The 144179-nt window shown below is 42.5% G+C and overlaps 1 protein-coding gene across 2 annotated transcripts; it reads left to right on the top strand.

Annotated features, from left to right (window-relative positions):
- Window positions 1–31310: 31310 nt before the first annotated feature.
- Window positions 31311–142986, top strand: LOC138761980 (coiled-coil domain-containing protein 183-like). Of its 2 annotated transcripts, XM_069935053.1 has the most exons (14): window positions 31311–31459; window positions 43800–43921; window positions 46724–46801; window positions 65996–66163; window positions 77851–77955; window positions 85252–85374; window positions 86333–86443; window positions 100561–100636; window positions 107688–107779; window positions 108765–108925; window positions 124298–124463; window positions 128604–128729; window positions 138742–138823; window positions 139276–142986. In XM_069935053.1, the coding sequence occupies exons 1-14, from the start codon at window positions 31372–31374 to the stop codon at window positions 139434–139436; spliced, it is 1659 nt and encodes a 552-aa protein (XP_069791154.1). In that variant the 5' UTR covers window positions 31311–31371; the 3' UTR covers window positions 139437–142986. The 2 variants fall into 2 exon arrangements, with proteins under 2 accessions (XP_069791154.1, XP_069791163.1); XM_069935062.1 differs by lacking the exon at window positions 65996–66163.
- The last annotated feature ends 1193 nt before the right edge of the window (window positions 142987–144179 follow it).

Here is a 144179-nt window from a genome sequence, read left to right as displayed (position 1 = left end):
CTTGCTCGAGGTCTTTAGCCCGACAAAACTTCTTATCCATCTTGGGTTCTTCACACTGCAACCTGACTTCTGCCCTGGCTTCCCCTGGTTCCTGGGAACTGTAAATGAATTTGTCTTACTTGGCCTCTTTAAGAGAGTTGCTGTTGGCTGAATTGTCTGTGTGGTTCTGCACACAATCTTTCTTATCTCAATGTTTATAATAACATCTTCTGGGCTTCCTGCCAATTCTACTACCAGAGCTATGGCTGATCTTTTTCAAAGTCACAGGTGTCTGGCAAGTCCTTTGGCTCAATTTCAAACTGCACAATTCACAGACAGGTTCTCACAGACTTCTGGAATATGCTATTAGACGTCTCTTAGCTTTAAATCAAGTCGTTAATTCTTTTAGACAAATTTTACAAGACTTTCTTCTTAACTAAGTTCACAATTAAATTTTTCTTTTTAATCAAGATATAGACACTTTCCTTATTCTAATAAATCCTAATTTCAGAGTATCATCTTCCAAAGCATGAGCTGCGATATCCCAAATGTAGATCTCTTTTAATCCAACAAATCAAACCGTAGCTGTTACTTTATGTAGTTTTAATTCATTGATAGAATGGATAAACATTTTGCATAGCTTTGCATTAAGACTTTCATAATGTTGAATAACAAAGTACTGTATGATAGAGATATAAAAGCATTTAAAGAGATACAAAGTTCAAATAAAAATTTATTATGCTCATGCTTCCTTCACATCTTGTAGAATAATGAGCAAGCCATTAGCCTGTGTGGATATTATGATATATTGTATCATCGTCACTATAGTTCTCTTAAAGAGACAGGCACAAAATTAACTAAGAGTCAAAAACACATTTGGACCCAAAGATGACTGACCAGCCCTCTACACGCAGTTTTCTTGAAACTACCAACATTCTGAACAGTGCAGCCACTGGTGTGGTTCAAGCAGGCCGAAGCCCAGTTCCAGCTCCAACAGATTTCCACTGATGCCTCGAAGTACTATTACGTGGTGAGCTCATTTGACCAGGACACAGCAGCACAAGTTGTCGATTTCCTGCAGCAGCCTCCAGTACAAGGCAAATATTAAAGAGCTTTTTACCTAAACTTTCAGGCTCTCATGGCGCAAGTGCACTGCCTGACTGTTGCACATGGATGGCCTGGGGGACAGGGCCCCATCTGTCCCCATGAGTGACATGCTAGCCTTGACCGAGGGGAACAAGCTCTGCCTGATTTTTGAGCAGGTTTTTCTGGAACAGCTGCCTGGGGATATCTGACTGCTGCTCGGCAATAAGGACTTCAGCGACCCCAGAAAAATCACTGCTTGAGTGGATGTGCATTGGAGAGCGACAAAGGATGGCAGCTCTGTGGTGGAACAGATCACTAGGCCATGTACGCAGAGAACGCCAAAACTGCAACAATTTTCAGAAAGGCAAGTGGACTCCCCCACCGATCAGTACTGCTTCTACCATCAGAGACGGGGTATGGAAGCCCATCGATGCCAACCTCTATGTTTCAAGGAAATGCAATGGCCAAATGTCGCTACTGGCTACGGCAAGGACTCCCTCAAGGTGGCAATTTCTGGTTGACATGGGTGTCAAGGTTAGCGTCCTTCCCCCCCTCCCTCAGTCTATGACACCCGGAATTGGAAACTAGGCCTCAGAGGGCAGCGAACTGTAGTACCATCAGGACCTTTGGCACCTGCACCATCCCACTCAGTAAAGTTCACATGGACTTTTACACTGGTGGCGGTGGCACAACCATCCCTGGGAGCAGACTTCTTCTGAGCCCACTGTCTGCTAGTGGACCTCAAAGGGCAGCGTTTGGTGCACACCAGGACTTTTGAGACTTCCTCTCTGGCTGAAGCCAGATATAGATATAGCCAGATATGGACATGTCCAAAACCAAATTCACATGCATCCTGGCCAAATTCCCTTCCAAAGTGACACCCCAGTTTACCTCAGCTGAACCTAAGCATCCAGACAGCGGGACCTCCACTCCATGCCAGGAAGTGCCTCCTTCCTCCCAAGAAACACAATCTCACAGAAGAGGAATTCAAAAAATGGAGGAACTGAGAATAATCCAGAAGTCCAAAGGTCCCTGGACATGGTACCAAAGGCAGTGGGAGGGTGGAGGCCACTACCTCGACAATGTAACACAGTGGACAGATATCCTTTACCACATATACAGAATTTCACTGAAAATCTACAAGGGGTGCCTGACATCCCTAAAACTGTGATCATCACTCCCTTTGGGCTGTATGAGTTCTTATGGATGTCCTTCAGGATCAAGAATGCAGCTCAGTCCTTCCAGAGACTCATGGATATGGTAGACCAGGACTGCAAGTTTGCATTCATTTACCTGGACAATGTCCTGATAGCCAGCTGCAATTGTAAAGAGCACACGGCCCACCTAAGACAACTGTGCACTCGCCTGAGCGACTTCAGCCTGACAATCAACCTGGCCCAATGTCAGTTCGGGCTAGAGATATTCGATTTCCTGGGCCACAGAATCAACAGTCACACGGCAACACCTCTACCTGAAAAAGCAGAGGTCATCAGGTGTTTTACAAACCCCACACGGTGAAGGGCCTCCAGAAATTCACCAGTATGATCAACTTTTACCACCATTTCATACTGGCAGCAGCCCACATCATGCGCCCCCTATTCACTCTCATGGCAGGGAAATGAAAAAGAGGTAACCTGGAACAAGGAAGCATCAGAGACATTCCAACAAGCAAAAGACACACTTGCCAACGCTATGTTTCTGGTGTACCCTAGGACAGATACTCCGACTTCCCTCACAGTAGACACTTGCATTTGGCAGGGTGCTTGAACAGTTGATGGAAGGACATTAGCAGCCCCTGGCGTTTTTTAACAGACACTTCCGGCCACCTGAACTCAAATACAGTGCCTTCAAGTGCGTACTTTTGGCACTATACCTGGCGGTCCGACACTTCAGATACCTTTTGGAAGAGAAGCAATTCAAGGTCTTCACAGACCACAAATCGCTAACTTCTGCCTTCAACAAAGTATCGGGCCCTTGGTCAGCCAGGCATCAAAGACACCTGTCCTACATATGCGAGTTTACCATGGACATAGAACACATTGCTGGTAAAATCAATGTAGTGGCCGACGCACTGTCACGACTGGCAATCCAGGCCACCCGGACTCTGCCCCAGGTGACAGATTACACAGCCCTGGCCAAAGCACAACAGAAAGGCCCCGGGATTCCCATGTACAAGACAGCGGTCTCAGCGCTCAGGCTGGAGGACATCACCATCGGTCCAGGCAACCAGATGCTTCTATGCGATGAGTCCACTGGCAAGCCCCGCCCCATCATATCGGCATCCTGGAGAAGGCAGGTTTTCGAAGTGGTGCACAATCTATCACACCCAGCCATCAGAATTACCATCAAGACATTAGCCAGCAGATTCATCTGGCATGGCCTCTACAGCAAGTCAGTTAATGGGTCAAGACCTACACACTCTGACAGCCATCAAAGGTGCAAACACACACCAAAGCACCTCCCCAAATCTTCGAACCAGCACAGTGAAGGTTCAGTCACATCCACATTGACATTGTAGGACCACTGCCAGTCTCCCGGGGGGCAAGGTACCTTTTGGCGATGGTCGACACTCCACAAGGTGGCCAGAAGCAGTTCTACTGGCAGAAACAAAAACCAAGTCCTGCACCAGAGAATTGATCAATACCTGGGTGGCAAGGTTTGGGGTACAGAGCATATAACTTCTGACAGGGGTGCACAATTCACCTTGGGTCTCTGGGCAGCATTGGCCAACCTTCTGGGAATTTAATTCCACCACATAATGGCATATCATCTACAGGCCAACGGGTTGGTGGAGTGGTTCTACAGACATGTGAAGGCAGCTGATGGCTCAACGAAAGGGACCACATTGGACAGATGAGCTATCGTGGGTCCTCCTGGGTATTGTTAGGTCTGCTTTGTTCATGAATGAGTGAGACAAACACCAGGCTGAGTCGAAATCAGGGTTCTTTGTTCTTTATTACCGGATTGTAACACTTGCGACTAACGATGTTAGCCGGAGAATGCATTCTGCCGTTATCAGCAAAATGGTGATTTTTTATACCCTTGGATACATGCTTAGAACATCATCATATCATTACTTGTCCAATGACTAAAACTGTTGCTATCCTTTCCCTGCTAGCTTCCTGCCTCTCAATCCATCAATGTCTCTCTTATCTTGTAAGTACAAGGATGCATTCACATCTTGTTACTGCCCCGTACATTCCCATCTCATGATGTTTTACCTAACAGGATTACAAGGACACCTCCCCTTCTTGTTACTGCCCTGTACAGGGTAACTCCCTACACATTCCCATCTCATGATGTTTTACCTTACAGTATCCACACGCACAGAAGGAGGATCAAAGCCTCAGTGGCAGAAATGGTGTACGGGGCACCATTAGTCATACAAGGGGAGTTCTTGGCTGCAACGTTGGATAAGCTAATGGACCGACGAGGCACCTTAGCCCCAGCACAGCCCTGGGTGCATGGCCAACCAAAGACATTCAGCCACAAGGATCTAAAGACATGTAAATACATCTCTGTATGAGGGGGAGCACACTGCTCGTCCCTGCATCGACCATACGAGGGGTCCTACTGAGTGACCAGGCACAATGGGTCCACAAGTGTGCTGGATATCAGTGATAAGAGACCGCTTCAAGCCAACACTCATAAACATGAGCCAGCTTTCCATTACACAGGCCCCACAATGCAGGGGCAGGCCACCAAAGTCAAAGGACAATACTCGGATTGCTGATTTCGGGTGGGGGGGGGGTTGTGTAGCGACTTGCTACCCAGGAAGCGGCCCAACACATAAAATGGGAGCCAAATGCGACTATCACACAAGGCCTGCACAGGCCTTTCTCCTTGGCCGATTACCCACGCAGCAGGAACATCAACCAATCAATGACTGGAATACCGTTGACATCACTTACACCAACAATGGCGGGAAAACTGGGCCCAGGGGTGAGAAACTGGGGCTGTATAAGTAAGAGCAGAGTGCAATAAACCAATCTTGTCTATAACGACAGCTACAGCAACATGATTCTGATCAAATCTTCCAAACTTGCATCCTTGACTAGTACAAAGGCAGCATGTCCAGTGGAATGCTCCATCTTTTGTTGAGTTGGATTATATAATTTGACTTGGAAACATTTCACCATAGCTTCAGCTCATTAGGTCTAAACATATTATTAAAAACTGGAGCAGGAGTAGACCAGTTAGTTCTTAAGCCTGCTCTACCACTCAGAAAGATCATGGCTGATCAAACTTGCCTTCAACTCTATCTATTCATCCAACTCTTTTCCACATATCCAAATTATTTTAAATATCCAGCAAAATATATTCAATGTCTCTGCCTCCAGGGTAGAAAATTCCAAAGATTCAGAACCTTCCTCCTGACTCTGAAATCACACTCACTGATTCTTGATACCCTCTGAGGTGTAAACATTTGCCCTCTGAGAATCTTGTAATTTTCATTAAGACGATCTTTAAAACTACAATGAGTATGGGCCTAACTAGCTCTAATTTTTTCATATTTCTCATCCAAGGAATCAACATTAAAAACAGAAATATTCAACAAGTCAGGCTGCATCTGTGTGAGACAAACAGTAAACATTTCAAATTGAAGGCCCTTCATCAGAAATGGAAAGGAGATAAAAGAAGCTTATGTTTGCATGGAAAGAGGGTGGAGGTGGGAGGAGCAATGCTCTGATAGGGTAAAAGTAAGAACACCATGCCCTTAAGCTGTAAACAAAATTATCTGATCAACGACTCAATGAAAGTTAGGCTGAAAACAAAGAAAAATAATGTGGGAGTTGTCAAATGAAACTAATACTGACATAACTACCAAAGTTGTAGAATTCAATATTAAGTCCAGAAGGCTGGAAAACCCTAGATAGGAGATGAAGCTGGTTCTTCAAGCTTGCCTTGAGGCTCATTGCAACAGTACAGCAGATTCTGGATGAAAATGTAAACGAGGGACACCCAACAGTTGTGGCAGGGCCTCAATACCATAGCCTGTTACAAATCCGGTGAAGTAGCAGACAGCAAAGCTTGTCTCCCAGATGAACTCAATGCCAGATTTGATGACAGAAACAGCGAAGAACCACCCTCCTCCCCCACACCCCCATGTCCCCTATTATTCCATCCTGTCCGTATCTGAGGATGATGTGTATGCTGCCTTCAGGAGAGTGAATCCGAGGAGTACCTGGCCGAGTACTAAAAATCTGTGCTGACCAACTTACCAAGGTATTCACAGATATCTTCAATATCTTACTCCAGCAGGGCATGGTACCCACCTGTTACAAATAGGCGTCAATCATATTGGTGCCCAAGAAGAGTGCAGTAACTGGTCTTAATGAATATCGACCAGTAGCACTTACATCAACAGTGATGAAGTGTTTTGAAAAGCTGGTGATGAAGCATATCAGCTCCTGTCTGAGCGGTGACATGGATCCATTCCATTTGCCTACCCGAAGTAACAGGTTGTGGTAAACTACTGTAATGCTACGATTGGCTGCTGCCAGCTGGACATGCTTCCTGAGACTGAACTTACCCATAGACCTTTACATGCTCCCCATTTCACTCTGCCTTGATCAGTCAGAGGTTGACAACTATTCCAATCTATAGTTAATAAAAGCCTATCAGCTTCACAACTTCAGTCTTTTGTGATTATTGATGGTGCATCACAGGCCTATGGTGGATACCATTTCACTGGCTCTACACAAAGTCCTGGAACACCTGGATAACAAAGGTGCATATACCAATATGCTCTTTATTGTCTACAGTTCAGCATTTAACACCATTATCCCCTCAAAACTGTTACAGCAATCTCCAAGATGAAATTAACACCCCATTAATGTAATTGGATCATGGATTTCCTCACCTTCAGACTACAAACAGTGAAAATTGGTAAGAACCTCTCCTCCACAATCTCTATCAGTACCAGAGCACCACAGGGCTATGTTCTTAGCCCCCTGCTTTATTCATTTTTTATTTAGTCATGACTGTGTGGCTCGATATGACAAAAACAACATCTACAAATTTGCTGACGACACCATGGTAGTGGGTTACATAAAGAAAGGGGATGAATCAGCATTCGGGATGAAGATTTAAAACTTGGCTGAATGGTGCATCAGCAACAACCTTGCACTCAATGTCACCAAAACTAAGGAGCTAATTGTTGACTTCAGGAATGGAAAGCCAGAGTTAGACAATTCAGTGATCATTGGGGGGATCAGAGGTGGAGAGGGTGAGCAAATTTAAGTTCTTGGAAGTCACTATCTCTGAGGATCTTTCCTGGATCTAACACACCTCTTTAAAGAAAGCACATCAGCTCCTCTATCTCCTCAGGAGTTTGCGGAAGTTTGGAATGACACCAGAAACCCTGGTAAATTTTTACAGAGGTGTGGTGGAAAGTGTGCTGACTGGCTGCATCATGGTCTGGTATGGAAACACCAATACCCCTGTGGTGGAACCACTGTATAGCTATTTTCACTGTTTATATGAATGTACTGTATAGGCTGCCCCGCTCCTGTACCTGTGACACCTCCCCTATGAATCCCCATAAAGGCTGTTACGCTCAAACCCCTCCCTCAGTTCCTGCCTTGGAACCAAGCCAGCAACATGTGAGATGTGCTGATGTTTAATGGTGTTTAAAGCCTATTAATCACAACTCTCAGTCCAATGTGGTTAGTCAATAACACTACAACCTCAGCATAAAGCTCTCCAAAAGGTAGTGGACACAACCCAGGACATCACAGCCATATCCCTCCCTACTATCAAGTACATCTACAGGGAATGCTGTTATTGGAGAGCAACAGCTATCATCAAAGATACGCATCACTCAGCACACGCTCTGTTCACACTGTTGCCATTAGGAAAGGGGTATAGGTGCTACAAGACTCACCATCAGGTTCAGGAACAGCTGCTATCCCTCCACCATCAGACTCCTCAATGACAAACTCAATCAAAGACTCATTTAAGGACTCTTACTTGTGCACTTCATTGATTTTCTTTTTGTTCTCTCTGTATTGCAGAGTTTGTTTACATTCATTTTTCTGTTTATAGTTCTTTGTTTACATGTTTTACTGTGAGGTTTATTATTTGCACTACCAATTAGTGGTAATTCTGTGTACCTGCAGAAAAAAGGAACCTCAGGGTTGATCTGAAATCTGAGGACACAGACTGATAGGTCAGTGTGGAAGTGGGATGGAGAATAAAAATAGCAGGCATTGAGTTCAGTCACTCTGTAAACTTAATACAGAGCAGTTTCCCAATCTTCGTTTGGTATTTCCAATGTAACGAAGACCATATTGTGAACACTGAATGCAGTAAATTGGAAAAAGTAGGTGAATCGCTGCTTCACCTGTAAAGCCTATTTGGTCCTTAAATGGTGGGAAGGAAAGAATGGAAGGACAAGTGTTGCATCTCCTCCAGTTGCAAAGGAAAGTCTGTGGAGGGTCAGTGTTGATCCTCAATCCAGGTTCTAGGGTGAGGTCCCAATCAGCAATCTTCTCTCTTGAGAAATGAAGAACTCAGTCTTTTCTTCACCCAATTCCCTTCATTTTTTACACAAGCCTATGGAAGGTCCATCACCGCTGCAGAGGATTGAGGAGCTCTCAGAATATACAAATGGATGGGTTTAAATTCTCCAACGCTATCTAACATTAACCATTCTCAAAATAGTCACCTCCTAGGTAGTAAACATTATCCTATCTGCATTAAACTATGCAATGCCCATCTTCATGATGCACCATATTGTGGCCAATTACATAGGCATGTCCTCCTCCCCTCAATTATTTTTACAGTTTTGGTTTGCCTAATTCTTGTAAGTCATAGAAATGTATCAGTCAGGCTGTTGCTATTAGGCAACACACGTTCTAGAGTCTCTCGGTGTCCTTGGTAAAGGCTAGTAGAATTTCAGCTTGGCTGTTGTTGCCAAGCAACACACATCCTGGGCCCCCTTCACAGTCATTGAGTATCTGCAACTGTTCCAGCATAAGCATTAACCAATTTGTATTTATGTATTAATATTTTGGTTACTTAATTGTGTTTAATGCATTTGATGTATTAATCAACATCAATCTAAACTAGGAAGACCCTTACTTCTACAAGTGCCACAAAAAAGGGGAAGGTTGGTGGACCTGAGGGTTGCTGACGGAACAATCCCTGTGAAATGCTGAAAGAATAGACAAAGATGAGTCTGGTGGTAGAATCTCTCTGGTAGCAGCAGAAATGTGAAGGCCGTAAAGGTGGAAGGTGAGGACAGGGAACTCTATTCTTCCCCTTTGGAGAAGGAGTGAGAGCAGAGGCATGGGAATTGGGTGAGATGCAGTCACAGGCTTCATTAACAAATGTAAGAGGGGAAAACCATTGTTCAAGAAAACAGAGACACACGCCGAGAGCACTTCAGTTTATACAAATCTTTATTACTAAATCTAAAGCTGATTTCAAACTACAATATGCAAGCCCTTCCCAATAATATTTATCAATACCTGGACTGGTCCCAACTGCCAAAGTGAGGCAACTACCGCACACTTGTAGTAGGTTGTCGGGGCGCTGGTAGCAGCTTCTCCACCTCCCCCAACTGGGATGTTGGTTGGACTCTACAAGTTCTTCTTCATGCTGAGAGACGTTTCCACCCCTCAGAGTCTGGAACTTCAGCAGCGGGACCACGGCTTATATTATCCAAAAATTGCTTACTCAAGCACCTATTCGTTATGAATAAAAAAAGATAACCGAGCACGCCTAGGCTTCTATCAAATACCACAACTTTCTAGCTTATCATTTTGAATACAATGGTTTACTTAGCTTCAAGGTCTCTCCTGACAGTTTGCAACCAACAATCCCATAAATCTCAAAATTCAGCAACTGGCTAACAAGCAGGAAGATTAAACGTTCTTGGTACCAGATGTCTTTTTGTCAGATAACTGCATCTCTGGGCCCCATGGTGAAATTTAGCTTATACCTGCTGATTCTAACATTATTCTCAATGTACATTACTGATACTCAGCCTTGCATAAGCAAAAGCATGGTTTAAATCCTCCATTACAGATGCACTCACAGGCTTCATTAACAAATGTAAAAGGGGAAAACCATTGTTCAGGAAGAAGGAAGACATTTCAACAGAGTCTCATCATCAGAGCAAATACAACAGGAACTGTTAGAATAGAGTAGAGTCCTTTCTGGAGGTGGGGTGGAATGATAAATCATCAAGATACCTGTGCGAGTTGGTACCCTTATAATGGATGTTACTAGCTTGCCTACCTCCCGATGCAGCAATAGGGAGATCCAGAAAAGGGTGGATCCAGAGTTAAACAACAAAGTCTGCAGATGTGGTTCAGTGCAAAACACAAATATGTTACAGAAACTCAGCAGGTCATGGAGCATCCATAGGAAGTAAAGGCCCAGTAAACATTGGTTACACCATATTTTGTGTTATGCAGAGGAGCCAGAGATTGACCACGTGAAGGTGAGGGGAGGCTAAAATTGGGAGCAAGAGTAATGAAGTCATTGAGTTTTGCCTGAATTTCAGAAGCAACATGAATGCAACTGTTGATGTATGAAAAGAATTAAGGGAGTAGACCCTTATAAGACTAAATCAACAACTTTTCTTCTTTGATTGGGTCAACCAATGCAAGAATTGTCTGCAGGCTGAGTCGAAGACTAAGGTTAGATTCTGGAGTGGAAATCATGATAGCTCACTAGCTTTGCATTCATTCTGTTGATTATCTTCAATCCAGGAGAAGCTCGTTGGAGTGAAGTGCAGTTTGAAGCAAGATTAAGAGGCGGTTTTAAGATTCTTGATAGATGCTGTTTGACTTGTTAAGCATATTCAAAGTTTTCTTTTTTTTTATTTCAGCTGTCCAGCATCTGCAATTTAAAAATCATTAGGAAGATAGGGCACAGCCTTGCTTGACTCCGTTTACATTAGGCAGAGGTCTGAGAAGGATCCATTGTTAAAATTATTGTTTTACCTCATAGTCCGTGATGTTCGATTCTAACTTCTCCACGAGGGAAAATATCCTCCATGCATATACCCTGTCAAGCTCTAGCCCCTATCGAATACTACATTTCAATGAGATCTCCTCTGATTCAATTTCAGATTTATTGTCAAAATACATACATGACGCCACATAAAACCCGGAGATACTTTTTCCAGCAGGCGAGGCAGAATTACCACTTCTTGGTAGTGCAAAAAAAAAGCAATGTACAGATGTAAACAAATAAAGAACAGTAAACAGATAACAAGTGTAAACAAACTGTCCAATGCAGAGATAATTTTTAAAAAACAATGAAGTGCACAAGTAAGAGTCCTTAAATTAGATGTTTGGAACCATGTACAACTTTTAATTGGAGGAAAGGGGACATTGGACTACTGGAGTCATGCATTGCTTGTGAAACACGTTGAACAGGAGTGGATCTGAGTGACTATTGCCAGAGATATGGAACTCACCCGACGGAGATTTGGAGCTTCAGACTTGGCAGAGTGGAGGAAGCTGAGCTTCTGTGACATTGGAGGCGGCGGATCTTCGGCTCTCTGAAAGCGTTGTTGGAAGTGACTATTGTTGGGCTGAGTGGAAAGACGAACGGTGGAGTCAGAGACTAGTGTGAACGAGGGTTGCTGTGCCTGGCACGGAGGTCGGGAGAGATGTGCCTGGGCCCCATGGACAATATGGAGGACTTGAGGCTGTGATGTCTGGGCCTCACGGCATGGATGGTGCCAGAGGGCTCAGGATGCGGGAATTTATGACTGCGCAGTAGTTGGTTTCCTGGCCCCTGGTGAACTTAACATCTGTGAGGGGGGTTGAAAATCTGACCTGTTGAAGGCTGCACGAAGAGAGCCTGCAGTAGCCCCTCGCGTTCGGGGAACATTATTCTTCACCCATAACTGGTGGGTTTTCATAATATCTAGATGTAATCTGTCTCCTTGTACCATTGTCTGGTTTCTAAAAATTGATTGTATGTTTCATTGTGAGACAGTTTTTGTACTGGGTCAGGGGAATGTTATTTCATTTTTAATGCTGTAATGGTGTTAATGATGACAAATAAACTGATACCTGATATCTAAATGAGTCTCTGATTGAGTTTATTGTTGAGGAGTCTGATAGTGGAGGGGTAGCAGCTGTTCTTGAACCTGGTGGTGTGACTCTTGTGGCACCTGAGAGCAGCAGTGAGAACTGAGAGTGTGCTGGGTGGTGGTTGCTGTTGCTCTCCGATGGCAGCATTCCCTGTAGATGTTATCGATAGTGGGGAGGGTTTTGCCTGTGATGTCCTGGGCTGTGTCCACTCCCTTTTGAAGACGTTTGCACTCAGGGGTATTGGTGTCCCCATACAAGACTGTGCTGCAGCTGATCAGCACTTTCCACTACACATCTGTCGAAATTTGCCAGGGCTTCTGGTGTTAAACCAAATCTCCGCAAACTCCTTGGAAGTTGAGGCACTAATGTGCTTTCTTCACAATGCCATTAGTGTGTTTGCTCCAGGAAACAGTGATACCCAAGAACTTAAAATTTCCTCACCTTCTCCACCTCTGATTCCCCATTGATCACTGGATCGTATAGCTCTGGCTTTCCCTATCTGAATTCAACAATCAGCTCCATGGTTTTGGTGACATTAAGTGCAAGGTTGTTATTGGTGCACCATTTGGCCAAGTTTTCAAATCTTGCTCCTCTATGCTGACTCATCACTTTCTTTATACAACCATCTACCATGGTATCATTGGCAAATTTGTAGATGGTGTTACTGTTGTACTGAGCCACACAGTAATAGGTTTAAAGTGAGTACAGCAGGGGGCTAAGAACTCAGCCCTGTGGTGCTCCAGTACTGGTGGAGATTGTGGAAATATTCTTACCAATCCTCACTAATCTGGAGGTGAGGAAATCCAAGATACACAGTGGGGTTTTAAGTCCCAGGTTTTGGAGTTTGCTGATCAGTTTTGAGGGGATGATGGTTAAATGCCGAACTGTAGTTGATAAATGAGTGCCTCTTTGTTGTCCAGGTGTTCCGGGGCTTTGAGTAGAGGCAGTCAGATGGCATCCGCTGTAGACCTGTTGCTACAATAGGCCAACTGGAATGTATCCATGTCTCTGCTCAGGCAGCAGCTGATCTGCTTCATCACCAGCCTTTCAAAACACTTCATCACTGTTGATACAAGTGCTAGTGGTCGATAGTCATTAAGGCAGGTTACTACACTCTTGTTGGGCAGTGGTACAATTGACGCAAGTTTGAAACAAGTGGGTACCATGCCCTACCAGAGTGAGATGTTGAAGATATCCGTGAATACATTGGTAAGTTGGTCAGCATGGATTTTTAATACTCAGCCAGGTACTCCATCCAGATTGGATGCTTTCCTCAGATTCACTCTCCTGAAGGCAACCCGCATGTCATTCATCTGAGCTTCCGGGAATTCTTTACTCAATAATTCCTTAAATAGACAATCATCATCTCAAGTACCAGTCAATGAGTCTTCGCTGGACTCTTTTGTTTAAAATATCCTTGTTTTTTATGAAGAGATCCAAATGATATTCAATACTCCAGATGCAATTGCACAAAAGCCCTATTCAATTGCAGAAAACCATTTGTAATAAAGGCATTATTGTCTGTGGGTTTGCTTTCAGTGATATTTATACAAAGACACCAAGGTCCTTTTGAACATGACTAATTCCCATTCTCTCCCCATTCATTATGTATTATGCTTTTCTGTTTTATGCATTGGTGGATGACCTCACATTTTTCTCCATTGTTTTCTATCAGGTCCTTGACTGCTTGCTTTGCTTGGCTAAATCACCTTGAAGCTAATATATATCCTCCTCCCCACTCAGAATCCCACCAAATTTTGTATTGTCAATACAACTGGAAATTCAAGCCTCATCAGCCAAATATTGATTATATATAGCTGGAGCCCAAGCACCAGTGCCATGTGTCACAGGCTGCTAATTTGAAATAAATCCAGTTTTCCACTCTTTGAGTTCTGTTAACCAATTTTAAATCCACATTAATATATTCTCCAATTTCTTGTGCTCTATCTCTGTTGAGTGGGATCTTATCAAAAGCTTTTTAAAAACAAAAATACACCTTCTCCATGGGCTACTCCTTATCCATTTTAACCAGTCATATCCTTTTTTTTTTAACCTTTTTTATTGTTTGTTATAAGAAATACAATACAATGAAAAAATGGGAATGAAACTGAGAATATAGTATCACGTACACTGAAACCTCGTTAGAATGCAATTCGTTAATCCGCGGAATCTGTGGATCCCAAATTTGCAAATTTTGTGTTAATCTGTATAAATTACCTCCATAATCGCGAGTCGATTTACTTCTCACCTATTTAACACCGCACTTGATCAAATAGTGCCATATTAATTATGTTCTTTTGTTTGGCTCAACTTGTGAAAATTTAACTGCAAGTACAGATCAAGAATCACTATATAAAACCCTGGTGCTGGAAGTCACATCATCAATCACTCAGAATCTCATCAGAAGTCAATAGTATAAAGCTTTTGATTGGTCGATAAAAATGGAAATGACCTTGTTAAGTCGTCCCCGATCCAATCAGCGTCCACGTTATATATTCCTTTGATCTGTAATGGTGGGTCCTTTTAAGTGGTAATTTTGAAGGAAAATATTGGGAAAAACTCCATTTTTCTGTAAAATAAGTTGATTAAAATTCAGAATACGCTTGCTTTCTTTCAATGAAATTGTTAGTTATAGATAGTGGATCCTTCGAAAACTGGTAATATTTGTGTATGATTATCTGTGGGCACTCTGACATATATGCACCTGTTCCGCATCTCGGTTGTAATGCGGTATGAAATCTTGGACCCCAACTACCGCATTCTAACGAGGTTTTACTGTATACACATATATATATTAATATAAAATCAAACAGTATAAACTCGGTCCCCCCTCCACTGCACTGGGTGAAAAAACAAAACAAAACATTAAAAGTATTATATTAAAAATCCACCAAACTTATGCTAATAAAAACAGAAAAACTAACAAAAAAACAGGTGAGCAGTTTGTCCTGAGGGTTACATATATTTTCAAGTTTTTGGTTCCTACTGTAAATCAGAAAACTATATCTCATCTGGAAGAGTGAGTACATCTAATCACATTAAAAACATTTACATCATGTGAAAATAAGATCGCTGTGAATCTTCAAATTTCCCTAATGAATCAAATACATGATACCTAATATTTTTCTAAAATGAGATAAGGAATAATATGAGAGAAATACTGAAACACTGTTGGAGGTCTACAGTCTTTCCATTTGAATAGGATGGCTCTTCTTGCCAACAATGTAGAGAAGGCAACAACCCATTGAACAGGTACAGAAAAACTCCCTATGTCTGGTTCAATAACCCCAAAAGGATTGTGTCTTAGCTCCACCTGGAGTATAGCTGAAAAGATATTAACCAGTCATATCCTGAGGAACAACAGATTAGAGTCATAGAGCACAACAACACAGAAAGAGACCTCTGTCCATACCTATCAAGCTAGTTTTATTTTGCTGCATTTGGCCCTCCAAACCTTTCCTATCCATGTAAATGTCTTTTGAATGTAAGTTGTCCCCACATCTATCACATCACCTGGAAGCTTGTTCCATTTACCCTCATATGTCCCTTGTCATGATAATGAATATGTATGAGATGTACCGGAAGTCACATGGTATGAGAGGGAGATAAGAGCACAAGCAGAACAAAGGAAACTGGAAAATAAAGACACTGAGAAGTTTACCTGATAAAACTTGCGTTCGATGTTTTATTAACTTCACATTTTGGGCCACAAATCTGACATTGGCGATGAGGATGGGATAAGCTTGAAGAAAATTAAAGACTAAAGAAGATTACAGAGGATTAAAGAGAACTTCAAGGTGATAAGAATTTTCTCTTTGACTCAGTACTTTTGGGGCTGGAATATTTCCTCATGGCTGGTGCAGACGGTGACTTTCTAACACATAGTGGAATTGCTCATTTTGACCCAACGGGTGATGCAAGCACTGTAAGTGTGAAGTGGAAGGCATGGCTGGAAGAATTTGAATCCTACGCCGACAGTCGTGGCCTATTTCTAGATACCGGTACAGTTGAACAAAAAGCGCAGAGAAGGGCGTTACTTCTTTTCACGGCTGGATCCGCAGTTCGGGAAACATTTAAGACACTTTTGAATACTGGAAGAAAGGATGAGTACCGGAAAGCAGTAGATGCATTAAATGCACACTATGTAGTGACACCGAATGCTACATTTCAACGCCATTTGTTTTGGAGAACGAGACAAGAAAATGGCCAGACAATTGCTCAGTACGTGACGAGACTACGCCAGCTAGCTGTTGGATGCAATTACATGCCAGCTGATTTGGACAACCAATTATTGGATCAAGTCGTACAGCACTGCAGATCAGATAAACTCAGAAGACGTCTACTGGAAAGAGGGAGTGAGTTGGAACTCACCGATGCTTTAGCCATTGCTGCTGCATTAGAGGCTGTTGAAGGGAAATTTCATACCATGACCCTGAAGGACAACTCAAGCCAGCAAATTAAGAGGCTCTCACATCGCCATAACCAGCCAAGATATACGTCGACACAGGACGTGGAGTGTTATCGATGTGGAAACTGAGGTCACTTTGGAAAAGACCCATATTGGCAAAGTTTGAAGAAAGTCTGGAGGTAAGGACCACTTTGCAAAGAAGTACAAAAGCAAGTCCAATGCAGACCAGAAGAGGAAGAGTACAACTTCCAAAGTCAAAGCCTGGGGGAAAGGAAAGTATCCTGGAAAGAAAGATACCATTCGCCAGATAGACGGTGACGATGATGATACCCAGGAGGGACAGAGTTGTTACCAATTTACGTTGAATGAAGTACATCATGAGAAGGTCCCAGTGATCATTGGTGGAGTGACAGTGCAGGTCATTGTAGACTCAGGCAGTGACAGTAATGTGATTGATCGACATTTATGGGAGAAGTTGAAAAGGAAAAAGTTCATTTGTACCTCAAAGAAGTGTTCCAAGAAACTGTATCCATACACAGCAACCAAGCCATTGCAGACCATTGGATGTTTTACTGCAACTGTTGAAGCTGGAGATAAGTACACCGAAGCAGAGTTTATGGTCATAGAAGAGAGGGGAGAACCATTGCTGAGTAGAAGCACAGCGCAAGACCTGGCAATACTTCATATTGGAGCTTGTGTCAATTCAATTCAGTCATACGAGGATATGAAGCAAGAATTCCCCGCAGTCTTCCAAGGAGTAGGAAAGCTGAAAGGTCGACAATTGAAGCTAGCGGTAGATGAAACGGTCAAACCCAAGGCACAACCAATGCGCCGAACTCCATTTGGACTTCGTGGGAAAGTCGAAGCCAAAACTAAAGAATTGATCGAACAAGACATTATTGAACCGGTGGAACATTCGACACAATGGGTCAGTCCCGTAGTGATTGTGCCCAAACCAAAGGGTGACATAAGACTATGTGTTGACATGAGAATGGCCAATGAAGCTATAATTAGAGAACGACACCCTATACCAACAGTGGAGGAAATACTTCAAGAACTAACTACCAGCAAGGTATTCTCAAAAATTGATCTGAAATGGGGCTATCATCAATTAGAGCTGGATCCAGGTTCCCGAGATGTAACAACATTTGTGACTCACTGTGGATTGTATCGTTACAAGAGACTATAATTTGGAATTAATGCAGCTTCGGAGATCTACCAGTATGAAATCCACCGAGTGATTCAAGGCATTCCTGGAGTTGCCAACATTTCTGACGACATCATAGTCCATGCACCAACGAAGGAAGAGCATGACAAACGGTTGAGGCGTGTACTATCTAGACTACAGGAGGCAGGCCTTACCGTGAATGGAAACAAGTGCCAGTTCGGTGTGTCAGAAATGGACTTCATAGGACACAGACTTACACGGGAAGGACTAAACCCTGCAGAGGCCAAGGTGAAAGCTATTGCAGAGGCACGTGCACCTCAGAACGCAACAGAGGTGAGGGGTTTCCTGGGATTGGTTAATTTTTGTGCAAAGTTCATTCCTAATTTCGCTACAGTGGCAGAACCACTAAGGAAACTAACCAGGAAAGGTGTTCCATTTCATTTTGGATCTGAGCAGAAGAAAGCGTTCACAGCGCTGAAGCAAAGCCTGACAGATGCAAAAACTCTTGGATATTACGATCCGGCGGCATCAACCAAAGTCATAGCGGATGCCAGCCCGGTTGGTTTAGGAGCTGTGTTGGTCCAGATGCATGATGGAGGACCAAGAATCATTGCCTATGCCAGCAGATCGTTATCAGATATGGAAAGAAGATACTCTCAGACAGAGAAAGAAGCACTCGGACTTGTATGGGCCTGTGAGAGGTTCCATGCATATTTGTATGTCATTGAATTTGAACTCATCACAGATCATAAGCCATTAGAAGTGATCTATGCACCTAGATCCAAACCTTGTGCCAGAATAGAGAGATAGGTACTCAGACTACAACCCTACAAATATAAAGTAATCCACATTGCAGGGAAAGCAAACATTGCAGATCCGCTGTCCAGATTGGTGAAGGATGGTGGTCCACAATCCAAGTCAGAATTGGGAACAGAAACAGAGAGCTTTGTACGCTTCGTAGCTATTCAGTCGACACCAAAAGCTGTGACTACGAAGAAAGTCGAGAGAGAATCCGAACGTGATCCAGAACTCATGGAAGTAAGAGAATGCATACAGAGTGGACAATGGGACAAGTGTACTCACAAGACTTGCATTCCCATTAGAGACGAACTTTGTTGCATCGGACAGTGTGTATTAAGAGGTTGCAGATTGGTGATACCGCAAAGATTGAGACCGAAGTGCATGAAGGACACCTAGGTATTGTTGGTACCAAGCAAAACCTCAGGACCAAGGTATGGTGGCCAGGTTGTGATAAAGACACAGAGAAATTTGTTAAAACTTGTCACGGATGTCAAATCACAAGTAGGAGTAATCCGCCAGAACCGATCCGGAGTACGCAACTCCCGACGGGACCGTGGATCGACGTAGCTGTTGATTTTCTTGGACCTTTACCGACAGGTGAATCAATTATGGTAGTGATAGATTACTACAGCAGATACTATGAGTACATGATGTTGAAATCCACAACCACTGAAAAAACAATACAAGCATTAGCAGAGATATTCGCAAGATATGGATTACCTGTTACATTATACTCTGACAATGGTCCACAATTCATTTCACAGACATTTGCAGAATACATGTGGACCACAGGTATCCACCATCATAAAGTAACTCCAAAATGGCCGCAAGCCAACGGAGAAGTAGAGAGACAAAATCAATCCATTGAAAAACGATTGAGGATTGCACACGCAGAAGGACAAAATTGGCAAGAAGCATTGCTATCTTATGTGGCTGTCTATCGAGCAACGCCTCATGCAACCACTGGAAAAAGTCCTGCAGAAGCATTTTTTGGGAGAAAAATCCGCACAAAAATGCCAGAAATAAAGGAAATCCGACACGACCAGGAGATGAGGGACCACGATGCTGAAAAGAAAGGTGCAGCAAAGCTGTACACAGATTCGAAACGTGGAGCCAAGTACTCAGACATCATGCCAGGAGATAATGTTTTAGTGAGGCATGAAACTGGTGGTAAGCTAGACACACCTTATTACCATCAACCCTATACTGTCGTATCCAGAAGTGGCAGTATGGTGACAGTCAAGTCTCCGACTGGAGTCCTGTATAAGAGAAATGTATCAGGTGTAAAAAGGTACCAGTCCAGAGATAGATACATCAAGCGAAGAGGTTGAAAGGCCAATACGAGATGCTGAAACTGAGAGACCTGATGATGTTCCAGAGGCAGTTACTAGCACTCCTGATGAAGTGACTAGAGCGCCAGAAACACCCGAAGCCGTGGCGAGCAGTATTTCCGACGCTGAGAGTGAACAACCGAGAAGCGACGACAATATCGCAGGCAGGCCGAAACGAAACTGGAAAGTGCCCAAACGATACGAAGACTTTGTGCCATAGTTTTAATAAGAACTTTGGGACAGTATTTTAATCTTATATCATAAAGTGCATGTATGAGTGCTGTAGGAAGTAAATTTTATGTAGTTGAGTTATAGTATTACCATTAGTTACGATGTTTGTAGGTTTCCGAGGGATATTGATAAGTGAAGGTAAAGTTTATTTCTGATTAAAGGAGGGATGTCATGATAATGAATATGTATGAGATGTACCGGAAGTCACGTGGTATGAGAGGGAGATAAGAGCACAAGCAGGAGAACAAAGGAAACTGGAAAATAGACACTGAGAAGTTTACCTGATAAAACTTGCGTTCGATGTTTTATTAACTTCACATTTCGGGTCACAAATGTGACATCCCTCAGGTCCCTTTTAAATCTTTCCCTTCTCACTTTAAATCCATGCCCTCTTGTTTTAAATTCACCTGCTCTGGGAAAAAAAGGCTATTACTATTAAATTTATCTGTGCCCCTGAGGATTTTGTAAACCTCTATTTGGTTCAGGCTGAGAAGTTCCAGCCTATGCCACCTCTCTATAATTGGAAGCTACCCCATCCTAACAACATACTCATGATATTTTCTGCACTCTATCCATCTTAATCTTTCCTATTGGTGGGTGGTCAAAACTGTAGGCAATATTCCAAGTCCAGTCTCACCAAAGTCCTATGCATCATGACCTCCCTGCTCCTGTACTCAATGCCACGAATGATGAAGGCAAGTTTGCCATATGCTTTCTTCACCAACCCGCCCACCATTTTCATGGAACTATGTACCTGTATCCCAAGTCTTTGTTCTACAACACTTCTAAATGCTTCCCATCAGTTTACTCTCAAATATGTATCCCTTTTATTCATTTCTTAGTTCTTTATCAAGTTCCAAAATACTCCCAATCCTCAGGTTTCCTGCTATTTCTGGCAATTATATAATTATTCCTTGGATTTAAAACAAGAGTAAACAGGATTATAACAGATACTATCTAATTCATCAGGTGATGTTTGCTGCACTCCCTTCCACCTCACCAGGCGTTCACAAAATATGCTCAAGACAAAAGTTGAGAACAAAAAACATTTATTTATATTTACAACATTACAAGGTTGGGTACTCTCCCCTTACCTCGGGAAAGTACCCCGAGGGCGGGAAGCTTCTTTGTTTTTATACAATTTTTACTTCACCTCCCCTGACATTTGTCTTACATTTGACCTTCTTGGATTGGTTTGGCACTTTTCCCTATTCATCTGACTCTTGATTGACTCCAACTTTCTCTTATCCCGTGCTCACACCTCCTTTCCCCACCCCCTATTAAACAAGCTCTTTGTGTGTGTACGTGCATATTTCTTAAATTCCTCTGTTATTTTGTTTACTCTGTTCTGCTGTTTTTCATGCGCCATTTTACACAAAGAACATTTTAGCTTTTTTCTTGCTTTTTCTTTCTACCTTCTATAACTGTTTCAGAACTCCTAACATTAAAATAATCTGTTTCTAAACTACTGCAATTAAAAATTATAACCATTTCTAAACTCCTTCAATTAAAATAATAACTGTTTCTAAACTCCTACAATCCACCCCTTAATAAGAGCTACACTTTCAAACCTGTCTAAATAATTGAGGTTTCTTTTTACCATAGTTTCAGAAGGTTCTCTGCCGCCTCAGCATAATCCTGTTGTTGCAGAACCATAATGGGACTGATTTGTCGAATGGCCCGTCTAACCAAACACTGGAGGCAAGGAAGGATGCAAGGGATCAGTATTAAGGCAAGAAGTATAAAGGCAGAAAAGATAAGTGCTGAATGTATCCATGACCAGGAGCCACTAAACCATGTAGACAACCATGAGCCAATGGCGGGGTGCCATGTTTGCACAGGCACATGGGAGAGTTTCCGTATACCTGAAGAGATATCTTTAACAGCTTGTCCATTATTATCAATTGTAAGGCAGCAATTGGAGAGATTCAGCTTGCCACACACACCATCTTCTGCAGCCAATAAACAGTCCAGGGCTAGGCGGTTCTGATAGACGGTAGCCCAGATTTGCTGTTATTCCTCTGCCAACAAATCTAAGGCAGTAGCTGTCTGGTTAGTAATTATTTCTAGGACAGCCTGCAAACGGATTAAACGATTAAGCATGTAGATTGGAGTTCGGTACCCCCATGAACCATCCTGTGCCCACGTAGCCAGTCCATAGTATGAAATTATGCATTCAGGGGGCCAGTCACCCCCCCCCCCCCACCATTTGCCGATCTCAACTGAATGGCGTTGTATGGGGGAATGTAATCGAGTGGAAATATGTCATTTGGAATCTGGAGGAAGAAGATGGAAATGTGGTTGAATCATACCAATACAACAAGTCCCACTCCAGTCAGGTTCAAGGTATGTATAAGCCATATTCCCACAAATCCAGTATAAGCCATCGGGTGCATAGTTGGAAGGACTAGAATCTTCCCAGAAGGATGTCATCGCAGGAATGGCCTGATAAGGGTTGAAACCAGTGCAATTCCAAAACTCAATGTCGGCAAGGTCAGATGTGTCATTAATGGGAACCGAGGGTACACAGGGAACATCTGATTGATTAGAAAGGGACAGGAAGCCGGTAGGTGGGGTTGGAACCCAATTTCCACTAGTGATATTATTCCAGCGCCGGCAAGCCAAATCGCCCTTTGGGTACCTGCTGTGTTCTTTTACCAAGCACTCAAAGCCTTGTGGATGATTTTCCAACTTAAAAGACTCACGGGATCGACCAGAAGTGCTAGTGGAAAGATTGGAGGCAAGAAGTGTACGATCATCTAATGGCTCACCTCTCCATGGCCAAGTTCCATCCCGGGTTGGGCCGCTACAAATCCAACAGTTACGAACACCAAGCTCCTGGACGGTAAGTTGATGTAAATCAACCCATAGGTTATCTCCAAGTCTATGCCTATTGGCTTGTATTCTTGCCCTCTCGTATAAGTTCTTTTGAGACTCGTGTGGCGAAAAGGTGATCATGTTGGTACCACTATACTTAGAACCTGCCCGCAGTGAAATCATTTCCTTCACTAGAGGGTCTCCTGGTTTGCCTAATTTGGAGGCACAGAAGGGGGGGGGGGCAGGACAGGAAGAATCTATTTCTTGACTTACCTAGGGAAGAACTAGACTTAGAAAAATGGTATATGTCTCAGAGGCAAAAGAACAATTGTCGTTCTTTCTTGGGACTACACAACCCTCCTTCGTCCTCTCCACTTCTCAAAATACTTAATCTCCCTAAGCTCAACATCATTACCCAAAGTGCTGCCCCTCTTCCAAAAGGACTTAACACATTGGGAGCAAGACGGAGTGGAGGCGAAAGCAATGGGGAAAATAAAGAAAAATACAAACAAGGACATTATTATTATACAGGAATCAAATTTTTCGTCGCAGGGTGAGCTTGAGGTCGCTAGGATGTCGCTCCGACTGCCAATATAAGCCTTCTAGGTCAGTGGAGATATTTTCGAGGGGTTGGTGATAACGTTTCACCCTCTGGACATGAGTCCACCCTTTTTCATGCTTTCGTACAGCAGTATCTTTAACTAGAAGGACACAAAAAGGACCATCCTAGGTTGACGACAACTTAACATCTTTCCAACTCTTTATCAATACCCAGTCACCGGGTTGAATGGTATGTATGGGGAATTCCAAAGGCGGCGTCTGCACCAGAATCCCCCTTCTTCTCAGATAAGCCAACGTGGTGGAAAGTTCCTGCATATACTTAGATATAAATTGGTCATTTGCCTCCGGTATTGGGAGGTCTGCATGGGAGCCCAGATAAGGAAGGCCGAACATCATTTCATACGGGGAGACGGCAATATCACGACGGGGAGCGGTACGAATACAAATCAAAGCCAGGGGTAAACATTTAAACCAGGAGAGACCTGTCTCAGCACACAGGCGGGTGAGCTGAAGTTTACCCCCATGGATGCCTCCTTTGCGACCTCATTTGCCTGTCTGTTACCTGGGTCTTTCCCCTACCTGATGTCCCCGGACATGGACCACGGCCACCTCCTTAGGCAGCATTAAAGCATCCAAACATTTGATTATTAAATTTTCATGGACTAACTTTTGGCCCTTTCCTGTAATTAACCCCCGTTCCTTCCAAATTTTTCCAAAGGTATGTACAACTCTAGAATCTGTGTAAATTGTTCCTACTTTCCCCTGTAGTCCCTGGAAGGCTCGACACAGCACATATAATTCGCATGTCTGAGCCGACCAGAGACCGGGGAGGCGACCAGCTTCGATAACAGAACGATCTTTTCCATCCACTATGCCATATCCACTGTAATGAGTTCCTTCTATACGAGAAGAACCATCTATAAACCATCTCTCTCCCTCACATAGAGGCTCATCCCCTAGATCGCTCCGGACCTTAGTCTGCAAATCTATTATTTCCAAGCACTCATGTTCCAGCTGATCATTGGCCGTTTCACTTGACGGAGATACTGAGAATGCAGCTGGGTTCTGGTCCCGATTAGTAACCAGCGTCAGGTCATCTCGGTCCATCAAAATTGCCTCATATTTTAGAATTCTCGAATCAGTCAACCATCTACCCGCACGCTGTAACAGAATAGTTTGGACAGTGTGCGGGGTATGGACAGTCATGGGTGCGCCAAAGGTAATCTTTTGACCCTCTTCTACCAGGACAGCGGTGGCAGCAATAGCCTGGACACACTCCGGCCATCCGCGGCAAACTGGGTCCAATACTTTGGACAAAAACGCCTCTGGTTGCCGGAGCCCCATTTGCTCCTGGGTCAATACACCCGTAGCTGCCCCATCCTTTGCATTAGTAAATAAGTCAAATGGTTTATTCAAATCAGGTAATGCCAACACTGGAGTCTTGGCGAGACAACTCTTTATCCCCTTAAACCCCTCCATTTCTTCCTCTGTCCAGACAACAAGAGAATTATCTAAGCCAGCTAACTTATCATACAAAAATTTTACCAAACTAGAATAATTTTCTATCCAAATTCGGCAATATCCCACCAGACCAAGGAACTTCCTGAGCTCTCGGGCATCCTTGGGAGGTGGGACCTGCAAAATGCCACGTATTCTCTCCGGGCTTATTCGCCGACACCCCTGACTAATTAGATGGCCCAGGTATTTTACCTCTGGCTGCACAAACTGCAATTTTGCCTCACTTACTCTCAGCACCTTTTCTCCCAGAAAGTTTAACATATCCACCGTATATTGTTTGACAGCCTCCTGTTCTTTTCCTGTGATTAATAAATCATCTACATATTGTATTAGTTGACAGTCTGATCTTTTTGGAGCTTCTTCCAACACTTGTTCTAATACCTGGCCAAACAGATTAGGAGACTCTGTAGAGCCTTGCGGGAGAACTGTCCAGCGATATTGGTTCTTTCGTCCAGTATACGGGTTTTCCCATTCAAAGGCAAACATGTCCCTATTACCCTCATCCAGAGGGCAAGCCCAAAAGGCATCTTTCAGGTCTATCATACTAAACCATTTACTATTTGAATCTATTTTTCCCATAATTGTATAAGGATTAGGCACAAAGGGGTATCAGGCCAAAATCACCTTATTTAATTCTCGTAGGTCTTGTACCAGCCGATAAGTACTGTCTGGTTTTCGTACTGGCAGTATTGGGGTGTTAAAGGGGGACATACAGGGTTCGAGTAACCCATCCAATAATAATTGATCAATTATGGGTTGCAGTCCCTTCCTTCCCTCCATTGGGATTGGATATTGCTTTCGTCTGACAATCTGATTGGGGTCTTTTAGTGTGACCCGAAGTGGGGGAACATCCAACCCCCCTCTATTTCCCTCCTTGGCCCACACCTTGGGGTCGATCAACTCGCGATCTTCTTGTGTCAATGTGTAGAACTGGACCCCAATTCCCTTTCCTTGAGGCCGGGTCCCGATACCCAATAAATCCTGCAAATCCCGTCCCAGCAGGCAGACTCCTGCCCGGGGAACCAGTAGAATGTCTCCCCTTATTACTTTTCTCCCCATTTGTATCCTGAGGCACCTTACTTCTGGAACTTCAAAATTAGATCCCCCGACTCCTGAAATGACTACTTTTCCATTAGGCACTGTTCCTTTGGGTTTGGTTAGAATACTAGAACCAGCTGCTCCTGAGTCTACCATAAAGATCATGTCTTTATGCTCCATGCATGGTGCTCCATGCAGCCCCACGGCACTCCTTACGAGAGAACCTTGACTTCCCTAATCTTCCTCTTCCATCAAAACATAGGACCGCGTGCCCCTAATCCTCTGGGGACATTCCCTCTTAAAGTGTCCCTCTCTTTTACAATAGTAACAAACCTTGGGCCCTGTCTGCCATCCTCTATTGGAACCACCTCTTGGGGCCCCTGCTCATGGACGGGGACCTTGGGGTTCGTCCCATCCTTCAAATCCTGGCCCTCCTCTTTCTCTCATTCCCATCCATCCGCCCGGACCGTTGGTCTGGCGTCTTTGACTTCCCTGCTGTCCATCTACGACTTCCTTTACCGCCTGCATTAATATCTTCGCCTTTCCTTTCTGCTTATCCTCACTTCTCTGAACGTAAGCTCTCTGGGCTATTTGTAGAAGTTGTGATAATCCCTGTTCATGCCAATTTTCAGTCATTTGGAGTTTCTTTCTTATGTCTGGAACTGAATTTGTAACAAATCTCGTCAAAACTAACTGTTCCCCCTCTGGCGACTCTATATCTAACCTCCCATATTGCTGTATTGCCGCCCGCAATCTAGTCAAGAAAGCTGAAGGAGTCTCCTCTGGGCCCTGAGGAACTTCAAATGCCTTTTTAAAATTTTGCCCCCTGGGTACCGACTCTCTCATTCCCTTTATTAAATTAACCCTATATTCTTCCATTCAAGTTCGGCCTTCAGCAGTTCCTTTATTCCAATTTGGATTCACCAAGGGAAACTTATCTTCTCCCGCCACAGCTCCTGGACCTCCTTGGTGTTCCCAATCCCATACTCTAATTCCCGCTTGTCTAATCATTCCCCTCTCATCTAGAGTAAACAAAACCTTAAAAATGGACATTAGTTCGTCCCAGGTGTAAATATTTGGTCCCAAAAACTGATCTAATTGCTCTGCACAGGCTTGGGGGTCCTCTATCAAAGACTTCATTTCTCATTTAAAATTCCTCACTTCCGTACTAGTTAGCGGAACATTAACAAATCCCATCGCACCTCCTGGACCTCCCAGGGGCACTTCACGAAGGGGACACATTCGTGTCTGGTGTGGGTCCGATCCCCGACCCCCTGGTAGGGCGGGGTCCCCCTTCTGTCGTCTAGGACTCAAATCAAACTCCCCGGCTTCCTCCTCACGGAGGGTTTCACACTGTTCTTCCGACAATCCCGTACAATCTGGGTCACCAACCTGGGGAGTAAGGGGTGGTGGAGGACGCTTAGCCTGTGATCTGGTCCTAACTACATTCTTCTGTTCATTTTCGTTAACAAGGTGTGGGGGGGGTGGGGTGAAGTGGACGACATTGGGAGGGGAGGATAAAGTGGGTGGGGAGGAAGAGGGGGCAGCGGAGGAGCTGGCTCAGGATATGGAGGAGGTAATGCCTATGAGGGGGTCCCATTTTTCAGGAAGAGGAGCCGAAGGCTCCGGTTCCTTAGGTTTTGCCGGATCCCTTGTAGTCATCACCATTTGGTTCGATTCTACAAATAACCAACAGGCAGCGTAATTCCTGCTCTTTGAGTCATCGGGTCTATTTTCATAAAGCCACATATTCAGTGCCTGACATACCCAATCCTCATCCAAATCGTATTTTGGCCAAAATACTGAAGACCCCTTAATTGGATTCTCAGGCCACTCGTGGCAACAGTACTGGATCCATTTTCTTTTTATCTTTCCCATGGGTCTTTCCTGCACCCCAATTCATCAATTGCCTCCCCAATGGGCTTCCCGGGGGAATTCTATCAATCGGTCCTATTCTCAGACCTTTCTTTTTGCTCCCTCCCCCACCCATGGTGGATAAATCAGTCTTACCCGGCTGTCGAGCCTTCCCAGCACGTCACTCGCACAGCTGTCCCGTCCTTTGTTCTCAATGTCTCTTCTCGGATATCACTCGCCACATCCACTGGCCGGACACTCGATGACCAGGAATCCGGCTAAATCAGCCGGGTGCACCAACCCCCTTTCAGACAAGCACCAGTCAGTGGAGGGAGTGTGATCCCGGACGAGCCCCCAAGTAGTGAGAAGTGTCTTTGCGTTCACAAAATATGCTCAAGACAAAAGTTGAGAACAAAGAACATTTATTTATATTTACAACATTACAAGGTTGGGTACTCTCCCCTTACCTCGGGAAAGTACCCCGAGGGCGGGAAGCTTCTTTGTTTTTATACAATTTTAACTTCACCTCCCCTGACATTTGTCTTATGTTTGTCCTTCTTGGATTGGTTTGGCACTTTTCCCTATTCGTCTGACTCTTGATTGACTCCAACTTTCTCTAATCCCATGCTCACACCTCCTTTCCGCACAACCCTATTAAACAAGCTCTTTCTGTGTGTGCGTGCATATTTCTTAAATTCCTCTGTTATCTTGTTTACTGTTCTGCTGTTTTTCACACGCCATCTTACACAAAGAACATTTTAGATTTTTTCTTGCTTTTTCTTTCTACCTTCTATAACTGTTTCAGAACTCCTAACATTAAAATAATTGTTTCTAAACCCCTGCAATTAAAATAATAACCATTTCTAAACTCCTTCAATTAAAATAATAACTGTTTCTAAACTCCTACACTTCCACTGTGCAATAATAGGAACCTCCCAGTGCCAACCATTTACATTCCACACACCATTCCTACACCGACACGCTTATCCATGGCCGCATACATTGCCAAAATGAGGCTATCCACAAATTGGAGGAACACCTAACATTCCATCTGAGTACTCTCCAACTTCTCCAGCTTCCATTAACCCCCACTTCCCCAAAACTCTCTTTCCCAATCCCCCTGTCTCCTTTCCTCCAGCTCCCCACCCCTTTGCTTCCTTCCATTCATTCATTTATCCCCTTCCCATCACCTCAGCTTTTTTCTCTTCTATCCTCCCACCTTTGACCTCTTCCCTGTGAGCCTGAACTCCTCCCCATCCCTCCTCTCCTCCCTATTTATTCAAGTACCTGTTTGCTTTTTGTTCATATCTTGACAAAGGGCTCAGACCTGAAACATTGGTCATCCTTTGCTTCCTATGAATACTGTATGACCTGCCGAGTTTCTCCAGCACCTTGGTGTACTCCACGACGATCCCAGCATCTGTAGACTTTTCTGCTTAGTTCCTTTAATATTCAGTATGTTTTGAAGAGATCCCCCTCATCCTAATAAACTCCAGCGAGTACAACCCAAAGCCATCAAATGCACCTCATATAGTAATCCTCTCATCCCTGGGATCATTCTCGTAAATTTCTGCTGGACCGTCTCCAATGTCAGCACATCCTTCCTTAGCTATGGGGCCATAGCTTGCTTGCAGTACTCCAGATGTAGTCTGACCAACACTTTGTAAAGCCTCAGCATTATATCTTTGCCTATAAATTCTTGTCCTCTCAAAATGAATGCTAACACTGCATTTGCTTTCCTTACTACTGATTCAACCTGCAAGTTAATCTTTAGAGACTCCAGGACTTGGACAACAAAGTCCCTTTGGATCTCTGCTTTATGAATTCTCTCCCCATTTAGAAAATATTCAACTTCTTTACCCCTTCTACTGAAATACATAACCATACATTTCCTTACGTTGTATTTTGTATGCCACTTCTTTGTCTGTTCTCTTTAAATATAGTTTCTCGATGTCTCCTATTCAATTCATCCTTCAGTTTCCTTTGTTTAGATTTTGACTCTCATTTTGGATTGAACCGCATTTCTTTCAAACTTACTAATAACTTTTCCTGAAATTTCCCTTTGCCTATTGTACAACGTGAGTTTTAAAATATTGTTTTCAATCTACTAATTTAGAAAATAATTCCATAAATTTGGCCTCATGCTCCTGTCTATGCATAGATTAAAATCCTCCATCTTTGCTTTATTGATCCTGCTATATAAACCTCCAGTTTCCTGGTTTATGCTTGGTGATCCATGAATAATTCCACCTATGTTTTCTACTCTTTTCAGTTTCTAAGCTCCATTCAAATTGATTTAAATTCTATTATCTGCTGAGCCAAGACTATTTCTCCCTCCTGTCCTGACTCCTTACCTTATTAATAACACCTCCTTACCTTATTAATAACACCATCTTACCTATTTTCTTTGCACACTCTTCCTCAATGTTAACTGCTCTTGATCACAATGCTGCCATATTTATGTAGAGGGAATTAAATCATACCCATTTACTTTTATTTGTTCCACTGATTCATCAACTTTGTTGCTAAGATTGCATGCATTTTGATTCGTTCCTGCACTTATGCCATTTTACTGTTTAACAATACCTTGACCTTCATTTAAATGCTAGCTTTTGTTTCTTCCGCCTATATATTATGCTTAGTACTTTTAATAACTCAATTTTTTCCTCCTCTTCATAAATTCCCCGCAAGACCAAACTTCTTCAAACCATGAACCCCAGCATTTGAAGTGTAATACAGAATTAATACTGGTCCAATTTTTCCATAAACAGTCCCAATTCATCATAACTTTAAAGCTCTCGAACCTGTACCATCTCTGCAAGTATTTACGTGAAAATAAAATAGACGATGTTGAAAATCTCCAGCAGGTCAGGCAGGATCTCTTTCATCTATTTACCAGGAGCATGGCTGAAATAGGGCTCAAAGAATTATAAATACCCTTTCCATCCAGCACACCATATCTACCATTAAGATTGTAAATATAAATAATCCCAAAACATTTGTATATTTATTTTAAATGATATATTTATGCCTATGTGATTATGTATTGTGGGTGCATGTGAAACACTGTTGTATGTGTACAACAAATTATCATAAATTTGGATTGAAATTATGGTTCAAGGTCTGAGTACTTGGAATATTTCCGATTTCCACTTTCCCCCCTTTTGCTTATTTATCAACTTATTCCTGTGTTTATCACAGCATTAGAATTGATCCCGACATTTCGAGGTCCGACTTTTTAAATATTCTTAATACCACTAGCTTGTCCTATCTCGCCCAGTTCGGCGGTGAAAGAGCAACATTCCTTCAGGCCCAGCTGGAACCCTCACCTTGTCACGCAGAAGGTCAGAGCTGGCGCCATTGCGGTCATGACTCCTCCCGCGCGCGACCCCCCCAACCGCCCTGAAACCCCTGGCGGTTTCCACGAGGAGCCCCACGCGCCGCACGCGGGCTGTGTGACGCCATAGGGTAGTGTGTGTGTGTGTGAGAGCCGGGCCGGGGGGTGGGTCGGTGTGAGAGATGGACGACAGCGACGACATGGCGTGCTTCAGGGAATGGAGTAGTCGCGACCAGATAGTGCAGTTGCGGAACAAAGTCTTCCTGGAAGGTAACTGGACTCAGTTCCAGAGGGTGGTGTTGCTGACTGTGTTCTCTCCACGACAGCCATCCCACTTCCCATTTCTGTACCATGCTTGGCCTTTTCCGTTGCCAGAAGGTGGTCCAATGCAAACCACAAGAACACGATGTGATCATCACTGGTCAATAGGATGAACACTGAATTTTCTAATTTGCCCCTCCCCCACCCCCTCTGTAGACCTCCCTTTGTTTTCCCTTCATCCCCCACCCCACCCTCGCCTGCTTCCATTCCCCTCCCAGTTCCATCCACCACTGCTCAGCATTTCACCCACCAGATTCCATCCCCTTTCTGATGTCAGAAAGACCTCTCCTCACAGTTCCCATATCACCATTATCATACTTACCATATTCCGACAATGGTAGCTCTCACTAATCATCCTTCACAAGTTGTCTTATCCTTCACCCTCCCTGGTCTATTTTGCTCCAACTCTTTTTCTCTCTTTAGCTCTTATGAATCTCCTGGCTCTATCTCCCAACTCCTGTCTGCTGTCCTTTCCATTTTCCTGGTTCACTGACTCGTCCTTGTCTCACCTTTCCCACTCTCTCCACACACAATAAGTCTTGATTGTGTTTCCAACAATTCTTTCCCTCCCTACCACAAAAATCATTTGTGGCCCGAAATGTGAAGTTAACATTTAACTACTACCGCAGGTTTTACCAGTTAAATATCTCCGTGTCTTTATTCTCCAGTTTTCATTGTTCCTCCATTTCGCGCTCTTTTCTCTCTCTCATACCATCTGACTTCCGGTCAGGTGAATAGATCTCATGCATATTCATTATCATGACATCCCTCCTTTCACCAGAAATAAACTTTACACCTTAATGTTTAAATGTAAACACTGTCACCTTATCAATATCCCTCGGAACCAACAAACAATTTCAAACAAACAAACAAACAAGTTCAAACTCCTTCTACACACAATGTAACATAAACATGTCATAACCAACTGTAATACAATAACTCAACTAAACAAAAATGTACTTCATACAGCACTCATACATGCACTTTATGATATATGATCAAATCACTGTCCCAATGTTCTATTATCATTCCAACTATCACAAACTTTCCCTTTCGTGATAATGCGGGCACAATTAGAAATATGGCACAAAGTCTTCGTATTGTTTAGGTGGTTTCCTGTCTCGCTTCGGCCTTCCTGCGATGCTATCGTCGCCACTCGGTTGTTCACTCTCAGCATCGGAAACACTGCTCGCTACGGCCTCGGGTGTTTCTGGCACTCTGGTCACTTCATCAGGAATGCTGGTAACTGCCTCGGGAACATCATCTGGTCCCTCAGGTTGAGCATCTCGTATTGGACTTTCAACCACCTCGCTTGATGTCGCTCTGGACTGGTACCTTTTTACACCAGACACATTTCTTTTGTACAGGACTCCAGCCGGAGACTTGACTGTTACCATACTGCCACTTCTGGATACGACAGTGTAGGGTTGATGGTAATAAGGTGTGTCTAGCTTACCACCACTCTCTTGCCTCACCAGAACATTATCTCCAGGTATGATGTCTGAGTACCTGGCTCCACGTCTCAAATCTGTGTACAGCTTTGCTGCTCCTTTCTTTTCAGCATCGTGGTCCCTCATCTCCTGGTCGCCCCTGATTTCCTTTATTTCGGGCATTTTTGTTCGGAATTTTCTCCCAAAAAGTACTTTTGCAGGACTTTTTCCTGTGGTTGCATGAGGCATTGCCCGATAGACAGCTACATAGGATAGCAATGCTTCTCGCCAATTTTGTCCTGCGTGAGCAATCCGTAATCGTTTTTCAATGGACTGATTTTGTCTCTCTTCTTCCCCGTTGGCTTGCGGCCATTTCGGAGTTACTTTATGATGGTGGATACCTGTGGTCCTCATGTATTCAGCAAATGTCTCTGAAATGAATTGTGGACCATTGTCAGAGTATAACGTAACAGGCAATCCATATCTTGCGAAGATCTCTGCTAATGCTTGTATTGTTTTTTCAGTGGTCGTTGACCTCATCACAGCGTACTCATAGTATCTGCTGTAGTGATCTATCACTACCATGATTGATTCACCAGTCGGTAAAGGTCCAAGAAAATCAACGGCTACGTCGATCCACGGTCCTGTCGGGAGTTGCGTACTCCAGATCGGCTCTGGAGGATTACTCCTACTTGTGATTTGACACCATGGCAGGTTTTGACGAATTTCTCTGCGTCTTTATCACAACCTGGCCACCATACTTTACTCCTGAGGTTTTGCTTGGTACCAACAATACCTAGGTGTCCTTCATGAGCTAAGGATACAATCTTTGGTCTCAACCTCTGCGGTATCACCAATCTACAACCTCTCAATACACACTGTCCGATGCAACAAAGTTCGTCTTTTATGGTCTGCAATGGCTTGGTTGCTGTGTATGGATACAGTTTCTTGGAGCACTTCTTTGATGTACAGATGATCTTTTTCCTTTTCAATTTCTCCCATAAATGTTGGTCAATTACATTACTGTCACTGCCTGAGTCTACAATGACCGGAACTATCACACCACCAATTATCACTGGGACCTTCTCATGATGTACATCATTCAATGTAAATTGATAGTATCTCGGTCCATCCTGGTTATTATCATCATCGTCACTTTCTGGGTCACCGTCTTTATGGCGAATAGTGTCTTTCTTTCCAGGATACTTTCTTTTCCCCCAAGTTTTGCCTTTGGAAGCTGTGCTCTTCCCCTTCTGGTCTGCATTGGACTTGCTTTTGCACTTCTTTGCAAAGTGGTCCTTATCTCCGCACTTTCTGCAAACTTTGTCTTTTGCTGGGCAGCATGGGTCTTTTCTGAAATGACCTCTGTTTCCACATCGATAACACTCCCTGTCATGTGTTGACGTATATCTTGGCTGGTTATGGCGATGCGAGAGCCTCTTAACTTGCTGGCTTGAGTTGTCCTTCAGAGTCATGGTATGAAATTGCCCCTCAACAGCCTCTAATGCAACAGCAATGGCTAAAGCATCGGTGAGCTTCAACTCACTCCCTTTTTCCAGCAGACATCTCCTGAACTCGTCTGATCTGCAGTGCTGCACGACTTAATCCAATAATTGGTTGTCCAAATCAGCTGCCATGTAATTGCATCCAACAGCCAGCTGTCGCTATCTCGTCACGTACTGAGCAATCGTTTGTCCATCTTGTTGTTTAGTTCTCCGAAACAAATGGCGTTGAAATGTAGCATTCGGTGTCACTACATAGTGTGCATTCAATGCATCGACAGCTTTCTGGTACTCATCCTTCCTTCCTGTATTCAAAAGTGTTTTAAAAGTTTCCCGAACTGCGGGTCCTGCGGTGAAAAGAAGTAACGCCCTCCTCTGCGCTTTTTGTTCCACCGTACCGCTATCGAGAAATAGGCCATGACTGTCGGCGTAGGCTTCAAATTCTTCCAGCCGTGCCTTCCACTTCACACTCACATTTTGACCCGTCGGGTCAAAATGAGGAACACCTCAAAGTGTTAGAAAGTCAGTTTCTGCGCCTGCCATGAGGAAACTTTTCAGCCCAAAGCCACTGATTCAAAAATCAAAATGCTTATCACATTGAAGTTCCAAAATGTTGTTGTTTTAATCCTTGTCGCCAATGTCACATTTGTGGCCCGAAATGTGAATAACAACACTACTACCGCAGGTTTTACCAGTTAAATATCTCTGTGTCTTTATTCTCCAGTTTTCATTGTTCCTCCATTTCGCGCTCTTCTCTCTCTCTCTCATACCATCTGACTTCCGGTCAGGTGAATAGATCTCATGCATATTCATTATCATGACAACAATAAGTCTTGATTGTGTTTCCAACAGTTCTTTCCCTCCCTACCACAAAAATCATTGTCGTGCATATGTACATATGCAGCAAAAATCTTACTGGCTGTAAACAAATAGCTCCATAAGCTATGCTCTCTACAATGATGTACATTAAATTACCCCAATTTGGAAAGAGATCATTATAAAGGATAGATAAATAATTATTCACAGATACTGTTAAACCTGTTGGATTGCAGTCCAATAGACTTTTTCCCTCGAGGTTTCTGGATTTGCAGTCTCTTGCTTCTCCAACTCCTGCTCCATGCCCACTTGTCCTTGGTAAAGAAGAATGCATGGCCCCTGCCATTGTTCTATATTCTATAATGGGCAGCACAATTAGTGAAGTGATTAGCACAGTGCTGTTTTAGCGCCAGCTAAACCCCTGCTGTCTGAAAGGAATTTGTATATTCTTCACGTGTCTGCATGAGTTTTTCTCGGGGGCTCCGGTTTCCTCCTACCTCCAGGTTGTAGGTTAATTGGATGGCACAAGCTCTTGGGCCGAAAGGCCCTGTTATTGTGTTGCATTAAAAAATTTAAAGACATAACTTTTCTGTTGCTGGCTCGGGACAGTTAACTCTGGATTCTTGGGTCCATACTTGCACTTGTATTTTCTAGCAAGGGTCATTGGCAATGGGTAGGAGCAAAGAATGTTCTGATCTTCATCTTCCAAATCGGAACAAAGAGGCTTTTCTCCATTTGATTGGCTGAAATGAATGAACTTGGTGTTGATCAGGGGCAAACTTTAGAATTTCAAAGCAAAACAATTGAAATCTGAAATCGTGAATAATTCTGGAAATAAACCAGATATTTTGGTGAAAAAATGAGAGTGAATATTCTCGATAGCTTTCTCAGGAGGTTGTGCAGCACTGTCACAGCTCCATTGCCCTGGTTCAATTCTGATCTCCAGTAATGGCTTCATGGAGTTTGCAGGTGAATCCTGTGAACTTCTGTTACGAGCCCAAAGCACCCCAAAACCCAGCAGCAATAGCCGTTCACCAAGACAAGTAGTTACTTTAACAAAAGTTGTTTTTAATCAACTTTAAACATGAAAACAGAATTAAACTTTAACTTATCTCTATACTAAACTAACCCAAATTAACGCCCTTCTAATTCTAAGCGCACGTGTATCATGTGTGTGTAAATTTAAGAAAGTTCTTTGGTTCACAGTTCAATCTCACTTCTCCTTCTTCCAAGTTCTCTGGTTGCAGGCAATTCTTATACTGTGCACAGAATTTAACATGTATAAAGTTCACCAGGCTTTGGTGCTCGAAAGGTAAATGTTTACCACTCAGGAAGGTTCTTGTAGGGTTTGCAGAGAGAGATTTGTTCCAGGATTTCCACAACTGAGGTACCACCATTAGTCATCTCAAGGTCTCGCTGATGAAACTTGCCCCATCAGAGTTCTCCAGATGATAACCTCTTTCTTTCATGCTATCACTAGAGTTTCTTTCTGTTTCCCTTATTCCAAGAGAAACATCAGACAGATAGCATGTCCAACCATCCACCACTCTGGAGCTTTCTGTTTCCAACAAGCTTATCCTGGCTTGTTCTGTTCAGCTGCTTTCAGTGTCACACACACTAGCTGAGAGAGCTTGTTGAGCTTGTCTCCTCTCTCTCCAACTGAGACTGCTAGAAAGCCCTTGTGACTCTCTCACTTGCAAAACCCCCCACCTTCTTCAGCAAAACACAAGAGTTCTTTTTGATCAACCTGTTGTCTTAGGTAAACAAAACCCAGGAGCGACATTTCTGTGAGCACTTTGTAAAAAAGGTCAGAAGCGTAGTAGTTATTCAACCAGCCAGCCTTTCTCCAATCCAAACAATGTCTTCATTTCATGACATAATTTCAATTAGCACCTATTTGTGAAATATGCATAAAATTCTCCATTGTTTCTGCAAAGTTCATTGAATATGAATTCTTCAATATTTCAAATAAGATCTGTTTTAAAATGTGTATGTATGTTTTTCTTTGGCTTGGCTTCGCGGACGAAGATTTATGGAGGGGGTAAAAAGTCCACGTCAGCTGCAGGCTCGTTTGTGGCTGACCAGTCCGATGCGGGACAGGCAGACACGATTGCAGCGGTTGCAAGGGAAAATTGGTTGGTTGGGGTTGGGTGTTGGGTTTTTCCTCCTTTGCCTTTTGTCAGTGAGGTGGGCTCTGCGGTCTTCTTCAAAGGAGGCTGCTGCCCGCCAAACTGTGAGGCGCCAAGATGCACGGTTTGAGGCGTTATCAGCCCACTGGCGGTGGTCAATGTGGCAGGCACCAAGAGATTTCTTTAGGCAGTCCTTGTACCTTTTCTTTGGTGCACCTCTGTCACGGTGGCCAGTGGAGAGCTCGCCATATAATACGATCTTGGGAAGGTGATGGTCCTCCATTCTGGAGACGTGACCCATCCAGCGCAGCTGGATCTTCAGCAGCGTGGACTCGATGCTGTCGACCTCTGCCATCTCGAGTACCTCGACGTTAGGGGTGTGAGCGCTCCAATGGATGTTGAGGATGGAGCGGAGACAACGCTGGTGGAAGCGTTCTAGGAGCCGTAGGTGGTGCCGGTAGAGGACCCATGATTCGGAGCCGAACAGGAGTGTGGGTATGACAACGGCTCTGTATACGCTTATCTTTGTGAGGTTTTTCAGTTGGTTGTTTTTCCAGACTCTTTTGTGTAGTCTTCCAAAGGCGCTATTTGCCTTGGCGAGTCTGTTGTCTATCTCATTGTCGATCCTTGCATCTGATGAAATGGTGCAGCCGAGATAGGTAAACTGGTTGACCGTTTTGAGTTTTGTGTGCCCGATGGAGATGTGGGGGGGCTGGTAGTCATGGTGGGGAGCTGGCTGATGGAGGACCTCAGTTTTCTTCAGGCTGACTTCCAGGCCAAACATTTTGGCAGTTTCCGCAAAGCAGGACGTCAAGCGCTGAAGAGCTCTAATCTTACCAAATTCTCCCAATATTTGTCCATTACACTCCCAACAGTCTGGTTTCCTCTCACGTCCCAAAGAAACATTTGTTATGGCATTTACTTTATTTCTACTATGATTTGTCATTGGTGTTCATTGGTGATAGGAGAATTATGGGATGTGGATGAGCAATGGTGAGAAAATACGACCCCTGATTCTAGACTCCTAAAAACAGATTTCGATAGTTATAGGAATCGAAAGAAAAATAATTGAGATATAGGTTCCTTGCCATCGGAAAAATCAAGAGTTTACAATGGGGAATAAAGAATTCACATACCAATTAAATTTATACTTTGCAGTACACAAAAGGGCTGGAGAAATTCAGCAGGTCACACAGGATCTATTGGCAGTAAAGGGTAACCAATGTTGCTGGCCTGAGCCCTTCATCAAGGCGAGCTGACTTCATCCACTTTGCTGCTAATTTCCACCCCAACCTCAAATTCACTTGGTCCATCTTGAGCAACATTTTCCTAGATCCCTCTGTCTCCATCTCAGGTGACAAACTCTCGACAGACATCTTCTATAAACCCACTTGACTACACCTCTTCCCATCCTGTCCCCTGTAAGGATTCCATTCCATTCTCTCAATTCCTCTGTCTCTTTCGCATCTGCACACAGGATGCCATGTCAGATCATTAGAGATGACCTTCTTCAAACAATGTGGCTTTCGCTCTACCACCATCAACTGGGCACTCACCCACAGTTCCTCCATTACCCACACATTTGCCCTGGCCCCCTCCATCCCCATCTGCAACAACGACAGGATTTCTCTTATCCTCACCTACCACCTCAGCAGCCTCTACATCCAACACATCCTCCTCTGCCATTTCTACTACCCATTATGTGATCCCACCATGAGACACATATTCCCCTCCTCCTCTCTCCTCCTTCTGCAGGGATCACTTCTTTCGTGACTCCCTTGTCCACTGGTCCCTCCCCACCAATCGTCTCCTTGGGACTTACCCCTGTGACTGCAGGAGATATTCCACTTGCACCCACACCTCCTCCCTTGGCACCATTCAGAGCTCCAAACAGTCCTTCTAAGTGAGGCAACATTTCACTTGTGAATCTGCAGGGGTCATCTACTGCTTTTGGTACTCTCTTTATGGACTCCTCTACATTGGAGAGACTAGACGCAGCTGGGAGAATGCTTTGTTGAGCACCTCTGCTCTGTCCGCTGCAATAGTATGGATCTCCCAGTGGCCACCCATTTCATTTCTCCATCCCATTCCCTTGCCAACATGTCTGTCCATGGTATCATGAACTGCCAGACTGAGACCACCCGTAAATTGGAGGAACAACACCTCATGGGAACCAGAGTGTTAGAGTAGATAGTGAGGTGGAGGAGGATAAAGATCATGCAAGGACTGCATGTATAAACAAAAATCAAAGGTTTGTATGTGATACAAATGTTCTCAGGTGTATTTATTTCAATGCAAGGAGTATTGTCGGAAAAGAAGGCGAGCTTAGAGTGTGGATTGGCATGTGGGATTACGTGATTATTGCTATTAGTGAGACTTGGTTGCAGGATTGGCAGGACTGGCAGATCATTTTTCTGGGGTTCCGTTGTTTCAGACATGATAGAGGGGGAGGGATGAAAGGGGAAGGAGTGGCATTGCTGGTCAGAGAAAATATCACAGCTGTGCTTAGATAGAACATTCTTTTTCTCCCATTGATGCTGCTAGATCCACTGAGTTCCTCCAGCAGACTGGGTTTAGCTATTGACCAGTTAGCCAGAGTTGTGGGTCAGGGAAGAGGGATGTGTTATGGCATCCAGAGGACCCCCAAAACCAGCAGCAATAGATATGCACCACAACACAGGGGTACTTAAACAAAAGTAGTTTTTAATTATATTTGAACAAGAAAACAGAATTAAACTCTAACTTATTACTTAACCTACCTAACTATTTAATTCCCCCCTCTAATATTAAGCGCGGGTGTGTGTAATGTATATTTAAGATTAGAAAAGTTCTTTGGTTCACAATCCAATCTCGCTGGTTGCAGGCAATTCTTGTACTGTGCACAGAAGTTAGTATTAACAAAATTCACCAGTCTTTGGTGGTTAACAGCAAATGGTTACCACTCAGGAAGGTTCTTGCTGGTTTTCAGAGAGAGATTCCTTTTCCAGGACATCCGTAACTGATTTCTTCTCAATCAGTCTTGCTGACGAAACTTGCCCCCTTCAGGGTTCTCCAGATGACCCTCTTTCTTTCAGGTCGCCTTTCACACCGCCAGTCTTCTCCTTTGACCAGGCAGCCTTCCAAAGTTTGCCAGCTTGTCCTTCTGTAACTGATTTCTGTCTCCTCTCTCTCTAGGCACTTTCAGATGGCCACAATACCCGACTGTAAAAGTGCACATTGTACTCCTGTGCGGATGTCGGGTGGCCATCTGAAAATGGATTCCCTGGCTAGCAGGTCTACTTACCTAACCCTTCTCCAGTAGGTGTACTATCCTGCTCAGAGTATCCCCCGTGGCAGCTGAAAGCAGCTGGGCTGCCAGGGGGAGGGCTGATGACATCGTCAGCCATTGACCCTGGGTTTCAATGTTTTTTTTAAAACACACAGCATTGGCAGCGCGAGTCAGAGGCACCGGCAGCATGAGTCGGGCAGGCGAGGGGGGAGAGACTGGCAGTGTGAGTCAGGCAGGCGGAGACCAGCAGCATGAGGCGGGCGGGCAAGGGGGGAGAGACCAGCATTTGTACAGCTGCAAATAAAAAAATGTGCTAGATCCAAACTCAAAATATAACCATTAATTTGTTTTTTTTTTGGTTGAGCTCTGAGACTTTTTCGACTTGATATTGTTTGTCAGTCATGCCTTGACGCGCTGTAAATGACATCAAGGCAGCGTGGGTGGGACTAGGCCACAGTCTCGAGGAGCCGGCTATCGCTGGTAGACGGCTATCCATCAGCTGACATGTTCAAATGACAGAAAGGCGTCCTCTCCGCGACCACCTGAACATGCCAGCTGCACTCCCCCAGCCACGACTGCCGGCGCATGATCTTCCCTGGAGCACCTGAAAGTGCCTTCTGTTTCACACCCTACCTCTCTGAGAGCAAAACTCTTCTCTGCCTGCAAAGATCACATGTTCTCCAAGGCAAGCTGCTGTCTATACTTTGTTGCCTCCTGCAAAAAGCATTCTGCAAAAGTCCTGCAAATATTCTGTGTTTTAAAATGTGTGTGTGCAAGCTGCTCTAACAATTCTTCCCAAACCACCTCTAAATACTCTGTCACAGATGTAATTCCATTAATAGAGAAGAGTGACAGGATTCGATAAAGTCATCAAGAATTCACGAGAGGGAATGCTTGACACTTTGAAATTTTTGAGTATGTAACTAATAGAATAGATGAGGGAAAACCCATGATGTTTTGGACTTTCTAAAAGCTCTTGATAGAATCCCACATGAAGAGATTAGCATGCAATATTAAAGCAGATGTGATTGACAGAAAATAAAGAGCAGCAATAAATGGGTTGTTTTCTCAGTGGAAGGAAATGACTGGTAGTTTACGTCAGGAATTGGTGCTGGGACTCCAATAATTATGATACATGTAAATGATTAGGATGGGAATTAAATCCAAGTTACAACAAACACAAAACTAGGTTAGAGGATGCAAAGAAGCTCCAAGTTGATTTGAATAGATTGAAGGAGTGAGCAGACGTACAGCAGATAATGGAAATAATTGTTAGGTTATATCAGGAAGGCAGATGGAATCTCACAGAAAGGCAAATAATCTTAATAGGGTTGGACTGATTTAATACAGAAGAATCTTGCTTTTGGCAAAACATCCTCTTCTAAATATCCTTTCCTGAATGGTACTCCTGATTAGGACAGTCTCCACATCACAGCAGACAGGAAGAGCAACTTAAAAGGGTGGGGTGAAACCATGAAAGAAAGTCCTGCAGATCTGGCGATTTGTTCTTGATGGACTTGCTGTACATGATGAATTCTGCTCAAAATTTATTTATGCAATTGCACAAGTGCAACCTGAATAAACAGTGTTCTCCAGTCCTCAGTGCAAAATATGCAAACACACAACCAGACATAACACACATACAGAGAAGCAATACATGTGCAGGACATATAAAAAAATAAATATTGTTTAATAAATGGCAGCATCTCAGATGGTTTCTGTGAAAAATTCATTTAGTCATTTAGCAGTATCATGGGAAGAAACTGTTTCTCAGCCTGGTGATGCTTGCTTTGATACTTCTGTACCTCTTTCCTGATGGGTGTAGTTGAAAGATTTTGTGCAGGATGGTAGGAGTGCTAAATAATTTTGCGCGTCAGATAATGATCCTGGTAAATCACATCGATGTGGGGAGGGGGTGTAGGGAGACAACAGGATCTCCCTATCCCTATCATGGAGAACATTTAAATAATAAAGCACCTACTCACCTGTGCCCCACTTCTCCCTCATTCTCAGATGACTCCCAACTGAGCCAGAGATTGTTCCCCTTTGAAATCTCACTCCATTTAAGAGTTCTTATCATGCTCTATCACTGAGTGTTTCTCTCAGAAGCAGCAAGCAGGATCCATCGTACCCAGCTGAGTGGCAGGCTGATAGGAAGTTAACCAGTTTGACTTTGAGTGTTCTGCTTCCATATGAAGGAAAAAAACGGTGGTTCAGACAATAATTAACATTCAATGAGTCCATCCCAACATATCCAATAGTTCCCATTTATCATTCTACCCTAATAATAGTTTAACCCTCAACAGCTGAGAAATGCTTTTTTCCCTTGTTTGATTTTATTATAGACATCTCGACAAGGCACTCACAGTATTCCCTTTGGGCTGTCTTTCTTATGAAATGTTCTTGCATTTTCCAAAAGCTGATGAAAGGCCAGCTGTTTTTGTTCTACTCTTCACTTTCTCTTTGAGGGTAATATTTGCTGTCTTGCAATAGAAAATGTTCTGAAGCTCAGGAACAATGAATATCAAAATCAGCCACTGCTTTTAAAAATCATGAAATATGGTCTTGTATGTCTGGGAATTTGTCCATTTCCTGTCTCATTTATTTTTCTGCATTTTAGTGAAAGCAATTACTTTATGTGCCTCTTTCAGTAGCTGCTAGATTCTTCAATAAAATTATTTCTTGTTTTTTTTCTGTGCCACGGGTAAAGATGGATGCAAAATATCTGTTTTTGCATGTTTGTTTTATCCTTATTTCATTAAATGACAGCTGAGAATAGGTCAGGGAGGGGAGTAGCTCCTCTGAATACAGAACTAGTGGAAAGGAAACAAAGGGATAGGGATATTAGTTTTTCATTCCTGCCCTTCTATCCATGTCCATATATGGCCTCTTGGTTGTTGGCCTTTGCTCCTCCCCTGCCCCTTCTTCCCTCTTTCCCCCACAGCACTCAGGCTTGAAACGTTACATATTTTTCTCTCCTATGGACGCTATGGAATCTGCTGAGTTTCTGCAGTAATTTTGTGTATTAACTACGATCACAGCGTCTGCAGACTTTCTTGTTTTACTGGGAAAATCATCTTTCCTGATTAGTTGAGACGTACAAATCTTGAAGTAATGGGATTCTATTCTTGAATTGACTTTCAGAGAAATCCAAGACTGCTTATTATCAAACAGCTGAGAAAGAGATAGGAGAGAATTCGGATAAAATTAGGCAACTACACAAGGATGTGACTCTGGAGAGCATGAAATTCCAAAAAGCTGAACGGGTAAGTGAATGAAGAAACCAGGAAGCATTTTAGAAAATAGAAAAAGATTCCTTGTTCTACCACACTACCCTTCTGTACCTTTGACAAATTGGCTTATCCCACTGTCTTCATTCCTGCCCTGGTAACTGCCCAGCATCCATATCTCTCCTCTTGACTTGGTTTCCACCCAATCCACCTATCTGAATTCTTGACCTCTCCCCTGATTCCCTGCTACATCTGATGATAGACTATTATGCTACATCTGTGTCCTAAATTTATCTATCCTTTGTGGACATTGATTGGTAACCTTCAAGTTAGTTTATCCACCTTGAGATAAGAGATCAAGAACACCAAACATTGACCAGCAACAGTAAGGAATGCTTGACCCTGCTGTCCCTCTGTTTGTATAAGAGGCATTGGCGAGTACAGGCAGGGTGTCAGATAAATGGAGGATACAGATATATTTCCTTTAATCAGGAAGGACAGCAGAAGTAGCCAAATGTAATTGCAGACTAGTGAGTCTGCATAATCTACTCCTAATTTGTATGTTGTCCACTTTACTGACAGCACACATAGCACATTTTATTTATACATTAGGAGTAAGATGGTAGGTAGGGAATGGATAGGTCCCCTCAAGAATGAAGGAAGAAATTTATGCTTGAAGCTGTAGGACTTGTTGAAGGCCCTTAATGAATCTTCACACTGAGTTTTCACCAAGAGAATGTCAGTAATGGTAAATTTAGGGAAGGTGTGATGATGTTCTAGGCGTGTCAATGTCAAAAAGGTATTGCTGCTTTGGAAAACATAAAGGTAGATTAAGTGTCCAGGGCCCAATGAGATCTGTTCCAGGATTGTGAGGGAAGCAAGGAGGGAAATTTCTGGGGCCTTACTCGAGATCTTTATATCTTCTTTAGCCAAAAGGGCAGTTAAAGATGGCATTGTCAAGATCTCAAAAAATGTATCTGAAGAACAACTTTTATCCTTGTTTTTGTCTAATCCCTTTGAGACCTTTATCTTATGATATTGGCCTTAATTATTCATTGACTTAAAGTTGTGCCATTTATCCTTTATAATGAAGACAAATGTATCAGAATTTATTCTTCCTGTTGGATTGTTTGCTTTCCTTGAGGTATTAATGTTCCAGTTGGCTGCTGAAGATGGAACCAACCTGTTCTTTACTGAATGATGAAAAGATTCCAGTGCTGTGAGATTAGTGTTATGGACTTTGGACAATTTTATTTGACTGAGGACAGAACTGAACCTACTGCGGAGGATTTGATAGCTTCTAGGTGCTGTGGTAGTGCTGGGCTATTGCTAGGGAACTTTGACAGCTGTCAAAGCATGCAAACCACATGCTGGAAGTCTGATGGCTCACAGGAGAGCAAGCCTGTGGCTGTTAACATCTCTCCACAAATGGGGAGAACTGGAGGCATGAGCTGGGGAATTTAAAAAGCCCACCACACTGGTTTTGAGGGGTTAGTCGATTGATTGGACTGCAGGCAGACAGACAAGTCAATCTGACTGTGTGTGCTCACCCAGCAGCTTCAATGAGCCACACGCTGAGTTGGTTTGTTCACGGATTCTAGCACTGTAGTCTGGAGCTGTATGTCAGTGTGCTCACCCAGTAGTTTCAGTAGAAAAAGGAAGACTGAGCTATTTTGTCCACTGGGGTCAGTACTGTTGTCCTGACAGCAGTTTGGATTTCTGATACCCAGAGTGTGTGCGGGACTGACCAGTTCCTCTCCCATCCTATTTCAAGAGGAGGACTTAGTGTGACAGGAGTCACGAAACCACTCAAGCCAGGCTGTCCACAGGAGAGGACGTGTGACAGAAGGTCACTTGTTAATCCTAAAGAGGGCTTCAGAGGAGTGAACCTCATGGTGCCCAAGAGGTCACTGTGAAATTCCCAGATGAAGAAAGTAAAAGGTGGTTGTTTCTACATTTGAAACTCAAGCCAGTCTTGTGTCCCCTGACAGGGTTGAAAGTCCATAGGGACCACTGTTATCTGGATACAGCCTCAAACTAAAATACCAGTGGGCAAGAAAACAAATAATCCCAAGCCTAGAGACCAGATCCGTGAGCTGATCCTCTTGACTGACTTGATGTGATTGATGTGGGGGTTTTGTTTTGGGAACTTTGGTGATTTTATTGGGGCATTTCAGCTTGGACTGTAATGGTCTGTTTTTTTTCCACATACGCTGTATAATAATCTGTTTATATAGAGTTGCCATTAAGACTGGTGTTCGGGTGTTAAATTTATCAGATAAATTCTATTAATGTTAGTTTGTTAATAAATTTTGTGTTAAACTTAACCCATTTGTTTATGTGTCTCCCAATTGTTGGAGCGTGTAACATTAGAGATTGGTGGAATTTGACATGTGGGATTAGGTCCTTAATTGCTGGGTACCTCTGTATGATAAGACCACAAGACATGAGCAGAAACAGGCTATTCAGCCCATTGCATCTGCCCTGCCATTTAATCATTAGCTGATCAATTTTCTCACACAGCCCCACTGCCTGGCCTTCTCCCCATATCCTTTGATGCCTTGGCTAATCAAGAACCTGTCTTAAATTCACCCAATGAACTGATGTCCACAACTGCCTGTGGCAGCAAATTCCACAGATTTACCATCCTCTGGCTGAAGAAGTTCTGATGCATTTCTGTTCTAAGCAAATGCCCTTCAAGTTTTGCCCTCCTGTCCTAGATTCTCCCATCATGGGAAGCAACTTTTCTACATCTACATCTTAACCTCTAATACAGAAGTTAAGGCTTATGCAGCATTAAGCACACTGTCTTCTCCATGTCTCATTTTGTTTTTACAGGTGGTTGAGAATGCCATTGCTGAAGAATGTGAAGATAAAAAGGATTTAAAACTATGCTTAGCAAAAGTGGCCATTGAGGTAAAAAGTTTGATCAACATAAAGGACTAACAGTGTTAGTCCTGGAGATGGAATGTAACATGAGAAATCAGCTGACTTAAAGCACATTGTGTTATTGTAGCTACTGCTGCCATTGAATGATACTTGTGATCACAATTAAGAGACACTGACCTCAGGATGGGATCTCCCTTACAGGAGTCATCAGGGTCTCAAACCCTTGAGGCCTACATTACATGGTTGATGAATTCTTGACCATTAAAATAACAGGACACATGTGTGAATATTATGAATTGAATATTCTGAAACATCATACTTGGTTTACCATTCTGAGCTGTGAAATAACAGTATAGAATAGAATTGGGCTGTCAGCTCTTTTGAAGAACTGTCCATTTTTTCCCACTCCTTCCTTTCCCATAACACAGGAAGTTATTTTTATTTCAAATACATTTTTGGTTGTCCTATTCCCAGTGAGTGAAAGGCCTTTGTTCTGACTTTTCCTACATTTTAAGAAAATTATTATGTCTTTTGGTGACTTGTTTTACCAATACCTGCCATAGTAGATGGAAACAAACATTTGGTGCCCTACACTAAATTAAATAAAATGATGAGAAATTTAGCTACCCCAATGTGAGGCATTAATATTACCAGCATTTAAATAGTTAGGGAATGAATGGAGGTAGTCAGTATGGATCTGTGTGGGATGCATCATGTCTCTCCATCTGAAATCTTTTTGAAAGGGAGATCATTGACTTTTGGAGAGGGGGCTCATTCCACACTCACAGTCAACATTAATGAATAGCTTCCAGTTTTTAGGAATCAATACCTCCAATGATCTGACATGGGAGAAATACATCATTGTGATTAAAAGAAACTGTACTAACACAGTGGTTCTCAACTTTTTTCTTTCCACTCACAAACCACTTTAATCCCTATGACATCGGTGCTCTGTGATTAGTAAGGGATTGGTTAAGGTGGTATGTGAGTGGGAAAGGAAGGTTGAGAATCACTGCTTGAGAAAAATTGTAATTGGGCCATTTCCTTTGGAGTTATGAAACCGTGCACATAACGAGTTAATTAGATGCGATTAAAACAGTGGTTTACAAACTTTTTCTTTCCACCCACATTCCACCTTAAGCAATCCCTTACTTAATCACAGAGCACCTGTGGCATAAGGAATACTTAAAGTGGTATGTGAGTGGAAAGAAAAAGTTTGAGAACCTCTGCACGAAAGCCTCTACTTTCATAGAAGACAAAGAAAGTTCAAAATATGCCCCTTGTTCCTCTGTTTCGTCAATGGATTATCAGTGCATAGTATGGGGGTTGCTTTGCTCAAGATCAGAACGAACTGCAGAAGAGAGTGAATGCAGCTCAGAACATAATGAAAATTCTCTCCTCCCTGGACTTCATCTACATATCCTGCTGACTAGGAAAAGCAGTCAGCATTGCTGAAGGATTCATCAAACCATAGCCTAGACAAACACTCTTTTCACTCCTCCCATCAGGGAGAGGGCTAAGATGTGAAAATGTGAACCAAATGGCTTACAGACAGTTTATTTCCTGCATCTATCAGGCTCCTGAATGAACCCATAAAAGTGGTCTCATGCTACTCTTACTGGTGCTAATATATTTTCCATATCCTATATTGTAAACAGTTTCTAAACATTTAATGCTGTGTACAATGCAAGATATAACCCATTGGTCCATTCCTTTTCATGGAACCAGATATTTCTGGCAAATAAACTTAAACATGAAATACTAATGGAATTGCAATATGGGGAATGGTTAGTGGGATGAAAAAATAGACTAGGGAGCTTCAAAGGGACTGATCACTTCAAAATGCTGAAGGGAAGTGGAGAATACATATCCGAGGGTGGAATTTTGTTGGAGCTGGCTTGAATTGCAGACGATGATTTTGTACGTAAACATTGGGAAAAACAAGATAAACATTTAATTCAAATACAGAAGCAATTCTGTAAACTTGATTTTAATTAACACCATCTCACTAAATCAAATCCTACTAAAATATACCATCCTCTGGAAGCAGTATATCAGATCACAACACATTTTAGTTTCCATAATTTTGTTCTGTGCTTTATAGGATCATGGAGTCCTACCCCATGGAAGGAGGTCCTTCAGCCCAATGAATTCATGTTAACTATCAATTTTTTATTAATTAATTCTGCTCCATTTGACATCGACACAAGTCAAAGGGTTATTACCTTTCCAAGTGTGGGAAAATCCACCTGTTCTTCCCAGTATCTATTCAAAGCCTTGGTGCCTGCCACCTAACCACACAATTCTTGTCTGTCACCTGCATATTGACTTGTTTACACGAGCACCAAAACTTCACAATTGAGAATTTTACTTCCAGATTTCTTGCATGACAATTTTTTTTGTGATCTACTCTAGTCGAGACTTCATATTTCTACATGGAAAAATATTGTTCTGTTTTTCTCTGAGAGCCTAAGATTATTTTAGCAATACATTTACTGAGAAACACAAGAAGCAATAATAGACCACTCTACTTTGCCATTCAAGATGATTTTAGCTGATCATTCAAGTTCAATGTCCTTTATTCATTTTTCTCTGTTTTCCTTGATTCCCCGGCCCTATGAAAAGAAATTGAACTCCTCGAATATACAGTATATGTACTTCTAAGATCTTTCAATTCTTTTCTCCTTGCATTTTTACCCCATTTGGTCTTCAATGCTTCTAGCTTCAATCTAAAGTCTAAATGGTTGCTTTTTCTGTGGAAATCCCAGTCCATTCATTAGGAACTTCAGGAGCTGTGATTCTGTGAATAAGTTGGTTCTGCCATATGTTTCCTGGTCACTCATTAGCATTGTCCAGTTGATGAAATATGGCTCATCAGGTATCTCATCCTGAAAAGTTGTTTGAAATACATGATGGAAAAGCTAAAAAAATGTAATTTACTCGTGATATGAACTAAAAACACATGCTGTGAATACTAGATGGGTCAACTAGCATCCGTAGAGGGAGAAATAGAGTCAATAGTTGAGATTGCTGACATTTCATCAGTATTTGGGAATGATGGAACTCGAGCCTATTTTAAAGTTTGGAAAAGGGGAAATGATGGAGTGAACAAAGGCAATGTCTGGGATGGGGTGGAGATTGAATGAGACAAAAGATGGTGGTACATACTGAAGGAGGTATGTTGAGAGCTTTCTAATTGTAGATATTTTGTCTGGTTCACCCACTGTAGCCCTCAAAGCTGCTTCCCAACATTTGCTCCTTTACTTTGTCCAAGCACACATACAAACACTAAATATGATGCAGCATTCATTTGTAGTTCTAATTTTGTAGAACTAAAGGATGACTGGAGTTCTTCAAATAGCTTTTGCTTTAATTCTTCAATCCATTCTTCTCTTGAGTTTTCTCTCATTGTCTTTTGACACTCTTCAAATGAATCCATTGTAAGCTTTAGGAACTGCATATCTTCACTTTACCAACAGAAGAGCCCTCAGACTATTTCAGATAACCAGAATCACCCATTCTGATGAATATTCACCAATCTTGTGCTGGCTATTTGCAGCAGAAACACAGAAATGCTGGAGGAACTCAGCAAGTCTCACACCATCCATAGGAGGTAACGATATATGACCAACATGAATGGCCCAATTAACCCACAATCCGGGTATGTTTCAAACGGTGGAGGAAACAGGAGCCCCTGGGGAAAATCCATGCACACATGGGGAGAATATAGCCATATAACCTTTTACAGTACAGAAATAGGCCATGTCAGCTCTTCTAGTCTGCACCGATTTACGTGAAACTCCACTAGTTCCACCTACCCACTCCCTTGCCCATAACCCTCCAAACCCCTCACATCCATGTACTCATCGAACTTCCTCTTAAATGACAGAATTGACCCTGCCGCAACTACCACTCAGCCACCATTCTCTGAGTGAAGAAGCATCCTCTTGTATTACTCCTAAAGTTTTGCCCCCTAACCTGTAACCTATGACCCCTTGTTCCAATCTCCCCTACCCTCAGGGGAAAGAGCTTATTCACATCTACTCTATCTATTCCCTTCATAATTTTAAATACCTCTATCAAATCCCCTCTCAACCTTTTGTGCTCCAATGAATAAAGTCCCAGTCTACTTAATCTTTTCTCTGTATTCTAGATACTGGAATCCAGGCAACATTTTTGTAAACCTTCTTTGCATCCTCTCTACCTTATTTATATCCTTCCTATAATTTGGAGATCAGAACTGCACACAATACTCCAAACTTGGCCTCACCAACGCCTTAAACAGTATCAACATCACCTCCCAGCTCCTATATTCTATGCTATGATTTATAAAGGCCAGCATACCAGATGCAAACTCCTTACAAATAGCTCGGGATTCGAACCCATATCCCAATTAATGGCCCTGTAAAGGTGTTGTGATAACCTCTATGCCAACCATGCTGCCCCAATTTCAGACCTGACACCTTCTTCAAGGTATGAGTAAAAAGCAGGCAGACGCCTGAATTAAAAGAGTGGTGCAGTTATCTCCTATGAATATCTATTCTAGATAATGAGTGAAACATGAAAGTCTGCAGACTCTGATTGTATTAAAAACACATTGAAACGCTGGAGGAACTCAGCTGTTCTTTTCAGTGTCTATAAAAAGCAAAGATATGCTGCCGACATTTTGGGTGCGAGCTTTTATTTCAAGGAATAAGCGGAAACAGGCTCAGGGCCGAACAAAGGCAATATACCTTTGCTTTTTATGGATGATGCAGAGACCAGCTGAATTTCTCCAACATTTCAGTGTGTTTTTACTTTTCTGGATAATTTCATTTAAAAAGTCTTCATCACTACCACTTGTATTTTTAGTTTATTGGTCTCCATGCAATCATAGACATTCCTTTAAACTTTTTTACACTTCAGCCTTCTCTTGTATCATGTTCAATTTATAGTCATAAAGAAAAGCTACTGACCTGAAATGATAACGATGATTCTCCTTTCACAAATGCTGCTTGGTCTGCTATTTGGTTTCAGCATTTACAATTTTTATTTAAAACATTGGTTACTTTAACAGGTGCTCAGTGTAAAAGATTAATATCTCGATCACAATGTTTGACAAGTGTTGTCTTATAGCCACAACCTTGTCTTCACCTACCACCCCATCAGCTTCCGCATCCAACATATCATCCTCCACCATTACCAGCACCAATTACGTGATCCCTCCACCAAACACATATTCCCCTCTCCACCTTCTGCAGGAACCATTTACTCTATAACTCCTTCATCCACGCCTTTCTTTCCACCAATTGCCCCTTTGGCACCTGTCATGATAATGAATATGTATGAGATATACCGGAAGTCACGTGGTATGAGGGAAGAGATAAGAGCACAAGCAAGAGAACAAAGGGAAACTGGAAAATAAAAAGACTCGGAGAAGTTTACCTGATAAAACCTTTGTTTAATGTTTTATTAACTTCACATTTCGGGCCACAAATGTGACATTGGCGACAAGGATGAAAGAAGCTTGAAGAAAATTAAAGACTAAACAAGATTACAGAGGATTAAAGAGAACTTCAAGGTGATAAGAATTTTCTCTTTGTCTCAGTACTTTTGGGGCTGGAATATTTCCTCATGGCTGGGGCAGACTTTCTAACACATAGTGGAATTGCTCATTTTGACCCAACGGGTGATGCAAGCACTGTAAGTGTGAAGTGGAAGGCATGGCTGGAAGAATTTGAATCCTACGCCGACAGTCGTGGCCTATTTCTAGATACCGGTACAGTTGAACAAAAAGCGCAGAGAAGGGCGTTACTTCTTTTCACGGCTGGATCCGCAGTTCGGGAAACATTTAAGACACTTTTGAATACTGGAAGAAAGGATGAGTACCGGAAAGCGGTAGATGCATTAAATGCACACTATGTAGTGACACCGAATGCTACATTTCAACGCCATTTGTTTCGGAGAACGAGACAAGAAGATGGCCAGACAATTCTTCAATACGTGACGAGACTATGCCAGCTAGCTGTTGGATGCAATTACATGCCAGCTGATTTGGACAACCAATTATTGGATCAAGTCGTACAGCACTGCAGATCAGATAAACTCAGAAGACGTCTACTGGAAAGAGGGAGTGAGTTGTAACTCACTGATGCTTTAACCATTGCTGCTGCATTAGAGGCTGTTGAAGGGCAATTTCATACCATGACCCTGAAAGACAACTCAAGCCAGCAAATTAAGAGGCTCTCACATCGCCATAAGCAGCCAAGATATGCGTCGACACAGGACGTGGTGTGTTATAGATGTGGAAACCGAGGTCACTTTGGAAAAGACCCATATTGCACGGCCAAAGGCAAAGTTTGCAGAAAGTGTGGAGGTAAGGACCACTTTGCAAAGAAGTGCAAAAGCAAGTCCAATGCAGACCAGAAGAGGAAGAGTACAACTTCCAAAGGCAAAGCCTGGGGGAAAGGAAAGTATCCTGGAAAGAGAGATACCATTCGCCAGATAGACGGTGACGATAATGATACCCAGGAGGGACAGAGTTGTTACCAATTTACGTTGAATGAAGTACGTCATGAGAAGGTCCCAGTGATCATTGGTGGAGTGACAGTGCAGGTCATTGTAGACTCAGGCAGTGACAGTAATGTGATTGATCGACATTTATGGGAGAAGTTGAAAAGGAAAAAGATCATCTGTACCTCAAAGAAGTGTTCCAAGAAACTGTATCCATACACAGCAACCAAGCCATTGCAGACCATTGGATGTTTTACTGCAACTGTTGAAGCTGGAGATAAGTACACCGAAGCAGAGTTTATGGTCATAGAAGAGAGGGGAGAATCATTGCTGATTAGAAGCACAGCATAAGACCTGGCAATACTTCATATTGGAGCTTGTGTCAATTCAATTCAGTCATACGAGGATATGAAGCAAGAATTCCCCGCAGTCTTCCAAGGAGTAGGAAAGCTGAAAGGTCGACAATTGAAGCTAGCGGTAGATGAAACGGTCAAACCCAAGGCACAACCAATGCGCCGAACTCCGTTTGGACTTCGTGGGAAAGTCGAAGCCAAAATTAAAGAATTGATCAAACAAGACATTATTGAACCGGTGGAACATTCAACACAAAATGGGTCAGCCCAGTAGTGATTGTGCCCAAACCAAAGGGTGACATAAGACTATGTGTTGACATGAGAATGGCCAATGAAGCTATAATTAGAGAACGACACCCTATACCAACAGTGGAGGAAATACTTCAAGAACTAACTACCAGCAAGGTATTCTCAAAAATTGATCTGAAATGGGGCTATCATCAATTAGAGCTGGATCCAGGTTCCCGAGATATAACAACATTTGTGACTCACTGAGGATTGTATCGTTACAAGAGACTATCATTTGGAATTAATGCAGCTTCGGAGATCTACCAGTATGAAATCCATCGAGTGATTCAAGGCATTCCTGGAGTTGCCAACATTTCTGACGACATCATAGTCCATGCACCAACGAAGGAAGAGCATGACAAACGGTTGAGGCGTGTACTATCTAGACTACAGGAGGCAGGCCTTACCGTGAATGGAAACAAGTGCCAGTTCGGTGTGTCAGAAATGGACTTCAAGGGACACAGACTTACACGGGAAGGACTAAACCCTGCAGAGGCCAAGGTGAAAGCTATTGAAGAGGCACGTGCACCTCAGAACGCAACAGAGGTGAGGAGTTTCCTGGGATTGGTCAATTTTTGTGCAAAGTTCATTCCTAATTTCGCTACAGTGGCAGAACCACTAAGGAAACTAACCAGGAAAGGAATACCATTTCATTTTGGATCTGAGCAGAAGAAAGCGTTCACAGCGCTGAAGCAAAGCCTGACAGATGCAAAAACTCTTGGATATTACGATCCGGCGGCATCAACCAAAGTCATAGCGGATGCCAGCCCGGATGGTTTAGGAGCCGTGTTGGTCCAGATGCATGATGGAGGACCAAGAATCATTGCCTATGCCAGCAGATCGTTATCAGATGTGTAAAGAAGATACTCTCAGACAGAGAAAGAAGCACTCGGACTTGTATGGGCCTGTGAGAGGTTCCATGCATATTTATACGGCATTGAATTTGAACTCATCACAGATCATAAGCCATTAGAGGTGATCTATGCACCTAGATCCAAACCATGTGTCAGAATAGAGAGATGGGTACTCAGACTACAACCCTACAAATATAAAGTAATCCACATTGCAGGTAAAACAAACATTGCTGATCCGCTGTCCAGATTGGTGAAGATGGTGGTCCACAGTCCAAGTCAGAATTGGGAACAGAAACAGAGAGCTTTGTACGCTTCATAGCTATTCAGGCGACACCGAAAGCTGTGACTACGAAGGAGGTCGAGAGAGAATCCGAACGTGATCCAGAACTCATGGAAGTAAGAGAATGCATACAGAGTGGACAATGGGACAAGTGTACTCACAAGGCTTACATTCCCATTAGAGACGAACTTTGTTGCATCGGACAGTGTGTATTAAGAGGTTGCAGATTGGTGATTCCGCAAAGATTGAGACCGAAGATCGTATCCTTAGCGCATGAAGGACACCTAGGCATTGTTGGTACCAAGCAAAACCTCAGGACCAAGGTATGGTGGCCAGGTTGTGATAAGGACGCAGAGAGATTTGTTAAAACTTGTCACGGATGTCAAATCACAAGTAGAAGTAATCCGCCAGAAACGATCCGGAGTACGCAACTTCCAACAGAACCATGGATCGACGTAGCTGTTGATTTTCTTGGACCTTTACCGACGGGTGAATCAATTATGGTAGTGATAGATTACTACAGCAGATACTATGAGTACGTGGTGTTGAAATCCACAACCACTGAAAAAACAATACAAGCATTAGCAGAGATATTCGCAAGATATGGATTACCTGTTACATTATACTCTGACAATGGTCCACAATTCATTTCAGAGACATTTGCGGAATACATGAGGACCACAGGTATCCACCATCATAAAGTAACTCCGAAATGGCCGCAAGCCAACGGAGAAGTAGAGAGACAAAATCAGTCCATTGAAAAACGATTGATGATTGCACACGCAGAAGGACAAAATTGGCGAGAAGCATTGCTATCTTATGTGGCTGTCTATCGAGCAATGCCTCATGCAACCACTGGAAAAAGTCCTGCAGACAGGAGATGAAGGACCACGATGCTGAAAAGAAAGGTGCAGCAAAGTTGTACACAGATTCGAAACATGGAGCCAAGTACTCAGACATCATGCCAGGAGATAATGTTCTAGTGAGGCATGAAACTGGTGGTAAGCTAGACGCACCTTATTATCATCAACCCTATACTGTCGTATCCAGAAGTGGCAGTATGGTGACAGTCAAGTCTCCGACTGGAGTCCTGTATAAGAGAAATGTATCAAGTGTAAAAAGGTACCAGTCCATATACATCGAGCGAAGAGGTTGAAAGGCCAATACGAGATGCTGAAACTGAGAGACCTGATGATGTTCCAGAGGCAGTTACCAGCACTGCTGATGAAGTGACTAGAGCGCCAGAAACACCCGAAGCCGTGGCGAGCAGTATTGCCGACGCTGAGAGTGAACAACCGAGAAGCGACGACGATATCGCAGGCAGGCCGAAACGAAACCGGAAAGTCCCAAACAATACGAAGACTTTGTGCCATAGTTTTAATAAGAACTTTGGGACAGTATTTTAATCTTATATCATAAAGTGCATGTATGAGTGCTGTAGGAAGTAAATTTTATGTAGTTGAGTTATAGTATTACCATTAGTTACGATGTTTGTATGTTTCCGAGGGATATTGGTAAGTGAAGGTAAAGTTTATTTCTGATTAAAGGAGGGATGTCATGATAATGAATATGTATGAGATATACCAGAAGTCACCTGGTATGAGGGAAGAGATAAGAGCACAAGCAAGAGAACAAAGGGAAACTGGAAAATAAGAAGACTCGGAGAAGTTTACCTGATAAAACTTGTGTTTAATGTTTTATTAACTTCACATTTCGGGCCACAAATGTGACAGCACCTACCCCTATGACTGCAGGAGGTCCAGCACTTCACAAATTATGAAGTTGTGGTGGATGATCTTTGTGCTCAGACGCCATCATGTTGAAATTTTGAGACATCACCTGAATTTGTCAGCCAGTGAAGAGAAAAGCATTTATTACCTGTTGTCATGACATCTGAAGTGCTAATGTCCTCAAGACGTAACTACGTTCAGTAGGCCAGTGCTTCTCAGTAGACCTACAGGAGCTGCTAAGTCACTATGCCTTCTGGCTGTAATGGCTAGTTGCCAATAAATAGGAGGCTGTTGTGTCTAGCTATCACAAGACAGGAGCTGTTAGTGCTGGTTCTGCCCACTCCCTCTAACCATACCATTTCATTTGTGAATCTGCAGGGTTCATCTACTGTTGTGGTCTCCTCTACATCAGCGAGACTGGAAGATCGCTTTGTTAAGCATCTTCACTCTGTGTAGTGAACTGGGATTCACTAGAAGTGTCCTGTACTGATGACTGTTCCCGGTTCCTGGCTCCTCCCCCAGGGGCCTGTCGAGAACCTGGGCTTCCTGCCTTAACCCTGAACTCCTCTGAAGCCTGTTCATGAACCCTACCTGTGTTGTAAGCTAATAAAAGTGTTAGTTCTCCCTCCAGTCGAGTGTGAGCTTTTATCTACGCTACACTCTGTCCACCGCAATAACAAGAATCTTCCAGTGGCCACCCGTTTTCATTCCCCACCCCATTCTATTGCTGACATGTCTTTCAATGGTCTCATGCATTGCCAGACTGAGACCGAGCACAGTTGGAACAACCACGCCTCATATTCCATTCAGGCACCTTCTAACCATTGCCCCCACTCCCTATCTATCTCTGTGTCTTCTTTCCACTAGCTCTATTTCTTTCATTTTCCCTCTGTCTCCTTGAACCCAATTCTGCATTCACAGACCCAAAGTTATGAAGGTACCCTGAGGAAGGGCTCAGGCTCAAATGTTTTTGCCTCCTTTGGACTCTGCAAGACTTGCTAAATTCCTCCAGCATTCTTGTGCTTTTACCATGATGTTGTATGATACCTCAATCTTGACAAAAGCTCGTATTAAGCATGTAAAACATTTAAAATATTCAGAAATGAATGGAACAAGTTGTAATTCATTCCAGAACTGACTACTAAAGGCATGCCTTGTTTTCTCTTGAATAAAGTTCAAACTTGTGTGTTTTGCTGGTCATGGGATTCACATTTCAATGTGAGGGAAATACTACCTTTGTAACTTAAACTTTTCTTCCACCTCACTTCTTCCACTTAGGAGAGTCATGAACAGCGGGATGTAGCAACAAAATAAGGGGCAGTCATTTAAAATTAAAGTGTGCAGAGATTTTTTCTCTCAGATGATAGTGAATCTCTGCTGCAGAGATCGGTAGAGGCCAGATCATTAAATATACATAAGATGGTGATAAATATTTGAAAGGTTGAAGAATGGGTTCTGGATACAGGCAGAGAAGAGGAGTTGAGGCCAGTGAAGTTCAGACATGATTATACTGAATGGTAGGGCAAGCTTGAGATACGGTGGCCTCTTCCTGCTTTTGTTTTCATGTGTTCTTATCCCCCAGTGACAACAATTCATGTTTTACCCACAGAGACAAAGGAATTTCTCTAGCACCTTTCTTTTGACTAGCCAATTAGATGGCAAAGAGGGAATGGCCACTGCAATTCCCTTCAAATAATAATGAGCTTCAAATGCAACTTTCGAAGTGAAAGGATGTGGAAAACATGGCTCTATTCAGTCGGTGTCTGCATGGTTTTTCTATCCCTACAATGATGCTTGTGTTAAAAATTCAATCGCTGGTCAAAGTGTGTGCATGTGGTCAGTAACACCCATTCTTGCTGCAGTATCACTGTGAACACTGCTGCTTGAATAATTTTGATGCAAAGTCCACAGACTGTGCAACAGGCTTTAATTAGCTTAAACTTGTACACACCATGTTTCAGTATACTCCTAACTTCACATGTCTGACTGCCCCCAAAGGGACCAGCTGAAATCTTTATAAGGGGCGGTGATTGACAGCAGGCAGGTGGGGCCAGCCTCCCAGGTTACCTACCTGCAGGTACAGTGGTGCCTTGCAGTAGGCTGGTAGGAGTGCAGCCAGTGTAGTGGTTGTATCACCAGATTCACCCTCTTCTTAAAATGAGTGGGGGGGGGGGGGTGGGCTGTGTTCTTGGCACCAAGTAGTATCTACAAGTTCAGGCGGTCCAGCAGTCGTCTGAGCCTCTGGAACTGTCAAAGGACAGGCTCCGGGTCATTGGTCAGTAGAAGCAGGGTTGCCTGAGGGTCAGCTGGGTCAGGGGTGGTGCAGACAGCATGGTGTTTGGCAGAGTGTGGGACTGGTCCGCGGGGAGTGGGGCTCTCTGGAGGCAGAGAGAGGGTGTCATCTCCCGTGGGATCCTCAAGAATCCAGGGGTTCCCTGATGTAGCCATAATTTGGGTTCACATGGAGGAGGTGCACCTGCTCAACCAGGGGGATCAGATTTATGCATCTTCACCTGTTTACAGAGGAGTACTGGTCCCGGAGTCATGAGCCATGCTTGCAGGGAGACATCAGTTCCTGATTTCCTAGGAAAGGAGAAAAGGTGTTTGTGGAGGGTCTGATTGGTAGCCATATGGCATGAAATGCCTCGGGGCCCATAATTGATGGACCAGCCTTTTGACCTCAGTGCCAGGAGGATTGCCTTCCAGATTACCCCATTTTCATGTTCTACCTGCCTGTTGCTTCTGTGATTAGATGCGATGCTTCGTACTGCCAGGTACTAGTGCAGCTCCTCATGAAGCTGGACCCTGGTTGCTGTGGATGAATGCTGGATATCCTAACATGATGAAGATCTGCGCCGTGCCTTGATAATGGAGGTGTCAGGGCAAGGGATGGCGAAGGGAAAACGGGAGTATTCATCAATGACCGAGAGGAAATAGATGTTCTTATTCGTGAAAGGCAGTGGCCCTTTGAAGTTGAGGCTGAGTTGCTTGAAGGGCCGAGTGGCCTTCACTACATGGACCTGTAGTGGCCATAAGAAGCGTGGTTTGAACTCTGCACAGACCCTGCAGGACTCAGTCATGGACTGAAATTCTTGAACGGTGAAGGGGAGGTTCCGGGACTTAATGAAGTTGTACAGGTGCTTGACACCTGGGTGGCAAAGGGTGTCATGCAACTTCTGAAGCTGTTTGGACTGTGCACTGGTGCAGGTCCAGAGCAGGATATCCGGGGAGTCATAGTACTTCCCCGGTCTATGTTGGATGTTGCAGCTGAATGTGGCCAGCTCAACTCTCCAGTGCAAGATCTTGTCATTTTTGATCTTGCCTCTGTGGGTGTGCTGAACGTGAATGCCACTGCGCACTGGTCTGTGAGAAGGGTGAACCTTCTGCCTGCCAGATGGTGGCGCCAATGGTGGACTGCTTCCATGATCGTCTGGGCCTCCTTTTCGATGGCGGAGTGCCCGAGCTGTGAACAATGGAGGGTCCTGAAGAAAAAGGCCACAGGTCTGCCCCATTGATTGAGGGTGGCAGGGAGGGCAACATCAGAGACATCGCACTCCACCTGGAATGGGGTGGTCTTGTCCATGGCATGTGAACTTCACTACAGGGAGAAGTGCACATTCAGTACCACCTGCCTCGCCATCCTGGGGTGCATCATGGAACATGGTGTAATTGGTCCCGACCCTGAATGCATGCGCCCCTTCTCCACATGCTCAAGGCCCTCCGCAGTTGCCAAGGGCTCTTCTCTTACTATTCCCAGCAGGACCCCGCTTCTCAGGTGAAGTCCACCTACTGGCCCAAGCCACCACCTTTCCCCTCTCCACTGAGGCGCAAGTAGCCTTCGCCCGCATTAGACAGGACATCGCCAATGCCATTATAATGTCAACTTGGAATTCAGAAGAGAGCCTGAGAATACAGCAATGGTACATGGAAATGAATAAATGTATTCCATTGGAAAAAATAACATATAATTTAAAAAATAAAGTCACATTATTTGAACAAATTTGGGAGCCGTACATGGAACCTAACAGAGAGGGCTCGCCTCGGATATCCACCCCCTAAAATGATAAGAAGACAAAATGATTTGATCCAGTGTGTAAAAGTAGATGATACAATTTTCTTGTTTATTTTCATTTAATGATGACATTGTTTAATGGTTTTATTGTATTGTATATGTTGAATGTTTAATGGGTTTTGGAGGGGGGTGGGAAGGTAGGGGGAAAAAAAGGGGAGAAAGTGCCACTGTGTATATTTAAGAGGGAAATGTTTGTATGTATTTTGATTGATATGGTTCAGTGTGAAAAATTTAAAAAAAATAAAAAAAACTCTTCCTCAACCTAATTTCAGCCTCTGTCTCAAATCCAACCTCTCCTCCTTCCAGCAGGTACCATCTACTCCTTTTTTTTTACACTTAATGTTTCTACACACTAGCTCCCATCTCCAAGCTCCACTTTTCCCCCATCTGGCTCCATTTGCCCATCAGCTACCCCACCCCACTTTACCCACCCCCTGCCCCGGTTCTACCTTTTGTCTGCTAACCCCTCTCCTTCACCCCTTTATACTGGCTATCTCCCCAATGCAAATTTTTTTCTCATAATTACAACCATCCGTTTTCCTCCACAGATGCTGCCTGACCCACTAGGTTCTTCCAGCAATGAGACGTTTTGCTCAATATTACCCTGTAGCCTCAGATTACCCTCTGCACAATCAACCAGTCCATCAGTCTTCATGTCATCTGCGAACTTATGCTTTCTGCATCCACATCCAAGTCATTCACGTGTATTAGAGCCATTGAGGTACTTTTGAAATGCATCCGCTGTTATGATTTAGTCTTTTCTTTGGCTTGGCTTCGTGGATGAAGATTTATGGAGGGGGTAAATGTCCACGTCAGCTGCAGGCTCGTTTGTGGCTGACAAGTCCGATACGGGACAGGCAGACACGGTTGCAGGGGAAAATTGGTTGGTTGGGGTTGGGTGTTGGGTTTTTCCTCCTTTGCCTTTTGTCAGTGAGGTGGGCTCTGCGGTCTTCTTCAAAGGAGGTTGCTGCCCGCCGAACTGTGAGGTGCCAAGATGCACGGTTTGAGGCGATATCAGCCCACTGGTGGTGGTCAATGTGGCAGGCACCAAGAGATTTCTTTAGGCAGTCCTTGTACCTTTTCTTTGGTGCACCTCTGTCATGGTGGCCAGTGGAGAGCTCGCCATATAACACGATCTTGGGAAGGCAATGGTCCTCCATTCTGGAGACGTGACCAACCCAGCGCAGCTGGATCTTCAGCAGCGTGGACTCGATGCTGTCGGCCTCTGCCATCTCGAGTACTTCGACGTTAGGGATGAAAGCGCTCCAGTGAATGTTGAAGATGGAGCGGAGTCAACGCTGGTGGAAGCGTTCTAGGAGCCGTAGTTGATGCCAGTAGAGGACCCATGATTCGGAGCCGAACAGGAGTGTATACTGCATGTTCACCAAGCTTCCACAAAATAGTATTATGATAATTAGTGGGTTATTTTCATTGTAGTAGTGTTAACTGTTGAATCATATTGACCAGGACACTGTAACTAGCAGTTCCTCTTCAAAGGAGTATTTCTATATCTTCATTATTTAAAAGGGAAGGAGAAACTTCCATCAATCACTATAACAGGGAAAAACATGCGCGTCAGAGAGTTAAAGCAGATGTATCCTTTGCACATGAAGAGAACATATGAATGTTTTGATTAGGATCTTCCTAAATTCCCAAGATTGTTGAAAGAAGTTAGTGGTTTGGAAATCGATTAAGGTAATGCCACTATACAAGGCAGTGGGGTGAGTGAAAATAGAGAACTACAAGATTCTGGAATCTTGGGTAAACAAAGAGAAGCCAAAAGAGTCTCAGTGGGTCAGGCAGTACCTTTGGAGAGAAATGATCAGTCAACAATTCACGCCATAAGATAGCTCTCAAGCTATCTCATAGCTCCACATATCTGCCCATAGACAAGGTCCCCATTAACCATCATGTGGATATTTTTCAAAATATCACAGATATTGTCACTCCAGATGATCTCCCCACCACCATCTCCAATCAAATTGCTCAAAAGGCTTGTACTGCCTGCCCCTGCTTTGCATCCAATATTCATAAGCAAGACTGTTCTGGCACATCCATTATTTCTGCCTGCTCTATCCCCACTGAACTCATCTCATTCTATCTTGTTCCTCTTGAACAGTTTCTTCCTACATACATTCATCACACCACACCTTGATATCCAACTTTTTCAAGAGTCTTGGCATCTTTGGATTTTTGGTAAGATGTAAGACATTGGTGAGGCCAGATATGGAGTATGTGAGGTGCTTGAAGAGATTTGGTATGTCACCTGCTATGGGCCCAAAGGACCTCAAAACCTAGCAGCTATAGAAATTCACTAAGACAAATGGTTACTTAAACAAAAGTAACTTTTATTTTTTTTTTTAAAAACAGGATAAAAATTTAACTTATTATTAACTTAACCTAACTTAATCCCCTTCTAATTCTAAGCGTGCATGTATGTAATGTGTATAAGTTCAGGAAAGTTCTTTGATTCACAGTCCAATCTCACTTCTTACTCCTCCAAGTTCACCGGTATCAGGCAATTATACACATTACATACTGTGCACAGAATTTAATATTTATGAATTTTCACCAAGCTTTGGTGATTAAAGGTAATTGGTTACTGCTCAGGATGCTTCTTGTTGGTTTCAGAAAGAGATTTGTTGCTCATTGGACGCACACAAACTGATTCCCTCCAATCAGCCACTTCAGTGTCTTGCCGAAGAAACTTGCCCCATCAGGGTTTTCCAAATGATAACCTCTTCTTCTGCAGATCACCACAGAGTTCCTGTTGTTTCCCTTATTTCAGGTGAAATACTCTAGCCGCCCATTTCCTTTTGTATGGACTGCAAGGGTTTTCAACAGGCTGAACCTAGAGCTCACACCCCATCTTCAAAATGGGGTTTCAACAAGCTGCCAGCTTGCCATGACTGCAGAAAACCACTTCTCTCTCTCTGCTCTTAGAGATAGCTTGTTTGGTCTCCTCTCTCTCTCTTTCTCTCTCTCTCTCTGCTTGCAAAAACCACATGACCTTCTTAGAACAGCAAACTGCAAACAGACAGATTGTGGCACCGGACCCAAACTTCTGAGTCAGTTCATCTGTTGTTTTCAAAACAATAATCCATTTAATCCTGCTTTTGAAATTCTTTAGCAAAACGGTCTCCTTGTTTTATTGTCTTTGTAAAGGCTTTTGGTGCCTGCATGTCTCACTTTCAGCAAAGCTTTTGCATTTTAAATGAGATCCATTTTGTGAAGTGTTTGTATTTGTTTGTGACCTGCACTATGCCCACAATCTATCCCCTTGAAAAACATATCTATATATAATATAAAATATAATCCGTCACACACCGAATACTCTTGAAGACATCAGCAGGTGAACCGTGGAGAGCATTCTGGTTGGTTGCATCACTGTTATGGAGGCACCATATCTCAGGACAAGAAAAAACTCCAGAGGGTTGTTAACTCGGCCTACAACATCACAAGCACCAGACTTCACTCTATCGAGGACATTTATATGAGACGGTGTCTTGAAAAAGCAACCTCTATCCTCAAAGACCCCCACCATCCACGCCATGCCCTCTTCACTCTGCTATCCTCAGGGAGGTGGTACAGGAGCCTAAAGATGAGAACTCAGCGGCACAGGGACAGCTTCTTCCCCGCTGCCATTAGACTCCTGAATGATTAATAACCAAATACACGGCCTTATTTTCATGAACTACTATTTTTATTATATATAATTGTTGTACGATGGTTCATAAATATGAATTTTTGCACTGTAATGTTGGCGCAAAACACTGAATTTTGTGATTTGTTCATGACAATAAATTCTGATTCTGGAGGGTTATGAAATGGGTGCAGGTCAATGGGACAAGAGGAATGATGTTTTGACACAGAATGACTATTACTGTTACACGCAGAACATAGCAGTGCTGGAGAAACACAACAGGTCTTTTCAGAAAGTGCTCAGGCCCAAAACGCTGACTGCCTTTTACTTCCTATGGATGCTGTGTGACCTGCTGAGTTTCTCCAACACTATTGTGTACTGCACTAGACCCTTGTTTAATCTTTCTGTGATTTGCTTGCATATCTGCTGCTCCATCTCCTGCTGATTGTTGATGGGTTTGTTGTATAATCCCAACCAAGTAATTGCCCATTTTTTATTTCTAACTTCCACCCACATGGACATTTGAAGAGCCTTTAAAGGCAGCTTCCCTCTGTACTACAGTGATTTGTTTCCTTGAAAAATAATGCAAAAAAACTCTTTTATATCTGTCCCTTTCATGCCTGAAATTTCTATACACTGGAATGTTGAGTTGCCAGTCTTGCTCATCTTTCATGTTTTAGAAATTAAAACAATATCAGATTCCCTTATGTTGATACAAACCTTAAATTCATCTGTCTTATCAGTCAGGCTCTTGGTATCAAAATATTTGCAACTGAGATTTCCAAACTTTTCATGTCAATGTCTGCTTTGCAACTGGACTTGTGTTGTTTACTTAAATATTTGACCTAAACTTGCCCTAACTATACATTCACTTTGTGTCCTAACCCTTGCTAAATCCTTCCCGCAGAGTCTCTGGAGAAAACTAATTGGAGCATTAAAAAAAGGTGACATTTTCTCTCATAGATAGCACTATGATAAGCAGTCCTGATTAATTAGTGATGACTGGTATCAAATCTAGTGGAAATTGATTGAAATATGGGGAAAAATAAAATTAGATTGATGTAAAATGCTTGATTGAGGGTTGTTGTTGATTCGGTGGGCTGAAGAGCCTGCTTCTGAACTGTACAATGATTCCAGTGATTAACTTGTTCCCGTTGACTGTGGGAAAGTAGAGAATGAACCAATGATAAATAAGTGGTTGCAAGATAGTGGAGGGTTGTAATCATGTGATGAACCCTTCAGAAATAGACCCAGAGTTGTCACCTTGAATTTCCCAACTTCAGATTCTCTCGGAAATTTACAGAATCTGTTTGAAGCAGATTCAGGAACACATCACTGTAGCATTGTAGTATTTGAACAGTAGAATTCTATCGTTGAACACATTTAAAAAAAAGGGACAACAAAGACCTAATGGATGAGCACCAATGTCAAGGAAAGAATATTTTCAATATGCATTTTCTTGAATTTGGCAAGTTTTTCACTCTCAGTCTGCTTTTTCTTAAAAAATAGGATTCCAAGGAGTTGCTGAATAAGCGCTTATATGACACAGTAAACCTATACAATCTAAATTGCTATGAGGTTAAGAAAAGACAAAGAATTTTGATAGACCTAATGCAAACCTTGAAGTCTATGAAGAAGGAGACACAGTTTGATGAAGGAGAGCACAATGATCTTCAGGTATCTCTCTTTGTTATATTTTGAAAATTTGTTCGTTGTATCCACCACATTTGTCAATTTGTCAACAGTACTTTACCAAAGCATGCATATCAGTAGCAACTGGCAGTATATCTTCTCATGTGCAAAGAGATAGCTCAGACAATTTATTTACACACCAGGATGATATGAAATCTCCAAATAATTACCAGGCACTGCTATCAATCAGCAGTTCAAGACAATCAACGAGGCTTCAGATCAGGATCCCAAACAATCCTGATGTGAATCAAAATTGTTTGAAGACTATTGTTCACCTGTTATAAAAAAACAGACAACAAAGCATCTATTTATGTACTGAAAGCACATATTGTGCAACTTCTTTGTAGAACACCTCAGTTCAGTCTGCAAAGATGATCCTCTGAGTTTCCAGCTGACATTTTAATTCTCTGTCCAAAACCAACTCCAGATTTGGTTTCCTCTGATATTCAACTGAAACCTAGCATAACTGTGAGCAACATAATTTTATCTTAACTTCTCGTATTGTGCTTCTGTAGTTTACAATTCAACAGTGTGAACATTGAATTTTCATTAACACGCAGCCTTAATGTTTTTCTTCCATACACAATTCACCTGCCCACCTGATTTTCTTCTCCCTTTGTTCACCTGTTCCATTCCCTCCTTCCCCTCCACATGGTTCCATCAGCCCATCATCTCCTCATCTGGTTCCACCTATCATCTACGAGCCTCTGTACACTGTACCCCCAGCCCCCTTCCCTTCTGCTGCTATATTCTGGTAACCTTTCCTTTTCCCTTTCAGTGAACAAAATATCCTTTCAGCTAAGCACAAGAATTCCATTGCAAGTTACATTATACAATGAATATGATAATAAACACATTGCCATTATTATTCCTAATCCAGGGTCACAGGTGTTTGAGAGGCACAGATTTTTCACATATATACAGAAGATGGAAGAAAGTATTGATCAGTATGTAACCGAATTGAGAAACAGAAGCAAATGTGTGAATTTGGTGGACTGACTGACTCGCAGATAAAAGATAGACTTGTGTGTCGTATTCCAGTCTAAGGGAAAGACTGCTAAGAGAGCAAAATCTAGACCTGGAAAAAGCCATAGCACTCTGTAGAGCTGCAGAAACGGTAAAATTGCAGGAAAAAGAGCTGTTAAGTGAAACTAACTGCAATGTGGATGCAGTGAGCAAGAACAGATATAAACTGTTTAATTAAAAGTGCACCAAAAGGAAAAGAGAGGTGTGGCCAGTGAACAAAAATGAAAGGGACAATCGAAAGCCATGTCGTCAATGCGGTACACAACACATACCAATAAAATGTCAAGCATATGGTCAAACATGCTATATGTGCCACAAAAGCAACCATTATGCCCGTTGCTGTAGGAATCAAGTACAACAAAGCAAGGTTCATGCAGTAGATGAAAGGGAGGTAGAGGAATTCTATGTAGATGTTGTGACTGAAAACCAGAAAGAAAACAGAGACTGGATGTTGAGATTAAAAGTGATTGACATATTAATTTCAGTTAAATTGGATACTGGAGCACAAATTAATGTAATATCAGAGACTGATTTTAAGAAGATTAGACCAAGACCAAGAACAAAAGTTATGGTGTCAGGATATTCAGGTACCGATATACCAGTGCAAGGAGAATCCATAGTCAAAGTGAAACACAAGGAGAAAGAGCACATGCTAGTATTCATTGTGGTACCAAAGGATATACAGAACATACTAATTTAACAGCCTGAGAGAAACTGAACCTGGTAAAAAGAGTCCTCGTTGTGGAAAGTGAAGGAGAGACAGTCTATGATGAACTCATGAAGGAGTACAATGACCTATTTCAGGGTCTCGGCTGCCTTCCAGGAGAACACATGATCAAAGTGGATAAACACATGCCACCGATAATACATCCATGCAGAAATGTTCCATTTGCGCTTCAAAAGTGACTAAAAGCAGAGTTGGACAGGGTGGAAAGCCTGAACGTGATTCAGATGATAGATGAGCCAATGGAGTGGGTAAGTTCACTTGTTGTTGTGGACAGAAAGAATGGAAAGCTTAGAATTTGCTTGGATCCAAGAAAACTAAAGAGAGCAATAAAGAGAGAACACGTTAAGCTTTTGACATGTGAATCATCAGGATTTTGGCAGTTAAAACTGGATGAAGCAAATTCAAGACTGTGCATGTTCATTAATCCATTTGGCAGATACAGATTCCTAAGGTGACCATTCAAAATTGTCTCAGCTCCTGAAGTGTTTCACAAAATTATCTATATGGTCTATGAGCACCTGGATAGAGTTGATACCTCAATGGATGAAATCATAGTATGGGGAACCACAAGAATGGAGCATGATGAGAGACTAAGGAAAGTGCTGGAAGCAACAAGGAAAGCAAACTGAAGCTGAATAGAGAGAAATGCCAGCTCAGGGTGTTAGAATTAAAAATTTGTAGGAGATATAAGCAGTGAGGGCATCAGACCAGATCCCAGAAAGATGTCCGCCATTGGGAACATGCCAAGGCCACAATGCAAAAAGGATGTACAGAGGTTCAATGGAATGGTCAACTATATGGCTAAATTCATATCCAACCTCTCAGAAAAGATGGCTCCATTGAGAAGACGAACAGAAAAGAACATTGAATGGAAGTGGAATCATGAACATGAAAAGTCATGGAGCAAACTAAAGAAACTGCTCATAGAGGAACCAGTTCTGAGGTTTTACGACCCAGTGAGACCCCTCAAGATATCATTAGGCACATCACATAGTGGGCTCAGTGCAGTTTTTCTGCAAAAATATGATGACTGGCAACCTATTGCATATGCATCACACTCAATGACAGGCGCGGAGACACAATATGATCAAATTGAAAAGGAGCTGCTCATCATCACATACGCCTGTGAAAGATTTCATCAGTTTGTGTCAGGAGAAGCAATCAGTGTAGAAACTGACCATAAGCCCTTGATTGCATTGTTCCAAAAGCCATTAAATGAATGTCCACTGAGAATACAAAGAATGATGATTAGGCTGCAACACTATACACTGAATGTAGCGCACACTCCAGATAAGCTATTGAACACAGCAGACACGTTGTCTAGAGCTGTTGACACAAGAGAGCACACAAACACCAAAGTGGATGAAGACGTGAATGCCTTCATGGACATGATCACAAGTGTACTGCCCATATCAGATGCAAAAATGGAACTCAAGGTCAGAGACAAACAAAGAGGAAACACTGAGACGCCTGACATTTCAAAGTACTGGAACTGCAGGGCAAAACTATCAGTAGTTGAAGACATCATCTACTAAGGAAGTAAAATCCTTATACCAAAGAGTCTGAGTAAAGAGACTAAAAAGGATCCATGGAGCACATCTCAGAATTGAAAAGTGTAAGAAAAGAGCATGAGAGGTGATGTACTGGCCAAGAATCAACAATGATATAACAAATTAAGTGTCAAACTGTACAATATGCCAGAAATATCAAGCAAGCAATCCTGCAGAACCACTAAAGCCACACCCAGCACCATACAGACCTTACCAGGAGGTAGGCGCTGACCTATTCAAATGTCAAGGGAAGGACTATCTTGTAGTCACAGACTATTACTCCCTGTATCCAGAGGTGTGTAAATTGAACACCACCATTGCAGATGCTGTAATAACAGGTATGAAAGCCACATTCTCAAGACATGGTGTGGCAAGCGAGGACTTCACAGACAATGAACCCCAGTTTTGCAATTTAAAGTTCCGACAGTTTGCCAAAGAGTGGGACTTTGTACACACCATGTCAGGTCCTCATTTTCCACAGTCCAATGGTCTAGTGGAAAAATCAGTACAGACAGTGAAAAGACTGATGAACAAGACAAAAGACCGTGGAATGGACTTCTGCAAGAGCATGTTAGTATACTACACAATGCCGCTCGAGTGTGGTATGTGACCAGCACAACTCCTTATGGGATGTATGCCAAAATCAAACCTACCCATTTAGGAGAACCTCCTAAAAACAAAAGAGGGGAAGAAAGTGAGGAAGTTCAAAGAACATCAGAAAGAAAAGCAAAAGTATTACTTAGACAGAGGAACAAAAAACCTACTGGAACTCCATACTGGCGACCAAGCAAGACTAAAAAACAAAATGAACTTATGGACCATTGAGGCAGATGAAGGTGCTGTTCTGTGAAGAAATTGGCAAGACCTTCAATTGTTACCAATCACAGTAGATGGAAAGATAGATACTGTTGAACAACCTGAATGCACATCTGAGAAGACATCATCTGATGCAACAAATCAGATTCAAGGACAATCAATCAGAAGATTGTCAAGTCATGTGAACCCTAAGAGACTCATTGAGCAAAGTTAGGGACTCCTGTTATAGAATGAAGTAGTGCTATCTTATTTGCTCTTCAAGTTTTAGTGTATGTAAATGTGAACACACAAGTTTAAAAAAAGTTAACAATGTTGATAATAATGAAAATGTAAGTTCTTGGTGTTAAAGTTAAAATTTCAGAGTTATATAAAGAAAACGTTAGTTTTGTTTTAAGAAAGGGAGATATAACGATAGAGATCATGGTTGCAATTTAACTAGCAATGTTTGATTAGACCTGGCTGCCAGCAGGGGGCTGACACACAATATGTGTGATTTGTAATGGAGAGTTGTAACCTTAAGGCATGCCTCTTCGTGCTGTTACATCAACTTTAAAGTAAAGAATCTTTTCCTTCATCCATGTGTTGTCTAAGAACTCACACATACGAATGCAAGATGAAACCGGGGTGGCTCTGTATATTAAACAATGCCAATAGGGGTAATCCTTTCTTTCTTACTTATTATCAATTATGTATTAATCAGTGGTATGGTTAAATTCATTAATATTTTATCCTTTAATATTTGGATTTCAAGAGACAACTCAGAAGTAAGATTTGAATTATTGGAGGATAGTTTGCGCAGACATGAAAGAATAGTATATTGAAATACATTAATAAATGGAAGAGGTAATTTATTTATATTAATTTTAATTAATTGGTAAGGAATACTAGGAGATGAAGAGATTAATATGAGACTACTTTGTAAAAGGGGTGCCTGTATTTATAAGTTAGATGTTAATTTTGAGACTTTTATATACATATCTATATACACACACACACACACACACACACACACACACACACACACACACACACACACACACACACACACACACATATATATGTGTTAAGAATTCTGCTTGAAGAATACTTCTGGGGAAATCCTTGCTTTTTTTTTGCTAAATCTATTCCAATCTTTCTATTCTGTTCCTTTTTTTTCTTTTGGGGCTTTGAGAATGTGACAGGATTTCAGGGTCTGAGTTACAGGGAAAGGTTGTGCAGACTGGGGCTTTTTTCTCTGGAGCGTAGAAGATCGAGAGGGGACTTGATAGAGGTGTTTAAGATTTTAAAAGGGACAGACAGAGTAAATGTGAATAGGCTTTTTCAATTAAGAAAGGGGGAGATTCAAACTAGAGGACATGGTTTAAGATTGAAGGGGGAAAATTATAAGGGGAACATGAGGGGAAATTTCTTTACGCAGAGGGTGGTGGGGATGTGGAATGAGCTTCCGGCAGACGTGGTCGAGGCGGGATCATTGGTTACATTTAAGGAAAGACTGAATCGTTACATGGATAGGAGGGGACTAGAGGGGTATGGACCGGGTGCTGGTCAGTGGGACTAGAAGGGTGGGGATTTGCTACGGCATGGACTAGTAGGGCCGAACTGGCCTGTTCTGTGCTGTAAGTGGTCATATGGTTATATGGTTAGGGGGTGGGGGGCAGGATATCAAACACAATGTACTGTATATATGATTAATATTTTTGATGTATGTAATTATAACCTTGCATTGTGGCTGAAAACTAAAATAAAATATTCAAAATAATTGATGCATTTATCACCCGTTGTCTTAATTTTTACCAACACTTTAAAATCCAAATCCTTTAATCTTTACCATGGAACTCGGCAAGGTTGTCCACTTAGCCCATTATTATTTAATTTCACGATAGAACCATTAGCTGTGGCCTTTCGGCAATCTAATGACATCTCTGGAATCTTAAGAGGTGGGAATGTTCTTAAGATTTCTTTATATGCGGATGATCTTCTGTTGTATACTTCAGACCCTGATTGTTCGATTCCATCCATTCTGTCACTGCTTTACCAATTTGGTCAATTTTCAGGTTATAAACTAAATCTTCAGAAAAGTGAGTTGTTTGTATTGAACTTTTCTGGCTCTCAAGATTCCATCCTCCCTTTTAAAATAGCTAAAAATCAATTACCTTGGTGTTACTATTACTAAAAATTGTAATAATTTGTTTAAAGAGAATTTTCTTACTTTAATGAACTATGTTAAGAAGTCTTTGGCTCAGTGGTCTCCTCTCTTGATGTCCTTAATAGAATAAATCCATGTTATTGAGAGCATTATTGTATCCAAGTTTTTTGATATTTTCCAAGCTGTTCCTGTTTTTGTTCCCAAAACTTTCTTTTGATTTACTTTTTAAAAATTTTTTTAAATTTTTCACACTATGAACCATATTGACCAAACTACACATAAACATTTCCCTCTTGAATATACACAGTCTCATTTTCTCCCCTTTCCCCCCTCCCTCCTTCACCACCACCCCCCCCCCCCACCCACTCAACGTTCAACCTATGTGATACATTAAACAATGTCATCACACAATGAAAATAAACAAGAAATTTGTGTCATCTACTTTTACACACTGGGTCAGTTCATTTCGTCTTCTTCTCATTCTAACATTTTAGGCGGTGGAGGTCCGTGGTAGGACTTTTCTGTTGTGTTCCATATACGGTTCCCAAATTTGTTCGAATACTGTGATGTTATTTCTTAAATTATATGTTATTTTTTCCAATGGAATACATTTATTCATTTCTATGTACCATTGCTGTATTCTCAGGCTATCTTCTGATTTCCAGGTTGACATAATACATTTTTTTGCTCCAGCTAAGGCTATCATAATAAATTTTTTTTGTGCTCCATCCAAATCGAGTCCAAGTTCTTTACTTCTTATATTACTTAAAAGAAAAATCTCTGGATTTTTTTGGTATGTTGCTTTTTGTGATTTTATTTAATACCTGATTTAGATCTTCCCAAAACTTTTCCACTTTGTCACATCCCCAAATTGCATGTACTGTTGTTCCTGTTTCCTTCTTACAGCGAAAACATCTATCTGATACTGTTGGGTCCCATTTATTTAACTTTTGGTCCGTGGTGTATAGCCTGTGAAACCAATTATATTGTATTATGCGTAACATCATGTTTATTGTATTTCTCATAGTTCCAGAACATAGCTTTTCCCATGTTTCATTCTTTATCTTTATGCTTAGATCTTGTTCCCTCTTTTGTTTGGGTTTACAGCTTATTTCCTCATTCTCTTTCTCTTACAGTTTTATGTACATGTTTGTTATAAATCTTTTAATTATCGTTGTGTCTGTAATCACATATTCAAAATTGCTTCCTTCTGGTAATCTCAGCCTGCTTCCCAATATGTCCTTCAAGTAGGTTTTCAGTTGGTGGTATGCAAACATTGTACCGTGAGTTACACCATATTTGTCCTTCATTTGCTCAAAAGATAATAATTTATTTCCCAAAAAACAATTTTCTATTCTTTTGATCTCTTTTCTCTCCCATTCTTTAAAGGAAAGGTTATCTATTGTGAAGGGGATTAGTTGATTTTGCGTCAATATTAATTTTGGTAGTTGATAATTTGTTTTTTTTCCTTTCTATGTGAATCTTCTTCCAAATGTTGAGCAGATGGTGCAGTACTGGTGAATTCCCATGTTGTACCAGCTTTTCATCCCACTTATATAGTATATGTTCAGGTACCTTCTCCCCTATTTTATCTAACTCTAATCTGGTCCAATCTGGTTTTTCCCTTGTTTGATAAAAATCTGATAGGTATCTTAATTGTGCTGCTCTATAATAATTCTTAAAGTTTGATAGCTGTAAGCCCCCTTGTTTGTACCATTGTGTTAATTTATCTAGCGCTATCCTTGGTTTCCCCCCTTTCCATAAGAATTTCCTTATTATTTTCTTTAGTTCCTTGAAGAATTTCTCTGTTAGGTGAATTGGTAACGATTGGAATAGGTATTGTATCCTTGGGAAGATATTCATTTTAATGCAATTTATCCTTCCTATCAGTGTTAGTGGTAAATCTTTCCAATGTTCTAAGTCGTCTTGAAATTTCTTCATTAATGGCTGATAATTTAATTTGTATAGATGGCCTAGATTATTATTTATTTGAATACCTAGATATCGGATTGCTTGTGTTTGCAATTTAAATGGGGATTCTTTCTTAAACTTTGTGAAATCAGCATTATTCATTGGCATTGCTTCACTTTTATTTGCGTTGATCTTATACCCCGATACTTCTCCATATTCCTTCAATTATGTAACTCTTTTATTGATAATTCTGGTTCTGTTAAGTATACTATGATGTCATCTGCAAATAGACTGATTTTATATTTCTTCTCTTTTATTTTTATCCCTCTTACTTTATTTTCTGTTCTTATCAGTTCTGCTAGTGGTTCTATAGCTAACGTGAACAATGAGGGAAATAGTGGACATCCCTGCCTAATTGACCTGCTTTAATTTAAATTGTCCATTTACTGTCACCTTCGCCAATGGTTTGGCCCGCAGCATTGCGCGGCTTTTGGCCAGCTGCACAGGCAGTGGTTCGGACTACTGTGTTACACAGCCACTCACCCTGCTGGAATATAATAGATTTTTATTTGCTTGCCCTATATTACTTAATTCTTTTTTCATGAATGGCTTGTCAAGATTTCTTTATTGATTAAAAATTTAGCTTCATTCAAACAACTATCTTTTAAATGTAAACTTCCCAAACATCATTTCTTTAGATAGCTACAAATTAGGAGTTTTTTGAACTCTGTAATGTTGAGGCTTCCTAAAGACTTTGCTATAAATAAAATAAGAATGATTTATGATTTTAAACTGAATTGGAAAAAGTTCCTATCAGCTATATATGATTTATTATTAAAGTCTTGGGAGAATTCCCTAGATAAAATTAAAAAAATTATGGGAGCAAGGTCTTCAACTTTCATTTTCAGACACAACATGGGACAAGATCTTAAAATTGGGTCATCTTTTAACCTCAATTGGCCAATCAACTGCTATCTGCTGAGTCTCTCCTTTTCAAATCTTTTGTCTTGAAGTTGAATTCAATTACCTAATCAATTGCACCTCTGTCTTCAACTGTTGAACTCGATGGTCCAATTAACTGCTATCTGTTGAGTCTCTCCTTTTTTAACCCTTTTGTCTCAAACTTGAACTTGGTTGCCCAATCAACTGCTCGTCTGTCTTCAACTGTTGAACTCAATTGCCCAAACTGATTATGTCAGTTTGTCGCACATTTGAACAGAAGGATGTTAAATTATAGCCACCATGTGACATCAAAAGAAAAAGATCTGTAAGATAATAGTCATAGATTATGGAAATATTGAATCATACAACACAGAAACAGTCTATCAGAACTTTTTGTCCATCCACAATTATCCCATTTGCCTGCATTAGAACCACCCTTCATGCCTTGTCGACATAGAAGTATCTGTCTACATTCTCTTATGTGAAGTAAATGTTGAAACTTCCTGGTGCAAATTGTCCATTTGATTTCCAGTATTGCAGCAATGACGACAGTTCTACAATTAGCAAGCTATGTCTTTCCTTTTTTAAACTCCCTCTTAGCAAGAACACTTAACCTGGCTTTGATGAAGGGCCGAATCCCGAAATGTTAGTTATGTATCGATCTTTGCTATGTAAAGTACACTGTTTGACCTGCTGAGTTTCTCCACCATTGTATTTTTACTTAACTTGGTTTCATTGTTTCATCACAATCAACAACCAGACTACAATGTATCCCTCTTCTACATCTTCTGCACCATTATGTTACATCACTTGAACATCTCACAATCTACGTTGTCAAAATTTCTCTTCCTTAGTCTTTGCTCCAAGCCACTCCTCATCTTAATCATTTTTACCCTTTCACAGCCCATTCACCTAATTTTTCTTCTACACCTTGGGCTTCCATGTCTCATACTCCGTGAAGCCCGTAATCCATTCTCAATCCAGATCCCATTAGGTTTGTGTCCAATTATATTTTTAACATGGGCGGCATGGTTAGTATCATGATTAGTGCGACACTGTCATTGTCTGTAAGCAGTTTGTACGTTCTCCCCATCTGCATGGGTTTCCTCTGGGTGCTCCAGTTTCCTCCCACACTTCAAAATATATGGGGGTTGTAGGTTAATTGGGTGTGATTGAGCAGTCTGGTTTCATGGGCCAGAAAGGCCTATTATGCTGTATTTCTAAATAAATTTTTTAAAAATTATGACTATCCTCTGGTCAAATACTTTTCTTATTCTGTCTGAAAGTTCTGCATAAGGTTGTCACCAGCGAGCTCATCTGACCAGCGATCAGCACTGCCATTGTGAATCTAGTTTTGTGCCTTATATCTGTGTCTCCTCACTTCGGCCAGATATCCCTCTGATATGAGATCAAGTACCCTGTGCTTGATCCAAAGACTCAATCAGTATCAGAGGCTGTCTTTGGAATTACAAATTCATGATTGACCGACCTACTGCCCACTGGCAGCATCACCTAACCTTAGCACTCCGGGTACTCTGTTCTTTTCAGCCTCGAATTCAGATGCTGTAGAAGCTAAACTTAAGGTTATGTTAAAAGCAGAAAATGTTGGAGATACTCAGAAGGTTGGGCAGCATTGGTGAGAAGTGAAAAGTAAAACATGAAAATCTGTAGCCTTTGTGGCTGATGAAAAAACACAATGCAGGAGAAACTTAGCAGATCAAACAGTGATCTTTATATAGTAAAAGTAAAAATACATAACTGATGTTTTGGACTTGAGCCTTTTATCAAGGTAAATTGGTGAGAAGTAAGTTGAAGAAATAATTTTTATGCCAGAGAGTGGTTTGTGCCTGGAACTAACTGCATGAGAACTAATAGAGGCAGAAGGATGTGTTACATTCAAATAATTCTGAACCATATATTTGAAGATCCGTTTGTACAGGGTTATGGGTGAGTCCTGGAAGGTGGAATTAGTTTGGAGAGCTCTTTCTGGACTAGCATGAACATGATGACCTCTTCTGTGTTATTTTGGATTCTCAAAAAATGCTTCATATTGGATAAGGAATGGGAGGACAGGTCATTCAACAGTTTGTACCTCAGCAAATAAATAGTTTATGAACTTTTTACAAAAAGGGTACTTAATACAATTTAAAGGTGGCACAGTTGGCGTAGCGGTTAGCTCAGCACCTTTACACTGACAGCGATTAGGACCGGACTGGGGTTCAAGTCCTGCAATACCTGCAAGGAGTTTATATGTTCTCCCTGTGTCTGCTTGGGTTTTCTCTGTGGGCTCTGGTTTCCTTCACTGTTCAAAAAGGTGAAGGTTAATGGGGTGTAAATTGGACGGCACAGACTTGAGGACTGAAATAGCCTGTTACTGTGCTGTATGTCTAAATATTTTAAAAATTAAATTTATTGCAAAACTAGCCCATTTTCTAACTTTCTTCCTGCTCCTTGGTTAATCTCTCTAAATCTTTGAATCTTCTCAGAAGACTTATCCTCAACAGCATTTTAACTACCATCTCCAGTTGCTTTTTATTTGCTTCTTTATTTGTAGACCATCCGTCAGATTGAGAATAAAATAGAGAAGATGGATACTAAAGTCCTGGTTGCAAAACATATTTATCAAATGTACCAGAGCATCCTGGAGTGTTTGCAGAGGGTGAGTGAGAGAATGAGGCTTTAATATAGAATAATTTTTATTCAGTTTCTATTACATTCACCATTATAAGACTCCTGCATGTGGTGTTCAGATATATAACAAAGTGATTGTTATTCTGTCTCTTGATAGCATTTTGGTCTGTTTGAATAGAATTATGATATTTCAGTGCCACTCAAGAAAATGGGGGTATATTACTGATGGGTACAGATCTGTTGGGGGTATATTACTGATGAGTACAGATCTGTTGGGGGTATATTACTGATGGGTAAAGATCTGTTGGGGGTATATTACTGATGGGTACAGATCTGTTGGGGGTATATTACTGATGAGTACAGATCTGTTGGGGGTATATTACTGATGGGTACAGATCTGTTGGGGGTATATTACTGATGGGTACAGATCTGTTGGGGGTATATTACTGATGGGTACAGATCTGTTGGGGGTATATTACTGATGAGTACAGATCTGTTGGGGGTATATTACTGATGGGTACAGATCTGTTGGGGGTATATTACTGATGAGTACAGATCTGTTGGGGGTATATTACTGATGGGTAAAGATCTGTTGGGGGTATATTACTGATGGGTACAGATCTGTTGGGGGTATATTACTGATGAGTACAGATCTGTTGGGGGTATATTACTGATGGGTACAGATCTGTTGGGGGTATATTACTGATGGGTACAGATCTGTTGGGGGTATATTACTGATGGGTAAAGATCTGTTGGGGGTATATTACTGATGGGTACAGATCTGTTGGGGGTATATTACTGATGAGTACAGATCTGTTGGGGGTATATTACTGATGGGTACAGATCTGTTGGGGGTATATTACTGATGGGTACAGATCTGTTGGGGGTATATTACTGATGGGTACAGATCTGTTGGGGGTATATTACTGATGGGTACAGATCTGTTGGGGGTATATTACTGATGGGTACAGATCTGTTGGTGTTTAACACTAAGGCCCTGCACTAATATGTACATTCATAGATATAACACAGATGCATTATTGCTGGTTTGAAGTCTTATTATTTAATGCTGAAGCACTATACTAATTGGTATGGTCAGATACTGAAGTACAGTGTTAATGTTTGGGTCTGTGAAAAGAGCAGGTGAAGATAAGTTATTATATGAAATTATGATATAATACTGGTAGCTACAGGTCTGCCACTGTGAGATGTACGGAAACATTGCTGGTGGATGAAAGGTTGTTTGATCCTCAGATACAAAAACCATTTTTCACCATCACTGTTCAATCCCAAGATCCAAACCTGACAATGATTAATCTATACTGATATTGCATCTCCACAGCAGATGCAATATCGCTGGCTCTCCACTCAGTTCTGGATCACTTCAAAAACAGCAATTCATACATACGGCTGCTCTTCATTGACTGCAGCTCGGCCTTAAATACCATTATTCCCTCAGTGCTGGTCAAAAAGTTACAAACTCTAGGCCTCTGTACCCTCCTCTGCAACTTTCTCATCAGAAGACCACAGTCAGTACGAATTGAAAATAGCATCTCCTCCTCACTGATTATCAACACAGGCTGACCCCAAGGATGTGTGCTTAGCCCACTGCTCTACTTGTTTTTCACCCACGAATGTGTCGCCAGGCACAATTCCAATGCTATCTACAAATTTGCTGATAACACCATAGATGTCGGCAGAATCACAAATGGCAATGAGGAAGTGTACAGAAGGGAGATAGTTCAGCTCATTGAATGGTGTAATGACAACAACCTTGTTCTCAATGTCAGCAAAACCAAGGAGATGATTGTAGTCTTCAGGAAGAAGTCATGGGGACACGACCAGTCCTCATTGAGGGCTCAGTAATGGAGATGGTCAACAACGACAAATTCCTGGTGTCAACATCTCTGAGGATCTGTCCTGGTGCCTCCATGTTGATGCAATCACAAAGAAAGCGGCTATACTTCGTGAGGTGTCTGAGCAGATTCAGTATGTCACCGAAGAATCTCGCAAACTTCTCCAGGTGTACAGTGGAGAGTATTCTGGCTGGTTGCTTCACTGCTTGTGACGAGAATAAACTCCAGAGGGTTGTTAACTCGGCCTGTGACATCACAGGCACCAGACTTCATTCTGTCAAGTTGCAGAGAACTGGGATTCACTGGTAGGGTGTTGTGCTGATGCTGGCCCTGCCTCCTGGCTCTGCCCTCATCTGCCCACATATAACCCTGGTTTCCCGCCTAAACCCAGAACTCTTCTGAAGACTACTGTTGAACCCTTCCCTTAGTTATGAGCTAATAAACGCATTTGTTCAACTTCCAGTTGTGAGAGCCTTTAGTCACACTACAATTTTATTAGCTCATTCCCTAACAATGGAAACACCACTCAAACCAGATATGCTACTGATAGACCCTCTGCCCTCCAATGTGGCTGAGGAGTTCATATACTGGCTAGACTGCTTCCAGGCCTACCTGAATGCGACCAGAGATGTCTTCCACTCCGATAAACTCAGGAGGTCGGTGCTCATTTCCAGGGTAGGAACGAAGGGGTATGCAGTCATCAGGGACTGTTCTACTTACGACGCTGCTATGGAGGTGTTGAAGGGTAGGTATCTGAAGTCGCAAAACAAGGTCCCAGTGAAACACTGACTTGCTTTACGTCGCAGCGGCCAGGAAAGACCATTGATTACTATCTGGTGGATCTGTGGACAATTGCCAAGAAGTTCAGGTACGAAGCGGCTATGGGCCATGTTCGTGAGGAAGAACAGATCCAGGACACTCTAATTGCAGGGGTCCACTCGAGATACATGAGGCAGCAACTACTTGTCGGGTAAGAAGGACTTGGCTAGCCACATCAAGCTGGCCAAATCGCTGGAATAGGCCAAGCTCGAGAACAATGACCCCGAATCAGTGAGCTTTCCCACCCAGGTGAGCCCTTCCAAATACCAGCTGCTCCCACTACCCTAACAACTGCCGCTTCCTGTGTGAAAGAGTGCTTTTTTTGCAGAAAGAGCCAGCATCCCTGATCGCGTTGCCCAGTAAAAGACTCTGTGTGTTCCAGCTGTGGCAAGAAAGGACATTGGGTGAGGGTTTGCCGTGCAAGGGGAAGCCCAGCGACGTCCACAGCCTGCACTGCTCCCAGATCTGACTCCAGCCCCAAGCCGTCTGCCCCGAATTCACCCGAACCTGCTTGCATGACACACCACCCTCGGAAACAGCAGGAAAAGGCTCGGTGGCCATCTTGCTATGACCCAAATTCAAATTTAGTGCTGTCATCGTCGGAGGAAGAAGGAGAGAGGCCATTTTGCCTCGCCACGAGGTCGATGGAATCTTATCCACGCAGGGCAACCCAGGATGGTGGGGACCACTCGAGTGAAGAGCGTGAAGTGTCCTGGGAGCTAGCATCAATGGTCCTAGATCAGGACAGACCTCACCAGCTCAGAAACTCTATAGTGACTGTAAAGGTAAACAGACATTCCACTAGATGCCTAATTGACATGGGCTCTACTGAGAGCTTCATAGACTCACAGACTGTGCAAAAATACAAACTAAAGATGTATCCTTCTAATTACTGCATATTTCTCATGTCTCAATCACATTCTGTGTGTGTACAAAAGCATTGTATGGTACATCTATCATTCGAAAGGAGGGAATTCTGTAAATTTCGCTTGTATATTCTGGATGAACTGTGTGCTCCGGTGTTGTTAGATCTGGACTTCCTGTGTCACCTTAAAAGCATGACCTTGGAGTATTCTGATCCCCTCCCCTGGAATGGAGAGCCCTTAAAATCAGAACCCACATGAAGCCTATCCACATTGAATATTGACCCTCCTCTCTTCACGAATCTGTCTGCAGACTGCAAGCCCAATGCTACTAAAAGCAGGAGGTACAGCTCAGCAGACCGAGAGTTTATAAAGTTGGAGATTCAGCGTCTGCTGAAGGAGGGTATCATCGATTCTAGCACCAGCCCATGGAGAGCGCAAGTGGTAATAGTTAAGAAACAAAACAAGACCAGGCTAGTAATTGACTATAACCAAACCTTTAATTGGTACACATTCCTGGACACATACCCCCTCCCTCGTATTTCGGACATGGTGAATGATATCGCGCAATACTGGGTCTATTCAACCATTGACCTGAAAGCTGCCTATCACCAGCTTCCAATCCGTTCCGAGGACTGTCCTTTTTCGGCATTTGAGGCTAACGGTCGTCTCTGCCAATTCCGGAGGGTCCCTTTTGTATTACTAACGAGATTTATATCTTCCAGATGTAGATGAACAGAATGGTGGACGAGTATGGGTTGAAGGCTACCTTTCCCTACCTCGATAACAACACCATCTGTGGCCACACCTTGGAAGACCATGACGCCAACCTTCAGAGCTTTCTCCATGTGGCGAGAGGCCTGAACCTCACATAACTCTGACAAGTGTGTGTTCACGACTAAACAGTTGGCTATGTGGCAGAGAATGGCATCATTGGCCCCGATCCCAATAGAATGCGCCCCCTGTTAGAGCTCCCCATCCCTGGGACTACAAAGGCTTTGAGGATATGCCTGGGGTTTTTCTCATACTATTTCCAGTGGATCCCTCAATACGCCGACAAGGTTCGCCCCCCCTCAAAAGCCACTAATTTCCCCCTCTCGGCTGAAGCCCAAACGGCTTTTAACTATCTCCGAAACCACATTGCGAAAGCTGCCATGCATGCAGTGGATGAGAATATACCTTTCCAAGTGGAAAGTGATGCTTTGGATGTAGCCCTGGCCGCTACCCTCAATCAGTCAGGCAGGCTGGTTGCATTTTCTTTTCACTGACATTACAAGGCCACAAGCTCCAGAATCCATCAGTGGAAAAGGAGGCTCAAGCCATTATAGAGGCAGTAAGACACTGGAGACACTACCTGGCTGGTAGAATGCTCAGTCGCATTCATATTTAGTAATGTCATGAGGGGGCTAAATCAAAAATGACAAAATTGCTAGGTGGAGGATTGAACTCTCCAGCTACAATTATGACATATCCTATCAGCCTGGAACTCTTAATGACTCTCCAGATGCCTTATCCAGAGGAAGTTGTGCCTCAGCACACACTGGCCAACTGCAGGCGATGCATAATGAGCTTTGATATCCAGGAGTCACCTACAAGGGCTCATTTTGTCAAGGCCCACAATCTGCCTTACTCTGTACAAGACATCAGGGAAATGACCAGGTCTGCGCAAAGTGCAAGCCACACTTCTATTGCCCTGCAAAAGTGCACCTGATCAAGTTATCCAGGCCCTTCGAATGGCTCAGTGTTGATTTTAAGGGACTTCTCCCCTCCACGAACGGGAAAACATTCTTCTTCTCTGTTATTGACGAGTACTCCTGCTTCGTGTTCACCATTCCGTGCCCTGACACGTCCATCTCGTCTGTTATGAAGGCCCTAGACTCCATTTTCACTCTGTTCAGGTATCCAAGTTATATCCATAGCAACCGGGGCTCATTTTTCATGAGTGATGAGCTGCTTCAGTACCCGCTGGTGAGGGGCATCGCATCCAGCAGGATTACCAGCTACAAGCCCCAGGGGAATAGGCAGGTTGAAAAGCAGAATGCCATGGTCAGGAATGCTGTCAAACTGACCCTGAAGTCATAAGGCCTTCCACACTCACGCTAGCAGGATGTCCTCCTTATCGCGCTTCTCTCTATCCGGTACCTACAATGTACCTCAACCAAAGCTACTCCTCATGAGCTTCTATTCACCTGTGAAAGAAGGTCAGCATCAGAACTACACTCCCAGACTGGCTCACTACTCCTGGTCCAGTCCTTCTTAAGTGGCACATGGGGAGAAGCAAGGCCAACCCTCTGGTGGAAAAGATGAAACTGCTCCATGCCAACACCACGTACGCTTTCGTGGTGTACCTGGATGGCTGGCAAGACACTGTCTCCATCAAGGACCTGGCACCCACTCGAACAGTGGGTCTGTTGCCTCAAGTGCCCTGAGCCATGGAGCTAATTCTCACCATCCTCATTCAGAGCCTCGGGGGGGATCCGGTTCAGGAGGAAAGTGCACCCCCCCTCCAGCATTGAGCCGGAGACCCAGCCTGCCTCTCCTCCATCACAAGGGGATCAGGAGACTGAAGGAGCCCAAGGCGCCCTGGTGCTAAGGCGCTCCACTAGGATCTCCAGATCTCTGGACTGTTTAAATTTGTATATTCGTAAATAGCTATTTTTTTTACCACTTGTTCTGAACCCATGTTCTCTGTCTTCATTCACAGACCCTAAATTCTACAGGAAGGGGTGAATGCAGTGAACTGGGATTCACTGGTAGGGTGTTGTTCTGATGGCTGGCCCTGCCTCCAGATTCCACCCTCATCTGCCCACGTATAATCCTGGTTTCCCACCAAAACCCAGAACCCTTCTAAAGACTACCCTTAGTTATGAGCTAATAAAAGCTTTTGTTCTCCTTCCAGTCATGAGAGCTTTAATTCACACTATACAAGGACATCTACATGAGGCACTGTCTTAAAAAAGAAGTCTCGATCCTCAAAGACCCTCACCACCTAGGCCATGCCCTCTTCACTCTGCTACCATCGGGAAAAAGGTACAGGAGCCTAAAGACGAGCATTCAATGGCACAAGGACAGCTTCTTCTCCACTGCCATCAGATTCCTGAATAATCAATGAACCAAAGATACTCCCTTTTCATGTACTATTTTTTTTTATATATCGTAATGATGCAAGGTGGTTATAATATGAATGTTTACACTGTGATGCTGCCGCAAAAACACAGAATTTCATGACTTGTTCATGACAATTGATTCTGATACTGGATCTTTGACAATGTCCATAATGTTACTTTAACAAGGATAAAACCTTCAGTGTTAGTTGCTAAGCACGAAGGCCAAACGAAACAGGGCTTGAAGTCATTTATCAGCAACGTTGAGGAAAATTGTTCTCTGCAGGGCTGAGGTTGGGTGCCACAAGAAGCCTCAGCACACAGTGCAACTGGTTAACTTATCATGTGCTTTCTCTCAGTCCATTGCTTACCCTTTAGATGTCACCTGAGGGAGATCAGTAGGGAAACAAAGGAATGAAGTGGGAACTATTTCTCTCCTGTTTCACTGTGGGTGAAACTTTGAGGTGGCTGCTCTTATCAGTTTTAATTTGCTACCCTCTTTGTCAGAAATATTTCTTATTCATTTTTAAATACAATGAAACTATCTCCATATTTCATTGGGCAATGTGCTGTGGGCGAAGACAGGGTGAGACATAGAAATACATGTTCTTTGGATGCAACAAGAATGGTTTGAGTAATTATTTGTTTTGCTTGAGAATGTGCTGAGTCTCTGTGCTTGCAGGATGCCGTCTTCATACCTCAGAGAGTGGACAGTTTCAGCGCAATTGTAGATGCGCACAAAGCTGAGCTAACAGCATTGGCTCAGTTATCAAGGGAAGCTGCAGAAGCTCGGAAAAAAATGTGGGTAAGCACCAGAAATCCTTTATCACATAGCACCCATAAAGCATGGAGTAAATCTATCAAGCTATTCCAAGGGTGGGGTGGTGGAAGGAGTGAAGTATGTGGTGGACTGTAATTGGCTGCTGTTCAGAGCTGTTACTTGACCTGCATTAGGTTTCTCCTTCATAGCTGAGACCACAATATGAACACTGAATGGAGTTCGGTAAAAGTCCAAAATCTGGATATTAGAAATCTGGACCAGATGAGAAACCAGACCTCAAAAACTCTCATATGCACACATGTGTGTGTACGGTTATATGTGCACACACATGCAGGAGTGCCACAGATGCACAGAAATTGCAGAAATGAATGAATAAATGTTTTTAATGTATTTTTATATTTGATTTTATATGAAAAATTATTTCTTTAATAAACTATCAAAATTTACCATTTTATATCTTCTTTATTCTTCTTAAATTTGAATTTTAAAAGTACTGCAAAAGAATCCCAAAAATCCAGACCGACCCATTTTCTGAGCAGTCCAGATTTTAGGACTTTTACTTTACATGAAATTTGCAGAGCTGCAAATGAATCACTGATGTGCCTGGTAAGACAGTTTGGGTCTCTTGTGCGTAATTACCATAAGAGGAAGTCCAAAAAAAGTAGAGTGGTTGAAATTGTCTGTGTTGACTTCAACAAGGCTTTTGACAAGGTCCAGAAGGTGAGATCACATGGGAACCAGTGTGAACAATTGGATACAAAATTGGTTTGGTAGAGGGATTCAGAGGGTGGTAGTGGAAGGTTGTTTTTCAGATTGGAGACTTGTGACTAGTGATTTGCTGCAGGGATCAGTCTCATCATAAATATTAACAATATAAAGGAGATTGTAGGTGGCATTAATAGAACTTTTGAAGATGACACCAAAATAATGGTACTTTTAGCATTTTAAATTATTATTAATTAATTTTTATTATTCTACAAAGATCGAGTTAGATGCTCTGGAAAAGTCTTACAGTATAGAGAAGAAAGAGCGCGAAACCATTCTGGCCAATCGACGAAAACTGCTGAACCTGGAGAAATATGCACTGAAGCGTGTAAGTTTGAAGTCACATTGTTACAGCACTGTGTCTGATTTTTAATCACTGTCATCTTTGTATCATTAGGAATGGGACAAACTCCATTAGACATAACCTTATACATTGTTTATCTGCTGCTTCTTCCCACTTGGCGACTATACCTGCAGGAAGTGTGTCTAGCTGGAGCTCTTGTCAGACCCCATAGAAGAGTTGAAGCTGAAATGGACTAACTGGAGTATCCAGGTGCAGAAAATGTGGTGGATAATTCACTTTCCCATATTGCAGGCACAGCAAAGAAGTTGATAGGAGAAAAGGACAGTAAGTGCAGTCAGCTAAGGCAGGGGTACCCTGTGGTCATTCACCTCGCAAACAGATATTCCTCATTGGATACTATTTGGGGGATGACCTCTCAGGGGAAAATAGAATCAACAGCCCAGAGGATGGCTCCATGAAGGACTTTGTTGCACAGTAGGAGATCATAAAGCTGAGAGAGCGATAGGGGATTTTCGAAAAGCAGAAAATAGGCATTTCTGGCTTATTGCCTAAGATCAAGGATGTCATGGAGTAGCTGCTGCAAGGGATTCTGAAGGCACAAGTGATGGTGGTGCCAAAGATATAGGAAGGAGAAGGGATGAGGTCCTGCAGCAGAAACTTGGGGAGCAAGGAAGCAGTTTAAAGAGCAGAACCTCAAAGATTGTAATCTCCACATTTCTTCATACCATGAGCAATTGAGTTTAAGAATAGAAGGATAGGTCAGATCAATGCATAGCTGAAAAGGTGGTGCAGGAGGGTGTGCCTTACTGGATCATTGGGGCTGTTTCTGGGAAAGATGGGACCTGTATAAGAGGAACAGATTGCACCTAAACCAGAATGGGACTAACATTCATTTAGGGAAATTTGATAGTGTGTTGGGGAAAGCTTAAGCTGAGTTGGAGAGGAATGGGGCACAGAGTAAATGCTCAAATCAGTCACCTTGAGGAGAACAAGTTAGTAAGTCCAGCAGGCAGAGCATGGAGGTAAACGCACAAAGGAAATACAGAGATTAATTGCATCTGTTTTAATGTAGTGTTTAATTAGTTGGGGGAATAAACTCAAAGTTTTAATGACCGTGAGGGGCGATAATATTGTTGCTACTACTGAGATCTGGTTGCAAGAAGAGCAGAACCTGCAAAGCAGTAACCCAGGGTGCAGAATTTTCAGGCAAGAGAGGTGGTATTGCACTGTTAGTCATGGGAAACATTACTTCAATATGAGAGAGGATATCCTAGAAGGCTCTTCAAACAAGGATGTGTCCAGCTTTGGAACAAAAAGGTGTTGTCCCAAGCACTATGATGCTCTGTGGTGAATGCAAAATTGAATTAACCCCTTCCTAGTAAACACATGGAATGAGTGATACAGAGTCAGTAAGGAAATAATTTAAGGCAAATCAGGAATAATCACCCATTCTCAGATTAAACATCCTTAGCCAAGGGTCCATCCTTCAGATTTATTGTCAGAGTTCATTCATGACATTACATAAACCCTGAGATTCCTTTTCCCTGTGGGCACAGCAGAATTAATACTAATTGGTAGTGTGTAGTTGGTGCACAGCACAGTATTGCGAACCGCCACCATCGGTTCATAGACTTGACACATTGTGGGTTAGCGGTGCTGGGCGCCAAAGTACAGCGAGTGGATCAGATGAAGCCCCTGCTTAAAGGGCTGGGGTGCTAATGGCTCATAGCTTTAACCTGCTGGTCCACAGGAACAGCAGCTGTTCACTAACGAGCTTGTTAACAGGCAGGGAATAAAAGGTCTGTGTCTTCTTTCTTTTTCTTCTTTGGCTTGGCTTCACGGACGAAGATTTATGGAGGGGTAATGTCCACGTCAGCTGAAGGCTTGTTTGTGGCTGACAAGTCCGATGTGGGAAAGGCAGACACAGTTGCAGCGGTTGCAAGGGAAAATTGGTTGGTTGGGTTATTGGGTGTTGTGTTTTTCCTCCTTTGTCTTTTGTCAGTGAGGTGGGCTCTGCAGTCTTCTTCAAAGGAGGTTGCTGCCCGCCGAACTGTGAGGTGCCAAGATGCACGGTTTGAGGCGATATCAGCCCACTGGCGGTGGTCAATGTGGCAGGCACCAAGAGATTTCTTTAGGCAGTCCTTGTACCTCTTCTTTGGTGTACCTCTGTCACGGTGGCCAGTGGAGAGCTCGCCATAGAACACGATCTTGGGAAGGCGATGGTCCTCCATTCTGGAGACGTGACCCACCCAGCGCAGTCGGGTCTTCAGCAGCGTGGATTCGATGCTGTCGGCCTCTGCCATCTCAAGTACTTCGATGTTAGGGATGAAGTCACTCCAATGAATGTTGAGGATGGAGCGGAGATAACGCTGGTGGAAGCATCTACCATAGTAGCTGCTACAAATTGGTGACCCTGAAAGTAAGATTCAATGAATTTGAATCATTATGGAAAAGGAGAACATTTCAACTGCAACAACAACTCCCACCTCCACGACAGTTAATGTAGTTGGGCTTCATTTGCCTCCTTTCTGGACACATCAGCCTCAATTTTGGTTTCTTTAAGCTGAAACCCAATTTTGTCTTCGGGGTATAATGGCAGAAGACACAAAATTTTGGCATGTTGTGAGTACATTGGATGTGGCCACTGCATCGCGAGTAAGTGAATTTATTGCTCATCCTCCAGCAGAAGACCAGAACACCAGATTATCAGGCAAGGCAGACGACATCCGTACATTCTCCAGACTTGTCACCATCAAAGGGCTACAGAAGTTTTTTGGGAATAATAAATTTTTATCGCAGATTTATTCCCTGGAATGCTGACATCTTGTGACCCCTGTTTAACATCATCTCTGCTCCAAAAAAAATCATTACCTGGACTGCAGAGGCAGAGGCCACATTTATGTCCGTCAAAGAGGCATTTGCCAAAGCAGCAATGCTTGTGCATCCAAATCCTGAAGTTGTTTTGATGCTTAGCACAGATGCCTCTGGAACAGCTGTGAGTGCAGTTCTGGAACAATACAAAAATGACCATTATCAGCCCCTTGCCTTCTTTAGTTGTCATCTAAGACCAGCGGAAATAAAGTACAGCACCTTTGATTGAGAACTATTAGCACTTTATCTGGCTATAAGGCACTTTCATTATATCTTGGAGGGTTGACATTTCACTATATTCACAGTCCGTAAACTGCTCATTTTTGCCTTTAGCAAAGTCATAGATCCTTGGTCGGCAAGACAACAACAACATTTGTCCTACATTTTGGAGTTTACTACGGACATACGTCATATTTCGGGAAAGGACAATCTGGTCGCAGATGTGCTCTCCAGATCCAAGTGTGTGCCATATTCAAGGTGGAGTCAACGTTGCTGAACTGGCTGTGGCACAATCCGCGGATCCGGATATACAGGCATACAGTACAGCTATTACTGGACTCGACATTCAACAGGTGGCACCACAACAAGGTAGTCCAGACTCCTTTGTGATGTATCGTTGGGCTATCCTCGACCATTGGTCCCATTATCTTGGAGACGGCGTCTTTTTTATGACATTCACAATCTATCACACCCACCCATCAGGACTTCAGTCAAAATAATGACAAACAAGTACATGTGGCATAGACTGAAAAAAGATGTCGTGCAATGGGCACGAATGTGTATATCCTGCCAATCTGCGAAAATTCAACACCAAACCAAGGCACCCCTGAAGCCTTTCCTGACAATGCACAAGATTTGAGCGTGTGCACGTGGATCTGGTTGGACCATTACCAGTATCACAGGACATGAGGTATATTCTCATAGTAGTAGACCGCTTCACACACTGGCCAGAGGCCATTCCATTACCAGTCAGTGATACTAGAGCATTCATTTTAAATTCTATTGCTAGATTTGGAGTGCCTACACACAACTTCAGACCGTGGACCACAGTTTACTTCGGCGTTTTGGGCTTCCTTGGCTCGTTTTTATGGTACATAGTTGCACCACACTACTGCACCTGTTCCTGAACCCAGTTGTGTGAGTCTTGTGGCACCTATACCTCTTTACTCATGGCAGTAATGAGAACACAGTGTCTGCTGGGTAGTCTGGGTCTTGATAATTGCTGCTCCCCACTGACGGCAGCGTTCCCTGTAGATGCGCTCAATAATGGAGAGGGTTTGCCTATATTATCCTGAGTTGTGTCCACTACCTTTTGGAGGGCTTTTCACTTAGTGATATTGGTGTTCCCATACCAGACCATGGTGCTGCAGGTCAGCACACTTCCCACCAGACACTTGTAGAAATTTGCCATGATTTCTGATATCATTCGCAAACTCCTGAGGAAGTAGAGGTGCTGACGTGCATTCTTCACGATGCCATTGATGTGTTGGGTCCAAGAAAGATCCTCCAGGATGGTGACTCCCAAGAACCTAAATTTGCTTACCCTCTCCACTTCTGATTCCCCCAATGATCACTGGATTATATACCTCTGGCTTTCCTGAAGTCAACAATCAACTCCTTAGTTTTGATGACATTGAGTGCAAGGTTGTTGTTGGTACACCATTCAGCCAAGTTTTCAATCTCCATCCTGAAAGCTGACACATCTCTTTTCTTTATACAAATAAAGGCAAATTTGTAGATGGTGTCATTGTCACACCGAGCTATCCAGTCATAGGTATAAACTGAGTAGAGCTGGAGGCTAAGAACACAACCCTGTGTTGCTCCAGTATTGTTGGAGATTATGGAGGATAAGTTCTTACCAATCTTCACTGATTGTGGACTAGAGGTGAGGAAATCCATGATCCAATTACACAGTGGGGTGTTAACACCCAGGACTTGGAGTTTGCTAATCAGTTTTGAGGGGATGTTGGTGTTAAATGCTGAATTGTAGTCAATAAAGAGCATCCTGATGTATACATCTTTGCTGTCCAGGTATTCCAGGCCTTTGTATAGAGCCAGTGAGATGGCATCCACTGTAGACCTGTTTCTATTATAGGCAAACTGGAATGGATCTATGTCACTGCTCAGACAGGAGCTGATATGCTTCATCACCAGCTTTTCAAAACACTTAATCACTGTTGATGTATGTGCTACTGGTCGATAGTCATTAAGGCAGGTTACTGCATTCTTCTTGGGCACCGGTATGATTGATGCCTGTTTGAAACAGGTGAGTACCATGCCCTGCTGGAGTGAGATGTTGAAGATATCTGTGAATAACTTGTTAAGATAATCAGCACAGATCTTTAGTACTCGGCCAGAAACTCCATCTGGGCCAGATGCTTTCCTCGGATTCACTCTCCTTAAGACAGCATGCACGCCATTCTCAGATTCAGACAGGAGGGGATTGTCAGGGGCATGGGGCAGCAAGGAGGTGAGGGTGGTTCTTTGCTGTTACTGTCATCAAATCAGGCGTAAATGGCGGAGTACCTCCGGGAGAGAAGGTTTTAAGTCAGCGACTTTACCGGATTTGGTTTTGTAATAGGTTATGGGATTTAGGCCCTGCTACAGCTGCTGGGTGTCCTTTGTTGTTTCCATTTTCATCCAGAATCTCCACTTCACCTGGGGGATAGCCCTCCACAGATTATACCTGCTCCTGCTGTACTGATCTGGATCTCTGGACTTCAATGCCTGCGATCTGGCTCTCAGCAGATTCCGGATTTCATCGTTCATCCAGGGCTTCTGGTTGGGAAAATTCTGAATGATTTGGTGGGGACACACTTAACCACAGCTGTTTAGATAGTGTGTGACAGCCTCGGTACATCCTGTGCTGGACTGTTTGATGTTCTATGTTCATTGATTATATCTCAGAAAGAGTAGTACCTGCAATTCTGGACACCAGGCTATGGGAAAGATGTTAAGAGTTCGGAAGAAAGATATTGCCAGGAATTAAGTTCTTCTGTTATGAGGAGAGACTGAGAGGCTAGGTCTGTTTTCTGAGATTGGAGATGATTAAAAAGGAACATGATTGAGATGTATAGAAAGGAAACCTTCTGTTTATCACAGGTAGATGAACTAGAAGTCATAGATTTAGGGTAAAGGGTAAGAGATTTAGTTGGGGAGAGGGGGAAGGATCCTGCAAGCAAAATGCACGTGGAATAACAATAATAATGAGTTTATTATCATATATGAAATAACTCAAAGCACTCTTTTTTGTTATTTTCAATTTAGAGCATATTTGAGGGATAAGTTAGGACAAACCATGTTGTTGCATAGTTGCACTGAAGTAGAACTTCTTATTAGGAAGGAAATTGTGAAGAAACTTGCATCTATGATATATTCTTTATTACAAGTAGGAACTCCTAAGTTTGGAGTTCATAAATCTTGGCAGAGGTGGGAATTAGATTTGAACATTATAATGGATGAACAAAGATGGGTAGATCTATGTAGGGATTGCATGACTAACGCTATTAATGTAAGGTACAGCTGAAAACGGCCATACTGCAATCCACTGAAGAGGTACTGGGCTTCTCCTCCAGGAAAAACAAGGACTGGATTGACGAAAACAACCAGGAAATCCAGGAGCTGCTGGCAAAGAAGTGATCTGCCCACCAGGCTCACCTTGCAAAGCCTTCCTGGCCAGAGAAAAAACGAGCCTTCAGTCTCGCAAGCAGCCATCTTCAGCGCAAACTCCAGGAGATCCAAAATGAGTGGTGGACTAGCCTCGCCAAACGAACCCAGCTTAGCGCCAACATTGGCGACTTCAGGGGTTTTTATGAGACACTAAAGGCGGTGTACGGCCCCTCACCCCAAGTCCAAAGCCCTCTGCGCAGCTCAGACGGCGAAGTCCTCCTCAGCGACAAGATCTCCATCCTCAATCAATGGTCAGAACACCTCCAATCCCTTTTCAGTGCCAACGGCTCAGTCTAAGAATCCACCCTGCTCCAGCTCCCTCAACAACCCCTGAGTCTAGAGCTGGATGAGGTCCTTACCCGGGAAGAGACATATAAGGCAATTGAACAACTGAAAAGTGGCAAAGCAGCAGGTATGGATGGAATCCCCCCAGAGGTCTGGGAGGCTGGCGACAAAGCTCTGCATACCAAATTGCATGAGTTTTTCATGCTCTGCTGGGACCAAGGAAAGCTGCCTCAGGACCTTTGTGATGCCATCATCATCACCCTGTACAAAAACAAGGGTGAGAAATCAGACTGCTCAAACTACAGGGGAATCACTCTGCTCTCCATTGCAGGCAAAATCTTTGCTAGGATTCTCCTTAATAGACTAATACCTAGGGTCGCCAAAAATGTCCTCCCAGAATCACAGTGTGGCTTTCGCACAAACAGAGGAACTACTGACATGGTCTTTGCCCTCAGACAGCTCCAAGAAAAGTGCAGAGAACAAAACAAAGGACTCTACATCACCTTTGTTGACCTCACCAAAGCCTTTGACACCGTGAGCAGGAAAGGGCTTTGGCAAATATTAGAGCGCCTCGGATGCCCCCCCAAGTTCCTCAACATGGTTATCCAACTGCACGAAAACCAACAAGTTGGGTCAGATACAGCAATGAGCTCTTCGAACCCTTCTCCATTGACAACGGTATGAAGCAAGGCTGCGTCCTCGCCACCAACCCTCTTTACTATCTTCTTCAGCATGATGCTGAAACAAGCCATGAAAGACCTCAACAATGAAGACAGTGTTTACATCCGGTACCGCACGTATGGCAGTCTCTTCAATCTGAGGTGCCTGCAAGCTCATACCAAGACACAAGAGTGACTTGTCCGTGAACTACTCTTTGCAGACGATGCCGCTTTAGTTGCCCATTCAGAGCCAGCTCTCCAGCGCATGACGTCCTGTTTTGTGGAAACTTCCAAAATGTTTGGCCTGGAAATCACCCTGAAGAAAACTGAGGTCCTCCATCAGCCAGCTCCCCACCATAACTACCAGTCCCCCCACATCTCCATCGAGCACACAGAACTCAAACGGTCAACCAGTTTACCTACCTCGGATGCACCATTTCATCTGATGCAAGGATCGACAAAGAGATAGACAACAGACTCTCCAAGGCAAATAGTGCCTTTGGAAGACTACACAAAAGAGTCTGGAAAAACAATCACCTGAAGAAACACACAAAGATCAGCGTGTACAGAGCCTTTGTCATACCCATGCTCCTGTTCGGCTCTGAATCATGGGTCCTCTACCGGCATCACCTACGGCTCCTAGAACGCATCCATCAGCGCTGTCTCCGCTCCATCCTCAACATTCATTGGAATGACTTCATCACCAACATCGAAGTACTGGAGTTGGCAGAGTCCGCAAGCATCGAATCCACACTGCTGAAGATCCAACTGTGCTGGGTGGGTCACGTCTCCAGAATGGAGGACCATCGCCTTCCCAAGATCGTGTTATATGGCGAGCTCTCCACTGGCTATCGAGACAGAGGTGCACCAAAGAAGAGGTACAAGGACTGCTTAAAGAAATCTCTTGGTGCCTGCCACATTGACCACCGCCAGTGGGCTGATATCGCCTCCAACTGTGCATCTTGGCGCCTCACAGTTCGGGGGGCTGCAACCTCCTTTGAAGAAAACCGCAGAGCCCACCTCACTGACAAAAGACAAAGGAGGAAAAACACAACACCCAACCAATTTTCCCTTGCAACCGCTGCAACCGTGCCTGCCTGTCCCGCATCGGACTTGTCAGTCACCAACGAGCCTGCAGCAGACGTGGACATACCCCTCCATAAATCTTCGTCCACGAAGCCAAGCCAAAGAAAGAGATTAGTTCTGTATAATCTTTTACATCAGTTATATCTTACACCACAGAAATTGCAGAGATTGAAATCAGATTTATCAGATCAATATTTTAGGGTGGTGAAGATGTAGGAACTTTTTTTGCATTCAACTTGGTCATGTCCTAAGGCAAGACCTTTTTGGCTGAAATTAACAAATTTTTTTGAACAAGTTACAGGTGTTGTATTTCCACAAAATCCAGATTTTGTAGTGGCTGCTAAACAAACAGAAACACATCATTGGACACGGTGGGGATTTCAGTTGAACTGTTTATTTGAACTTTGCGCGTGCCCTGCACAGCACTGACGTCATCACATTGCCCGGGGTGCGAGCTGTGGCCTAAGCCATGAGGCAATGAACAAACCTCGACGGCGCCATCTTTCTGCAGCTGACCCGCCAGCGCAGCGGTACAAGCGGTGCTGGTTCACTCACAGAGATGTGCGCTGCCACACAACCAGCCCCCAGAACCAGCTTATGCTCTAAATTGAAAATAACAAAAAAGAGTGCTTTGAGTTATTTCATATATTGTACATATCTGATAATAAACTCATTATTATTGTTATTCCACGTGCATTTTGCCTGCAGGATCCTTCCCCCTCTCCCCAACTAAATTTCTTACCCTTTACCCTGAATCTATGACTTCTAGTTCATCTACCTGTGATAAACAAAAGGTTTCCTTTCTATACACCTCAATCATGTTCCCTCTTATGAGGCGGCCGACCTCTCCGTTTAGGTTGTGCTGTCTACACGGGTTGGTCTAAGTCCACGTGCGCTGACTTCAGTTCCTCCCTGCCCCAAATGTCCAGAGTGAAAGTCTTTCCCAATCAGTGGAGGACCTTATATGGGCCCTCGTACGGGTGCTGCAGGGGTCTAGTGTGGGCCACGCCAGATGAACATGAACCCCGCTGAGGCCAGCTCTTTGGGGACATTCGTCAGGTGCTTGTCGTGGTGGGGGTGCCAGCGAGGCGTGTCTTACGGAGGTCCAAGAGAAGGGTTGGGATCTCACCTGGATTTTGTGCCCACTCCAAAAAGCTCCCCTGGTAGTGACAGTGGTGCACCGTAGAAGAGTTCTGCGGATGAAGCCTGGGGGTCCTCTTTTGGAGCCGTTCGAATGCCAAGCAGGACCCATGGCAACTTGTCTGTCCAGTTGGGTCCTTTTAGCTGTGCCATGAGAGCCGCCTTGAGGTGCCGGTGGAAACGCTCTAAGAGTCCATTTGCCTGGGGATGATAGGCCGTGGTGTGGTGGAGCTTGATTCCCAAGCAGCTTGCTAGTTGCGCCCAGAGGGCAGAGGTGAACTAGGCGCCCCTGTCGCTAGTCATGTGGGCTGGAACGCTGAACCGGGCGACCCAGTTAACCAGCAGGACTCGGCGGAAGTGTCCCTGATGGGGATGGCTTCTGGCCACCTCATCGTCTGGTCGACCACAGTCAGGAGGTAGTGAGCATCCCTGGATACCGGTAGAGGGCCCACTATATCAATGTGGATATGGTCAAACCTCCTGGCTGGTGGGTCAAAATGTTGTATCAGGGCTCTAATATGGTGTTGAACTTTGGAGGCTTGGCAATGCATGCAATTCCTCTCCATCTGGGCCACTTGTTTTTTTAATCTGTCCCAGACAAAACGTTCCGCCACCATGCATACTGAGGGGTGGGCCAAGTCGTGAATCATCCAGAATGCCTCCTTCCTCTAGTGTTGGGGGACTACCGGTCACGGCGAGCCAGTCTAGACATCACACAGGACAGTGTCTGGCTGCCTGACAATTTTAGGTCCTCGAGACGCAGGCCGGTGATGGCGGTTTGGAAGGCCTGCATCTCTTCATCCTCCCTCTGGGCCTGAGCTAATTGGGTGTAGTTCAGGCTGGGGGACAAGTTGTAGATGGTAGGTCTGGAGAGCATGTCGGCAACAACATTGTTCTTGCTGGCCTGGTGTCAGATGTCGGTGGTGAACTCTGACCAAGGACCCTTAGCCATGGTGAGGGCCTGAGAGGGCAGCTTGTGGTCCATGAAAATGGTGAATGGTCTGCCCTCCAGGAAGTAGTGGAAGTGCCTGATAGAGAGGTACAAGGCCAGGAGCTTCCTGTCAAATGCACTGTACCTCAGCTCAGGTAGTCAGGTGCCAGTTGAAGAATGCCAGCGGGTGCCACTGCCTGTTGACTTCTTGTTCGAGGACGCCCCCGATGGCCGTGGTGGAAACATCCACCGAGAGTGCTATGTGGGCATCGGGCTGTGGGTGGGCCAGTAGGGTGGCGCTAGCGAGGGCAGTCTTGGTCCGTGCAAAGGCTGTATCAGTCTCTTTCAACTACTTGAGTGTCTTTTGTTTGGCTGAGATCAGGGCAAACAGTGGGCGCATTATGTGGGTGGCCCTAGGGATGAAACGGTGGTAGAAGTTAACTATCCTGGTGAACTCCTGTAGGCTCCTGAGGGTGTCTGGCTTGGGGAACTGCTGTATGACCGTGACCTTGTCCTGTGACGGTGCTGCCACATCCGCAGTGATTGTATGGTCCAGAAACTGTAGCGACTTTTTCCCAAACTGACATTTGGCCACGTTGACGGTGAGGCCATATTCAGCCAGGCAGGCGAACAGTGGGCAGAGATGGGTCTTGTGCTCATTGTGATCTCGACTGGTAATGAGGATGTCATCGAGATAGATGAACACAAAGTCCAGGTCTCTACCCACTACGTCCATGAGCCGCTGGAAGGTCTGGGCTGCGTTCTTCAGGCCAAAGGGCATCTGCAGGAATTCAAAAAGGCCGAACTAGGTGATGGCGGTTTTGCCAATATCATCCGGGTGTACAGGGATTTGATGGTAGCCCCTCACTAAGTCGACCTTAGCAAAAACCTTGGCACCGTGTAGGTTGGCCGTAAAGTCCTGTATGTGGTGGATGGGGTACTGGTCAGGTGTGGTTGCATCGTGAGCCGGTGGTAGTCCCCACACGGGCACCAACCCCCATAGGCCTTTGGGACCATGTGCAGAGGAGAGGCCCAGGGGCTCTCTGACCTGCGGACATGCCGAGTTCCTGGAGGCGGGAGAACTCCTCTTTCTCAAGCTGCAGCTTCTCCGGTGACAGTTGTCTGGCCTTGATGTAGAGTGGGGAGCCCTGTGTAACAATGTGGTGGTGGGTGCCGTGCTGGGGCATGGTGGCCATAGAATGGCAGGGAACTTGTCTAGGATGCGGGAGTACTCATTCCTGGGCGTACAGCCGGTGGCTATTCCTGGGTTGAGGACGTTGGAAGGCTCAAGTCGAAGGGACTAGAAGACATGGACATGCATGAATCTCTTGCCCTTCAGGTCAACCAGCAGGCTGTGCGCTCAGAGGAAATTGGCTCCTAGCAGCGCAGTTCTCACAGTGATCAGCAGGAACTTCCAGCGGTATTTGTCTGGCCCGAGGTGTACCTGAATGGTCCATGTGCCGAAGGTTTTTGTGTCAGTGCCGTTCGCTGCCTGCAGGGTCGGGCCTCGTGCTTTCATGCGGGATTGAAGAACAGTCGGGGGAAGCACGCTCAACTCTGCTCCGATGTCCACCAGAAAATGCCGCCCATTAGTCTTGTCGACCACATGTAAGGCTGTTTGTGTGGCCAGCTGTTGCAGTCATTAACGACGGCTGGCCTGGTCGTTTCCATGGTATGAGGAGGGCTGGCAGCACTTGCGAGCTTGGGCTCCCCAGCGTTGGTGGTATAAACACCAGGTGGTTTAGTGCTCCTCTGTTTTCTGACTGGGGGTGGGCTGTAATCGGCTGGAACCAGAATGGGTGACCTGATTCGTTCTCCCGTTTGGTTCGCCACAGCACGTTGGCGCGGGCTGCGATCTTCTGGGGGTCCGAGAAGTCCTCGTCCGCTAGTAGGAGCTGGATGTCTTCTGGCATTTGTTCAAGGAAGGCTTGCTCAAACATCAGGCAGGGTTTTTGGACTTCTGCCAGTGTGAGCATTTCTCCATCAGTGCAGTCAGGGTTCTGTCCCCCAGGCCATCAAGGTGCATCAGCCTGGCCGCGCGCTGCCGGCAGGAGAGTCCGAAGGTGCCGAGGAGGAGGGTTTTGAGGGTGACATACTTGCCCTCCTCTGGAGGATTGTGGATTTGGTCGTCCACTCTGGCCGTGGTTTCTTCATCAAGGGCGCTCACCACATGGTAGAACATCGTGGAGTCAGAGGTGATCTGTCTTGAGATGAAACTGCACCTCCGCTTGCCTTAACTACGTGCGAGATCAATGAGTCCAAAAGGGATGAAGTTTCACGGAGACCGCGTTGATTGCCGGCGAATCCATGTTTGTAGACCAGATAATGTCTGGGCTCTGTGAGTTCACCAATATAGTGGCTGCTACACAAACAGAAGCAAACCACTGGACATGGTGGGGCTTTCAGTCGAACTGTTTATTTGAACTTCGTGCGTGCCCCTTTAAGGCCAATAGGAGTTCCGCCCCATGCAGCAGTGACATCATCACATTGCCCAGGGCATGAGCTGTGGCCTAAGCCACGAAGCAATGAGCAAGCCCCGACGGCGCCATCTTTCTGCAGTTGCCCCGCCAGTGTAGTGATACAAGCGGGGTCAGTTCGCTCACAGAGATGTGCGCCGCCACAATTTATTTTTATTGAGAAATATTGAAGGAACAAGACCTAAATTAAAATTACCAATATATCAATTGGATTTTGTTAAAGTTGCATTAGCGGTGGGAAGGAAATGTATTGAAGTTACTTGGAAATCAGATATATGTTTGGGAATGGCAAGATGGAATGCAGAAATTCAAAGTTGTATTCCTTTGGTAAAAATTACATATAGTTTGAGGAATAACTATTCTGTTTTTGCAAATTTGGCACCCTATAGCCAAATATTAGGTTTAAATTTGTAAAATTGTCCTTTCTATGCCTCTGGACCTGCAAGAATCTCCTCTGAATTATGTAAATGAATTTTTTTAAACATGTGTTAGGCAGCATTCCTTTGTGCAATCCTGAAAATTCTCTTTTTCTATTTCTCTTCTTTTATATAACTATATTATATTTTTTATATTGTTTATTTTGAGGGAGGGGGTTGGGGGTGGGGAATACCATTATGTATGTCACTTTTTTTTCTTTTTTTAACAAATCTTGATTACTACATGTATGGAAATTTTTTAAATAAAATTCAAAAAAAGACATGTACAATGCCTGAAATTCTTATTTGCTGTGACTGTTTGTGATTGCGTGTATGTACTCTGACAATAAACTTGAGGCAAGTTAAATTTATATTGTGAAACACATTTTATTGACCATTTTGTGTGGTACAATGCCAAAAATAACAAGAATCAAACTGACAATCCAAATCAGTTTTAACTCATGTAGGCCCAAATGGTCTCAGTGCCTTGCGGGCCAGGTCCAGTGATGGTTCTAAATGAAAGAGATTGAAGATCTTAAGAATTTTTTTTGGCATTGAAAGATTACTTAGTATGCTGTCATTACAAAATTTAGACTTTCTATTTTAGATTGATGCTTCATCTCTAAGATCAGGCAGTGGGCAGTATTCAACTAGTGGAATCAGACTGAAAAAAATAATTCCAGGTAAAATCAGATCTGCACAAAGTATTGGGTGTTAAGAGTATGGTATCAAGCAATCCTATTAATCTATCTCCTCTTTCTCTTTGGCTTTGCAATGTATTCTCTCATGTATGTCTATCCAATTCCTGTTTGCATGCTTTAATGACTATGAATTCTTTCCAGCTACTTCTCAAAAGAACTTATTCCTTTTAACCCCCTTCTTACTTTGTTCTTCCCCTGATCCTTGACTGATTTGCAGGCAGAAAATACCTGTAATCTGTCTAAATCAATTGTGATTGTGCATACCTCTCAATAAGCCCAATAGCCTGAATATGCTTGAGATTGTCCAACCTCGGAAGCTAAGCAGGCTCAGGCCTGGTCAGTTCTTGGAGGGAAGTCCACCTAGGAACACCAGATGCTGAATGTTTCTGTGAGGGATGCTGGACAAAGTGGCGACTCTCTGTCTGCCTTATAATTACAAAGTTACAGAATTTCATGTATGTTACATTCTAAATGTAGTATTACATGACAATAATGGACCCTTTATCTTTACCTTTTATCTTCTTTGCTCCAAGGAGAACAACAACTGGTTCTAACCTTGTCACTGAAAACCTTCAACCTTGGAACTGTTCAAGTTAATGTCATACCTTTCTAAGACCTTCACGTTCTTCCTAAAATGTGGTGACTGGAACTGAATGTGCTGTGGCCAAAGATGCCTGATACAAGTTCAGCTTATAAAGCTGCTTTGGCACTTGTGAATCCCATAGGCTTCACTTAGTACCCTCTTCACATGCATTTGTAAGTCATTCTGTTGCTGCACACTTTTTGTTGAACTGTGCCGCGTAGACCATTTTATACCTCCTCAACCACCCAACCAAATGCATCATTTGCCCTTCTCTGCATTAACTTTCAGCTTCCACATCAGCCCATACAACTAGCATATCTGTGGCTTCTAAAATTCTATTCCTTTTATCACTTAAAAGCTTTGTATCTTTCACAAAACTGAGCTTGGAATTATTATCAAGAATATGGAATTAATAATGTGTGGTAATGAAGTAGCAGGACTTTCTAATTATGATGGACAGGACAAGCATGATTTTTTTTATAAATACGTACAAAGTTATCATTTAATACAAAAGATATATTGAAGCAAGTCTAACTTTTAGCTTATCAGTAATGTATAAGCACAGCAAGAACCCAGAAAAATGGCACGTGTATTCTGTAATCAAAACGAGCAGTTTCCCAGATTGGACATGCCAAAAATTACACCATTTGGGCTCCTTTCAATAAAATTATCTTTCAAAGATCATGTAAGTGTATGAGGTTTGGGATTCCATTTTTTTTTTATCAGTTTTCAAACTCAATCTCATACAGTGATCACTGTTCATCAAAACTTACAGTCATCATTTCTCTACAAGTTTCACGATTGAGTTTGTCCCATTTTTTCCACCCCTCCCTCCCCCTGTTATCACACACAACGAACCATATTGAAACCGACATTCAAGACACTCACAACAAAGGTTAAAAATATAAATCAGGGATATGTGGTTTTGTTACATCCCAGTGGCCCATGACCCAGCCATTATCCTATCCATGATCTTCTTTATTAATTTTTTTCCCAGATTGGGATGGGATGGGGCTAGGCCGTGAGACAGGATGGTACATCCTATAACTGCACCTATGAAATTTAGGTACGATTTCCAAATCTTAAGGAAGGTACTGTATTTTTTCCTAAGATTATAAGTGATATTCTCCAGGGGAACACAGCTCTGCATTCCAGCACACAGTGCTGAAACTGGAGTCGGACTTCCAGATAACTGCTATGCACTTACTGGCCACTACCAATGCGACCATTACAAATTGGATTTGAAGTTTGGACAGCTTTGGGATTCCATTGTAGTCTGATTAATACTACCTCCCTTTGTGCACATCATTACTTTTTGCAATTTAAAGAGGTCCATAGAGTACAAATGTCTAAAGTTAAATTATCTCGTTTTTATTCAAATGTAAAATTACTGAGGCTTCTTTGATTCATCTGTTTTGAACTTGCCCTAGTGTATATAAAAAAATTTAAAAAGATATTTTTCAAACATTATTAAAGTTAAATTGGAACCTTGCCCTTTAATTGCTCTTTTCGGATCATTTCAAGATGATGATGTTTTATTGACTTCAATTCAAAATTGAATTTTATTTTTTACTTCATTGATAGCCAGACGCGCAATTTTGATTAATTGGAAAGACTAAACTCCACCTACACACATACAATGTTTAAATGATATTATGTGTTGTGTAAGTTCAGAAAAAATTCTTTCTTTGGCTTGGCTTCGCGGACGAAGATTTATGGAAGGGTAATGTCCATGTCAGCTGCAGGCTCATTTGTGGCTGACAAGTCCGATGCGGGACAGGCAGACACGATTGCAGGGGAAAATTGGTTGGTTGGGGTTGGGTGTTGGGTTTTTCCTCCTTTGTCTTTTGTCAGTGAGGTGGGCTCTGCGGTCTTCTTCAAAGGAGGTTGCTGCCTGCCGAACTGTGAGGCGCCAAGATGCACGGTTTGAGGTGATATCAGCCCACTGGCGGTGGTCAATGTGGCAGGCAAAAATTTAGATATCCCTTAAAGATTCAACTACTAATTTTCTAATAGAAGAATGAGGGGAGACTTGATAGAGGTTTATAAGATTATGAGAGGTATAGACAGAGTAGATGTGAGTAGGATGTTTCTACTTAAATTGGGGGAGATAAATACAAGAGGTCAGAGCTTTAGTCCTTTTTTCTTTACACTGGCATACCACTTTAAGTAATCCCTATGCCATCGGTGCTCTGTGATCATTAAGGGATTGCTTAAGGTGGTGTGTGAAGGGAAAGTTGAGAATCGCTGCTCTAGACCCAATTGTTTCTGAAATATTTTGCTTGAGAATAATTGTCATTGGCCCATTTCCTTTGGAGTTACAAAACTATGCACATAGCAAGTCAATTAGGTATAATTAAAACGGTGGTTATCAAACTTTTTCTTTCCATCCACATACCACCTTAAGCAATCCATTACTAATCACAAAGCACCGATGGCATAGGGAATACTTAAAGGGGTATGTGAGTGGTAAGGAAAAGGTTGAGAACACTGCTTTAGGCTGAAAGGGGAGAGGTATTACAGGAACATCAGAGAGTGGTAGGAATGGAGAGGAGTCACGTGATGGAGTAGTGGCCGGACGATGAACTCCAGCCCTCTCCAGAAAAGTCGGGAAAAACAAAGGAAAACACAAAGGCACAGAAATAAAAGTTACAGAAAAGTGAGTATAAAGGTGGAAAGAAGATGGCAACAAAAAAAGAAAAATCAAAATCAACGGTAAGAAGAGAGGAAGAGAAGACAACGGAGGAAAAAGGTGAAGGCCTTACCTGTCCGAAGAGGCCCGCTGCGGAGAGAGAAACCCGCTCCCTCAGGTCGGTAAATAATGGACTACAAAAATGGCTCGCTGAGCCGAGTAAAAGTGCACAACCGCGCATGCAAAAAAACACACCGACGGGAGGGGGGACCAGCTGGGGATTCGATCTCCACAGCCGGCAACGACAGCTGCAGAACACCTGCAGCAAGAAGAGACCACAGAAGACAATAGAAACAAGAAAGAAGAGAAGGAAAGGGCAACAAAGAAACAACAGATGGCCAACCCAGAGGAAGAAGAAGAGGAAGAGGAAGAGTACAGTGAAATAGAAGAAGAAAAGAAAGGCAAGATAAAGGAGGTACTTTCTCTTATTAAGGGATACATGGAGTCATTTAAAGAATGGCAAACACAGGAATTTAATGATTTAAGAAAAAGAATAAACAACACAGAAAAGAAAATGAATAAAATAGATATGACCTTAACAGAAATGGGAAAGAAAATGGACAAGATGGAAGAGCGGGCAGTAGCAGCAGAAATGGAGGTAGAAGACTTAAAAAAGAAATTGGAGGAATCTAATAAAAAAACTAAAGAGACACAAGAACTACTAGCTCAAAAAATAGATACAATGGAAAATTATAACAGAAGAAATAACATAAAGATAGTGGGCCTTAAGGAAGATGAAGAAGGCAAGAATATGAGGGAGTTTATAAAAGAGTGGATCCCTAAGACCCTAGGATGTCCAGAACTACAGCAAGAAATGGAAATAGAAAGGGCACATAGAGTATTGGCCTCTAAACCACAACCACAACAAAAACCAAGATCTATTGTAGTAAAATTCCTAAGATATACTACAAGAGAAAAGGTACTGGAGAAGACAATGGAAAAAGTAAGAGAGGGCAACAAACCACTGGAGTATAAAGGGCAAAAAATCTTCATTTATCCAGATATAAGTTTTGAACTCCTAAAGAAGAGAAAAGAGTTCAATACAGCAAAGGCGATTTTATGGAAGAAAGGGTATAAATTTATACTAAAGCATCCAGCGGTATTGAAAATATTTATTCCAGGACAACAAAACAGACTATACTCGGATCCAGAAGAAGCACGAAAATTTGCAGAACAATTACAAAAATAGACTGAGGGAGGAAGACGGGTAATGAGAGTAAAAATGATCACGATTGATATGTATGTGGGTAAAGACAAAAATAGACTGAGGGATGAAGACGGGTAATGAGAGTAAAAATGATCACGATTGATATGTATGCGGGTAAAGAGGTATAAGAGTGGATAGAGACAATGTGCATACGTGAATGTATCTGTACTTAGAGGAAAATATAGATAGTATAGACAAGAATTAATAAGGGAAGGTAATGGAATAGAGAGAATAAGGAGGGAATTAAAAGAGTGACCTTTGTGACATATGAAAAGTGAAATCTTTTCTGGGGGGGGCTGGGTGGGGGGAAATAGCAGTCACTGCAAAATCAGTTGACGCTTGCGAGTGGATTCGCAAATCCAAATGGAGAGGGGAGATGTGGTTGTCCGATAAGGGATAAAGGACAACTCAGGAGGGGAAGGGGAGATTGGGGATAAAGAAGATAGAAATAGGAGAATAAGGAAAATGTTGGATGTTGTAGGAATGTTGTCTTATAAAGAGTTGAAAATAAGAAAACAGAAATGGAAAAGGAGGAAAGGTAATGATGGAAAAACGGAAAGAGAAGATAAACAAAATATAAAAGGGCTACGCTGAACTATATGACTTTAAATATTAATGGAATACATAACCAAATTAAAAGGAAGAAACTACTAAATTTAAATGAATAAATGTATTCCATTAGAAAAAATAACATATAGGTTAAGAAATAATATTGAAATATTCGAACAAGTATGGGAGCCTTACATTAAATACAATAGCGAAAACCTACCGGGGACAAACATTACCTAAGTTGATGGAAGGAGAAGGAAAGAAAAGAATGGACTCAGTAGAATTTCTGGTGTATTTTTGTTGAATGACAACATTGTCTGACTGGTTTAATGCAACCTAGATTGTATACCTAAAATGGATGAGAGGGGGGGGGGTGGGGGGGTGGCTTGGGAGGAGGGAGGGGGGGGAGAAAAAGTCACTGTATATGTGTGAAAAAGAAATAGTGTATATCATGGCTAATGTGATTTATGGTGTGAAAAATAAAAAATTTAAAATAAAAAAAAAGAGAGTGGTAGGAATGTGGAATGAGCTGCCATTTGATGTAGTGAATGCAGATTCAATCTTGAGTTTTAAAAATAAATTGGATCAATGTATGGATAGGAGTAATCTGAAGGGTTATGGATTGAGAGTAGGTCAATGGGACTAGCTAGTTTTATTGGTCGGCACAGAAGAGAAGGGTTGAATAGCCTATTTTTCTGTGCTGTAATGTTCTATGGTTCTGTGGTAAAAACATGGGGCCCTTTTATGGACCATTACCATAATCTAAAGTTTTAGGGTTGTTATAAGCTTCAATGCTGTGCTGTCTATTTCTAAGTTGTCATTTGATACCAACATGTTTTTTTTCCCAACCTTGTATAGTGATGGGGGTTTTGAATTAATGGGGTGTTTTGTTTTCCTTGTAATTTGTATTTCAATATATAATTGTATTGTTTAATTTTTTGTATTATCAATAAAAATATCTTAAAAGAAAGATTGTGTAAACCATAGAAAAAAACATACAAAAATACAGCACAGAAAACAGCTCTTCTAGTCTGTGCCAAAACATCATTCCTCTAGACCCACTGACCTGTACCCATTCCATAACCCTCTAGAGCACTCCCGTCCAAGAATCTATCCAATTTATACTTAAAACTTAAGACTGAGCCTGCATTTACCACATCAGATGGTAGCTCATTCCAAACTCCCACCACTCTCTGAGTGAAGAAGTTCCCCCCAATGTTCCCCCTAAACCTTTCACCCTAAAGCCTTGTCCTCTCTTATTTCTCTCTCCCAATCTAAGTGGAAGGAGCCTACTCGCATTTACACTGTCTATTTCCTTTGTAATTTTGTAAACCTTGATCAAATCTCCCTCATTCTTCTACATTCTAAGGAATAAACTCCCAACCTATTTAATCTTTCCCTGTCGCTCAACTCCTGAAGGCTCGGCAACTTCCTAGTAAATGTTCTCTGCACTCTTTAGATCTTACTGATATCCTTCCTATAGTTTGGCGACCAGAACTGCACACAATACTCCAAATTTGGCCTCAGCAATGTTTTATACAACCTCACCAGTACATCCCCAACTCCTGTACTCAATACTTTGATTTATGAAGGCCAAGATGCTAAAAGCTTTCTTTACAACCCTGTTTACATGTGACAGCACTTTCAGGGAATTATATATCTATATTCCCAGATCACTTTATTCCTCTGCACTTCTCAGTGCCCTACCATTTACTATGTATGGCCTACCTTGGTTAGTCCTTCCAAAATTCAACACCTCAAACTTGTTTGCATTAAATTCCATCTGCTATTTTCTGACACATTTTTCCAGTTGGTCCCTCTGTAAGCTTTGAATGCCTTCCTCACTGACCACAACACTTCCAATCTTAGTATACTGGAAGAGAACAAAAGTGAGGACAGTTCCCACAATGCTACTGACCACCCTCTGGTGAACAATAATATTGGTTGGGTGGCAGATCTTTTCCTGCTACAATCAGAAATGGTGTGTTTTCACTTTGCACAGATTTTGGAACACGATTACACAGTGGAAGTGAAAATGCTGTGATAAATGAAATCAACAAATTGAAGGAACTAATGTCCTGCTCAAAACTTGAGGTAAATAAAAAACAAAACTGTAGTTGCTACAAATTTGAAGCTAAAGCAGAAAATTCTGAAAGCACTCAGCAAGTCAACCAGCACCCATGGTAATAAACAAGAGAAAGACACTTTGGCAGCTTGTATTAACTTTCATCCACAAATACTGCTGAGAGTTTTGGACCTTTATCATTCGAGTGAATAAACAAAGTCATTGTAAACATTAATGATCTTTTACATGGGACATCTGTCTCACTCACGGTGTCAGGACAACAGTCCCACTCCCTGTGCCAGGAAAACAGTCCCAATCATAATGTCAGGACAACAGTCCAGCTCATGGTGTTCAGTCACAGTCCCGTTCATGATTTTAGGGGATGGGTCACAGTTTGGGTCACAGCGTCAGGAGTTACAGATGCACACACAGTGCCAGAAGTCACAGTCCTGCTCAGAGTCAGGCAAAACAATCTCGCTGATGGTTACGGAGAGGGTTGTCACAGTTCCATTCACAATGTTGGATAGGAAGGGTTTCAAGGTGGGTGTGTATAGGAGAAGTTGTAATGATATTGTGGTGGTGCACCACCGGCCTACTGCAGGCGGCAACCTCTGTACCTGCAAGAGTGTAAGAGGACAGGACAACACCTGGCCGACTGTCAATCAGTCGGCCTGAATGTATCAAGTCCCACCCAGTCGAGTGTCAATCACCCTCCAGGATATAAGCCTGCGCTGGCCTCCTGAAGCCTCACACAGAGTTGCTGCAGCCACAACCAGCCTGGATCTGTGGAAGTCTTTGTGGATTAAAGCCTGTTGAACAGTTTATTTTGTGTGTGTCTGATTCTGGCTAACAGCGCACCACAGATGTGAGGTAGATGTCAGGGTGGGAGAGGCTTCAGTGGTCTGGGGTAAATATACTGAAGCTATCAGAATGCTTCTGCCTTTTTGTTGACTGTATTGTTCTATTAATTGACATTGCAAGAGAAGATAAATTTATATTAACCATCTCAACCAGGACATAGAACAGAGAATAAACATGCAGACTGCAACCAGTGACTATCTGCAGTGGAAGCTCAGCCAGCGGAAAGAAAAACGCAATAACCTGAACAATGAGTTTGAGAGTTTGATGCTGGAACATGCTGAGTTAAAGTTTGACCCCAATAAGACCATAGTCAGGTACAGGAAGTACATTGCACTCTTTTATTAGGAATACATATGAGTCTTAAAGCTGTTTTGAATTGTTCTTGTATAAGACCTGTTGATGATTTTTTTTTTCCTCTTGAAGTTTGATAACTTGGCACCACAATATCTTTTGACATTCCTAGGCAGAACTTAGGGAGTACTGTAGCCCAGATATGCTATCTGGTGGATTAAATGTTAAATTAAGGCCCATATACCTGCTCAGGTGGTTCTGAAAGGTCCAGTTTTACTGCTTTGAAGAAGAGAGGTAGTTCTTATCAATTATACTGCAACCAAGTGTGTGAAAATAGATAACCTGGTGTCTTCAAAAGGGAATTAGATGGGTACAAGAGATATTTGGTGGACTGGGGGAGGGGGGAGGAAGGAAGAGATTCTTCCAACACTGGGCATTGAGGAGTTGAGACCAGAGGGGAAGCCCCTCAAACAACAGAGTGGTGAGTATGACAATGTGCCATAGAGTAAACAGAGAGAGAATGTAACAATGTACAAAGATGGAGCATGACACGAAGGGTGTAAAGAGATTTTGTGTGGTTCTTTTTTGTAATTAATTTATTGTGAATAAATTTTATTTTGGGAGACAATCTAGATTCTCTTAAGAGTTATAGCCAGGTGGTGGTTTTGTTTTTATTTGAAATGAGAAAAATATATTGTCACCAGGGGCAAGGACTTGTGTGGGATGAGAGGCAGAGAGGACTGGGAAGGAAGGTTGGATATGAGTTCATTTTCATCCTCAATAATCCCTGATCCACCATAGGTGACTAAAAATCCACCAGCTCACTCATCAAATGAAGTCTGTTTCTGCTTAGGAAAGAGCTGTGATTATGACTAACTAACTTACGAGAGAAAAAATATATTCCGTATATGTGTGTTATTCCAACTGTAATGAGGGTGTGTGTAAGGTGTGAGCAATGTGCTATGCTATATGCTCTTAGTTGGTGAGGAAGGACAGGCAGGGAACCAAAACATAAAGGTAGCCAGTTAGAAGGATTGAAATGTGTCAATTTCAGTGCTCGGAGTATTAGGAATAAAGGGGATGATCTTAGAGCACGGATCAGTACGTGGAGCTACAATGTTGTGCCTGTTACTGAAACTTGGCTGGAGGAAGGTCATGATTGGCTGATGCAGGTACTGGGGTTTAGGTGTTTTAAAAGAAATAGGATGAGAGGTAGAAAAGAGGGGGTGGAATAGCATTGCTGGTCAGGGATAGTATCATGGCTACAGAAAGGGAGGATGCTGCTGAAGGAATGTCCACTGGAAGTCAGAAATAGGAAGGGAGCTATCTCTGCGCGAGTAGTCTATAGGCACCCAAATAGCCCATGGGATTTCGAGGAGGAGATAAACAGACAGATTTTGGAATGGTGTGGGAAATACAGGGTTATAATTATGGATGATTTCAACTTCCCTAAATTGACCGGCACCTACTGACTGCAAGAGGGATAGATGGGGCTGAATTTGTCAGGTGTGTACAAGAAGGATTCCTGACAGTGCAGATAGACCCCAACTTACCATGAGGTTCCATTATGGGACTCGCATTGTGAAATTATTGTGTCTACCTATACTGGTAATTTTTTGCCTTGTCTCTGTTGGGGGGTCTGACATCCTGGCTGCTGATGAGAGGCTGACGTCTCCACAGCTGCCAGGAGGTTGACATCCCCGCTGCTGGTGGGAGGCAGAGGTCCCCGCTGCCAATGGCGGATTAAGTACCACCTGGGCCCTAGGCTGAACTTTAGTAAAGTCTCCTCTGCAGTGGCATATCTACGGATAATAGCGCCTATGGCAAGCAATGAAATCATGCCTCCCCACCTCGTTAAAACTTCCTTCACCCTGCAACCATCTCTCGCCACCACCACGCTATCCACATTGCTTTCCCCACCAGTCCTTGCCACTGTAAAACCCTAAAATAGTCATATCCTACGTTGTGTTGGATATATTGAGATATTGGAAAATAATCTTTATCTCAAAAAACATGACAGTCATTTCAATTTAAAAAACCCTCTGCCTACTTCAAAAGCCAGCATTCGCTGAAAGAAAGCAGTGAGCAGCATTCCCTGGGCCGGAGAGGAGTAACTAAAGTTAAAGGTGTTGAGTGAATGTCACTGTCCCTGCAGGAACCCTCTCTTTAGTGGAAAGGGGACTCTCGGCGCTGAGCACCTGATGGGAGAGAAGCAAGAAAATGCCAAAGCCCAGGGTCAAACTCATCTTTCAGCTCACACCCTCCTCATCCCTGGCTCCAACAGGGGACGGGAGGGTTCGGAGTCAGGTGTCAGGAACTACGGTGTAGGTCGAAGGGAAGGTTCAGGGTTGGGCATCAGGAGATCTGGTGTGGGATAGGCCGAGGGGAGGGACCAGAGTCGGATGTTGGGAGCTCCGGTGTAGGCTAAGGGGAGAGTTCAGATTTGGGACTTGGGCATCAGGAACTCTGATGACCAGAGCTCCCAATATGCCCAACTTCATCCTCCCTTTGGCCTACCACATTCCAGAGCTCCGATGCCTGACTCTGAACCCTCCCCTCGGCCTACTGCTGCACACATACACTGAGCAAACGAGGTAAACACAGAGCGGGGTGCCACATCTACTTTCATTGGCCATATGTCATGCTCTCTGCGTGGATGCCATCCCTTCATTGGCCTGTCAGATGATCAATCAAATCACAGATTTTACCTTCCAGGCCCCTAGGCTTCAGCCTACTCAGCCTAATGGGTAATCCGCCTCTGCCAGCGGGAGGCCGATGTCCTTGTTGCTGCCAGAAGCCTGAGGTGATGCCAGGTAACTAGGGGCAATGGTGTCACCTTGTAACCTATGTTGTAATTTGGAATGCATGCGCAGATTGCTGTTGCTCTCTCTCCCTCCCCAGCGATGGCAATCTGAGCAAACGCTCCAAATTATCTTTTTTTAAAAAATTGCCTGGGTCCTTCAAAGCATGATACAGGTAGACCCCGACTTACCAATTTCTGATCATTGAAATCGAAATATCGTAGGTTAAGGTCTGACTGCCCAACGATAGGAGATGCCATACTGGATCTGGTTCTGGGGAATGAACCTGGTCAGGTGGCGGAACCCTTGGTGGGGAAGCATTTTGGTGAGAGTGACCACAACTCCCTTAGCTTCAACGTAGCTATGGAAAAGAATAAAGACCGTCAAAATGGGAAAGTGCTTAACTGGGAAAGGGCTAATTATGAAGGGATGAGGCAGTAACTAGCGCGAATAAATTGGAAAAAAGATGTTCAAGGGTGAAAACACAGAAGTAATGTGCAGAGTTCAAGTTAGGTTTGTCCCACTAAGGAAAAAATGGTAAGAAAAGGGAACCATGGCTGACGAAACAGGTCAGGTATCTAGTCAAGAGGAAGAAGGAAGCATATGTTAGATATAGGAAGCAGAAAACAGGAAGGGCTCATGAGAAGTATATGATAGCCAGAAAGGAGCTTAGGAAAAAACTTAGGAGAGCTCGAAGGGAACATGAGAAGGCTTGGCATGTAAAATTAAGGAGATCCCCCCCCCCCCCCGATCCCTCAAGGCTTTCTATACGTATGTGAAGAACAGAAGGATGACGAGAATGAAGGTGGGGCCACTAAAGAATAAAGTGCCCGGAGGCAGAGGAAATTGGGGAGGTCCTAAATAAATACTTTGCGTCAGTATTCACAAGAGAAAAGAACCTTGATTATGGAGAGGTTGAAATTGAATGGGCCTGTGTGCTGGACAATGTGGAGATTAAGGAAGGGGAAGTGTTGGATCTTCTTAAAAATATCAAGATTGTTAAGTCCCTGTGGCTCGACATGATATACACCAGGCTGCTGTGGGAAGTGAGAGAAGAGATAACTGGGGCAGTACTATGATCTTTGAATCCTCTTTGGCCGCAGGGGAGGTACCAGAGGATTGGAGAATAACAAATGTAGTCCCCTTGTTTATAAAAGGTAATAGGGACAATCCTGGGAATTATAGACCGGTGAGTCTTGCGTCAGTGGTGTGCAAACTAATGGAGAGGATTCTTGAGGATAGGATCTATGAGCATTTGGAGAAGTACAGTCTACTCAAGGATAGTCAGCATGGCTTTGTGAAGGGAGATGGTGTCTCACGAGTCTGAGTTTTTTGTGGAGCTAACAAAAGAAATTGATGAGGGTAGGATGGTAGACATTGTTTATGTGGATTTAAGCAAGGCATTTAATAAGATCCCCTGTGAGAGATTCATCTAGAAAGTCATGAGGCATGGGATCAGTGGAAACTTGACTGTGTGGATAAAAAATTGGCTTGCAGGAAGAAGCTGAGAGTTGTAGTGGAATAAAAGTATTCTGCCTGGAGGTTGGTGACTAGTGAGGTGCTGCAGGGTTATGTTCTGGGGCCCTTGCACTTTGTGATTTTTATAAATGATCTGAATGAAGAGGTGGAAGGATGGGTCAGTAAGTTTGCAGATGACATGAAAATTGGAGGAGTCATGGATGAAACTGAAAGTTGTAGAAGGTTACAAGAGGATATAGACAGGATGCAGAATTGGACAGAAAATTGGCAGATAGAGTTCAATCCGGATAAGTGTGAAGTGATGCATTTTTGAAGGACAAACCAGAAGGCTGAGCATGGGGTTAATGGTTGGTTACTTAAGAGTGGATGAACAAGCAGAAGAGGACAGAGGGGGAAAGTGAGAAGCAGCGACCCCCCAAACAGAGAACATATCAGCTTTCCTGGGGAAGCTGGGAGTGACAGGAGTGATGTGGAGGCCGGTGCCGTCAAAAGGGAGGATGGCATCGGGCTGCATGAGGTAGCTAAGATGGCAGTATCAGGAATAAGCAGAGACTTGGGACCCTCACTGTGGACAATTTTAGATGCGATGGAAAAGAGACTCATTGGTCTTGGGCAGGAAAACAAGCCAGTTAAATGTTATGTTGGACAAATGTCATTCTGTATTAAATGCTTTGCAAGGGAGAGGAACAGAATTGGAAAAAAGAACAGGAAATAATGAGGACAGGATAGGACCATTAGAAAATGAAGCTACAGCGTGGGGGACAGAAAGAGGGCACTTATGGCAAAGAATTGATATTCTTGAAAATTATAGCCAGCAGAACACACTTAAAATAGTGGGATTAAAGGAAGGAATAGAGAGGAGAAACCCCGTGGCCTTTCAACGCTATTTTCTGGAGACTTTGGGGAAGGAAAGCTTGGGGGAATCGGTGGAGATTGAAAAGGTCCATTGGCCCTTCTTCGCACACCTGGGCCCCAGACAAAGGCCATGCTCGGTGTTGGTGGAGCTGCTGCACCACCAGGACTGAGAAATTGTTTTTAACAGCAGCAGTTGCTGGGGCAAAAGCAAGGGGATGGCCCTTGGAGGTGGAGGCAATAAAGCATTTTATTTATTCTGCTATCAGTAGAACCCTTCATCAAAGGTAAGAATTGGAACCACTGAAAAGGGCGGTAAAGCAAAAGGGGTATGACTGTGTAATCAGATACCCAGCAAACTTGAAAATAGTAATGCCAGAAGGAGAGAGGACATTTTTCTCAGACCCAAAATAAGCTCAAAAGTTTGTCAAACAACTAACAATATGTAACGATCAGCAATGGGAATCATACTCATGAAATAATGACAGTAAAGAATGTAAATAAATGGGTGTAGAAGTGGAAAGGGGAAGAATAGTAATGAGGAAAATGGTCTGGAGACATGGGGAAGGTGGATGGAGAGGAAAGGGAGGTAGATGGATGTGAAAGGCACAACCTTTAATATAGAGGGGGTGGTGACAATGTGGAGAATTCAGTCACCAGTGGAGGGAGAAGGGAAGATATGTGAAGGGATGGAGAGGGGAAATGTATGGGGGTGGTAAGTAGTTTTAATGGCAGGTGTATTGGGTTGGGGTTTCTTGAAGTACATTGTGTTTCTTTGGGGTTTTTTTTTCCCTTTTTTTCTTTTGTTGAATTTTTTTATTTTATTAGTCCTTTTTGGGTTTGTGGTCTTTGTTCTTGTTTTTATCTTCCCAGGGTTTGTCACGGGCCCGGCAGGCTGGAGCAGACAGCTGAAGGAAAAAGGCTGGATGAACAATAAATGGGGGGCGGTGGAGGTATGGGGGAAACACAAGTCTGGGAATCGCTGAGGCAATGGCCAAAAATACAAAGTATGTTAGTTTTAATGTTAATGGCTTGAACGGGAATGGTGAAGAGAAAAAGGTCTTGGCACACATTAAAAAAATGGGAGTGGATCTGGCCTTTCTCCAAGAAACATAGTTAATGGAGCAGGAACACCAAAAACTAAAAGGGGAATGGATGGGCCAGGTAATAGCCTCCTCATTCAGCTCAAATGCAGGTGGGGGGGGGGGTGGCAATTCTGATAGGGAAAAGTGTTCCATTGAGAGTGCAGAATGTGATCACAGACAGAACAGGAAAATGCACTGCCAAATATATTCAAAATCCTGGACCTTAGTAAATGTATATGCCCCCAACTTTGATGATGAAAAGTTCATACAAGACATTTTCTTGGGGTTGGCAGAGGGAAAGGAAAATATTCTGGTTGGGGGAGATTTTAATTTTTGTCTGGATTCTGTCTCAGATAACTCAACAAAGAAAATAACCAAGACAAAGGCAGGTAGGGCTACCATTGACAGTATGAGGGAGCTGAACTTGATAGATATGTGGAGGCAGAAGCATCTAAGGGAGAGGAATTATTCCTTCTACTCAAAACAACATGATTCCTACTCTAGAATAGATTTGTCCTGGCTTCAGCCCATGTAGAGGGTTGGATCATGGAATCTGAATACACAGCTAGATTTCACCTTGACATTAACAATAGAAGTGCCAGATAAGCAGGATACAGCATATAGATGGTGTCATAATACGTTGCTGTTAAAGAAGCTGGAGTTTTTAAATTTTGTAACAGCGCAGATAGTTATGTCCTGCGAGGCCATCTATACTTCTACTCCAGATAAATTCCTCCTATAAATTCCTCAAAGCATATTTGAGAGGTCAAATAATTGGATGCACCAAAGCAGTAAAAGAAATATATGAGGGAAACAAACGAATTAGAACAGGAAATTAATTGTCAAGAAAAGAATTTCCAAAAATCAGATTGAGAGGATCATTACAGGGCTCTAACAAATAAAAAATGGAAATACAATATACTCCAAACATATAATATAAAGGCCATAATGCAGTCAAAACAAAATAATACTATGAATTGGGAGAGAGAGCGCGCAAAGTCCTTTCTTGGCAATTGAGGACAGAACAGACCTCAAGGATGATCAATGCGGTACAAACTGGGAATGGCAGGATCACCCATAAACCAAAAGAGATTAATGAGACCTTCATGGAATTCTATGAGGGCTTATATAAATCAGAATTGACAGGGAGGTCTGATAAAGCCAGTGAGTTCTTATCTAAATTAAGAGTTACCAAATTTAGACCCAGAACAACAGGAAGGCCAAGATCTTCCCTTTACAGAAGAAGAGATAGGGAAAGCATTGAATTCACTGCAGAATAACAAGTCTCCAGGAGAGGATAGGTTTCCACCTGAGTTTTATAAGAAATTTAAAGCTTTATTGATGCATCTCTACATGGAGGTGGTAGACCAGGCAATAGAAACCTGTACCCTCCAGAATCTTTTTCAACAGCAATCATTACGATGATCTTTAAAAAAGACAAACATCTGCTAATGGCTTCTTCTAATAGACTTATCTCACTGTTAAACACAGATATAAGATACTGGCCAAATCCCTGGCAAATAGATTGGTGAAACATCTGTTGAAACTAATAAATAAAGACCAAGCGGGCTTTGTGCAAAAAAGACAGGCAGTGGATAACATTGGCAGACTGTTGAGTACAATGCATCTGGCGCAAACTAGAAACAAGAGAGGTTTAACTGTGACCCTGGATGCGGAAAAGACATTTGACAGATTGGAGTGGGATTACTTATTCAAAGTGCTGGAAAAATTGGGGTTAGGGCTAACTTTTATAAATTGGATAAGGTGCTGTACCATGCATCCAAGGCTAAAGTGGTGACCAATGGAAAATATTTTCCAGCTTTCCCATTGACTAGATCAAGTCGACAAGGGTGCCCGCTATCTCCAGCCCTGTTCACACTAGCCATAGAGCCACTAGCCGAAGCCATTCACCAGGATCCAGACATCAAGGGTTTTAGACTATGCCAGGAAGAACATAAAATAAATTTATTTGCCGATGACACACTGATATATCTGACAGACCCAGCAAACTTGTTGTTCAAACTGCACTTTACTCTGGAGGACTATGGGCAGATGTCCAGCTATAAGGTTAATTGGGACAAGAGCAAAATTATGCCACTTACTAAGAGGGATTACAGTCAATACCAAGAAAACAGCTATTTAAAGTGGCCACAAAATGGGATCAAATATCTAGGAGTCAGAATAGACAATAACTTGAATAATTTATATAAACTAAATTATACCCCTCTGGGAGAATTGAGGCGGACTTAAATAGATGGATGTCCTTGCCCATAATTTTAGTGGGCAGGATCAACTGTGTAAAAATGAATGTGTTGCCGAGACTTCAGTACTTCTTCCAGTCCCCGGGGAGTCTTCCAAAATTTGCTCTCTTGAATAAGTACATTTTTATGGAATGGAAAGGTAGCCAGGGTCTCTATGGAAAAATTGACCTGGGATTATAGTTTGGGCAGATTATGAATGCCAGACTTCAAGAAATACTATTGGGAAGCTCAGTCAAGATACATCACCTTGTTCTTTGAAGGGGGAGGTGTACCATCCTGGACACATATTGATCTGCACGGGGTAGGTGAGAAGGTAGTAGAGGATGTTATTTATAAATGGAACGCTAAACTGTTAACTGCAAAATCAGACAGCCCTATACTAAAACAAATTATCTTCATTTGAAATAAAATTAACCAATATCTAGGTATCAAAGGGGGGCTGTCCCTCAAAACACCCCTCATTCCAAATAGATTAATACCATTGAAGGTAGGTAACATGATCCTATCACCTGGTGTCGAAATGGCACCAGGTGCGTAGAGAATGTTACAAGCGGGGTCAACTAATATCGTTTGAACAATTCAGGCATAAGTATGATTTATCAAATAAGACATTCCACTGCTACCTTCAGATAAGATCATTCTTGCAGGACAAATTAGGTCCAACTATGGCCCTATGAGCGTATAATGACAGAGACCCTGATTCGAAGGGGGAACACAGAGAAGTTCATCTCGGCAATGTATTTCTTGCTCCAAGTGGAAGGACCTAAACCAGGCCTTCATAAATCAAGATAGAGGTGGGAGTTAGACCTAGGAATAAGAATTGACTAGTGCTGCTGGTCCGACTTGTGTCAGATCAGCATGACTACAACCATTAATGCGCGGTACAGGCTGGTCAGAATTGTCAGACCAATGCTTCAGATGTAGCATTGAGTCAGGAACTTTTCTCCATGCAACATGGACATGTACCCTTATGGAACTAGACCAAGTCTAAGAAAAAAAATCATTGGTAAAGAATTCCCACAGTACCCAGAATTGTTCCTGTTGGAAAACACAATGAACCTGTCCAAATTTCTAATCCAATTCGTAATGATCACATTGGCAGTGGCCAGGAAGTGCATAGCAGTTACCTGGAAATCTGACTCCTGCCTGAATATTACTGGCTGGAATGCAAAAATGCAAAGCTGTGTTCCCCTGGAGAAAATTACTATAACTTAAGAGAAAAGTATAACACTTACTTGAAAATTTGGCATCTATACTTAAATTCCATAGGAGCACAATTGTAGTGTGGACCATAGCGCTTCACTACCTTCCTTCCCCGTCTATCCCTTATTCGGGCAATGGGGGGAGGGGTGTGGTTCCATCCCTTCCTAACTAGGAAAAGTCAAGTGAAGAAAACAGCCTGTGCACTGGCTACCGTATCGCGACAAGCCCATATGTCATACCTTTGTTATGAGTGTCTTGAATGTTGTGTGTAAATGTGGTTAATTAAGTGTTAAATGTAGGGGTTGGGGAGGGAGAGAGATGAAAAGAGCTTGAACTCTGCAGAAAACTTGGTATAGAATTAATAATTGTAAATTGTAGTCAATGCTGATACTGTTAACATTGATTCTGATAATGTTGCTAACTGAGTTTAAATTTGGTAGTGTGGGGTTCAAATCCATACATCCCCCAAGGTCACCACAACATTGATAGGATAGTTAAGAAAGTGTGTGGGATGCTGGGCTTTATTAATAAGGGGCATAAAGTGGCTCTTACCCTTAAAGCAGCACATGAAATTCAAATAAAGTCAGTTACTGGTTCACCCTCGTGTGTGTGTGTGGACAAATTTCATTTCAGCAGCGCTGCTGTTAGCAGACACTACAAAAGTTTTAATAACTCACTTCGAGGCTGCTTGTGGTTATTGAATGCCCATCAATTTAATAACCTGTATTCTGCCATGGACAAGGTGATTCGCGTGGAGTAGCTGGAGGCCGATCCCAGGGAACCAGAGGCCTCTATTAAGTTTGACATGTGGCTGCACTGCCTGCAGACTTTTGTGAGGCGCAACCAGATCACAGATGACGTAGATAAGTACGATCTACTCTTAGCGTTGGTTAGCCACCAAGCGTACCAAATAATCAGTGATTGTGACAAGTACAACAATGCGATGGCCCAACTGCAGCAGCAGTATAGGGCCCCTTTGAACTCAATGTACGCTCGTTACCTTCTGGTCATGCAATGCTAGGCCCCCAGTGAGTCTGTTGATGACTTTGTGAGGCCAATGTGGGAGCTGGGATGAGCCTGTGGGTGCATAGATGTGGCTACCAAGAGGAGCTCATCTGCGATGGGTTAGTTGCCGGATTTCGTTCAAATCATATCAGAGACTCCTGGAGAAGGGCAATAGGACCTTACATTAAGTCATGCAGCCGACATGATCGCTTGAAATGGGCCAGAAAAATGCGGAGCCATATACCTCTGGCTATGCGGCTGCCGTGTGGGGAGCGGGTTCCACCATATTGGGAGTCAGGTTCTGAACAGCAGGAAGAGGAGTGAGATGACATGGTTGACGTCACTTCCAGTGTCTCGTCCAGACCCCACCATGTGCGATGCATGGGGGCAGCCAGCTTCACGATCTCCGGGGTGGCTATCTTGGTGATCGCCACCACTGCATCACAGCAGCAATGGTTCAGAGAATGAATTAACTCTGGCCTCAATCATTCTGGACCAGAACAGGCCATACAAGTTGGCGCGATACATGATGGACATAGAGATAAACATTTGCGCCATGGGCTGCATATGCAACACAGGGAGCACTGAAAGTTTCATACACCAAGACACTGTACAACATTATGCCCTCACAGTATCCTCTGCAAAGTGTAAGGTATCACTGGCATCCGATTTCTACTCCACTGAAATCTGTGGGTGCTGCACAGTGACCCTAACCGTGAGGGGCACTAAGTACAAATTTCAGACTTCTCGTCATGCCCCATCTCTGCATCCCAGTCATACTGGGGCTGGACTTCCAATGCCAGCTAAAGAGCATTCTGAAGCAGTTTGACAGACTCCATCCCCCCTCACAGTCCAAACAACCATTTTCTGGATAGCCCACACATCTTTCTGAACACAGCCAATCAGACACCAGAATGCCACCCAGGGCGTATGTCCTGCGGTCTGGCCACCTTCCAGCTCCTTCCATCCCCCACCCCCCCTGTTTGATAATCTAACTGTAAGCCAGTCACCACAAAAAGTAAGCAATACAGCCCCGGGGACAGAGAATTTATAAAAGCAGAAGTAAAGCGATTGCTAGCTGAAGGTGTGATAGAGCCCAGCAAAGCCCCTGGAGGGCACAAGTGGTGGTGGTTATGAGTGGGGAGAAGCACCGGATTTCAGCCAGACCATCAACCGGTTCACCCTTTTGGATGCCCACCCCTTCCCCCACATAGCCAACGTGGTGAATGAGGTCGTCCAGTACTGGGTCTTCTCTACCATTGACCTCAAGTCAGCGTATCACCAAATCCCGACCTGCTCTGAGAATCGCTTGCACACAGCGTTATGAGGCTGACAGCTACCTCTACCATTTCCTTCGGGTCCCATTTGACCTCACAAATGGAATGTCAATGTTCTAAAGGGAGATGGACTGCATGGTGGTGACCATAAACTGAAGGCAACATTTCCGTATTTGGACAATGTCACCATCTGCGGCAATAACCAGAAGGAACACGACACAAACCTGCAGAAATTCCTTACTACGACCAAAGCCCTGAACTTGACATATAACCAAAAGTGCATGTTCCGCACTTCACGTCTGGCAATACTAGGGTACATGGTGGAGCATGGCGTCATTTCCCCTGCTCCCGCTTGTATGCACCTCCTGGAACTCCCACTGGCCAGAACCTCAAGGTCTTGAAAAGGTTCCTGGGGTTATTTTCATACGATACCTAATGGGTCCCCAATTAAGTGAACAAGGTCCTTCCCCTAGTGAAGACCACCATATTTCCCCTGTCGGCAGAGGCCTGAAGGGTCTTTAAGTGCATTAAAGATGAGTTTGCCAAGGCAGCAATGAATGCCATTGATGAACCCATCTCTTTCTAGGAGGAGAATGATGCCTCCAATTTCGCCCTAGCTGCTTCCCTAAACCAAGCAGGCAGGCCTATGGTATTCTTTTCCTGGACCCTCCAGAGCCCTGAACTCAGGGACTCAGCCATTGACAAGGAGGCCTAGGCCATAATGGAAGCTGTGTGCCACTGGAGGGACTATTTAGCCAGCAGACCATTTATTCTGCTGACGGACCAGAGAGCCATTGCATTTATATTTAATAATAAACAGCGAGGGAAAATCAAAAACGACAAGATCATGAGGTGGAGAATTGAACTGTCCATCTATAATTACAAAATCTTGTACCACCTTGGGAAGCTCAATGAGCTACCCAATGCCCTGTCCCAGGGAATCTGCACCAGGCACAGGCAGATCGCTTCCAAGTCCTTCATGATAGCTCTGCCATCCTGGGGTCATCAGGGTCCATCACTTTGTGAGGGCCTACAACTTCTCTTATTCAGTTGAGCGGATCAGAGAGCTGACCCATAACTGCTCAGTCTGTGCAGAGTGCAAGCCACACTTCAACTGGCCTGAGAAGTCTCAACTGATCAAGGCCACCTCCCCCTTCAAATATCTCAGTATGGATTTAAGGGCCCCCTCCCCTCCACGAAGCAGAATGTGTTCTTCCTGAATATCATGAACGAGTACTCACGCGTCCCATTTACTATTCCCTGTCTGCATATGACCATGCCGACCGCATTAAAGCTCTCTGCAACCTCTTCACCAGTTACATTCATAGTAATCAGGGGTCCTCATTCATGAGCAAGGGAATAGCCACAAGCAGGACCACCAGCTACAACTCCCATGGGAATGGGCAGGTGGAAAGGGAGAACAGCATGATTTGGAGGGAAATCCTTTTGGCCCACAAGTCAAAAAGGATGCCCATCTCCCAGTGGAAGTGCTACTTGTCACCAGGTCCCTGCTGTGTACAACTATGAAGGCCACCCCACATGATAAAATATTCTCCTTCCCCAGGAGGTCTGCCTGACAACCATTAACTGAACTCCTAATACCCCCACACCCCCCAAACTAGTTCAGACTAACACAGTCCACCCCCTGGACATTCAGCCCACTATACAGGTCACTGTCCCACAGGAGCAGACAACTATGCAACCGGCACTGCGGCAATCACAGCAGCAGATAAAGCCACTGGTCCGGCTGGATCTGTGAACTGTAAAAGACTATATGAACTGTAACGATGGACTCTGTCACACTTCACCCCTTCGGACTCTATCTAAAAAGAAGGAAAGAATGACGTCACCATACTGTACAGGCTGGCCCACCCTCGACCCTGTACTCCTCCCCTTAAGATTCCTCAACAAAGGTAGAGTTGCTTTAGTCCGTCCCTTCATACCTGCCTTGCAATAGGGCCAGCAGCAAGTGAAGACATACCTGTTGTGACAGATTATGTTTTGTTTGTATTGTATGTAGATATGTTTTTGGGAGTTAAATTGGGACAAGTTTTTTAGTGTAGGTCACATACAAACACATCAAATACTGGAGATCTGCTCAATCCAGACAGAATGGCTCCTGGGGGCCTTTGCAAAAACTTTGGAGAGTGCCCAAGAGACTTCACTAATGGATTGTTGTTTTGAAAAGCAACAGATGAAAGAGATGGAAGGAGTAGTTTGCAGCAGGCTGTCTGGAGTGCAGCTTGCTGTTCGAAGAGGGTCATGTGGTTTTTGCAAGCTGAGAGAGTTGAACAGCTTTTTCTCAGAGAGAGAGAGAGATCAGTTCTGCAGTTTTACAGTCACCAGCAGCAGCTGGGACTGGAACAGGACAAGCTGGCAAAATTGTGGAGAAACCCCATTTGGAAAATGGGTTGTGAGTGCTTAGTTCAGCCTGGTCAAAGCTCTTGTGGTCCATACAAGAGGAGAGGACTGGCTGCCTAATGTTGAAATAAGAGAAACGAAAAGGAACTCTGTGGTGACCTGAAAGAAAGAGGTTATCATCTGGAAACCCCTGATGGGGCAAGTTTCTTCGGCAAGGCACTGACGTGGCTGATTGGAAGGGATCAAGTTTGCATTCAGGAACAACAAATCTCTCTAAAAACTGAAAAGAACCTTCCTGAGCGGTAACCATTTATCTTTCAAGCACCAAACCCTGGTAAATTTCATAAATGTTAAATTCTGTGCACAGTATAAGAATTGTCTGCAACCAGTGAACTTGGAGGAATGAGAAATGAGATTGGATTGTGAAAGAACTTTTCTGAACACATTAAATACATGTGCACTTAGAATTAGAAGGGGGGGTTAAGTTAGGTTAGTTAAGTTAATTGTGATAAGTTAAAGTGTGATCCTGTTTTCATGTTTAAAGATAATTAAAAGCAACCTTTGTTTAAGTAACCATTTGTCTTGGTGAATATCTATTGCTGCTGGGTTTTTGGGTCCTTTGGGCTTGTAACACTGTAATTTTGGCTATTAAAGCGTTTAATCGCTTCCTTCGAGTCTGCTTGTGGTCATTGAATACCCATCACAGTGTTGAAGGGCAAGTGACATATTTCGAAGTCAGGCTGGCATGGGACCTGGAAGGGAACTTGCAGACAGAGTTCCTGTGTGTCTATTGCCACTAACCTTTGTTGTGGTAGAGGTCATGGATTTGGAGGTACTGTTGGAGTAGTTTTTTGGAGTAATTTGTTGAAGTTACTGAACTCTCTGTGGAGAGAAAAAAAATGGAGTTAACAATTTAGGTGGATGACATTTACATTACTTGGGAAATTATGTTCCAGTTGACATCAAGACTTGACAATGTTTTTCACCCTTGGTAGTTTTGGAGACATTTTCCATATCTGTTCTGTTACCTTGGTTAGTTTTATGATGTAATTACTGTTTCTGTTCTTACAGTCTGGCCTCTTTGAAGGCAAGTGCAGAAGACCAGTTGAATTATGAAAAAGATCATCTGAAAGTGGTATTATGGCAACTTTACAACTCTGATATGCTCCTTCTGGCCTTTGAGAATGGGATTGACAACCTCTACTACTTTCTATATGGGATTGAAAGTACCTCTGAGGTTGGTGTTAAATATACTGGTGGGTTTAAATAAAAATTGTTATGCATTTCAGATCAATGATGACCATTTATTAGAATGCAAGGAGTAGAAGCAGATGGTGAAGCTTCTCAAGCCTACTTCATTGTTCAGCTGTTCCTTTCCTTTCATCTGATACCCACATAATACAATACATGATCACGCCTTTGTGCCCACTATGAATGTGCCAACCATGATGCTGATTTAAACTAACCAGTACATGGTCTGTATTCTCCATTTCCTGTGTGTTCATGTTTCTGTCTAAATGGCTCTAAAACTTTACATCTGCTTTCACCACCTCCAGGCACCCTACCAACCTTAAAAAAACCATTTGCCTGGTTTAGTCCTTTTAAATTTCTCCCTCTCACCTTAAAGTTGTGCCCTCTGGAATTTGACATTTCCATCCTGGGAAAGCATCTTGACTATACACCCTAACTATGCCTCTCATATTTTATCAGGTTTCACCTTCAGTGCTTCAAAGAAAACAATCCAAAATTGTCCAATCTCAGTTGAATTAATGCTCTCTAATCCAGATGACATCATGGTGACCCTCTTCTGTACCCTTTCCAAAGACTCCTTGCCTACTGACTTAATCTACATATATCCCTTTATTATCTCTTTGTGTCCTTCTCACAGCTTATTTCCCTCCTGATTTTGCATTGTTCTTCATCCATAATTTACACTTGTTAACCCAAAACTGCCTTTCTTCTGTCCATTAACCATTCCCTATGCCTAATGTATTCCCCATTCATTATAGAGTCCACCTTTTTCCTGATACAATTTATACTAACATATCTTCAGTTTTCTCTCTTTATCCTTTCTTGACAAGTAGTTGTACATTTGTTTTCAAACATCAAACTACTACTGAATCTGTAGGTGGTGGCTCTTTCCTGGATCAAACTGATCTTTGATTCATTGCAACATCTGTAGCTCAGACCAGAGTTTCTCAACCTTTTGCTTTCCACTCACATACCACTTTAAATAATCCTTATGCCATAGGTGCTCTGTGATTAGTAAGGGATTGCTTAAGATGGTATGTGGATGGAAAGAAAAAGTTTGAAAACTTTAATCGTATCTAATTGACTTGTTATGTGCAGGGTTTCATAACTCCAAAGGAAATGGGCCAATGTCATTTTTTCTCAAGCAAAATATTTCAGTAACAATTGGGTCTGGAGCAGTGGTTCTCATCCTTCCCTTCCTACCCACGTACTACCTTAACCAATCCCTTACTAATCATGGAGCTCTGATAGCATAGGGATTACTTAAAGTGGTATGTAAGTGGAAAGAAAAAGTTGAGAACCACTGGCTTAGACCCTTGGTAAACAGCTTTGATTATTTGTTCTTTAACACGTGGACATGATTCTACCAACCTTGTTGCAGAGGATTTTAAAGGTCTTGAAACATTTCCACCCACTGTAGCTTTAACACTGTATTGCCATCCCTCTCAAATCTGTTTTGGATATTTATTTAGTTGAGGTTTCTGTTTTATTTGTGTTTAATTCATTTGTAACTCAGTAATGTTACTAAAAATTAGCTAATTCATTGTATTTATACGCACCTTTTAATCTGTTGAAAGATTGTTTTAAAATAAAATACTTGCACCAGGCAGCAGAATCTTCCTTCACACTCCCAAGGTTAGTGTTTGTCTTCTCCCTTACCAAAAGCTTATTAACTTTGGATTGTGCATTCAGGTCTCAGGGATATTCCCTGAATGCATACATTTCTGACTCCGACAAAAATTAGTTCCAAAGGATAATTATTATAAGTCAGGTCCTCATTTTCAGCCTCATTTTCATGTTTTTTTAATCATATATTGGGAATATGTTGATCCCCAATTTTCTGCAAGGAATGTGCTGGAGACTGGTGTCTAGGCTTCCCAGCAACAACCCAAACTTTGTTACAACACCCCAATCGCCAAGCAACAAATCTGTAAATTAAACAAGCAAGTACAAAAAACAGTAAAAAAAAACATTTGCTTCTGGCTGGAAAGATGCCAAATAGAGCTGGGTCCAAGTCATCAGCACTGGCGATGGCGACTCCATTCTCACCATCAGGTGTGGTGCCATTCACAAAAAAGAAGTTGCCTTGCTGCCCAAGTGTGCTTAGTGTAGGAACCACGGCTATGTGTCAGCTCCCAGGCAGGAACAGTGACCTTGGGCTCTCAGCAGGAGCGGGGACCTCAGGCTTCGGGCAGGAGCAGGGACCTCAGCCTATCGGCCAGGAACGTTGTCCTCGGGCCCCCAGGCTGGAGCGATGACTGCAGGCTTTACCGTTGTCAGCGCCCGGCAGTGGAAAGATATTGAGTACTGGCAATGGGAAGGTGCTCCCAGGGTAATTTTAAACACTGCATCTACATTGAACAGTTTTATGAGTTGAATTTAAGGTATTATATTTGTACCTGGCTGTTATGAACTAAATCATCAGTAATGGGATTACACCACAGACAAATTGTTTTTTCAAAAACAATACTTTTCATTATTATTATGAATTATTAATAACATAGAGCACTTCTTTTTTTAACTCTAACTTCTCTCCACTATGTGCAAATGCAAATATGTGTGTGTGTTAAAACCCAAACCATTACTGTTTAAGCTTGATTCTGAAGAGATGATTTTAAAGTTGAGCCTCAGAAAACTTTTGTGTTGAAACTCAAAGTCTTTACTACTGTTCAAAAGCAATTATGGAGTAAGTGTGAGGCATCAGATTTCTTTAAATTGTTCTTCATAAGCAATAATGAAGATGTTGAAGCATCAAGACATCAGACCCCTTTAAAACTCACACATTTCTTTTATAGAGTTGTTTTCAGAGCAATGCTTCTTCATACAAACAATTTTCTTTCTCTTGCATGAAGATTTTGGAATCTGTTCCACACAATAAATCAACCCTCTTTTCAAAGAGACAGTGAAGTGGCTATTTTCTTCCATGATGATTTCACAAACCCAAGCAAGGGTTAAATGAAGTGGCCATATGAAAATAGACAAGTTAAACTCCCCTCTTAAAGAGACAGTCAGAAATGGTCTTCCACCTTGTGATTTATTCCATGAGATTTTAAGTCCCTCAATTCTGTGTGTGATTTCTTTCAGTGACCACATGGTCTTGGTCTAATGGCAATGTGGTCCTTACCATCTTGCATACACTCTTTGCATCATCTGCCCTCTGACTTCTTGACATCCATTACCCTCTTCCTCCCACCCACTGTGGCTAATGTTTCATTGGATGCTTGCAAATTTCCCCACCCTGGTTCAGCAGATGTTTCACCAGGAACCTGTGGTCTCTTGCTGGGCCTGTGAGGTGGTGGGGGTGGGGAAGGGCTTAAATCCTACAAGTTATGGAGTCATGCGGCACAGAAACAGCCTCTTGGCCATCAAATAATCATCTGCATTCATCCCATTTATCTGCACTTGGGCCATAGCGATCTGTGTTGGAAGCACATTGAGAGTTAGTGGAACACAACCCCCACCCCCCCCCCCCCCGCCCCCACCAAGTCAGTGCAACATATCCTATCAAGAGTCAGGGAAACACATTCTGGTGAGCCAGCACGGGTTGGGGGTTAGTGTAGGAGTGCGAGGCTCAGGAATCCTGGGGTAGCATGATGAGCAGATCTCCTCCCCCCCTGATCCCTGCACTCCCCCCAAGCCTCGGCTCATTTTTTCTGCTGGATGAGACCAGTAGTTCAGTTGCTGCCACTCCACTGACACTGGATAGGATACATTCCACTGACTCACTAGGACATCTTGAACTGACACTAGACAGGATGCATTCCACTGACTCTCAGCGGGACACATTTCATGGACTTGGCAGGACGCATTATGCTAACTCTTAATGGAATATATTCCACTGACTCCATGGGATGCATTTCACTCACTCACTGGATGCGTTCCACTGGTTCACTGGGATGTGTTCCACTAGCTCACTGGAGCACATTATACAGGTTCACTGGAATGCATTCCACTGGCTCACTGTGCTTTTCATCTGCAGCTGCTCAACTTTCCTTGCATGTAGTTTCCTAACTTTCCTCAAATAGTTTGTGGTGACCTTATCCAGAGTATGTTTAAATTAATAGCTTGTGAATATCTTGACCAGAGTGTTTCCACTGTGAGAAATCTATGTTTCTTTTTGCTTCAGCCTGTATCTAGTGAACCACAAGATATCTATGAAAAGTTACGGATGTGTGAAGAGAAATTAGTTTTCTTGGATAATGAACATGCAAATTTTGTTTACGAGGATTGGATGAGTGGCGAACAGGACAAGGTAAAGTTTTATCTTATGAACTTAAATGAGCAAGTCCTGAGGGCTGGCTGCAGCTGGGACAATTGACAGGCCTGATACTCAGAAGCCAGTTAAACTTTATGAGAGAAGAATCAATTTCAAAAAAAAACTTCAGATGCTTATGGTATTGTTAGTGCAACTTCACACTCTTCAGAAGCCAGCCCCGGTGCAGTCTGGTGCTCTTTCATATAGGCAGCATGGTTTAGCATAGCGTTAGTGAGTCAGCAAATCTTTTGTCTTCATGAAGGCATTGTTTCCCTCTTCAGTCCAATGAATGGTTCTGGCATTTCCGGACAGTAAATCGAGAAGAGGCTTCATGATATGAGCCCCTCCCAAAAGAAACCAATGGTAAAAATTTACCATTCCCAAGAATTTCTGCAGGCTTTTAACCGTAGCAGGTTTTGAGTATTTGAAATGGCCTCAACTTTGAATGGCAGCAGGGTCACATCTTCCTGAGTAATTGTATGCCCCAAGAAATCAATGGTTTCTTGTCCAAAAATGCATTTATCTGGATTGATAGACAATAGACAGTAGGAGCTGGAGTAGGCCCTTCGGCCTGTCGAGCCAGCACCGCCATTTTACAGATCATTGCTGATCACTACCATCAGTACCCCTTTCCAGCCTTATCCCCATAACCCTTAACTCCTTTGCCCACTAGAGTTGATGGTAAATCCAAACTCTTAAAGACAAGTAAGTGTACGAAGACATTCCAAATGTTCTTCCTTAGTTACATTGGCCACTAAAATGTCATCAAGGTAAATGAAGACATTGGTCAAACCATGTCCTAAAGCATCCATCACCCGTTGAAATGAATGAGCAGCATTCTTTAATCCGAATGGCATTCGTAAAAAAATTCAAACAACCCAAATGGGGTAATTATTGCTGTTTTTGGAATATCATCTGGCTCTACCGCTACTTGTTGACAGGCACACACCAAGTCTATTTTGGAGAAGATCTTTGCTCCATGCAAATTAGTCGAGAAATCCTGAATGAGATAATTCAGAATGGTGGTGTCGTTAAGTCGCCTGTAATCTCCACATGGTTGCCATGGTTACATATGTTTCAGGACCATATGAAATAGAGATGCCCAAGGACTGTCGGACCTATGAATTATTCATAGTTCCTCCATCTTGCAAACTCGTCCTTAGCTAAACGCAGCTTCTCTGGAGGTAAGCGACGCGCTTTAGCATGGATAGGCAGGCCCTTAGTACAAATACGGTGAGTAACACCGTGCTTTGCAGTGGAGGCAGAAAATTGTAGAATAGAAATCTTCCAACAGCTTGGAGAATTCATCTACAGGTTTATTTAATATTTGGAAGCGTCTGCCGGAGGAATGGTCTGAAAAGTAATTCCATCTATTAGCCGATGCCCTTTTAAGTCTACGAAGAATGATTAAGCCCAAAGAAAATCTGCACCAAGCAAAGGTTGGGATACTGCTGCTATAATAAATGGCCAAGTGCAAAGATGATTTTCAAACTTGACATTCATCTTCCTGGTGCCAAAGGTCAGAAAGTTGGAACTGTTAACTCTTCGTAGTTGCAGGTCAAAACCAGTGGGTCAAAATCAGTGGGTGGAAATACACTAACTTCTGAACCCATGTCCACCAGATACTTCCACTGGGACAACTGGTCCCATACATATAGTAGGCTTGCAGGTTTCTTACCAACTGCCATAGCCCTTACTGGCAGTTGGCCTGGGATTTTCCCACAAACGAGCAGGAAGGAAGGCACTTGCAGGCATTTACTCCCCAACATCTGTGATAATAACACCAAGATGACGTGCCCACAGCCTGCTTGCTTGTTTTGGGGCATTGCCTGCTTGTAGGGAGTGATGTGCTAAGAGCACTAGAGTGTGACATGGGGTCAATATTGGAGGGGTTAGTTGCTGTGCTTTTTAGCCAGCCATAGAATGTTTGTCTCTGCCACTACAGCCCTTGGGTCTTCAAATTAACACTTGGATAACAAGAGCCTAATATAATCTAGCATTCGCTCTAAAAAGAGCTGCTCGAATAACATATTGGGACTTACACCAGATGCCAGGAACAGCATTTCATTCATTAGTTCTGAAGGGGCGCAATCTCCCTACCTCCAGGACATACCATATACCTGTAATAAAAGTACTTTTAAAGCTGGTACGTGGTGGATGCTGTAGGAAGCCCCCGACCCTCTTAGCGACAACCTGGTCCAGGACACTAGCAAGATGGTAATAACGAATGGTGTCCAACTTGACTTCACAAAGATAAAATTGAGCTTTAGCCTGTGAGAACCACAGTTGAAGCTCAGCTGTCCAGAAAGGTGGTAGTTGCACAGCAATGGGTACAGAGTCCATGTTTGTCCAAAAATACATTTTTGGACTCAACGGGGTCACTAATTGTGGCCACTGGAATCACAGTGGACACGATAAAATAACCACACAAAGCATTTTGAGAGTGAATCTAACGGATTTACTCTTCATCAACCACGCAACCTTTTAAAAGCCAGAATCGCATGCTCGACATGTGCTGATGTCGTCATGCATTGATGTCACATAGCCAGTTTGATGCCTTCTGGGAGTTGTAGTGCCACCACACTGCCGATACAGTTTTAAATGACATCAGTATCAAAGCATTTTAGTGAAAGAAACTGTGACATATCTGGGAATGAATGGCAAATAAATACCCTGGTATTGTGTACAGAATTAGCACTTGCACCTACATTGGGATTACTGGGTACAATTTTAGGCCCTTGTGGCCATACTTCAAATACTTGGCATAGATCTCGTCTCTGTACTGCATTGGAGCCACTGAGCAGTGCAGATAAGGAAATAAACTGATGATGCATGTGGCAGCTGAACCCAAGAGCCAATGTTCATCAATTTGAGGAAGGGGGGGGGAGTCACGTGATGGAGTAGTGGCCGGTCAGGGAATTCCAGCCCTCTCCGGAAAAGTTGAAAAAAAACACACAAAACACAAAGGTACAAGAGTAAAAATTAAAACAAAGTAAAAATAAAGGTGAGAAGAAAATGGCAGCAAAGAGAGAAAAGTCGAAAACAACGGGAAGAAGAGAAGATGAAAGAACGTCGGAAGAAGGTGAAGGCCTTACCTCTCCGAGGAGGCCCGCCGCGGAGAGAGAAGCCCGTTCCCTCAGGTCAGTGGATGACCTGGGCTCGGGACTACAAAAATAGCTCGCAGAGCCGAGTAAAAGTGCACAACCGCGCATGCGCGACTCCTCGCGCATGCACGATGTGCATGAAATAAAACACACTGACGGGAGGGGGGAACAGCTGCGGAGTCAATCTCCACAGCTGAGAGAGACACCTGCAACACAGCAACAGGTGCAGAACATGGAAAATAACAACAACAAGAAAGAAGAGGGTAAAAAGAAAACAAGGAAACAACAGATGGTCAACCCAGAGGAAGAAGAAGAAGAAGAAGAACAGAAAGAAATGGAAGAAGAAGAGAAAGGCAAGACAATAGATATATCTTTTTTTAAAGACTATATGGAATCAGTGAAAGAATGGCAATTACAAGAATTTAATGAGATAAAAAGACGAATTAAGAATGCAGAGAAATAATGAATAAAATAGAAATGGTCATATCAGAGATAGGAAAAAGAGTGGATAATGTGGAAAAACAAGAAATAATCGTAGAAATGGAAGTAGAGGACTTAAAAGAGAAATTAGAAGAATCTAATAAAAAAGTTAAAGAGGCACATGAGCTGTTAGCTCAGAAGATAGATATAATGGAAAACTATAATAGAAGAAATAATATAAAGATAGTGGGCCTTAAGGAAGATGAAGAAGGCAAGAATATGAGAGAATTTATAAAAGATTGGATCCCCAGGGTCCTAGGAAGATCAGAATTACAGGAAGAAATGGAAATAGAGATGGCACATAGAACATTAGCCCCGAAACCACAACCGCAGCAAAAACCAAGATCCATTTTAGTAAAATTTTTAAGATATACAACAAGAGAAAATATATTGGAGAAAGCAATGAAGAAAATAAGAGAAAACAAAAAGCCACTGGAATACAAAGGTCAAAAAATTTTTTTCTGTCCAGACATAAGTTTTGAACTCCTGAAGAAGAGGAAGGAGTTCAATACAGCAAAAACGATCTTATGGAAAAAAGGATATAAATTTATGTTAAAGTACCCAGCAGTACTTAAAATAGTTATTCCAGGGCAACAAAACAGATTATTCTCGGATCCAGAGGAAGCACGAAAATTTGCAGAACAACTACAAAACAAGCAGAGAGATGAAGACATGTAATGAGAGTAAAAATGACCACGAACTATATGTATGTGTGTATATGGGTATATATACACATATACATAACGGTCAACCAGTTTACCTATCTCGGCTGCACCATTTCATCAGATGCAAGGATCGACAATGAGATAGACAACAGACTCGCCAAGGCAAATAGCGCCTTTGGAAGACTACACAAAAGAGTCTGGAAAAACAACCAACTGAAAAACCTCACAAAGATAAGCGTATACAGAGCCGTTGTCATAGCCACACTCCTGTTCGGCTCCGAATCATGGGTCCTCTACCGGCACCACCTACGGCTCCTAGAACGCTTCCACCAGCGTTGTCTCCGCTCCATCCTCAACATCCATTGGAGCGCTCACACCCCTAACGTCGAGGTACTCGAGATGGCAGAGGTCGACAGCATCGAGTCCACGCTGCTGAAGATCCAGCTGCGCTGGATGGGTCACGTCTCCAGAATGGAGGACCATCGCCTTCCCAAGATCGTATTATATGGCGAGCTCTCCACTGGCCACCGTGACAGAGGTGCACCAAAGAAAAGGTACAAGGACTGCCTAAAGAAATCTCTTGGTGCCTGCCACATTGACCACCGCCAGTGGGCTGATAACGCCTCAAACCGTGCATCTTGGCGCCTCACAGTTTGGCGGGCAGCAGCCTCCTTTGAAGAAGACCGCAGAGCCCACCTCACTGACAAAAGGCAAAGGAGGAAAAACCCAACACCCAACCCCAACCAACCAATTTTCCCTTGCAACCGCTGCAATCGTGTCTGCCTGTCCCGCATCGGACTGGTCAGCCACAAACGAGCCTGCAGCTGACGTGGACTTTTTTACCCCCTCCATAAATCTTCGTCCGCGAAGCCAAGCCAAAGATATAGGTGTGTGTGTATATATGTGTATACATGAGTGTATCCGTATTTAGAGGAAAATATATAGAGTATAGATAAGAATTAATAAGGGAATGAAAGGGAATACAGGGAATAAGGAGGGAATTAAAAGAGTGACCTTTATTATATATGAAAATTGAAATCTTTTCCGGGGGGGTCTGGGTGGGGAGGAGTTACAGTCACTGCAAAATCAGTTGACGCTTGCGAGTGAATTCGCAAATCCAAATGGAGAGGGGAGATGTGGTTGCCTGGCAAGGGATAAAGGGCAACTCAGGAGGGGGAGGGGAGAATGGGGTTAAAGAAGTTTTAAGTAGGAAAATAAGGAATATGTTTGATGTTTTAGAAATGTTGTCTTATAAAGTGTTCAAAACAAGAAAGCTGAAATGGATAAGAAGGAAAGGTGATGATGGAGAAACGGAAAGGGAAGATAAACAAAGTATGAAATGGCTACGTTGAACTATATGAATTTAAATATTAACAGAATACATAACCAAATCAAAAGGAAGAAACTGCTAAATTTACTGAAAAAAGAAAAAATTGATATAGCATTTGTGCAAGAAACACATTTAACTGAATTGGAGCACAAGAAATTAAAGAGAGACTGGGTAGGACATGTAACAGCAGCGTCGTATAATTCAAAAGCAAGAGGAGTAGCTATATTAATCAGTAAAAATATACCAATTAAAATAGAAGAGGAAATAATAGATCCAGCAGGGAGATATGTAATGATAAAAGGTAAGATATATTCGGAGTTTTGGAATCTACTCAATGTATATTCATCTAATGAAGAAGATCAAAAGTTTATGCAAGATATTTTTTTGAAGATAGCAGACACGCAAGGGAACATATTAATAGGAGGGGATTTCAACCTTAATTTGGATTCAAATATTGTCAAAACTGGGAAAAAAATTAACAGAAAGAACAAAGTAACCAAATTTATAATTAAATCGATGCAAGAAATGCAACTTTTGGATATATGGAGGAAACAACACCCGAAGGAAAAGGAATATTCATATTATTCGGGTAGATATAAAACATACTCAAGAATAGACCTATTTCTGTTATCAGCTCATATGCAAGATAGAGTAAGAAAAACAGAATATAAAGCTAGAATATTATCGGACCATTCACCCTTGATATTGACAATAGAGTTAGAGGACATCCCTCCAAGAATGTATAGATGGAGATTAAACTCCATGCTACTTAAAAGGCAGGATTTTAGAGAATTCATTGAAAGAAAAATTAAAATGTACTTTGAAATAAATACGGAATCAGTGAAAGATAAGTTTATACTATGGGATGCAATGAAAGCGTTCATTAGAGGGCAAATAATAAGTTATGTAACCAAGATGAAGAAGGACTACAATCAGGAAACAGAGCAGTTGGAAAGGGAAATAGTAAATATCGAAAAAGAATTAGCAATGAAGGAAGATACAACTAAAAGAAGAGAATTGGCAGATAAAAAAATAAAATATGAAACACTACAAACATATAAGGTGGAGAAGAACATAATGAAGACAAAACAGAAATATTATGAACTGGGGGAAAAATGCATAAAATTCTAGCATGGCAGCTTAAGACAGAACAAGCTAAGAAAATGGTATTGGCATCAAGGAAAAAAGACAAACAAATCACATATAATCCAACGGAGATTAATGAAAACTTTAGAGAATTCTATGAACAATTATACCAAAACGAAGGGAAAGAAGACAAAATAGATGAATTTTTAACTAAAATTGAACTACCAAAATTACAAATAGAGGAACAAAATAAATTAACAGAACCATTTGAAATAGTAGAAATACAAGAGATAATAAAAAAAACTACCAAATAATAAAACACCAGGAGAGGATGAATCCCAATAGAATTCTATAAAACATTTAAAGATTTATTAATTCTTCCCCTCCTGGAAGTAATCAACCAGATTGATAAAACACAAAGCTTACCAGATTCATGCAAAACAGCAATAATTACAGTAATACCAAAGCAAGGGAAAGATCCACTCGCAACAGCGTCATATAGACCAATATCATTACTTAACACAGATTATAAAATAATAGCTAAACTATTAGCAAACAGATTAGCAGATTATGTACCTAAAATGGTAAATCTAGACCAAACTGGATTTATTAAAAAAAGACGGACAACAGACAATATTTGTAAATTTATTAACTTAATTCATGCAGTAGAAGGGAGTAAAGCGCCAACAGTAGCAGTTGCTTTAGACGCAGAGAAGGCCTTTGACAGAGTAGAATGGAATTATTTGTTCAAAGTATTGCAAAAATTCAGTTTACCGGAGAAGTATATTAATTGGATTAAAGCATTATATAAGGGGCCATTGGTGAAAGTGACAGTAAATGGATATATATCAAAGCAATTTAATTTAAGCAGATCAACAAGGCAGGGATGCCCACTATCACCCTTATTGTTTGCGTTAGCTATAGAACCACTAGCAGAATTGATAAGAACAGAAAATAATATAAAAGGGATAAAAATAATAGATAAGGAATATAAAATCAGTCTATTTGCGGACGATGTTATAGTATACTTAACAGAACCAGAACTATCAATAAAAGAATTATATAAGAAATTGAAGGAATATGGAGAAGTGTCGGGGTACAAGATTAACGTAAATAAAAGTGAAGCAATGCCAATGAATAATGCGGATTTCTCAAAATTTAAGAAGGAATCACCATTCAGATGGCAAATGCAAGCAATAAGATACCTAGGTATACAAATAAATAAAAATCTCGGCCAATTATATAAACTCAATTATTATCCACTAATGAAAAAATTACAGGGCGATTTAGAGCATTGGAAAGATTTACCACTAACACTAATAGGAAGGATAAACTGTATTAAAATGAAAATTTTCCCAAGGATACTATACCTATTTCAGGCATTGCCAATACACTGACGGAGAAATTCTTCAAGGAGTTAAAGAAAATAATAAGGAAATTTTTATGGAAAGGGGGGAAACCGAGGATAGCACTAGATAAATTATCAGAATGGTATAAACAAGGAGGCTTACAATTGCCAAACTTTAAAAATTATTATAGAGCCGCACAATTAAGATACCTATCAGATTTTTATCAAACAAGGGAAAAGCCAGATTGGACTAGATTAGAACTAGATAAAATAGGGGAAAAGATACCTGAACACATATATAAATGGGATGAAAAATTGGTACAACGTAGGAGTTCTCCAGTATTACATCATCTGCTCAATATTTGGAAGAAGATTCATGTAGAAAGGAATAAAACAAATTACCAATTACCAAAACTAATAATGATGCAAAATCAGTTACTCCCTTTTACAATAGATAACCTTTCCTTTAGAGAATGGGAGAAAAAATGGATCAAAAGAATAGAAAATTGTTTTTCAGGAAATAGATTATTATCCTTTGAACAAATGAAGGATAAATATAATATAACTTAAGATACAGTGTTGGCATATTACCAATTGAGATCCTACTTGAAGGACAAATTAGGAAGTAGTCTGAGGTTACCAGAGGGAAGTGATTACAGATACAATGACAATCAAAAGATTTATAACAAATATGTATATTAAACTGCAAGAAAAGGAGAATGAGGAAACAAATGGTAAAACTAAACAAAAATGGGAACAAGATTTAAATATAAAGATAAAGAAGGAAACATGGGAGAAGTTATGCACTGGAATGATGAGAAATACAATAAATACGAGGTTACGTATGATACAATATAACTGGATACACAGGCTATACATTACACCTCAAAAGTTAAATAAATGGGATCCAACAGTATCTGACAGATGTTTTCATTGTAAAAAAGAAATGGGAACAACAATTCATGCAATCTAGACATGTGAGAAAGTAGATAAATTTTGGGAAGATCTAAACCAGATATTAAATAAAATTACAGAAAACAATATACCAAAAAACCCAGAGATCTTCCTCCTAAGTAACATAAAAAATAAAGAATTTGGACTTGATTTGGATGGTGCACAAAAAAGATTTGTTAAGATAGCTCTAGCCGTAGCAAAAAAATGTATTATGTCAACCTGGAAATTGGAAGATAATTTGAGAATACAACAATGGTGTGTAGAAATGAATAAATGTATTCCATTAGAAAAAATAACATATAATTTAAGAAATAATATTGAAATATTTGAACAAATATGGGAGCCATACATGAAACACAATAGAGAAAACCTACCGGGGACATCTACCACCTAAATTAACGAAAGGAGAAGGAAATGAAAAGAATTGACTCAGTGGAATTTCTTGTTTATTTTTATTGAATGACAACATTGTTTGACTGGTTTAATGTGTCTTAGATTTTGTACTTTAAATGAATGGGGGGGGGGCGGTAGGGAGGGTGGGATGGGAGGAGGGAGGGGGGGAGAAAATGATACTATGTATTTGAAAAGGAAAATGTATGTATCTTGGTCAGTGTGGTTTATGGTGTGAAAAATAAAAAATTTTTAAAAAAACTTTGAGGAAGGGAAACTTCAGGAAGAGGTTACTGAAGAATACTTGAAATTGATAGATAAATTAATTGGTAGAATATTTATGATAGTGACAAATTCTACAGCCTGGGATGAATATAAGTGAACAGTATACAAGAGATGGGGGAAAAGTATAGTCATTTAGGACTTATATTTAAGACTTAATTTCCAGGAGAAAATGTTTGAATACTGTGCTTGTAGGAAGTGGCCATAGTGGCCAACGTCCAGCTAAGTTGATGGGAGTTGTGGGTCCAGTATTTAATGGGCTATGATGCACCCACCTAACTTAGTGAGCTTCTGCAAGTTCTCTGATTAGAACATGGTTCAACCTTTCAATCATTCCTTGCAATTAACCTTTATCTTTTGTATAATTCAGTTGACAGAATTATTAGAGAAGGCATTCGGAGAGAATCAGAAGAGCAAAAAAATCATGGATTTAGTTGACTATGAAATGCAAGGTAAGTACAATGTCGAGCGTCCATTCACTCTGCAATCAACCTTCAATGTGGGCTTCTTGCGCTTGGATGAGGCTCAGTTCTTGCCCTACATTCTCCTTTTGTCTGAAAGAATGGAATGAAATGTGGGTGACCATTCACTCTGCGCATCCCCATATCCTTCCTTTTACTTTGATGCTGACCCTTCAGGCAAGAGGCCATTAAAGTGAAGCTTTGGAATAGGGCAACATGTTCATTTCCACTTATAATGCAGCGTGTGTTCCCAACTCTCCAGTTTACAGTGTAATGATGGGGAATGCTGATGGCTTCATTGTGTTTTCACTGTAAACTGGGCTCTTCTATTCATGGCTTAGAACAGGATTGAACCTGTGAAGAATTGTCCTGAGCATGTGGTTTGAAGCAGGCAGATGAATTCACTGTTGGCAGGTATGTATCATTCTCCTCTTCTTTTCCAGATGACATTGATTATATAGCAGTAGGCAGTGATGGTGTTCTTACAAGAGAGGAAATTAAAAGACGGAGTGAGCTTCTCGTCCAGGATAAAACAACAGTAGTGAGGAGAGTGAAAAAGAAGAGCAGGAAACAATACGTCAGCAAGAAGAAAGTTGTTTGTTAAATTGGTATCTGAGATTGTACTAATCACTGAAAATAAAGTTTTATAGTGCAGGCAAACACCAAGTTTGTATGTCAACAGTAAAAGGAGTTGGAAAAGTATTATTTCAGCAAAAACATATGGGAAAATAGGTTATTTGAGCACATGACTGTAATTGAGCAGCGAAGGCTTGTGGGTCGGAAGGGCCTGTCACTGCTGCATCACTAAATTATAAATTAAATGTTCCTGGTAAACTTTAGTTCTAATTTTTTAACCAATATTTCAGTTTTCTGTGTACCCAGCTTCATGGTGAATGATATTAATGCAGAGGGATGGTTTGCACTCTGTATACACTTCCATTAAACATGCGCATGGTACAGATCTAAACTGTTGAATACTTGTGTAATGTTTCTGGCATTTTCTCTTTTATTATGGTGCAGTTCAAGGCTCCTTGTAACTGACCCAATAAAAACACATTTAGGACAGGGATATCGATGGATGGAAGAATGGCAATGGAAGGAGTTTGGTTTGGATCATAAATAGGAACAGGAATCAATGAAATCATGGCTGACATGGCTGTGGACTCAGCTCCACTTAACCCACTTGATTCCTATAATCCTTAATTCCCATATTATTTGAAAATCTCTCTAACTGTGTCTTCAAGACATTTAATGAAGTAGCCTCCATGTTTCATTGGACAGAGAATTCCACAGATTCACCACTCTCTGGGAGAAGCAATTCCTCCTTATTTCTGTCTTAAACCTACTCCTCAGAATCTTGAGGCTATACCCCTTAGTTATCTCATTTGCCAATGGAAACAACCTCTCTACTTTCAAATTCCAAATTTTACATGTTTCTATAAAATTCCCTTCATCCTTCTGAACTCCAAAGAGTATTCTCCCAGGCTATTCAATCTCTCATAAGATAAATTAAATTTTATAAGTTAATTTTTTTTATATTTAAATTTAGACATACAGCACAGTAACAGGCCATTTCAGTCCATGAGTCCATGCTGCCCAATTTACCTGTGCTCCTAGTAAGTTTTGAATGGTGGGAGGAAACAGGAGAAAACCCACGCAGACTCCTTACAAACAGCGCGGGATTCAAACCCCGGCCCTGATTGTTGGTGTTATAAAGGCATTGTGCTAACTGCTATGCCAACCATGCCAACTCATAAAATAACCCTCTTATTTTCATAATCAACCCAGTGAAGTGCCTCTGCACCAAAGCTGGTACAGGTAGGAGACAGCATGAAACTGTATCCAGTACTCCAGATGAGGCATCACCATAGCCCTGTAAAGTTGGAGCAGAACCTCTCAGTTCTTAATTTCAATCCCTCTGCATTCTTAATTATGTGCAAACTAATTTTTTTATGATCCATGTATAAGCACTGCCAGGTCTTTGCACAACAGCTTGCTGCTTTTTTTGGGCATTTAAATATTAGTCTAATTTTCTTTCCAAAGAGGATGACCTCACATTTTCCAAAATTATACTTCTATCTGCTAGACCCTTGACCAATCTATATCTTTCTGCAGTCTCTCTGTGTACTCTGCAAAATTTGCTTTTCCATTCAATTTAGTGTCATCAACTAACTTAGATATATTACACTAGGTCCCCTCCTCTTAATCATTTACTGTTTGTATATTGTGAACAGTTGCAGGTCCAGCACTGCCAACCAGAGGAACACCATTTATCCTAAATTCTCTGCCTACTCAAGAGTTTCAAGATACCTTTATTGTCATGTACAGAATGGTACAGAATAAGTAATACTACTTGAAATTGCCTTCTGCCTGCCATTGGGCAGAAAAAGAGTCATCATTAGTGTTGTTGGTGCCCTTTACAGTAAGAGATAAAGAAGTAAAAAGAGAGTCCCTTCACATTCATGGGTATCCGTAGATTCACCTCCAGTGCGCCCTCAGCCTCTGTAGCCGTACAAACTCCTTAAATTTTGAATGTAGACATACAGCACAGTAGCAAGCCATTTCAACCCATGAGCCCATGCCTCCCAATTTACACCCAATTAACCTACACTCCTGGTACGTTTTGAACGGTGGGAGGAAACCAGAGCTTCCGGGGAAAATCTATGTAGATATAGGGAGAACATACAAACTCCTTACAGACAGGACAGGATTCAAACCCCAGTCCCGATCGCTGGCACTCTAAAGGCATTGTGCTAACCGCTGTGCCAACCTGCTGCCCCAATTCAATTCATCAGCATCTTGAACTCCACATCCAACTTCAGACACAATCAGAAAGTCTTCAGTGCCTGAGGCCCTTCAAGAGCCCTTGTCCTCGGCACCCTCTTGGATCCCAGTTCTGATACCTGGTTCTCATGAGCCTGTCTTCAGCAGCCCACAACCCGTGTGGGTCCCCCAACTGCAAATTACCCGCAGCTGTGTGGGTCCCTCAGCCGCTGAGCCCCTCACTGGATGGCTGGCTACCTTCCCTGTCAGGTAGCCTTCTTTTAAATGGGGTGTTCTCCCATTTCTGCTGCCCTGCGCTGTTCCGCTGCACCCCCGGAGTCTCCAACCCCTCATGGCTGCTGCCGAGTACAGGCAATGACTTCACAATTGCAGGATTTTAAAATAAGACAATAAAACCCCTGGCATCTAGAATTAAACCAACCCAGCAGCCTCAAGCGACTGGCAAAAAAAAATTGAAGAAAATAAATATTTAAAAATAAATAAGAATAAAATAATAGGTAAAAATATGCAAGTTTAAAATTGTAAAAGTAAATGTTCTTGAAGAAACACAAACCTTTGATGAAGATGGGAGCAAATATTTAGCCAGTAGAGTGCTTCGGCCATATAGTGCTTGTAGCAGCTGTTTGAATACAAAGTTGTGTGAAACAGCAATGACGTCACCCAGGTTGATGCAGCTCACCATTGCAGTGACTCTGTTATAGTGTCTCCTTATCCCTGCTTAGTAAGAGTCATCCCGGTCAGAGGCTTTATCTGTAAACTTGGCAGGGGGGAGGGGTTGGTTAATTATTTCTATTGTTCATCTTGTGGGTGGCTCTGTGGAGGGGGAGAAACCTGCAGATGCAGTGACGGTTAAATGTTTTCAAAGACTATGATTGAAAATAAAGTTAAATGGTTTAAGGTTTATATATTCATGCAAGTGAAGTTTGTTCAATGTTAGTTCGGTATTTTTGTCATTTAAACTATTTATTCTTAATGCAGGTGTATTAGTTAGGCATTGTAAAAGTAAGTTTCAAGCAACAGGAAAGTACACTTATCTGGCATCTACCAATCCCCATAGGTGCCGGATACCAGGGGTTTTTGTTGGCCCCTTTAAATGACCATTTAAATTCTGTACGGAGCTGTCAGTATTAGTACCGGCCAATTGCACCCTTCGGAGCGGCGCTTTGTCTCCACTCCCAGCTCTCCTATACCTGCACCAGCAGCAGCGCTGCTGTTGTGGCAGTTCCAGCAGTGCTACCATTTTGTTATTATCAATCCTTTATCCATGTTAATACGTTAACCCCAACTCGTTCCATCCTTGTTCCATCATCTTTTGTACGGCACCTTATTGAACAACTTCTTGAAATCTAAATATACTATATCTACCTGTTCTCCTGTATCCATTGTGATTGATATATCTTCAAAGAACTTCAGTAAATTGATTAAATATGACCTGACTTTCTAGAATACACGTAGCTTTTGTCTGATGAAACAATATTTATCAAGATGTCTCACGATTTCTTCCTTACTGTCAGCTTCAAAGAAATTTCACAATAAGGACGTTACCTGCCTTTTCTCTACTTTTTAAATAGTGGCATTACATTTGATGTGTTCAATCTGATAGGGCCATCTCAAAGTCAAGAGAATTTTGGTAAATTATCACAAAGTCATCTGCCATAATGCCCACCATTTCTTTCAGCACAAGGGGACTTTTAGCTTTAAACCCACTAGTTTGCTCAACACTTCCTCTTTAGTGGGGGGTGTTGAAGAAGTGAAAATACACCTCTCCTGGCAGAATTAATTAAAACCAGAATGGGTAAACTTTAAAAAAAAATTAGTGATACTAAAGCTTGTCTTAAACCTTACAATGGCTATGAAAAAATCAAAAGCTCAAGATGCAAAAAAAAACAATTACGAAGGAGGTTAGTATGATAGAAGAAATGGGGCCTACCTTAGCGATCGATCCGGCCAACTTGCTTCCTCTCCCTCCAAGGATGACCAAATAGATGACAAATAAAGTTCATGTAACTCCAGTGCCACTTCCCTGGGGAGCTGACGAAGAAGGCGCTGGAGTGAGGAAGAGATTTCTTGAATCAATGTCGCAGGAGCAATTGAGCAAGCGTGGGGCTCTGCACTTGCATGCTAAGGGACCAACTGTTGCATACCAGACTACGGAGCCTGCTGAACCCTTGTTGGTTACCATTCTAGTTAGACTAAAGCAAAACAAAAGGCAAGTTAAACAGACAACTATATCAACAGAAGAAGAAATAAAAATGGAAGAAAAGGAGCCTTTACGAGAAATGGAGGGAGAGGAATTGGTATATTGTGGATACAGGCCCCAATATCAACAAGTTATCCAAAAAGGTAAATTTGAAACCTCTCAAACTATTTCTCAATCTGTAAATCCTTCAATTTATTTTTATTTCACAACAAATGCAACCACTGTAATCAAATGAAATAAGAATTTGTTTCTGTTAAGACTCAATTTAATTCACAATTTGAATATATTAAAGATGAAATGACTACCATTAAAACTGATATGGCAAAATATGCTAAGGCTGTGGATAAGGTTAAAGCCAAAGTT

Source organism: Narcine bancroftii, chromosome 1 (assembly GCF_036971445.1).
Source record: "Narcine bancroftii isolate sNarBan1 chromosome 1, sNarBan1.hap1, whole genome shotgun sequence".
In the NCBI taxonomy this organism is placed as follows: domain Eukaryota; kingdom Metazoa; phylum Chordata; class Chondrichthyes; order Torpediniformes; family Narcinidae; genus Narcine; species Narcine bancroftii.
The sequence above is the reverse complement of the archived record's forward strand: the minus strand, read 5'-3'. Positions and strand labels throughout refer to the sequence as shown.

Coding starts and splice junctions, on each gene's coding strand:
- LOC138761980 (XM_069935053.1), top strand. CDS start 31,372: ATGGACGACAGCGACGACATGGCGTGCTTCAGGGAATGGAGTAGTCGC. Junction 100,637..107,687: donor ACTGAAAAAAATAATTCCAG/GTAAAATCAGAT, acceptor CACTTTGCACAG/ATTTTGGAACACGATTACAC. Junction 124,464..128,603: donor GGATTGAAAGTACCTCTGAG/GTTGGTGTTAAA, acceptor TTTTTGCTTCAG/CCTGTATCTAGTGAACCACA.